Below are 144,179 nucleotides of genomic sequence, written 5' to 3' on the forward strand. Positions count from 1 at the left end.
ACACAAGACTAATGTATTCATCTTACTTTCTTTTGCTGGCAGTGACTCTGCTAGTAATTTGCTGTTGATACCAATGATTTTGAGAAACATCAGTAATTTTTTTTCTTCTCTCAACAGTTCAACTATCTCAATATTTGTAAATGAAAAAAAATAAGAACAAAGAAGTACAAAGTAAAAGACAGTTCTTGCTTTACATGAAAATGCATGTGTTGCCTTTAACAGGAGTGGTATTTAGTCATTAGAGCAGTAGCAGTTTCAGGCACCAGCGCTCCAAGCGCGTGCCTGGGGCGGCAAGCTGCGTGGGGCGCCCTGCCGGTCTCTGGGAGAGCGGCAGTCAGGCAGCCTTTGGCGGTTTGCCTGTGGGAGGTCCGCCAGTCCCGCAGATTCGGCGGCAATTCAGAGGTGGGTACGCCAAAGCTGCGGGACCGGCGGACCTCCCGCAGGCATGCTGCCGAATCCGCAGGACCAGGGATCCCCCGCATGCAAGCTGCCGAAGGCGGCCTACCTGCTGTGCTTGCGGCAGCAAAAAAGCTAGAGCCGCCTCTGAACAGCAAAATAAGAACCATTGCCATTTTCCCCCCAGTTCTGCCACTGAATTATTATATTATTATATGGCCTTTGGCCACTTGACCTCTGATGAATCAGTTTACCCATCTGTGAAACACCTGTAGTAATGGCTATAGTTTACTTACCAACTTTTCAGCAGTGTTGAGAAGCTCAGTGTTTTAGTATTTAAAATATTTTGCCCTCTTTAAATGAAAGATGAAGTGTAAAGTATTTTCATTTGTATATCTTTGCTTTGGGATGTAATGCAGGAAAAATGTTTTCTTAAAAAGTGAACACCTGACAGCAATTTCATTTGAATAAATACTGTTTTTTTCCCCCGCTCATGATAAAGCAGAGCTCTCCACTTTGCTCTAACAACTTGAGACAGAGGACTAAGCCAAACCCTTATTCACAGCTGCAAAGTTGTTTGGTCATTTAAAAATGCTGTTTGCTTTTTAAAGCACTTCTCACTCATGCTCAATGCTAAAATAATCCATTATGCTTTATTGTCCAAAAACCTATTGCCAAGTGATGCAACTGTAACCCACTGGGCACTGTATGTTCCCTTCTGAGACTAACCCACAGATGAGTCTGTGTATTGGGGACATGTAAATCCTAATAACTGGTAAATTACACAATCCTTGCTGTTCAGATATGAAAGGAAACGTCTTGGCTTCGTGGGAAAAGAAGATCTCCAAACAGCCATATCCCTTTCCCACAGTTCTTTCACTGAATATGGTCAGACAGAGCTTTAAATGCAACAGTTGTGATGAAATGGGAAGATCGAGGAAGTAACATATTTGCACTTAGTCACATGATTTCTGTGAAATAAATTACAGCACACAAACCAGATTTTACCGTGTGTTACCGCAGGGGATTTCTTGGCTTTATGTAGTATTATAGGATTTGATCTGGCTAAGGAAAATGTACCATTTCCTCCTACCTATTGTTTTACATTATTAAGTAGAAGGGTCAGTGTTGGAATTTCCAAAGATGACCTGGCCAGAACTTTCACTGGGTAGAGAGGAGTGAACTTCATAACTTTAAAAAAACCTGATAGTTCATTTATAAATCTCCTATTTTTTGATAAATGGTAGTTAATAGTCACAACCTGCATGATACAAAGAATAAAAGGTAGAACATGTATTGTTTAGTCATCACTTGTTGTCCATTAAAATGTTAAATCATGTGGTGGTGCCTGGGAATGCTTCATATGCACGAAAGGTATTGTCCTTTACCTTGATCATAAGTAGTATGGAACCTTTTCTTTTACTCAGGGGGAGACATGGCTGAAATTGCAAAGTAAAATGAATTGCCTGTAGCTTACTGGGCAAAGTTCCAGAGAACCATAGACGGGGTCAGTAGGCTTTTCTTTGTGAAGTGGCAATAAAAGAGGAGAAGCTCAACTGAATTTTCCAAAGACATGGAGATTCAAGGAAGAAATGCATCACTGTCAAATTTATTGTTGCAACTACGCCACAATGTTCAAAGGAACTAGAAAACCAGAACTCCTTCTCTCCCCCTGGAAAAACCTGACTGAGGTTCTATAGAAGTTTGAAACATTGAAGTATTTAATAGTTCAGTGGATTGAAAACATTAATTCTTTGCTCTGGCTGAGCTGAACTCAAAAAAGTGTGAAAGTGGCTTTTTGCCCCCAAACTCAATTCTGAGCTGGTAAGAGGCAGTTTATGCCCCAGAACAACTTAGAAAAGACTCGGGTTACTCTAATTTGTTCCTGGCTGTCAACAGTTCCAAAAGGCAGTTCTATTATCTGGGGATAACTGGAGTACAGCAGAACACTTACCACAGTTTACATTTCCCCATCCAAGTCTCCTGGCAAGAGGGTGTGTGTGTGTGTGTGTCCCCTAAAGCTGGCATAGCTATTGCTATCCCACAAGGAAACAATCACATGGAGGGAATCTTCAGGTGGCTATTGAAGCCTAACAGACCCAGAAAATCAGGCCTTGGCTTTTAAACTCTGCTTATTGTTGGATACAAGTAGTAGGGGGAACACGATGGTCATACTCTGGTAGCTAGTGATTATTAAAACTCCCTTTTTCTGCAGACTTCAGGACTACCCCAGCTCTTACCTGATTCAGAGGGGCATGCAAGACCTATTTCTTTTCATGGGACTTACTGCAATAATGTCTAGAAACCTGTCCAGTTAATTCAATAAATAAAATAAACTGACAGCATGATTCACTGTGATTGTGCTTGATGAAATGTAATGCCTTGCACGGGTGAATAGTGAAGTGATAGTGATGTAGCTTATTAATTATAAACTTAGTGCTTATCATCCAAAATACCCACAGCTCTTTACAAAATTGAAATAGGATCAGATTGTACTCCCAGTGGAAGAAAGTTGGGTGGCTTTGTGGCTCCACCAGATTTCTCCATTGAGGGTGAGGGGCAGCAGTTTTGCTACCTCTTCCTCTGTGTTTCCCCCTCTCACCTCCAATCTGAGCTCCATGGGAGAACTGAGCTCCATGGTATTTTAGATTCTCTGTAGTCCATTCAGAATTTAGGGATCTGTCAGAGGCAAAGGGCTTTCTGAAAGATAAGGTTGGGGAGGCAGCCTGTGTCTTTCTTCTCACTCTGTGGCAGTGGTCTCTGTCAATAGGTAGTTCTCTATGCATAAAGGTTTCATGCAGAAATTTAATACAGACCAAGGCTAATATTTTCAAAAACATTCTGTTTAATCTCCAGGGGACTGCCACTCTCCTTTTCATGGAGATGGACCAAGGTGGGAGGAGCAAGAAATGGGCAGAGCCTTGGCTCGACGTCCGATCCAGCAAAGCTGAGCAGGAATAGAAGAGGAAGTAATCTGCTACTGGAGCCAAAGCGTAACAAGGCACTATCTGTGTTTCTCAGATCTGTGATTAACTTTCTGACCCAAGGTAGCCATATAGATAATTATTACAATCTAATATTTATAATGGGATATAATACTAGTCCCACAAGTAGACCTGTAGAAGTAAATAGAACTACTTTCAATAGCAAACACTGCTATTCAGACGCTGAAGATTGTTCAATTCCTGCACATGCTCCAAGTATATTACCAAAAGAAAGCATCTGTGTACTTTAGAATTTTTTTTAAGTATTGCAGAGAATTTCAAGACTGACACCTCCAAAGGGTTTTTGTTTCTATTTTCCCCTTTTATCACTTTAGAACATTCTGCATAGTAGTGAATATGCTACAAATCTGAGAATGCAAAAATGAGTTAATTAAATCTTTCTTATGTAAAACCTACTTTAGTAAGGAAGGAAGCTTATTTTGACTGCTGTATCTCCACTGTGCCTGGGAGATATATTTGTCAAAAGGTTTGTTTTTTCACCAGTAAAAACAAATGACAGCAGAATAATAGAACTTGCAGCATGACAGTTCATTTTGGACATGGGATACTATGCAAAAAATAACACTATATGAATGAAGACCTAGACTTTCAAGCATGACTAGTGATATATGGTGCTTAACTTGAGACACTTTAGAGGGACCTAATTTTTCAGAGACTTGGTGCTCAACGCTTTATGAAAACTGGTTCTGTGAAAGTTGGTTCACCTCAAAATTGAATCACCCTAAATAGCTATTAATTTTTAAAAATACTAGCTGAAATTTCCTCAAATTGTCTTACATACTACTTTGGCATGTCCAGAATCAGATACATTATTTAAAAAAAGTTAAAATGTTTTTTAATCTGAAAAATATTTGTGGTTCAGTTTATATTTTGAGAAGGGTTAATTAGGCACTACGTTTCCTATCCAGTTAGAAACAAGATAACACAGAAGTAAGTGCTGTTATAGTCTCTTTCCCCTTTTCATTTGTGCCTAAGGAGCAGCATTCACTGTCTTATCTAAAGTACAGTGAAGTCAATAAATATCTTTCAATTTCCATTTTGGATCTTTGTATTTATGAAAAATCCCCGAGTGATGTAGTTACACTGACCTAACCCCCTGTGTAGACAGCGCTATGTCAAAGGGAGAACTTCTCCCTTCAGTGTAGCTGCCACCTCTCAGGGAGGTGGATTAACAAAGCTAATGGGAGAACATCTCCCATTGGCGTAGGAGCATCTTCACAAAATGCTACAGTGGTGCAAATGCACAGCTGGAGTGCTGTACATGAAGAGAAGCCCAGAGATAGGCATCTAAGTCCAGACTGCAGGGAAGGACCTCCCTCTGTTTGGGATTCAGCTGCAAACTCTCCCTTGGAGTTAGGTGCCTTTGCTATTTTAGCAAGAAGTGGAATGGAGAAGGAGGACCTTCCTCATAAATTTTAGCCCAGTGGTTTGGGTACTCACCTAAGATAGGAGAGATGACCACATTTAAAAAAAAATGTAGTCAAGAGAAAATATCTGACTTGTGATCTGCCATTTCTCAGGTGAGTGCCCTAACCACTGAGGTATGGGATATTCTAACATGTGTTTTCCTCTGCTGAAGCTGTTCCATTGTGTATAAAAAGAAACAAACAAAGTCGTGGGAGTAGAGGGACTGGATGCTGGGTCCTCTACCTCTCTCATAAGGCATCTAGCCACCGGGCTACAAAGGCATTCTCATGCTTGTGTTCACTCTCTTCCCCGCTACCCCAATGATTCTTTCATTACTGAGCCACTGCACAACAGCTTCAACAGGAGGGAGCCCCTCACTGTAAGAGACTGAAGGAGCCCCCCACATCTGAATATCCCATAAGCCAATGATTAGGGCTTGCTCCTGAGAGGTAGGAGACCCCTGTTCAAGTCCCTTCTCTCTCTCGGGTCTGTGCATGGGGAGATGATTATCCTAACTACTGGGCTAAAAGTATCCTAAGCACTGGGCTAAACATTACAGAGGAAGTCTGCATCCTTTCCCCTACTCCCAAGCTGTTTTGTGTAAGATCATCTATAGGGGTCTGAGCCGGCAGGTGAGGTCTGAGCAGGCTTATCAGATCTGGCCCCCCTTGGTGAGTTAGGCAGAGGAACCTTATATTTCCCTGGTTTGTGAAACACTTTGAGGATTAGATGTTTGGACACTTGGCCTGGGGCTTCAGTGTGCATGCTCAGAGGCAGAAACCTAGGCAATTTTTAATGTAAAAATGTAGGTGCCCTGAGGGCTCAGGGGCAGCTGAGCACAGATTTTTTTTTTTTGTGTGTGTGTGAATCCAAGCGGAGCCTGATTCTGGGATTTAGGCACAATAAGTGGCATTGGCTGCCTAAGTCCTTTTGTGAATCTAGCCCTAAATCTCCCCATACTTTCACTGTAAGTCTGACTTCACCTTTCTGTCAGCACTAGGCCTGAAAAAAAGGGAGAGCTCCTCATGTATGTACTTGCTATCAAGAGCATTAGTCCTGGAAGTTTCAGGGAGCTTGGTGAATGGCCAGGAAGAAACATGAGTTGTATTTAACTCTTTTATTGTTTACTTGATGATGTATTTATAAGGCAAACAGAACAGTGTATTCATCATTTCCCCCAATTAGCATACTCTGTGAGAGTGATGCACTATGAATTTGTCATTTGTAGAATACTAACTGGTTCATGGAGCTCCTTAGAGCCTTGTATAAACTGCATTGTACTAGTATATTGAAACTGTTCTCAAAGGCAAGGTGACAAATCATTGTTCACAAATCATTGTGAACATAAGAATGGCCCTACTGGGTCAGACCAAGGTCCATTTGGTGCAGTATCCTGTCTTGACAGTGGACAGTGCCAGGTGCCCCAGAGGGAATAAACAGAACAGGTTTATCATCAAGTGATCTATCCCCTGTCGCTCATTTCCAGCATCTGGCAAACAAAGGCTAGGGACACTATTCCTGCCCATCCTGGCTAATAACCATTGATGGACCTATCCTCCATGAATTTATCTTGTTCTTGTTTTAATCCTGTTATGGTCTTGGACTTCACAACATCCTCTGGCAAGGAGTTCCACAGGTTGACTGTGCATTGTGTGAAGAAATACTTCTTTTTATTTATTTTAAACCTGCTGCCTATTAATTTCATTTGGAGACCCCCTAGTTCTTGTGTTATGAAAAGTAGTAAACACACTTCCTTATCTACTTTCTCTACACCAGATTTTATAGATGTCAATCATATCTCCCCTTAGCCGTCTCTTTTCCAAGCTGAAAAGTCCCAGTCTTATTAATCTCTCCTCAAATGGAAGCTGTTTCATACCCCTAATAATTTTTGATGCTCTTTTCCAATTCCAGTATATCACTTTTGAGATGGGGTGACCACATCTGCACACAGTATTTAAAATGTGGGCGTACCATGAATTTATATAGAGGCAACATATTTTCTGTCCTATTATCTATCCACTTCTTAATTCTTCCCAGCATTCTGTTCGCTTTTTTGACTGCGGCTGCACACTGAGTGGATGTTTTCAGAGAACTATCCACAATGAGTCCAAGATCTTTCTTGAGTGGTATCAGCTAATTTAGACCCCATCATTTTATATGTATAGTTGGGATTATGCTTTCCAATGTGCATTACTTTGCATTTATCAACATTAAATTTCATCTGCCATTTTGTTGCCCAATCATTCAGTTTTGAGAGATCCCTTTGTAGTTCTTCAGTCTACCTGGATCTTAACTATCTTTAGTAATTTTGTATCATCTGCAAATTTTGCCACCTCACTGTTTACTCCTTTTTCCAAATCATTTATGAATATATTGAATAGGACTGGTCCCAGAACAGGCCCCTGGGGGATGCCACTATTTACCTCTCTCCATTATGAAAACTGACCATTTATACCTACCCTTTCTTTCCAATCTTTTAACCCGTTACCAATCCATGAGAGCACCTTCCCTCTTATCCTGTGGCAGCTTACTTTGCATAAGAGCCTTTGGTGAGGGACCTTGTCAAAGGCTTTCTGAAAATCTAAGTACACTATATCCACTGGATGCCCTTGGTCCACATGCTTGCTGACCCCCTCAAAGAATTCTAGTAGATTGGCGAGGCATGATTTCCCTTTACTAAAACCATGTTGATGCTTCCTCAACAGATTATGTTCATCTATATGTCCGACAATATTATTCTTTATTATAATTTCAACCAGTTTGCCCGGTAATGAAGTCAGGTTTACAGGCCTGTAATTGCCAGGATCACCTCCGGAGCCCTTTTTTCAAAAAACTGGCGTCACATTAGCTATCCTCCAGTTACCTGGTACAGAAGCTGATTTAAATGATAGGTTACAGGCTACAGTTAGTAGTTCTGTAATTTTACATTTGAGTTCCTTCAGAACTCTTGGGTGAATACCATCTGGTCCTGGTAACTTATTGCTGTTTAATTTATCCATTTTTTCCAAAACCTCCTCTAATGATACCTCAATTTGGGACAGTTCCTCAGATCTGTCACCTAAAATGAATGGCTCAGGTTTGGGAATCTCCCTCACATCCTGAGCCGTGAGGACCAATGCAAAGAATTCATTTAGTTTCTCCACAATGGCCTTATCGTCCTTGAGTGCTCCTTTAGCACCTCAATCATCCAGTGGCCCCACTGGTTGTTTATCAGGCTTCCTGCTTCTGATGTACTTTCAAAAATTAATAGCAATTTTTTTTAATCTTTTGCTAACTGTTCCTCATTCTTTTTTGGCCTTCCTAATTCTATTTTTACATTTCATTTGCCAGTGTTTACGCTCCTTTCTATTTTCTTCACTAGAATTTAATTTCCACTTTTTAAAATGTCTTTTTGCCTCTCACTACTTCTTTTACTTGTTGTTCAGCCACTGTCTCTCTTTTTTGGTTCTCTTACTATGTTTTTTTAAAATGTTGGGTATACATTTAAGTTGATCCTCTATTATGGTGTCTTTAAAAAGGTTTCCACACAGGTTGCAGAGATTTCACTTTTGGCATGTACCCTTTAATTTCTGTTTAACTAACCTCCTCATTTTTGTGTGGTTCCCCTTTCTGAAATTAAATGCTATAGTATTGGGCCACTGTGGTGTTTTCCTGCCACAGGGATATTAAATTTAATTATATTATGGTCAGGATTACCAAGCAGTCAAGCTATATTCACCTCTTGGACCAGATCCTGTGCTCCACTTAGGACTAAAACAAGAATTGCCTCTCCTCTGATGGGTTCCAGGACCAGCTTCTCCAAGAAGCAGTCATTTACGGTGTCAAGAAATACATCATGAGCACTGGAATTACCATGCAGAAATGCCACTAACGGATTCCATCAGTGCTACAGAAATTCAGTGCCATTCCAGTTGAAGAACCCATGCCCCTCTTACAACTCTGCTAGTACCACTTACTGGGATAGGTGTTATGCAAAGATGGGTCAATAGTTTCTCCTACAGGTAAACATAACATACTGCTAATAGCAGTATCCTTCAGAAATAGATCATTGTTCTAATAGGTTTTGCCTTCATGGTATAATAAAAGAAGATATAATCAGTCAGGTTTCCTCACAGCACCTGCATAGTCATAAGACTAAGACCATGGATACTTCTAGAAAAATTTCTTTTATAAATAAATTACAGTAAGCCTCTCCTGTCCCAAGTTGAGAATAGTATGTCACATCAGTTTCAGTTCTCTTAACCTTTTTGCAACATTTATTTTATCTTTAGAAAAACTTCTCACGGTGCTAGTCCGTTAACTAAGCAAAGGGATAGAACTTACAGAGCTGTTTCCCTCTTCTTCATTGTCTAAACACTTCTTGTTTGATACTCACATAAGATTGCATATTCTTTTTCAAGGCCAATTAACAACAAATATGTTACGTGATAAATACAAATCAACATTTTTGCTGCTACAACTCATTCATAAATTAAATTCAGGCCCAAAGCTTAATTTTATTTATACTATCTGATACAAATTTGACCTCAGGTCCCCAAAGAGGAACCTATTTTACAATCTACAGTTGCATCCCACACCATTTATTGGTCCCCATGGTTGAAGGGATGATAAATGATATTAGAAAGTTTGTTTCTAGAGAAGTGGAATATTTATATAAAATGTTGCTTGCCTTGTAAAATACAAGGCATTTTTTGTGTTTCACGTTGGATTTTGAAAGCCCAAAGCTAGAGATCATGTGAGCATTAATTTGCTAGCTAAGTTTGGGAAACTTAATTTTAATGACTTATATCTAAAGTCACTACAAAGATAATAACCAACAAAAGCCTACAATAAATGAGAAATCAGTGGACTGTCTTTGGCACAAAGGGATTTAATCCAATTATTTTCTGTCACATCTTTTATGTTTCATTCAGTGCCATTATGCCAACAGGAAACTGTCACTATCCTATCTTTCTGCTAAATAATTGTTCTCTGCAGCCTTACAGTCATGTACTGTCTTCTGATCTGTTTCATAGGCCTTGCATTTATGTAGTCAGTGACAATGTCTCTTGCTATCTTTTTTTTTTAACCATGTCAAAAAGGACTACAGTTACCAGCAGATCCTCCTTATGGTGCAATAAAATATCTTCTTTGATATTATGTCAGGTTGAATGACATCTGTTGCTGAATGCATTGTCATGAATTCCATCTGGAAGATTGAGGAAAATGCTGTAAATGAACAAAGTTAAAATACTTTATCCATGATGAAATCCAGTCGGTAGAGATATGATTTCCTGTGGCATAATGCCAAGGCTATAGTTTTTAATAAAAAAAAAAAGATCCATTTTAACAGTAAAGAAACTGTCTAACGGTCTTGATTTCATTGTATCCACAACATTCAAGCAAGAAAGGCTCACTTTGTGGTTTGGGGGAGAAAAGAAAAGCAACTCTGTGATAACTATATTTGCCTATTGATGAATCGAGGGGGAAAAATCTGCCACTATCATTTCTACCACTCATGCAATACCACAGGGAGCTTCAAGTGCTTCTACAAATATTTGCTCTTTGTTGTTAATTTCCTAAGTTAATTAAATTACAACGAAGTGAACATAGAGTGCAGCGCTTTTGTGGTAGTCTGTATTATGCACCTAGTTTCCTAATGTCTCATAGTGAGAATTGCAGAAATAGCCATTAGCGCACTGTTATGCCAAATGAGAAACTTGTTAATGGTTTGATTAATTACATAATCACTGCTTGCTTGTGTAATACATGTGCATTTTACATGAGCAAGGCTTCATTAGCACTGTGTGCTCCATTTTTGTTGCTATACTCAAGACCTGTAAGTTTAGGTATTGTATATAGTGGCAAGAAAATCACATACAATCATGAGGAAGAAATATATATATTTTTTTACTTGATCATAAGATTGCAGAAGGTTCTGACTTTCTCTGTCAGTTGTGGCTGGAAAGAAGAAAAATTGAACAAAGACTGTAGCTTGTTAAGTTAAGTCTTACCACTAGACAGTGTATTTTGTTTTGTTTTAATTGTAGCTCTTTTTATCTTAATTCCTTATAATATAACTCATTTTTTGCCATATGTATATTAATAAAGTTTTTTGTTTTATTTTTACTATAAACCAACTTGGTTCTGTGTTTGAAGGCAAAGGTGTATTTACCCAGTTGAGTTAATGAGTTGTAATGTGCTTTTGTCTCTTTAAAGGAGCAATGAAGGCTATTATTTCTCTGAGTGGTCCAGCTGACAGCTGGGCACATCAGGGCACCTGGTTTTGGGGACATTTGGCACTAGGAGTGTGTTGGGGTCACCTTGCTGGTTGTAACCCAGGTTGGAAGAAGCCAGAGTGAGCCTGTGGTCCTGTGGACAGGCTGCTGGGGTCAGAGATGCTGAACCAGGTAGGGTGAGCAGACGTCCCGATTTTATCGGGACTGTCCCGATATTTCCTTGTTTGTCCCGCGTCCCGACCGACATGCGGTCGGGACACTGGACAAACAAGGAAATGCCCCGGAGCCTGGAGCCCGGAAGTGCTCGCACCCCCCCCCGCCCCGACTCCGCCCCTCCTCCCCCGATTGGCTCCCTCCCCGAATCCCCGCCTCTTCCCCGGGCTCACCATTCCCCCTCCCTCCGCAAGCGCTGGAGGGAGGCCCGGGAGACTCAGAGGGAGCGCGGGGCCGGGGTGAGTAAGAATCCGGCCTGGCCCCGAGCAGGCAGGACACAGTTGGGTGGTTGGGAGAGGAGGGGGGCAGCCCACGGGGCCAGGCGGCGGCGGCTGTTGTCCCCCCGGGCAGCGGGACACGGGAGCAGCCACTGCTGCAGCTCCCACTGCCGCAGGGGAGGAAGCGGCCATGGCGCTCCGCGGCTGCGGCGCCTCCGAACCCCCCGAGCCGGGGCCTTTTGCAGGGACCCAGCAGCGCGCACGCTGGGCCCAGCCCCTGGCCAGTCGCGTCTGGGCTGCTGCCCAGCTGGTGCTATCGCGCGGCGGCCCCGGGGTGGAGGCATCGGCAGCCCAGCCCCGTTCGTTCCCCTGCGGGACCCGAGCGGGACGGGGGGGCTGGGGCCTGCTGCCCCCACTCCGGGGCCGCCGCGGGATAGCACCAACTGGGCAGCAGCCCAGACGCGACTGGCCAGGGGCTGGGCCCAGCGTGCGTGCTGCTGGGTCCCCGCAGCAGGCCCCGGCTCGGGGGGGTTCGGGGGCGCCAGAGCTGCAGCCGCGGAGCGCCATGGCCGCTTCCTCCCCCGCGGCAGTGGGAGCTGCAGCAGCGGCTGCTCCCGAGTCCCGCTGCCTGGGGGTGAGAACAGCCGCCGCCTGGCCCCGCAGGCTGCCCCCCTCCTCGCCCTACCACCCAACTGAGTCCTGCCTGCTCGGGACCAGGCCGGACTGTTACTCACCCCGGCCCCGCGCTTCCCCTGAGTCTCCCGGTCCTCCCTCCAGCGCTTGCGGAGGAAGGGTTTTTTTTTTGGCCCTGCCCCCCGCCACGCCCCCCCCCCGCGTCACCCCCCCCCCCCGCGTCCCGATATTTGTCTTGGGTGATCTGGTCACCCTAGAACCAGGGCTGTCTAGCACACACACATTCAGGGTGTATATGCTTGTAGGCTGGCTGTGAGCATCCCAGGCTGGGAGCTATAGCTGTAAAGCATTGTGAGGCACCCACTTACAGAGTGAGAGGTGACACTGCCCCTTACTGGTTTAGATTGCACCCAGAAGTGTGATAGCATCTTAATGGATCTGAGGGATCATATAATGGCCATTCAGAAAAATCCACTTAGGCAAAATGCCTTAAGCGCTTCTTACTCTTATGCAGTATCAGCTTGAAGTTCACCTACCAGGATAAGTGTGTGTGTGTGCTTTCTGCTCCAGTCCTTTATACTGCCCTGGTGGTGTGAAAGGACCATAGAGCCAGTGGAAAAGACCCTCCCCCAGGATATTCCCTGTGTAAAAGGGTTCCCCAGGTAATGTAGACTTGCCAATGTCTCTTTGAAGCCCCAGAATAGGGAGCATCCCTGGGAAAAGGGGATGGTGAGAGTGTTCTGTCCTCCTGGTATTTACAGCTGCAAAATGGCCCTTACAGCTAAACATAATTTAGAGCATCTCTCAGGCTACTGTGTCTTACCCCAGGGACCCACTAGCAGGGCAGAGAATACAGGCAACCCGGGAGGAATTAAATGCAAATTCACTCCCACCCAGCCCTATTCCTGCTCCATGTATAGCTCAGCTGGAAGGGAACATAGTCTGTATGTATATGAATAATGAATATACATGTCCTGTCTAAATAGAAGGAGGGAAGGGGAAATTTGTAACGTTCCCCAATCTGAACCATGATTAAGGAAGTCTTTATACACCAGGGGGATAACGTTATTATCCAGCTCTATCTGATACATCTGGAACTTGCTGACCTTCACTGCCAGCTGCAAAGCATTTCAATTTTCCTGGCTTTTATCAGAAGGATTGGGCTCAGTGGGGAAGAGCTTAGTTTTGTGGCCTGGCAAGTGTTTTAACACCAGATCAGCTTGCATTAGTCTTTATAAATCTAGAATTTAGGATAGTCACCATGCATATTGTAAGTTGAAATAAATTAAATTATATGCAAACAATGCATTGTTTAAAAATGTGTTCCTACTTCATAATTATATAGTAGAAAGGAAATAAATATAAAAAAAGCCAGTCAAAAACATTTGGAATATGTGCAAAATATTTTCTTTCCACAATGGAATGAGAATTTGTACTGAGATAAGAACTTGATTTGGAGGCATCTTTCAGGCTATATTTTACTAGTTCTGTGCAACCAAAGTATTTTAACATCCGGCATTGCTATACTGAATATTGTCTTGTCTTGTTTTACCTTCTTCCCTCCTGTACTATATTTTCTATTTTATAAACTCTTTATATATATAAAAAAAAAGCTCACTAGCACCTCTCATTTTGAAAACCAAGATCTTATCACTGACAGCTAATCAATACGCAACAAATGAAAAGTAATAACGCACAACTTGAGAAATACTGTTTTTATTCCTAGCCTGAAGGTAGGGTTCACTAATATGTTAAGATCAATCAATCTTCCCCTTCAGTCTGAATCTAAATCCAAATAATCAAACCTTTAAATGTACTGTATGCGGAACACCCTGCTGCTTGCACTTGGAGTACAAAGCAGAACAGGTTGTCAGTGTCTTTTCTCCAGGCCCTAATAACAACGAACAAATGCCAGAAAGGATAAAAGCTGACCCAAAGATTAGAAATATGAAAGTGCATGGTGCAGACTTCTTTGATAAGTGTATAAGTAGCCTTAATGCATTCATGTTGATTTGACTCTGTACAAAGTCCCTTCATGCTTAGGAAGCTAGATGAATACAACTAAACTAAATCCTGATCAGGGTCACATTCAGAAAGCTGATGTCCACCATCTTTTAAGGAGGAGTCTTTGATGCAACATCACTCATCTGCCACAATACGGGAAATCAGATTCCTGACTTTGAAGAGGATTGTTAGTTTTGCCAAAGGCCACAAAGGAGAGGCAATAAACACTCATATCAATGTTTGGAAATTATTCATTTAATATAAATATACTTTGCCTATATAATATATGGCAGGTGCTTCAGAGCCGCCTTTCTTAGCCATAACATTACTGAATTGACATACTTGCATAGCTATTTGTGGCCTTGCCCTTTAATAGCTGTTTCTATACTTTTGATGCACAGTCTGGTTCTTGCTAATAATCTCAATTACTCAAATTAATTAGGATATAAACATACTGAGGAAGACTGTAAAACCTCATTTATGCCTGTAATATAAAACAGGATATATGGCAAGGTATAAAAAGGTTTATAGAATATCAAGAACTCCTCCCTACCTTGGTTTAATGATATAGTAAATGCTTACTTTTCTTGATATGATTATAGTTTTAAACAATAAAGAGTGAGCAAGCTCCATTATCTTATGTCAAGCATCCCTCCAGAGAAGATAAAAGTGCAGTTAATAAGCAGGATTACTTTCCAATGGCAACTGCTATATAATGGAAAATTCAGTTTCTAACCTTCTACCAGGGGTGTTAAACAGTTAATCAGTTCAATTTCCATCTTTGTTGCTTACAGCAATTATTCGGCCATTGGGATAAGAGTGAATTCAAGGTTTCCATTGAGCACAGTGGGAAGGTAGAATGGAAGCAAACATTAAAAATGCCCCATTTTACAGACAAGTGATTGCTTCAAGCAATTAAGCATCTGCAACACTGATGCTGTTAACAAGCAGCACAAATAGCCTACAGTAAACCTATAGTATGCCTATTGGGCCTTTTTTTTTTCTTCTTAAAAAGAAGCTGAGATACCAGCTTTATCTATTGATCCTAAGGCAATAAATCACTTACATGTCTTATGAGCTTGATTCTATTATAACTTTTTTGGATTAAATATTAACCTGAATCTACTGTGTAATACTAATCGCACTTGCAGTCAATCATCACTAAACTGCTAGTCTCTTATTTTTGCTGGCAGTGCTCAACTGTCTTAATTTCCTTTAATCAGAAACTGGCAATTGCAGTGTTAAGTGGATTCAAAAACTTAAATCAATCCCATCCCCTTCCATTCACAATTACAGAAACAATACATTGCAAATTAAATGTTACTACTGTTTTAATTTATACAGTGAGGTTGTAGCCATGTCAGTCCTAGGATATTAGATAGACACCCACCTTGTTTGTTTTATTTTACACATTTGAGGCTGTGCTCTAGTATATATTAATTACTTCTGTGCATACATTTTTTTTCCTTCCATGAAAATCCTGTCCATAGTAAGAAAGGTGCACTGACTTCATATATTCAATACATACAGCTGCTTCCTGTACATACAAATATCCTATTTAGTCTATTAAATTAGTTAACCAATATCTAATCAAGGTATCTTAAGATATTTTTGACCATACACCATAACTTTGATATCTAAGCACTTCACTAGTTTATTAAAGGTTTCAGAGTAGCAGCCGTGTTAGTCTGTATCTGCAAAAAGAAGAACAGGAGTACGTGTGGCATCTTAGAGACTAACAAATTTATTAGAGCATAAGCTTTCGTGGACTACAGCCCACTTCTTCGGATGCATTCTTCTTTTTTTAGTTTATTAAAGTTAGTACACATAATTCTCTCTCTTCATCCTGAAGTCTGAAGGCCTGTTTTTTGGGGCGCAAGAAGAAGTGTTATGGTGGTATGGAAACATTTGATCAAAATGAGTCCTTTGAAACATTTAGGCCAGTCCTATATGGAGAGGTTTGAAGATAACAGCCAAGCTGCTGAATTTGGCATTAACAGGTATGCTGTATTCTGAACCATTTGGAGCTTGTCAATCTACTGTTTCATTCATTGGTATAGTTTATCACAGCCATTAACTCTGGAGGTCCCACAGATGCACAGAGCACAGTGGTCAAATCTGATTCCAAGAGGATGTGGTCTAGTCTTCTGTCCATCCACGGTATAGTTTGAAAAGGGCATTTTTCTCAGCCAGTGCTACTTGGTTATCCAGGTGCAGTTAGCAACCCAAGAGAGCACTGAGACATTGCTTTAATGATATGAGGGCAAATTTCACTGGAGGATAATATTATGGAGTTAGCAAGTATATGGGAATTTTGCAACCAAACACAGAAAGATATAAACATTAGTTTACATCTTGGGATTCAATGACTAGAGGCAGACAAAATATCTGGAACAGGTTACCATTAAATATTACCATTTTCTCTGTGGAACAAGGGGCTTGAATGGTGATTATACAAGGAAAGATTCTTAAAACAAAATGATAAAGATTATGGATATCCTGAGATACATTAAGATGGACATAATGGGAATGTCAACAGAAATGAAGAATGGAATTTCCTTGTATGATGAATTTTTTCTTATCACTTCTGCCCTACATTTATCTCCTCTCCTTTTTTAGTCATAAGGTGCTGCTGCAACAGATGCTAATACAGCTTTAGACATGCAAGACATGACATTCATTTATAACTTAACTTGAATTATTACTTTCCCCCCCCCAACAAGATGTATTTTTAGAGGGAAATGGTATTTATATTATCCACATACATACGAGTGATTAAAAACAAATAAAAAATCTTTGGCATTCTACATAAACAATGCCAAATTTAATTATGTACTCATTCTATATTAATGGGCCATGGAATATTACATACTCTGTCAAGCACACCAAACAGAGACTGACAATATAAAACAAGGCTGAATATAAATATTATTATTTCAGATAACTAAAACAGGGAGAAGAAGAGGTTACAGGAACTCATATTGCTAAACTTCGTTCATTACCAGATTTGAACAAACCCAAGTTGCTCCAGTCTCAATTAGTATAGCAACTGAATTTTAAGTAAAGTAAGTCAGCCAAGCCTTTTAACACAGTGCCTTCAAAGTCTACTTATAGAAAGGATGAGCGATGGAGGATTTGGCCTTGTGGTATTAGAGGCTAATATTATGCTAAAATGTTGAAAGGGTAAACAGGATAAGATAGGTAACCATAAACTGGTTAACCTAAATTTGACTGTGGAGTGAGTTTATACGTGCATGAAACAACATGAGCCATCAAGTTACAATTACTAGCAGTAGTATTATAGGACTAAATGCAATTCATGACTGCACAATTCCCCAAACAAAGGATCGCCTCTGCAGTATCTGTTGGAAGTGAAAGTCATGCAGAGGCCGAGCAGGAGAGCTCTGCCCTTTGCATGCCATAGAGAATTGTTCCGTGGGAGCTCTCTTTATGGGCTCCAAAAATTCAGACAGGTCAGGACCCAGGACAAGAATATGGCCAACAATGCAAATCCACAATTCTTAAGCTCCATCTAGAGGTGCATAGTGATTTCAGTTGCTACTAGAGCCCAATTTGGAGCAGATGCTGCACAATGGTTGTGTTGAGGTTCTGGTACTAGTAAGGGCTTTGAATGAAGACTCCATCCCTCACATTCTGGCATTACAGACTGGAAACCTATTTGGTACATAGTGAATATGAAATCTTCTTGTGAAGATTGGAATTGGACATATCAAAATATTACAGACAAATGGTGATAAATGATAATGGTAAAAATATTTGTTCAATTTCATTTTAATTAGTTCTATATCTAGGGGCTTTAATGTCATAAATCATGCTATAAATCATGCTATAAATCCCGTTACACTATAGAATTCTGATCTGATTTAAATAAATATATTTATCTTCCCTTTCTGAAATGACTAACAGGTTGTAGAAGCAAAATTCTTTTAGCATTTTGAATAACAGGTGAATGACCTAATGGCAGAAATACAAGGAACAACAAAATGACCTATGAGTAACAATTTGCAATTATTTACAACTTACTCCTTGTATAATTGGCAATGTAATTCACTCAGTGACATTTCAAATGAAGTGACTTGTTTTTTGAGATTCTGCACCATAACTTCATTCTAATCTCAATAAGATGGAAATTCCATTCCAACTGAGTGAAATATCAAATTTGTATGTATTTATATACTACTTACTCCTATAGATGCTACTATATAGTCAGTTTTGGAGATCAGCTAAAGTGCTGTAATGAACTACTAGCTTCCTAGCCACACAATAAAGGAAAAAGTTCATGACTCCATGGTAGGCTGATCTGTAACATAACGATCAGCTGGCATGTGACACACATTTTCTTTAGTTACCTTTTCCTGCTACTAGCAGTAACTTTCTTCTGATTCTGGAAGGTTGCTCTTCACAACTATAAAAGTGTTTTTCGATTGTAACCTTTTGGGGGAGAACCATGTTTTGTTCTTTGTTTGTACAGTGCTTCTCATAATGGGGCACTGGTCCATGACTAAGGCTCCTAGATAATAAATAGGTTGATACTCATTATCAACTTCATGAGGCACTCTGGCAAGCAGATTAAATTGCTGCCTTAAATATCCCTGTTTGCACACTTTAATTTGTCAGTCTGGCTCACCAAATGTGTCTGTCATCAGTTGTAAAGTGCATTTCCACTCTGAAAAGTGTCTAAGGAAATGGCATTGTGGAGTGTCATGTATGTGGTATCTTGGCAGTTTCCAAGTAAATTATATGTCTCTCTCTATATATATATGTGTGTGTGTGTGTATGTGTAGGTGGATGTGTTACTGCCTGCACTGTCTTCAGCATTAGCTGTAAGCATCTCCCCTAGACTTTCTTTGACTACCTACTTTCTTAGGTAGCTTGGACACAGTCAGGGTCTACACTACAATGTTGCCCCACTGACATAATTCACCTGCTACATCAGCTTAATGACTTCACCTCCACAAGAGGCATAGTGCTTAAGTTGACGTAGCTAGGTCGGGTAGTGGCAGTGTAGATAACTGCATTGTTTATGCTGACTTAACAGGTCTAGAGCTGTCCCATAATGCCCATTGTGACCACTCTGGTCACCGTTTTCAACTCCACTGCCCAAAGCAGTTGCTCTGGTGCAGTGCTGCAGACATGCCGCTTTTACAAGGAGCTGCATGCTATCCTCTGCAAATGTACCTCTTGTTATGATCTCAGAATATCCCCCCACCTTTCCCCCCTATGGTTTGAACTTTGCAACCCCTTCCCAAGACACCCTGCACTAGAGTTGCACAGTGGGATAGCTACCCATGGTGCACTGCTCCATGTCAATATGCATGCTGCCACTGTGGATCTGATCCATCAACGCACGGAGCATAATGCGGACATGCACAACTGACTTAGTTACTATATGTCAACTTAACTTCAATTGACCTAATTTTGTAATGTAGACATGCCCTCGTTCGTCATCACTTTTAGTTTCAGTTTTTCAGGTCAAATGATGCTCTCTCTTACTTAATTCTACTTTCTTGAAATCATGCCCTCAGTGACACTTGTTCAATCCCCATAGCTTTCAGTGAGTTTTATCGGAATTTAGTAAACAGATCTATTGATGAGGCAGAAGAAGGTATATAAACCAGTTTATTCAAAACTGTCTCTTCAAAGATAACAGGAGAAAAAAGCAGTACAAGCTTATTCTTATAAGTAGGCAGATACTTGCATTCAGCAGCCTAAGAATGTGCCATTTTTATAATCACTTTTCAAAATAGAAACTCACTTCACTGATTTTAAATAGTCATAGTTCATAGGATGTATATTTCAATGCATCTTTTTTCCTTAAAAATAATCTCTTCTAAAGCTAGACTGCATGTCAGTGCTACCATGACTTACATGGCAAATCCTAAAATGTGCTCTATTGCTTCTCAAAGAAAAGCTGTTAATCTTTTGTCATTCACATCTATTCAACGTGCAGTAAACCACATGGACTCAGAAATCTTGGTCACCTTTAAAATGCTGTACATAAAAATAAAATTAAAAAGTGTGCAAGCAACTTGGGCATACAGCTGTCCAGAAATAAGGATGTCCTGTGGTTATTTATTCTCTTTTAAAGCTGTAGCTCAAGAAGGAATATACAGCAGTAGGCTTTTTATTCCAAGCCATGTACGTCTTTGTGGACTAATTCCCAGATCAGCTAGGCACTCAGGCATAAAGAATAAAATGTAACTACTGCTGTACATAACATCTAACCAATTATACAAAATGTGAACAAAAGCAGCACAAGAACACAAAAGTGTTCAAGCATCCATTATAAACAGTTCCAATTTCCTTTCTAAATGTCAAGTACAAAATATATATTTTACATGCAAATAACACTGGAGTGTAGTTGCTAATATACTCCTGAAATTACAATTTCTTATCATGACCTTTCTTGCTAACAATAACTTACATTTTAATTAAATCTGTGGCCATTTTCATTTCATGCCAAATATCCCAATGCCATATATTTCTGAATTTCCTTGTCAGGAATGAAAGTTAAAGGTCACAGACTTAAATAATTATTGAATTTAACTTTACTAATAATTTATGAAAAAAATGACATGTAAGTGCTCTTAGTGCTGAGGAAAGCATAACTGGCTTGTGTGAGCACTCCTTTTTTGAAGGTAAAAACAATCTTTCACTAAACTGTGCATGTCAGAACTGCAACAAGCTGTTGGGCAAAGTTTTGAACTCTGTTGAATGAGACCTATCAGCTTATAATTGCATTCATTAAGGATCCAAACCTGCTTTATTGAAGTTAATGGCAAAACTCCTGTTTACCTTAATAATGTGGAATCCGACTCTAAGTTTACTCTTCATCATAAGTCTGGAAAAAATGATCATGACAACCATGCATTTGAAAACAGAGTGTCAAATTATCTGCTGAGGTAAATGGGAAAATCTTTGTTCAAGTCAATGCAGGTGCACCCCTTTACACAGCCAGAGAAAAGTGAAAAAATTGTGTGTATTTAAACTGTTGGGAAATTCAGGTTTCTTCATATATGGAAGCTACTGGAGTTCTTGAATGGCCTCTTCAAGATGAGCTCACGGTGCTATTCTAAATGTCTTCTTTGAAGTGGTGAGATATGGCAGAGATGTAAAAAGAAAAATTGAACTGTATTATCAGCTATTGCAGTGAGTTTAGAAAAAGCAAGCTGCTTTGAAATCTACGATGAATTTTGAATTCCAAACACAGTATCAAAGCTCTAAGTCCTCTTTGTAGCTCCTTCTCTTGCTATTATTGTCTATTCAGTGCTGAGAATGTGTTCAGCCTTGTACAAAAGACAAATAGAGAAAGTTCCTGCTGAAAATTGCTTACAATTTAAGACAAGCATAGAGTAGACAGGAGAAATTTAGTAGAGGTTTATTAGGTATATTTTTAAATTATTATTATTTATTTCATTGATACTTTCTATGGAAATGTGTACCAATAGAACTATTGACCTTGGTGACTATAACTCTCTTCAACCCTAATTCTTACTGTAAGTTTAAGTGATACAAGAAAGAGAAATAACGTGTCTGTGGATAGCATTGTATGAAATGTCCTTAATATCATCTGAAATTGTCAAATGGCTGCAGCTTTCAGGACCGGCTGGCAGGGGGAAGGAGCTTCATAAAGTTACCCTATCACCTTCCAGGACTATTATGTGTGCTGTAACTCACAGTATTTCCCAAGCAAGAAGCTTCCTGCACCAACATCACCTTCTTCCGCTGAGGTCCAGGGTTTCTAGCATATGGACACTTTCTTCAGCATAAAGGGGCCAGAGAAAGAGTGAGAACCTCACTTCTATATGCAGACACTCCCAAACTTCGGGGAAATTCAGATGTAGAGCTGACCTTTTTGTGACATAGCCAATCGCTAATGTAATTCTGGCCTTCAGTGATATTCAGGCCTGCAATGTTCTGCATATACATTGTTATTGCCTCAGTAATATGGAGAAGGAAATACATTAGCTCTGGCACCATATATCCACAGAAAACTTAGAAACAAAGACCTCATGTACATGGAGAAGCTATTGTAAAATAAGCTAGGTATAAATTTAAAGAGGAGTAGTTTCTGTGCTAACTGGCCACGTGACACACGTTTCCACACTAACAATGCCTCTGGAGGTGTCGCTTAAGTGGATTAAGCAGTTTTTCAAACAGTATTACATTAACAAACCCTAGTGAACATTTAGTTCATGTGCAGGCCACTTAGTGCATGATGCCCTAATGCACTAGAATTTACACCTCTCTAATGTGGGCTAATGTATAGTGTGGACAAACCCTTAGTGTAGAATGCGAGTGCCCACACAGGGAACTTGGTCAGAATAGCTATTCAGAGCTATTGTAGATAATCCCTTAGTCCTAAACTTTTTAAAGATGCATAAATGTTGCTCCTCGCAGAGTTTCAAGACTAAATCACATTTACAAAAGTAAATAGGCACTTCTAGCCAGCTTTTAAAACTATTTAGGCACCTAACTCCCATTAGATCATAAACATAAAATACACCAATAACTTTTGCTTTTTTAAGTTCATATATTTTATTTAACATTTAACATTTTATTTAATGTTAGCTAGTTAATAGAGAAACTTTCAACCCTGAACAAAACTCTATCAGCCTGTTATTTCAAAGAACATTTGTTTAATGTTTCTCTAACAACTGTATCATAGTTATTCTGTTGTTTGTTTGTTTTCCAAAGTAAAAGATGTTTGACGGTAGATTAGGCTTTGGAAATGTAGCTGTTTGTGATACTGAGTTTGAGACTTTTTAAACTGGCCCATCAAACAGCATTATGTACAGAAAATTAGGATCCTGATATATCATACGTTCAGACTATTCCTTATAGCCACCTTCCTTTTTTGTTGGACGGAGTTACATTTTAATCAAATGCAATTTACATTTGTATAGCATAACTGAAACACAAGTTTGTTAGAAAATATTTCATATCTGGTTATGGACTTTAAAATAGCTGTATGAAACTCAGCTCTTTAATTTAACATGTATTCATAAATTTTTCCCTAGTATCTTCCTGGTCGAGGAATGAATGTTTCATCTTTACATAGTAGTTTTCTGTGGTTAGCATTGTCATTTGCTAAAAAAGGACCAATCTTGCAATGAGTCCCATGCAGCTAGAACACTGAGAACATGAAGAGCATTACTAAAGTCAATAGAGCTCTGTGTATGTGCAGGACTCCAAATACAGGGCACTCATTAAAGGATCAGGGACTTATACTTTATCCTACAATATGAGAGAGTCTTAAATTGGAACACAGAATAAGAATATAAGAATGGCCCTACTGGGTCAGACCAAGGTCCATTTGGTGCAGTATCCTGTCTTGACAGTGGACAGTGCCAGGTGCCCCAGAGGGAATAAACAGAACAGGTTTATCATCAAGTGATCTATCCCCTGTCGCTCATTTCCAGCATCTGGCAAACAAAGGCTAGGGACACTATTCCTGCCCATCCTGGCTAATAACCATTGATGGACCTATCCTCCATGAATTTATCTTGTTCTTTTTTGAACCCTGTTATGGTCTTGGACTTCACAACATCCTCTGGCAAGGAGTTCCACAGGTTGACTGTGCATTGTGTGAAGAAATACTTCTTTTTATTTATTTTATACCTGCTGCCTATTAATTTCATTTGGAGACCCCTAGTTCTTGTGTTATGAGAAGTAGTAAACACACTTCCTTATCTACTTTCTCTACACCAGATTTTATAGATATCAATCATATCTCCCCTTAGCCGTCTCTTTTCCAAGCTGAAAAGTCTTATTAATCTCTCCTCAAATGGAAGCTGTTCCATACCCCTAATAATTTTTGATGCTCTTTTCCAATTCCATTATATCACTTTTGAGATGGGGTGACCACATCTGCACACAGTATTTAAAATGTGGGCGTACCATGAATTTATATAGAGGCAACATATTTTCTGTCCTATTATCTATCCACTTCTTAATTCTTCCCAGCATTCTGTTCGCTTTTTTGACTGCGGCTGCACACTGAGTGGATGTTTTCAGAGAACTATCCACAATGAGTCCAAGATCTTTCTTGAGTGGTATCAGCTAATTTAGACCCCATCATTTTATATGTATAGTTGGGATTATGCTTTCCAATGTGCATTACTTTGCATTTATCAACATTAAATTTCATCTGCCATTTTGTTGCCCAATCATTCAGTTTTGAGAGATCCCTTTGTAGTTCTTCAGTCTACCTGGATCTTAACTATCTTTAGTAATTTTGTATCATCTGCAAATTTTGCCACCTCACTGTTTACTCCTTTTTCCAAATCATTTATGAATATATTGAATAGGACTGGTCCCAGAACAGGCCCCTGGGGGATGCCACTATTTACCTCTCTCCATTATGAAAACTGACCATTTATACCTACCCTTTCTTTCCAATCTTTTAACCCGTTACCAATCCATGAGAGCACCTTCCCTCTTATCCTGTGGCAGCTCACTTTGCATAAGAGCCTTTGGAGAGGGACCTTGTCAAAGGCTTTCTGAAAATCTAAGTACACTATATCCACTGGATGCCCTTGGTCCACATGCTCGCTGACCCCCTCAAAGAATTCTAGTAGATTGGCGAGGCATGATTTCCCTTTACTAAAACCATGTTGATGCTTCCTCAACAGATTATGTTCATCTATATGTCCAACAATATTATTCTTTATTATAATTTCAACCAGTTTGCCCGGTAATGAAGTCAGGTTTACAGGCCTGTAATTGCCAGGATCACCTCCGGAGCCCCTTTTTTTAAAAAACTGGCGTCACATTAGCTGTCCTCCAGTTACCTGGTACAGAAGCTGATTTAAATGATAGGTTACAGACTACAGTTAGTAGTTCTGCAATTTTACATTTGAGTTCCTTCAGAACTCTTGGGTGAATACCATCTGGTCCTGGTAACTTATTGCTGTTTAATTTATAATTTTTTTCCAAAACCTCCTCTAATGATACCTCAATTTGGGACAGTTCCTCAGATCTGTCACCTAAAATTAATGGCTCAGGTTTGGGAATCTCCCTCACACCATGAGCCGTGAGGACCAATGCAAAGAATTCATTTAGTTTCTCCACAATGGCCTTATCGTCCTTGAGTGCTCCTTTAGCACCTCGATCATCCAGTGGCCCCACTGGTTGTTTAGCAGGCTTCCCGCTTCTGATGTACTTAAAAAAAAAATTACTTTTTGAGTCTTCTGCTAACTGTTCCTCACATTCTTTTTTGGCCTTGCTAATTGTATTTTTACCCTTCATTTGCCAGTGTTTATGCTCCTTTCAATTTTCCTCACTGGGAACTTCCACTTTTTAAAGAATTACTTTTTGTCTGTCACTGTTGCTTTTACTTTGTTGTTTAGCCATGGTGGCTCTTTTTGGGTTATCTTACTGTGTTTAATTTGTGGTATACATTTAAGTTGAGTCTCTATTATGGTGTCTTTAAAAAGTTTCCACGCAGGTTGCAGAGATTTCACTTTTGGCACTATACCCTTTAATTTCTGTTTAACTAACCTCTTGATTTGTGTAGTTCCCCTTTCTGAAATTAAATGCTATAGTATTGGGCCGCTGTGGTGTTTTTCCTGCCACAGGTATATTAAATTCAATTATATTATGGTCAGGATTACCAAGCAGTCCAGCTATATTCACCTCTTGGACCAGATCCTGTGCTCCACTTAGGACTAAAGCAAGAATTGCCTCTCCCCTGGTGGGTTCAAGGACCAGCTGCTCCAAGAAGCAGTGATTTAAGGTGTCAAGAAACTTTATCTCTGCATCCCATCCTGAGGTGACATGTACCCAGTCAATATGGGGATAATTGAAATCCCCTATTATTATTATTGAGTTTTTTTATTTTAGTAGCCTCTCTAATCTCCTGAGTATTTCACAGTCATTATCACCATCCTGGTCAAGTGGTCAGTAATATATCCCTACCACTATATTCTTATTTTTAGAGCATGTAATTTCTATCCATAGAGATTCTATGGTACAGTTTGATTCATTAAGATTTTGATTTCATTTGATTCTATGCTTTGTTTCACATATAATGCCACTCCCCCACCAGCACAACCTGTTCTGTCCTTCCAATATAGTTTGCAGGGTCGGCTCCAGCAGGTGCTTGGGGTGGCCAACGGAAAGGGGCGTCACGTCCAATTCTTCGGCGGCAATTCGGTGGTAGGTCCCTCAGTCCGTCACGGAAGAAAGGACCTGCCACCGAATTGCCACTGAAGAATGAAGTGGCGACGGTAGAGCTGCCGCCAAAGTGCCGCCGATTGCGGGGGTGGGATGGGGAGGGTTGTTTTTTTCCTCTCCCGCCGCTTGGGGTGACAAAAACGCTGGAGCCGGCCCTGGTAGTTTGTACCCTGGTATTACTTATCCATTGATTATCCTCATTCCACCAAGTTTCTGTGATGCCTATTATATCAATATCCTCATTTAATACAAGGCACTCTAGTTCACCCATTTTATTATTTAGCATTGGTATATAAGAACTTTAAAAACATGTCTCCTTTTAGCTGTTTGCCATTACATGATGTAATTGAATGGGACTCTTTTTTTTTATTTGAGTGTTTCTGATCAGACCCTGCATGTATTTTATCATTTTCCATCCTCTCATCCTCACTATGATATAGAGATTCTCTATTAATAGATCCTCCCCTAAGGAATGTCTGAACCATGTGCTGTTCCACACCTGTTGGCTTTCCCCCTTAGTTTAAATACAATAAATACAAACAAACCTTTAGATGAGTTCACATTCAGGGCCACACTTCATGTCTTGGTCTCACTCTGTCTGCAATATTGCTTACCTGTCTCTACAGAATCAAGACTTTTGTACACTACAACAAAAATATCACAAATAAGTTCATTATTTTCTTAATTTATCTTTCTCCTTTTAAGGTCTTTGTTTGATTTCCAGCATGTCTTAGTACAGCGCTTGCATTTTGATACTGAAATCTCTGGGTGAAAGAAAGAAGGAAAATTGCTTTAAGTATATTTTTCTGAGTTACCACTAGGGAGTCAAAGTCTCTGGGGGAAGGGTATAGGAAGCAGAGTATATACTAATACGCTCTGGGTAACTGGAGGCAATTTCTGATTAAATGAAGAACTCACTTTACTTCAGTGCATCTCTAAATAAAATAGGAAATAATCCCAAAGCACAGCATATATACAAAGCAAAAATGAGACTGGTAGCATTGTTATGCAGTTATAACACCCACTCATGTGAGTAAAAGCTTGACAGTTTAAATATGTTTTTTGCCACACTTCAAATGAAGGCTCTAACTTGTTATAATGGCATAAATTCTATATAATTTTTACTGATCTAGGGCTTGATCCAATACACATAGAAATCAATAGGGGACTTTCCATTGGATTTAGTGGGACTTGGATCAAGCTCTTATAGTGCACATGAGTTGCCAAATACATTGTTACACCTATGGATCAGAAACACCATTCTTGCTGCTCACCAGGTGTTATGATATCCTGTTAATAGTGCTTTTGTTGTTATAGCCAACAGATGAGCCCCAGTGACCTTTTTATTTATCTACCTTTCTAAACATACACATATATATGTATATAATTTTAGTGGATGGCCAGTATAAATATTTTATTATATATAGTACTTTTCAGTATTTACCTTCTTAATGCCCCATATTAGGCTTCATTAATGTAATATGCTAATTAAATTACACCTGTTCTGTACTTGGGAGTAGAACTGGGCAGGAAATGGCTCTCCCCCTGCACAAAAAAAATTGAGACTAAATATTTTCCCATTCTGCAGCAGGATGAAATCAAGATATTTCAAAGTTTTTTGATGGAGAAAGATAAACCCAAGAGTAGCCAATTGCCTGGATGGTTAGGGCACTTGCCCATGATGTTGGACACCCAATTTCAAAGCTTCATTCTGCTCAGTTTGGAGCAGGGACTTCATCCCAGGTGATTGGTCTAACCATTTGGGTAATTTGGGCTCGCTCTCATTTTGACCAGAAACTACATCTTAAATGAAGAATCCTTTTCCAATCAAACTTTAATTGAACCTGTATGTTTTAATGAATAGGCACGTTCTAACAAAAATCCATTTTTTGTTAGAACAAACAGCTCCACTTATCAGATGATTGCTAGGTCCTGCTGTGCAGGAGATTCAGGATTAAACAAGACTTTGTTTAGGCAAAAGCAGAGGATGGATGTGTGACATTTTGCCACCTGGTACAGTTGCAACCAATGTGGGGATTGGAAAAAATGTATCTCCCAACTATTTCCCCCCCCCCCAGTGATATCCCCCTTGATCCCCATCTAATTTTTTATTTATTTATTTATCATTTAATTCTGGTAGTGCTTAGCCACTTTACAGAAAATAGAAGACCCTGTGGACCAAACCATTTTCTGTCCGCCCCCTCCAGATTTCTCGATAAAGTAGAACTTTTGATATCTTTTTGATAATGTTTCTGATTAAATTTTTTCACCAAACCTCTTCCCCCTCCCCCACATGGGTCTATTTCAAACCCTATGAAACAACACCTTTGAATTTTTTCACATTTTACCCATTGTTTTTCCAGCTCCAGTCCTTTTTATTTTGAACAAAATTCTCCACCTGGCCCCCTGTGGCTGCATTTATACTCTCTAGTAGCGGAAAGACAGTGCAACAATGAAAGATATTTGTTCTGCCCTGTTTCAAATAGAATGATACTTAATGTGCAGTTCTGCTCTGAAAACTGACTGTAAAAAGGGTAAGATGGAGATTCATGATGACTGTCTCATTTGATTCCCTGTAACAGCAACCTACGATCCAAAAGTTAAGTAGTGTTTTTCTCACTTGTGCATCAATGGCAGCAGCACAAAAGATCAGTATGGTGGGTATAGGCAATGCGCAATTGAGGTGCACAGCTCTACAATCCACCAGGGAAATATTCTACAGCTAGATAACACTTCTGTAGACGATTTCCTAACTAAACACCTGTGACCTACTGTGTATTTTTTTTTAAATCATTTTGACAAGCCTTCTCACTGATAGCTTTCAGAATGTAAACTTATCTCCACAAGATTTAGTGACAGATCCTTGCTCTGTGATATTCCCCTTTGTACTCCTCCAAAGGCACAGTGGACTTTAAACTGGGGACACTGGGCAATTGATAGCCAGTGTAGAGCTATTACAGAGGTAATAACACCTTCCTCAGAATCATCTGGTACCAGCCACTGTTATGAGACCAGATAACGGAGTGGATGGACCAGTGGTCTTATCCAGGCAACTCCTGTGTTCCTGTATGATGCAACTTTTTTTTCTGTCTTTTTTTCTTAAGATTAACTGAGAAAATATCCCCCTGGAAACCCTGAGGCTGCTAGACGAAGAAAGGTTTAGTATGGAGGAAAAAAAGTCTGGCAGAGGATTATCCATTGTTACAGAAGCAGCTCTGTGGACCAACATAGTTTGAGAACAATTCTTAGAGAGCGTAACCCTGTAACTAGTAATGCCAATACAGATGTGTTACATAACAGTTTGCTGAAATTCTTCCACTGAGCTAAAATTTCACATAATTCCTGGCAAACTATAAAGAACACCTGCATTTTATAAGACATTAATTTACATAAGCTTAAATTCCTTGGCACTAAATGCCAGATTCTCTGTTAAACCAACACTGTAATATCATTATTACAATCAGGCTACCCCCTGATACTTGTAATATCATTGGCTTTCATGGAGATACTCCTGGTCTAATGGGGTGCAGAATCCAGCCATAAGGTGGGTCATAATGGCCACAGACTACTTATCACAGCTGTTTTCTTTCACTTGTTGCAGGAGATAGGCTAAACACCTCTGACTCCATATGCTCAGGTTTCAATGGTGGTTTAAAAATGGCCCTGTAGCATTTTTCTGTGAGCTCATTTAGTCTGTGTTCCTCTGCTGCTCTCTTCACTGTTTTTCTAGACAGTATATATTACACAACTGATATTGACCAGAGTATGCTACTTTTTCAAAGGGAAAAGAGTCTTTATAGTCCATTCCCCATAGTGTTATGAACTAAGTTGGCAAGACTAGCCAAGTTTCTTCTCACTGTACTGGGAAAAGACATGAAAGTATTCAGAAAATGGCTGATTCTCTGATTACTGCAGAAGGAATTATGCTGTTGTATTTTATCTGACCCTCAACAGCAGCAGAATTTCTCGAAAAGAACAATGTGGGAGAAAGGCCTTCTGTGACAGGATGCATTGTAGATCTAGTGGTTTACAAGGAGAACACATTTTCCTTGAACAAAGAAACTAAAAACACTCATGCATCACATTCCATCCTCCCCACTAGGTTTTTCTCTTTTCATAAATTAAGTGATTAAAATGCCAGTAAAGACCAATGACCCATCTAATATTGTATCCTTTCTCCATTAGGAGTTAAAGCCAAATGTTATTTAAGAAGGTGAAGAAAGTTCATAACATATGCAGAAAATTGTGCAGTATCTGAGAGAAATTGTCCTGACCCCGGATGATAATTATTTTAAATGTAAGCTCTTTAGGGCAAAATGTCTTTAAGTGTCTTGAAGCATAGGGTACACTTATGGGTCAGCATAAATGTATAATAATAATAATCTATGCCTTTAAGCAGGAGGTTTGATAGCTCTTGTAATTTAATCTTAACTTGTGCAATGTATCTGCAAGTGGTATTCTTATTCATATAAATGATTTTTTTTTAAATAAATCTTTAACTACTTGCCTCAAAAGTATCCTGCAGCAGCAATTCCTATATCCTTCAGAGCAGAAGAATCTCCTTGTCACACAAATAAACACTCTAATTTTAAATAAAACATAGCTTGGATAAAGGGAAGTGAGGTGCATTGTAATATTGACTGTGGTGTCTATGACAAAACTCCCAGTTACAGGTACATACCATGTACCCAACAAAAGTGTTGGAGAATCGATAGAATATTGTTTGTTGGGTGGAGTAAAAGGTGCCATTTTGTGGCATAAGGAAAGTTAGCATGCACATGTTTGTACATATAAACAGACATTACTGCATATACACTGGAAAACATCATGACTAATCACCCATGAAGTACACATACAAACAAAGTTTGGCCCTTAATATAGAAATGATGGGGGACAAAAAGAAGCTCCTTTCCCTTCCTCCAGGGAATGACTTTAAATGACAACAAAATTCCATTTAGCCAAAAAAATATTAAAGATTTGTTCCCATTGGGATGAAACAGACTTTTTCAAATTTTCCAAGAAAAAAAATGGGAAGGGGCTGGGGGGAGAGAGAGGGAGAGACAAGCAAACACTGGAGTAGCTTCATGGCTAGGACACTTACCTAGGAAGGGAGAGGTTCCTGTTCAACCTGATTTAGACCTTCCTGGACCTTCACAACAATTTTTTCTGCTAAAGGGTTCAGTGTTGACAAAGGATCTTGCAATGAAAAAAAAATTATCAAACTAGCTCTAATTTTAATTGCATCACTGCCAGACGCTGACTGTCTTTCATACTCATATTCATAAACAGCATCATACCCCTATTATTAGTACTGTAGGTCCCAAGTTAGCAAATTGTTAGATTAACTCCTATTTCCATGGTTCAGACTTTACTTCTTCTCTGGACATCTTGTTAGTAAAAAGCTACAAGGTTCATGCTCCAATTTTGCAAGGTATTTCAGCACGTCCTTAATTTCAAGAGGAGTACTCTCACTGAAATCACTGGGACATTCTTGTGCTTAAAGTTAAGCACATGCTGACACTCCTTGCTAAAGAAGAATTTTAGCCTGATCTCATTTACTAACAAGATGTCCAGAGAAGAAGTAAAGTCTGAATCATGGAAATATCAGCAAATCTATCAGTTTGGGAGAGGAGCAGGCAGTGACTGTGTAAGTAGTGTGTACTTTATGCTTTCAAAATGCACACATTTGGTACAGTGTATGAGGTGAACAGTATGGAACTAAAATGCCATTTTCCCCACAAGCCAGAAATATCTTAAAGGTAATCCCTCTTTAAAAAGCATAGGTACACTTCCTCCAAACTGAACATCACCTATCCTTCTAATATAATAACAGCCACTGTTTCAATTTTCTGACTTAAAGAGGTACTTCTACAAAAGTTTTATTCCTGTTTTCAGTCATTTAAAAACAGCTGTAAAAGAGTCTAACTGGATGTTTTTTACTCTTGCCTCTATGGGCACTCCTCTAAGTTCATTAATATTTTATGCTAATGTATTTTAAAGGATGAGTTGCTTCCTTGGTACCAGGGTTGCTGATGACTATATTTAGAAAACCAATTTCCTCACTAAGTAGTTTTACGACCAAACAGGAAGAATGACAAATCCATAAAACTGAGTCATCACAATGGACCCAGTCATGAATGATATTGTTGTTATTTAATATTTATGGTAGCAAGCAGAGGTGCCAATCAGTAGCCTTCATCCAACTTTAACTTACACCTTCTCACGTGTCCTTCCGGCACCTCCTTCAAGGTATTGTATATCACTTCTGAAACTGGCCCTTTTGAGTGCAAAGGTTGTTGAATGCTCAGAAATGATGACAGAGGTACAGAGAAAGAAGCACAGTAATGTAATTTATTCATATACATATATTTTGTTTCATTGCACAAACTTGGTGGCTGAAGCAGAGTGATCAATATGCAGAACAGTAATGAATAACAAATACCTATTGATACAGATTTAATTTTTTTTATTAAAGCTCATGTTAAATTATATAATACACAGGTTAAGAAAAGAGTCTCTCTACATCTGGATATAGTGCTTAGATTATCCACATGTACAAAGTTTGTTTTAAAAAGTAATAAGATACATATAGTACATAATCAGCAATAACCCAAATTTATGTGAATAAATTTAACAATACAGTTTAGATATTAAAATCCAAATACTCGGGTACATCACTCATAAAAAGTTATACAGAGAGTTGGTTGTAGAAAGCAAATACAGGAATGAGTGTAGATTGTCCCTTAGTAATTGAGCATTTAGGGTAGGTTGTCCATTTAGAAAATACAATCCATTGGGAAAGTAACTGAAATACTTTCCTGACTGCACTTCTCATCAGCACTCCAGCTCATACCTCCTGGGCTAAACTAATCTTATGACCCATGGAATCGCCAATTCACTAACAAACAATACTGGGGAGAAACTTGTTAGCAGGGACTTTCACACAGCAAAAAGGGGTTAATTTGAATAACAATGAGATTGCATTAAGCAAGTCAACCTTATGTCAGCCAAATAGCACAGAGTGACTGTCAGATGAGATTTGGAAAGGTTGCAGCTTTCAAAGCATAGCTCAGGAAGGTGATGCCGAACTTTTGGGAGCTCTTCCGAGGCCATCCACAAGTGGTGGTAGCACTTGTATAATCACTGCATCAGATAAGCAGCTGTTTGACAATCTTCTTCACATAATATTGGCTTTGACTAACTCTGAAAGTGTGTGTGTATATCCAAAATGGCAGTTTACAAGCAATTACAACAGTTCCAACTATAGATTGCAAAATAGAAGAGCTCTGGAAATGTTTGGACCAAATTCTATTCTCTGACTCTCTCTCTGCCTTTGCTTCCTTCCCTTTCAAGAGTTACACCTAACTGTCTATACTGACTCCATTCTGTAGGAGGGATCGGTGGTAAGGAAAGAGGAGACAAGACAGGAAGAAGGAATTTACAATGCTTAGGGTGCTAAGCTGGGACTTGAGAGACCTTGATTTAATTCTATGGTCTGCTGCAGACTTTCTGTATGAGTATGGGCACTTAGGCAAGTCTCTGTGCCTCGACTCTCTTTATAGCACTTCCCGACCTCTTACATTACATCCCCTACCCCAATGCATTAGCTGGTGAGACATTCAGATACTATAGTAATGGATACCATATAAGTACCTTATATAGATAGACTCTGTTTTGGGGATGGGAATGAGTCTTTCAGAACCTAGAAACTATTTTTGTTAGTTGGCCCTGTCCACAACATTAACAATGTTGAGAGTGCTGATGGAGACAGGTTGCCTATGCCATCTCTGCTACCTAAATTAAACCTACTCCTGGTGTGAGCATGAGTGGGAAATCTTTAGAAAATGTCCCTAGTGTAAGAGGGCCTTTGAGTAATTATTATAATTGCACAAGAATTGCTTATAATTGGTGAACTTCCCAGAAATGATTTTCAGAGAAAATCTTTATGGCCAATTGCATTACTGCCTCCCAGGATCAATATTGTATTAGTCCCAATGCACAGATATCCAAAGGGCAGAGTAGCAAACTATTAGCATTTCATTAACAATATCCCACATTTCATGACTATCACTCAGATGATTGATGATGTATCCAGTACATATACTGAAATGTTTTTGAAAAGCTAATAGTCTTTTGGGTTTTTTTAGTTGGCTTTTTTTTTAATTGTCATGGCTTTTTCTTGCTTGTGAAAGCACCCAGATTGACAGCTACAGTTGTTGAAATCCTTTAGTTCTCCTCAAAACAGGAACCTCTCATTCAGCAGCAGCAGTGTAAGCTTCTCCAAAGTGTGAATCTGGAGAGACAACGTCGAGCTGGGTCTCTATACCTACTCATTTATTTTTCTCCTTGCTACCATGGACAGCAAAGGTTGCCAATTAGTGGCAATTGTAGAGGTGGATTTTTTGTTTTATGTCCATATCTGGGCACTGGTCCCTTGGGATCACAATCTTTTAACATAGGGTGTTAAGGCTGAATCCCCACACTGTCACTCTCAGTGCAGAAAGTGGGGGCCCGCAAGGATTCTAAAAATTAATACTTGCCACTCCAGGCTTGTATTAAACTCACAAGGTTACAGCTTTTCTCTGACCTTGGCTTGGTAAATGCTGCCACCACTCAAATGCAAAAAAAAAAAAACAAAAAACAACAACCTTGAACCCAAGAAGGAGCACTTGGGAATTCCTTCCTGTGTGGTACCCTCAAGCCCTTTCACCCCTTACCCCCCGGGAAGAGCTGAGAAAGAAAACAAAGGAAATTAGCCATTGCCCCCAGCTAATCAAACAGCGTATGCACAAACCTCTTAGGGTACCAAAAATCCAATCCTGTTCTTAAAAAGGTAAATTTTATTAAAAAACAAAAAGAAAGAAAATACATTTGGAACTTAGGCTTTTGCTAAATTTTAAATTCCAAAAATTAAGCACCCAAAATACCTTCTTGGGGGTTCAGCTTAAAGGTTACAAGTAAGTAAAAGCATCTGGGGTTAGCACCGAAGAGATCCAGAAGCCAAAATAAAGAAATAACCTGATCGTGCTTACCTAAATATTCCCTATCCCAATGAGTCCTGCTAGATATGGACAATTTTTCATACCTGGTTCAAACCTTACACAGCATTTCTGCTTGTAGCATTGCTGCTCTGTGTTCCTGCAGTCCAGAGAGAGCAACCACACACAAAGGGAAAGTTTCTTTTTCCATTTTAAAAAGTTCTAGCCTTCCCATTGGTTCTTTTGGTCAGATGCCCATTTTTTTCTTTACCTGTTTTTTTTTAACCCTTTACAGGTAAAGCAAGTAAAGAACTACCAAGAAGGATTTACAGCTAACTGGCTGGCTGAGTGTCCACCAAAGGGAGCGATTTCTCCCACCCCCCACCCTTTATTTATCACATAGGCCATTGAACAGCCATCAGAGGGTAATAACTTTTGATCATTCCCAATCTGAGCTGCATTTGAACTTGAGTAAAAGCCAATGTAGCAATTTCCTGAGCAGTTTAGTCACTCCTGTTTCTGTATTCTGATATAGTCATAGTAATCAAATTCTAAGATAGCCACAGAAATTGGGATAATCCATCATTAGTGGCACTGCTGCTAACAAGATTAACATATCATGACTCAGTAAATACTGCAGATATTTCAACAAAACACAAACTACAAACCAAAGCAAATAAACAAACCCATTGGCGAAGATTTTCAAAAATAAGATTCTAAGGTAGGTTCCTAGATTCATATTTAGGTGCCTAAATAAATGGCCCAATTTTCAAAAGTGCTGAGCATCCAGCATTTTTTATTGGCTACAAAGGGAGCTGCTCTGTGCTCAGTGCATTTAGAAATCAGGTTAAATCAGGAACCTAAATAAGTGTAACAGATATGGCCATGTCCTTTGGAGGCCATATTGAACTAAGTTAAATTCTCTTTGGGGTCCATTGTATAGAATGAACGGCTTATGTATTATTGTTGGCTGGAATTATATTTAACCTCTTTGGAGGGGCGATGTTAGACCAGTTTGTTCAAAGTACTATATCAAAAATGTGCCAGAAAAGAATGGATTTTTGGAACTAGAAGTGTAAATGGATTTCCTGGTTAATACCTAGGGAGAGATTAACGCAAATTCCCCTTTTTCAGTTATGCAAAAACTCAGTCTTTTGAAGTTAGAGCTTGATGTGAGGATGACTGTCTGCTAGTTACCTGAGACTTGAAAGCGAAGGCCTGAGCTGTATAAAGAAATCTCTGAATTGCCCAGCTTGTGTTCCGGATCTAAGATGATGAGAACTTGTAACTGAAAGGAAAACCCAGTTGTGGGTTTTGAAGGACTGAAACCTACCAGAGCCCAAAGTTGTAGTTGGGTGTGACCATTGGCAAGCTGTTTAGCATGCATTTTATTGTTTTAACATGTTTTCTATATAATGCTTTTACCTTAAAAATAAATATGCTTGCTAAGAAGTAACTGTGCAGTGACTTATAACAGCGGCACTAAACTGATCATAGCCTTAAGAGAGACAGCAAAGTGTTGACACTTTTAGGCAGTCTGACACTGGGGATATCACAGAATAGGCAGGGAACTGTTCATTCTTAAAAACTCCAGTCAGGAAGGAGTAAGACACAGGTCTTTGCTCAAAAGAGGCGACAGATGGGAACCAGAAACCTTTAAGTGGATGCCCTTGGTGGGCCATGGGGCGGGAGGGGAAAGGCACAGTTACCTTGAAACTGAGACAATAAGGATTTAGGATATTAAATTTAGGCTCCTAATTTTTAATAGCTGACCCCTTGCAACTAGACAAGAAGTCTTTCTGGCTGGATTGCATGGGGAAAGAATTCCCTTAAAGCCAAATCAGACATTAAGTTAATATACTTTTGAAACATTATTTAAAATTTAGTACTTTATCAAGGGCATCCATCAGAACACTATCTTTCAGATCATCTAGCTAGTTCAGATTCCCTATGGGTTTTCCTGGTTCCAGCTTGAGCAGCAGTATTCAGATTCCAATTTACCCATTCATAGCTACCTTGTGTTATCAGCATACCTTTAGGGCATCTGTTAGTGCATAGTTAAGATGGATTAGGCCATAGAGATTGAAGGCATATTTTTTCCCTTAGACAGAGACACCCAGGAGGTTAACATGAAATGTTATGCAGCTGTCTCAGCACAGTTTTCTCAATTTTACCACTGCAGATAATAAAGCTTTATAATGCATTGACTGTTTCCATTTCATGCATGCATTAGAGAAACAGCTTGGGGTTGACAGAAAGGAAAATGAGAGGTTTTTTTTTTTCCTTTTTTTAAAGAATTGCTTTAATTGCTTGGGCACATAGAGCATTTGGGGTCTAATTTAGATAGCTAATCATAACATTAATACTATTATCCTATTTGATCAATCAGTTTATATATTCAGAATGTTTGCATTTGTGTTGCTTATTGCTATAAGAGTTTGTTTTTGTTTCCTTTTCTGCAACCCTCACTGAAGTTATAGGAGTTATACATGGCTATGAGACAAGCAGAACTGTGTCCTAGATATTCACTGTGACCTTACCCTGTGGGATAAGTGAATGTGATTTAAGCAAATAAGGACAAAGTGTGATATTTCAAATCATTTGGTGAAAATTCCTTATATGAATAGCAGTTTTTTATTGTTTATTTCAAACTAATACAATTCTAAGGTTAGTAATAGAAACTTTCTGTACATAAAAAGGGCCCTAATCCTGGACTGCACTGGTAAATTTCCCAGTGCTTCTATTTTGAGGTAAATTTGCCTGAGTAAGCTCTGTAGGAATGGGCTCAGATTTTGTATGAAGTTATGGAAAACAACATGACATCAAAATTGACGGCTTGATGTTTGTAATGGCAAAACAAACAGGTATTTTATCTTCTAATTCTACATGAGTTAAGGCCTGACCCTGCAGTTGCTATATGTGCAGAGCTCTCACTGAGGTTTATGATAGTTGTGAATATGGAACAGGGTTTGCAGAGCTTAGATGCTCATTGTTGAAGTGAGCAACAGGCTATAGGAAAACAACAAAAACACACTTGAGAAAGTAGAAGAAGGTTTGAGGATTTAAAAATGACTGAAGCATTAAGAAAATATCTGTTACAAATGTGAGGATCCCAGTTTAGTACACTTTCCGTCCTGCCTCATTGAGGTAAAGGTAACACTTTATGCTACCACCTGGACAAAGAAGAACCTGTTAAGGTGACCAGATGTCGCGATTTTAGGTATTCAGGTCTTTGTTTTATATAGTCTCCTATTATTCCTCACCCCCTGTTCCACTTTTTCACACTTGCTATCTGGTTACCCTAGAACCTACAGTGACCAGAGCATGTTACTCAAATTAAATAAAAATACTTCATCATTTTAATTGATACCATGATTTACATATTGTCTTTTTTACACATTGTGGACCCAATCCTGCAAAGATTTACACACGTTTAACTTTTCTCAGTGAGCAATCCCATTGACTTTAATGGGACTGGTCAGGATGCATAAAGTTCATAGACTCATAGATTCTAAGGTCAGAGGGGACCATTATGATCATCTAGTCTGACCTCCCGCATGATGCGGGCCACAAAAGCTGACCCACCCACTCATGGAAGAATTCTTTCCCTTGACTCAGCTGTTGAAGTCCCCAAATCATGATTTAAAGACTTCAAATTGCTGAGAATCCTCCAGCAAGCGACCCCTGCCCCATTCTGCGGAGGAAGGCGAAAAACCTCCAGGGCTTCTGCCAATCTACTCTGGAGGAAAATTCCTGCCCGACCCCAAATATGGCGATCAGCTGAACCCCGAGCATGCGGGCAAGATTCTCTAGCCAGACCCTCTGGAAAAAGTTCTCTGTAGTTAATCTCTTGTGAAAGTCTTTGCACTGCAGGATGAGGGCCTTTGTGATGAGAGTTCTAAAGGCATTCATATCGGGGTAATTATCATCTGTATGCATTCTAGTATAGTTATATTTTAGCTTCTTTGCCCCCTAACCTCCAAAGTCTGGCTCCTGATCTTCACTTCAGGATTTGAAGCATCATTGAAGCAAATAATTTCAAGAAAACCTTTCATGTCAGCCATCTCAGTTCCTCTAGCTCAGTGGTTCCCAAACTGGGGTTTGCGAATCCCTGGGGGTTCACGAAATGTTACAGGGGGTTCTTGGGGAAAAAATTCCCTAATGGCGGACAGAGCTGTCCCTAGGGACCCCAGGCAGCACAGGGCCAGCAGCCCGGAGCCCCGGGGACTTCCAAGAGCTAAGCAGATCTAAGCAAACATAGCTATCATACTGAAGAGATTTAAACTTCAAGACTCCTTATAAGAAATGGAAAGGGAGGTGGATATTTTTTTGCTGTTTTTAAAATTAAATAGGCTACTAGTATTGTTTTTTAAATTGTTATGAAGAACAAGTTTAAGCTTTGTTGTAACATGCGTTGTTTGCCTGGACTGCTCAAGACCTGAATGTTGTGTAGGAGGAACTCTTTGAGTTGGCTTATTAAATACCTTCATGCTGTTTCACATCTGATACTCCTTGATGAAACCTAGGAGCTTTGTCTTATAAGAGGCTTAATCAAAGTGATACAAGCTACAAAAGTGAGATCTTGGAAGAGTGTTACTGTTTTCATAATGTAATAAAATACTGTAATGATAAATAATAAATAGTGTGTAATAAGCATGTCATAAAAACAAATTTTATACTTCCAAGATCACTGCTTTTATACTTTATCCTCAGGTAAGGGAGAAAATCCCTGGAAATATTCATTTTTAGGAGGGGGTCCATGAGACTTGACATTTTAGTGAAAGGGGTTCACGGGTTGTTAAAGTTTGGGAACCACTACTCTAGCTTATTCTGGTGATGTCATGAGGTGAAAATGGAGAAGCATGAAAGACCAGTTGATAATGCCAGGGTTATAACTACTGGCATATTTTTACCCTGGGGGGGGGGGGAATCTGTGGATAGTTCATTCTATCTTTTTCTCTTATCCATCATGTTGTGCATTTAAGCACACACAATTCAGTGCTGGCAACCAGGACACATTAGTGTCTCTTTGTTATACTTTCTGTAACAAAGGAACTATTCCTATGTGAGTCTGAAACCACATTTAGGAAAATGGAAGGGTTAAAGCATCTGAAAAAAAAATAACCAAGATATCAGTAAAACTAATTTGGCATGTAAGAGATCTGTGTTGGGCTGCCAAGATCTCCAGCATCCAGGAAATGTTCAACATGTTATCTTAGCAATTTACACTTTTTCTAATGTGATTTCACTTTATCTATGTCGAGCAAGTTCCTGCTGTTCACTTTATAGTTTTGTTTTACATAGCAATAATTTGCCTTCATATCTTTTATTCATTTTAAGTATACAAAATTTGTCAAAAACTGATTACCATATAAATTCTGGAAAACACTGCATGTGATATTAAAAGTCAGAAAAAATATAGGTTATTATAAAGAAACATAGGCGTCTGCTTTGGTAGTAGATGTGGCAGTATTTGTATTTTACGAAGTTACTGTTACTTCAAAATTACAAAGAATGCATCTGTGAAACAGCAATATTCACCCATATCTTAATGTAATATTCTCCCATTTCATTCTAGCCCAGCATGTGACATATGCCTTCTTCAGTCACCACAATAAAGTTGCTTTGCAGTCCAAAGCCATCCTTCCTGCTGACAGATGGTCCTACCAAGCCCCGACCCTTTGCAAATTGGAAAGATTTGACCTACAGTGTGAATGTAAAGAATGCAGATGTGACCATAATAAATAGTAGATTTACACTAGCAGCATAAATTATTTTATGGAATACAGAACACTACACCATACTAAATTTGATTTACTCTTCAGGTACACATTTCAGTCTTTACTGAAAAAAACTCTAAACTATTATTTATGCAAAGCCTTTAACTTACAGGAATTGATATAAATTTGGGTCCTAATTAAAAATGCTTGAGACTGGATCTGATTCCTTAGTTAGACGATGCAATGTTTTTAATACAAAGCTTGATATGTAGTATGAGTTAAAAAATATTGTTTTACCCAAATCTCATTGCAAGAATTTTTGTGAATGTCAATCTATCTCAAACTTTTGCCTTCCATAGAAGCACACTCTGCCTTATATATTATATTTTGAGAATGTCAACCAACCAGTTTCCGTAATTATCCAAGATAACTATAGTGTTACAGAATTTCAGATAAAAGATTTTGCTTACACCAATGTAAATCAGGAATAACTCAGTTGAAGTCAGTGGAATAACAGCAATGTGAATCTAGTGTGAGATCAGAATGAGACCTCATCACTTTAAATTAGCAGTATATGCAGGGCCGGCTCCAGGCACCAGCTTGCCAAGCAGGTGCTTGGGGCGGCCACTCTGGAGAGGGGCAGCACGTCCAGCTATTCAGCTCGGAGCGAAGGACCTCCCGCTGAATTGCCGCTGCAGATCACGATCACGGCTTTTTGTTTGTTTTTTTTGCCGCTTGGGGCGGCAAAAACCCTGGAGCCGGTCAACGGTCACCGCTACTTTTTCTTCATGCAAACATTAGTACATTCTGGTCCCCAATCAGAATCTCTCAGACCTTCCTCTTTTCTCTTACTGAAGGAAGTCATCCGACCAATTATGGCAAAATCAGCATGAAACAGTCAGTGTTTTGCTTCAGCTTCATGCTTTAACCACCATTCCAGAGGACATGCGTCCATACTGATGATGGGTTCTGCTCGGTAACGATCCAAAGCAGTGCAGACCGACGCATGTTCATTTTCATCATCTGAGTCAGATGCCACTAGTGGAAGGTTGATTTTCTTTTTTGATGATTCGGGTTCTGAAGTATCCACATCAGAGTTCTGCTCTTTTAAGACTTCTGAAAGCATGCCCCACATACCGTCCCGATCAGATTTTGGAAGGCACTTCAGAGTCTTAAATCTTGGGCTGAGTGCTGTAGTTATCTTTAGAAATCTCACATTTTGGTACTTTTTTCATTTTGTTAAATCTGCAGTGAAAGTGTTCTTAAAATGAACAACATACCAGGTCATCATGGAAGACTGCTATAACATGAAAAATATGGCAGAATGCTGGTAAAACAAAGAGCAGGAGATATTCAATTATTCTCAAAGGAGTTCAGTCACAAATTTAATTAACGCATATTTTTAATGAGCGTCATCAGCATGGAAGCATGTCCTCTGGAATGGTGGTTGAAGCATGAAGGGACATATGAATCTTTAGCGCATCTGGCACACAAATATCTTGCAAGAGTTCCATGCGAATGCCTGTTCTCACTTTCAGGTGACATTGTAAATAGGAAGCGGGCAGCATTATCTCCTGCAAATGTAAACAAACTTGTTCGTCTGATCAATTGACTGAACAAGAAGTAGGACTGAGTGGATTTGTAAGCTCTAAAATTTTACATTGTTTTGTGTTTGAGTGCAGTTATATAATTGTAGTGGGGATGCTGCCCCGCTCCTGCAGAACACGGGTAAAAGCAGCCCTGGAGAGTACTGCAGCTGTGAAAGGCTAGGCTGATTGGGGAAGCAGCCACAGCTGTGGCCCGCTCAATGAGGGCCCAGCTGGCCCTTATAAGAGAGCTGGGGGTGAGGAGCTGAAAAAGAGAGTCTCTCTCTCTAGCTTTAAAGAGAGAAAGACCAGGCTGCCTGGGTGCTAAGAAAGGTATCTGATGGGGAGCAGGGCTGGGGAATGGCAGAGGGAGTTGGGGAGCTCCAGCCTAGTAAAACCCCAGGCTGCAGGCCTTGAAAAGGGCCAGAGATAGGCAGAGGCAGCTGGTCCAACCCCTTTGCCGATGATGAGTGGTTTACAGACTACAGTCTGCCCCAGGGAGCAGGGGATAGATAGTGACTGGCAGTAGCCACTGAGGCAAGGTGGGGATAGGGGGTTGGGGGTTCCCCTGGGTGGAGAGACCCAGATTGTGGGTTACTGCTGGGGCAGAACCCTGATGTAGAGGGGCACCAGGGTCTGGGAGGGACATGGGGGGCCAGCGACAGGCAAGACAGTGGCCAGCAGAAGGTGCTCTGGGCTGGAAGAGCTAATTCCCAGGACGACCAGCAGGAGGCGCCACACCAGTGAGTTGTTGCCCCATGACATAATAAAAAAAAATCTATATTTGTAAGTTGCACTTTCATGATGAAGAGATTGCACTACAGTATGTGTATGAGGTGAATTGAAAAACACTGTTTCTTTTGTTTATCATGTTTACAGTGCAAATATTTGTAATAAAAATAATATGTGTGTACTGTACACTTTGTATTCTGTGTTGTAATTGAAATCAATATATTTGAAAATATAGAAAACCATCCAAAATATTTAATAAATTTCAATTGGTATTTTATTGTTTAACAGTGCAATTAAAACTGTGATTAATCGCGATTAATTTTTTAATCACAATTAATTTTTTGAGTTAATTGCGTGAGTTAACTGCGATTAATCAGCAGTGCTACTTAAAATGTAAAATATGATAAGTTGCTGTGACACAGGGCCAGAAAGGATTAAGCAAGTTGCAGACTAAATGACTCAAATTCATCCTTTAAAGACATATTAGAGAACTATATAAATGGTAATTAGGGCTGTTCCTTATAAATAGCTAACAAAGACATGTTAAATAGACTAGAGCTTTGAAATGCAAATCTGTATTGTTAGATAATTAGAAGTAATATTAATTGTATGTGTTTACTTATATCTTGTTAGATGTTAACCATGTATACAGACGGTTCCTGTCTGTTACTATATCTATTGATTTAGAGTTCAAAATGGAATATTAACAATTTAGATGACACTTGGGTGTAATAATGTCATTGCCTATATTTCTCTTTTTAAATTTGTAGTAAACTGCCTATGAACTGCTTGATGGATAATTACCTTATGCTGATTAATTCAACTAGTTACCTGTGTATAAATAGGAAATAGGTAATTCTATTAAAAAGCCACTATTCTTCACCCAAGGAATATCTGCTGTCAAGAGACTATCATAGCCTGCCAGAAAACTATAAAAAGGACTCTTGGGCCCTAATCCTTTTTTTCTCAGATCTGCTTAAGCTTCATCAGGGGAAGTTTGAGTTGCAAGACTGAGGTCTCCAGTCCCATCTGGACCACCCTGACATTGGACAGTAACCTATGAACTAATTCTTGAAAACACTTTTTGCAACTCTAAAGTTCATCATCTCTGCTATGAAACTGACCTAAGAACTCTATTCATATCTGTATGTATAATGATCTTTTAACCAATACTCTCTTTTCTTTTTTAAATAAATCTTAGTTTAGTTAAGAATTGGCTGAAAGCATGTATTTGGGTAAGATCTGAAATATTCATTAACCTGGTGGGTAATGTGTCAGATCCTTTGGGATTGGTAGAACATTTTTATATGATGAACAAGATTTTCAGCAATCCTCATCATATTTGACTTGGCTGTCTGGGTGGGAGCTCTAGGTTGCTTTAAGGGAACTGTATTTCTGGCTTCTGTAAGGTATTGTAGAAGCTATTTTGTTGTTGGCTTGGTGAATCTAAGTGTTAGAATAACCAATAGTCTGGGGTATTGTCTGTCCCATTCTTTGCAGTTTGCCCTAACAGAGCAATCTTGGCGTGGCCCCCCTGGGACCCTCGTCATAGTTGCATTCTCACAAGAGAGTGTAGACTCAGCAAGATAACCTACAGTTATTTATATTAAATAATAGAAGAAGAAATGCAGTCTTTGAGGTGAAATCTCACCACTTCTTATCCTGTTAGGTCTGGGACAGGGGAGAGTCCTTTCCACATGGCTGGTCTGGGCATTGGTCACATTTAGGATTCTGCAGCTGCTTGTGTTGTGTTCAGTCAACTCTCTTGAGCACATGGTAACCTAATTTAGATACCCTTTGATTCCTATTGGAAATGTGCTAATTGGCTCCTTAGTTTTCAGCTTTCTTAGTTTCTCTGCTTCTTCCATTGGTATAAAACAAATGTCTTTAATCCATTTTTTTTTTATCTGAGGCTCTTTAAGTCTGATTCATTTCAAGGACTGTATTTCATTATTTGCCCCTAGTATCAATTGGAATTCCCTCTTTTGAGCAATTTCTCTTAATATCCCAAAGTTATACCCTGATTTTCAATATTTCTCCTTCCTTGTGCCAGACAATTCCTATTACTTCTAGAGTGCAACAATTATTTATAATGGAAACCTACAAAATCTTTATAGTCTTCTAATTTGGAGGACATACTCCATACATTCTTTGATTATACTAAGTATTTCACATTAGTTAGGACTTACAATAGAACAACAGACATTTTCTCTATATAGAAGGATATAGATCTGACTCACAAGTCAAATAAATTGCTAAGGACCTTAGGCCTTGGACCCTCATCCACAGGGCTCTTTGGATCTTGTAACCTGCTGACCAGTGAGCTGCTAACTGTTGTTCAGAATAGGAGCAGAACTTTGACAGAGGACTCCAATCCTGGCATATGACTGGCAGAATTGTGGGGGTCCTGATTTGTTCACAGCTTCCCTCTAAACCCAGCACAGGAACAGGAAGTTGTCTGTGCAACTAAGTTCTCCATTAATTGGACTGATTCCCCTGTGATACCTGCTCCTACTAATCTCCTGGTAACCCAATCCTGCCTGCCACCTGACTCCTGTTTTGCCCTTTAGCCTGTCTTGGACTCTGGTAACTTGATCTTGCCTGCTTCCTGACACCTTATTGTTGGTTTACCCTCTGGCCTGTCTTGGACACAGACCTCCTGGGATCAGACTCTGACCTGGCTCCTACTCTGACCCCTATGTCTGACTGCCCAGGTCCCAATTATGTGCAAATTCTCATTTGGGGTAAAAAACAGATTATTCATGGTATATTTAATTTGCAAGTAAACTGTATAGTTTATAATTAGGGCTGAAAACAGGTGTCTTGGATTTCTTGGGGTAACAAATTGCCCAATTTGACCTTCAGTTTTACAGGCTCTTTTCTAGTTTAACTTGCAGCTTGCCCACCCATCTCTTCTTGATCCACTCAATCTCCAAAGGGCCGCTTTGCATAGGAAAGCAAGGTGATTCTTGTTTGGTAGCTTGAAGTTTTTTAGCTCAATTGGAAGGAAGAGCCTTATACATATGCAAATATTGAAATATTCTTGCCTAGGTGATTAACAATACCCACACTTAGCCATTTTGGTATCTATAATTGGATAGGGGAATGCCGAACATTGTCTAAAGAACCACAGATCAGACAAAGTGTCTCACATGAAGTGAAACATTTGTTATTGTCTTCATAGATGGATCCTATTTTGAGATAAACAGAGGTGGGAAAGGTTTTCTAATTTTTGTGGGCCAGAAGGAATCATTAGTTATTAATCATTCAAGGCATATCAGTCCCATATATATCTTACAAAGATCATCAATCCCCTACCAAAGCCCCAGAGTGAGCTATGAACCAGGGGAAAATAGATGTTCACCTGCCCAATCCAGTAGATATGTTAGGAGGTTTCCTACAGGATTGGATCCCATTCAGAATCTCACTGCCAGAGGTAGTGGTGGTCGTTCTACTGCTGCCACCACCCACCTTAGCACTTTTAGCCCAGTGACTAGAACTGTCACCTGGGATGTGGGAAACTCAGGTTCAATTTCGGCTCTTCCCCATGCCTCCAACAGAGTAGTTCTATAGGTAGGTTATCCATTTGGGAGATGGAAGACACAAGCACCCAAGATCTAGTCCCCCTTATTTAATTATTTATCCACAATGGAACAGCTTCAACAGGCTAAGACTGAGGGTAGCCAACCTCAGAAAATCCCATAGCTTAGTGGTTAGAGAACTCTCTTGAGAGGTAGAAGACCCTTCTTAAGATAATTTTTCCCCTTCAGGAAAAAGGGGAACTCAGTCTGGGCCTTCTACATCCCATGTCATACTCAAACCACTGGGATAAAAATTATAAAGCAGATGTTACCACTGTCTCATCTTCGGGCCATTTTGTGTTGATTAAGGTATATATCTACCTCATTTCTGAAAGAAATGCTTTAGGTGCTTAAGACTCATATCTCCAGGAGACAGGATTTGTGGATTACTAAGGAGTGATAGGCCTAAATCCAGGCTGTAGGGAGGCACCTATCTCTGAGAGGGGCAGGGCTTAGGACACACCTCTCTGGCTGGCATCTCACATTGGCTATTTTAGGTAGCTCCCCACCTAGTATGTTATTTGTGTGGATTGCATTCTAAATCACCTCTCTCTCCCCATTAATTGTATAGGATTATGTGCCTAATTCAGAATCTAAAAGCTAGGTACTACGATGCTCAATGTTGTACACTTAAGTCACTTTGTGGATCTAGACCCTCCTGCTTCTACATTCAAGAGATGATTTAACAAATAAACAAAGGACCAAAGAAATAAAGTGGAGAAAATGTCAGATCTTAATATCTTTATTTTGTAGTTTGATATTTTTTCCACTTTATTTCACTGGGCAATTGTCACTGTTGCACATTAATATGATGTCAACATCAGCATAGGACTCAAATTGCCTCTCATTTTTCTGGGAAAATCATCACAGATGAGGCACAAATATTAACTATTCTTTAAGTGTTGTGAAACTATTGAGAGGTTTGAAATATACTGCACTGGAAGGGATCTAAAGCCTCATGCTTCAGGACATAAACCAGATACTAATTAATGAGGGTTAGAAAGCAGCTTTCCCTCTGGGTTGGCTATTCCACAACTGATCACAGCAGGGTTTCTTTCACCTTGCTCTGAAGAATCTTGTGCTGTCCACTGTTGGACACAGGATACTGGACTGGATGGATCAGTGGTCTGGTTCAATATTGCAATCCCTGTGTTCCTAATAACACAACATTATTTTAAAAATTAGTGAGCCAGCACCTACTCTTTAAAACTAAATAAACGACTCTCCTACTTTTCTCCCCACTTAAACTCCAGCCTGACTTTAGAAGCCAATATCCTCAATATACAGTCTGAAAACCAAGATTGAAGTCTTAGTTTAAGAAGTTATAAGCAATGGTTTTTCTAATTGTAACTGAGACAGTAACCCCACTAAAAGAAGGTTGAAATTGAAGTGGGGAAGAAGAGCCAAACAGGCATTCAAATAATGCAATTGTAAAGTTCAATATATCATGAAACAATAGAGTTAGAAAGAGTGGAAGTTCCCAGCTTTCAAATAATGTTTAGCATTAAACTCAAACCCTCCATGTGGCCACAAGGGTCCATGCCTTACATATCCTGCAATTCTAATCCTGCAGACCACACACATAACTACAGGAAGCTGCAAGCTGGACACAAGTATAGGAAGCGGTAGCGTTACACAACTGTCTAATAGAAGGATATTTAATACAGTATCATTTATTTGCATTATGAAGTTATTAGAGCAGCACTATTGACACATTTGTATATTGCCATGGGAATTTTTTTTTTCATTATTCAGATTGTAACTTTTTTCCTCAACAAGTTTGTCAAGTATGGATGCTGTGATGAAAATGTCAATGAAATTGTGCTTTACAATGCCAAGTAGGCAGCCTTTTAATGTGAGTGAAGTTCACTGTTACTAATTGCAACCTTAATAAAACATGATTATGTACTGGTGAATTGAAATTTGCTTGTAATTGCTGGGGATGAAAAATGCCCTGACACAATTGATACAATTGTATATCTCTTGCCCAAGCAAAAGCGAAGTAAATTAAAACAAAAATTCTGCATGATTATGGTTATTTTAAATCTCCTAATTCAATATGGTGATTAGATTGGCCTTTGGCATGTTTTAGAAATGTTCTTTTCAATTAGATCAGCCCACTAATGAATGTTTAGGCAATAAGGATTCTAGGGCCTTGGTATGGCTAATATATATTAGTGACAGGTCTCTTTATACTACAGCACATCAAAAGTGTACATAATGAACTGACTACAGGAAAAATATCAAGCCCAAAAATGGAAGCTATTTAATCAGAATCTATCTGTGCATGTTCTCAAGTCGGAATGATCATTTCAAACAGCAGTAACTAAAGCAGCATGGATGATGGCAAGACCATCTTAATTAAATCCCAGAATAAAGAGAGGATTCAGATGAGAGAAGGCAGAATCCATCATTTTGGAACTTGATTCAGAACTTTGAAGAGAAGTTCCTTTCAGGAAGTGGTATACTGCAGTTGTGAGATGGGATAATGTCAGGCTTTAGGACCCTGTGTGGAGGTACATAGCTATTCTACTGATTCCCACTGGTAGCCGTTCCTTGCAGCTACCATTAACTCTAACTCTGCCAGACAACAGGCTGCATGCATCTCTGAGGAAAAGTTGTGTGAAAGGAAGGGACAGGAAATCTTGCAGCAAAAGCCAGCTCTAGAACAGGTAAGAGATGGTTTGAGTTGTGTTTTCTGCAAGTACAGTTGTACCTCTGGAATATGATATTTTGTGTTCCCGAGGAAGTGGGATAAAGGTAAACCCAGTAAAGAGGTGAATTGCATAAGAACCTATCATCTGGGTATATTACAGATTTCCTGCTTACACATGGCAAAATGCATTGATTACTCAGTAAGCTCAGGCCCAATTAAATGGTATGGGTTATCTGGCAAATTTTGTTCCTAAAATCTGAATCCACTATAATTTATACAAAGTAAATCAGACTAGATTAAGGTTCTGATACAAGGTTCTCTGAAGTCAACAGACTCCTAAACAGCCATGATCTCATCTTCCAGTTTTCTGTACTGTGTCCCCATTAAATACTGAGTCCAATTTCAAGTATTTGTCCTGATACTCAAAGCCTTCAATGGGACTGGCCCTAGAGAGATGTTACATGGTCTCTTCATCTGCAGTTATGACCTCCTGTAACAGCTAAATTCAACTGGGACAAAAGAGTAGTCAATTAAGCGATGGAAAGCTTGCAGAAACTGGCTCCACAGAGTAATTCACTCCTAGATGAGATAGATGACAACTCTCAGACCTAAATGTAAAACGTATGTCTTTAACTTGGCTTTCCCTCACATTTCTCTCACACCACTAGTAACAAAACACTCCACTTAAACTAACATTTCTTACAGGTGTAGAAGGAAGGAAGAGTTTATTCTTATATTTAAATTCATGAGAAGTGTTCATAAAGCATAATAGCGAGTATACAGATAGCTAGAGCAATAGTGTAGTTAATTATGTTGATAATGAAGTTAACATAATTAACAATCAATGTCAACAATACCTTGAAGCTCGATTGGCTCCATTTGGTTTGTAGCTTGCAAATTATCTTAGCAAGTGTAAAGGCAAGAGATTTGGGTCTCATTTTCAAAGAAGTCAGACACCTAAGTCTCTTCATGCTTTTTAAAAAAGGAAAGCTTAAATGATACCAGCCTGCAGAAACATACTCTGGCCCCCACCAAGTGTGCATAGGTTCCAGTTTTAGGCTCCACTGAGATCCACAAACTCCTTTTCAGCACTGTAGGTGATGAGTAAGTTTAGGTGTCTGTTTCTGCCTCTGGGAATGCACATTGCTGCCTCACTCTAGGCATCTGGATGCCTATCTCACACCTAAGACATAGAGCAATCCACAAACTGAGGGAAGATAGGAGTTCACTCACCATCCCATGTGCAGGACATAATCCTGCACTGGCTCCCTCCTGGATCAGGTCCCATTAAAAATTCAGCCAGAGGGGGTGCCCATCTCATGCACCTGGGAGTTAGAGCACTCCAGGCCCACTGACGGGGGGGGGGGGGAGAGGGGAGGAAAGAGGGCAATTGTCCCCAGGGGCCTCTGGCAGCACAGCAGGGCTAAGGCAGGCTTCCTGCCCACCCTCGCTCTGCACCATTCCTGGAAGTGGCTGGCATGTCCCTGCGGGAACTGCGGCCAATGGGAGCTGCGGAGGTGGTGCCTGCGGGCAGTGGTGCACGGAGACCCACTGGGCCCCCCGCCTAAGAGCTGTTGCCAGAAGGGTGTGTTGGTCGCTTTCAAGAGCCACCCGAGGTAAGCGCTGACCCTCTCCTGCACCCCAGCCTCCTGCCCCAGCCTAGAGCCCACACTTCGCACCCAAACTCCCTCCCAAAGCCTGAGCCCCTCACATCCTCGTGCACCCAACTCCTTTCCAGAGCTGCACCCCCTCCCTCACCCCAACCCCCTGCCCCAGCCTGGTGAAAGTGAGTGAGGGTGGAGGAGAATGAGCATTGATGGAGTGAGCAGGGGGTGGGGCCTTGTAGAAGGGGCAGGACAAAGGTGTAGTCTCAGGGAAGGGGCAGGGCAAGGTTATTTGGGTTTGTGTGATTAGACAGTTGGCAACTCTACCAGGCGGGCATGTGGAAGTCCTAGCTGTGCCGGCAGCTTGCTGGGCACCAGCTAGTGCAGCCAGCAGCTCTGTGGGCACCAGTCAGCACAGGTGCAGAACCACCCAAATGTCAGGCAGACTGCGTCCGCGGCTTGTGCATGCGTGCGGGCCCATTGACTGTTCTGCTCTGGCACCTGAAATTGCTGTCAACGGGCTTGGAGCACTCAACTGGGATGTGGGAGATCTAGGTTCAATTCCCTCCTCAGCCTGATGGAAAGAAAACACTTGCACAGAGGTCTCCTACCTCTCAGAGTGCACCAGGCTAAAAAATTATAAGATGGAGTGAGGTAGGCACTAACTCATTCCTTCAAAAAAAGAGAAAATTACTTAGGTGCTTAAGCTGCCTTATTCCAGGAGACAGATTCCCATTTATGAATTGCTAAGCAGAGAGACAGACACTTCCCTTCAGCTCACACTTTGTGGGCCTATCTTCTAGAGAGGGGGGTGTAGGACACATTTCTCTCACCAGCATCTCCAGCATAGGTGACTGTCTCTGCCCATTGATTGTATAGGGATCCTAGGTGCCTAAATTCAGGCTTTGTGGATCACGTGTTCCTATGATTATTTTTTTTAAGGTGCCTAAAAGTTAGGTACAGTGACACTGAGCATTGCAATGCCTCAATGCCTTTGTGGATTCTGGCCTGTCTCACCAGAGCACCACCAACCAGCCCCTATTGACACAATTGCTTCCCTAAGAAGAGGGAAACATGGAATGTGGCTCACATTCTGTTTAATTCAATTGGTTTCATTCAATAATCTCCTCTTGAAGAAGAAAATAAGAGGGAGTCATAGTAATGGCAGCATTGCCAACTGATGTGAAACTTGATATTGCTAGAAAATAGCTTTTCTTAAGGAAAACATTTGAATATCATTAAACGTCATGAGAAACTGACCAAGAAATACAGATAACCTAGGTCTTTTCACTAAATATTACAGTAGGTGAAAAATTAAATTACTTATGTCCAATATTCAGGGTATCATAAAAAACATGTGAAAGTCAATGACAGCAGCAATAAATGAAAATGGATGTCAAGCACTAATCAGGTTGTTTTTTTCAGTCCTCAGCTGACAACTGTTAGATCCACATGAATGTGATTAAAAAATGCTATCCAAATCTACCCAAGACATTTTGACAGGTACAGTTGGAGTAGAATCCAAAAAGTGCTTCTAATACATTGCCACAGAGGCTCCACTGATTTAGAAACTTATTGATTATAGCTTATGAGACCCTGTCTGAAAACAGAAAATATTTTGATTTATATTTCAATCCCCCGAAAGTTAAGAGGTCTTCAGAACTGGGATTCTGAGTAAGATTCATTTCTAAGTATCAGAGGGGTAGCCGTGTTAGTCTGGATCTATAAAAAGTGACAAAGAGCCCTGTGGCAACTTATAGACTAACAGACATATTAGAACATAAGCTTTCGTGGGTGAATACTGAGTGGAGCATACTACCATAGTAATTAATTGGCTGGTTACACACCAAGCCTACATTGGCATACCTGTGTCTGACAGAGTGGGTATTCACCCATGAAAGCTTATGCTCCAATATGTCTGTTAGTCTATAAGATGCCACAGGACTCTTTATCCATTTCTAAGTTTTCCATCACCATTCATGAAAAATTTTACATATTTCTTCCTCAGCCAAGCTGTTTTGAAACACACAGATCAAGAATTAATATCCCCTAACTTTTCGGGGTTGTTTTAAAATTAAATTAAATGAAAGACCAGAATTGCAAGATGAGCAATGTAAATTAAAATAGCTCTCCAATAAAAAAAAAGAAAATTCCTACAGCCAATGTATACTTTTAAAAGTCTAAATCAGCTGAAGAGAGTGAACTGCTTTTCCTATGCTAAACAAATGGCTTCGTCCAAACTTGTTTTTCTCCCCCTCTCTGTGTAACGCTTCTGGCCCTGTAGGGCCAATAGGACACTATTATTTTAATGTAGTCTTAGTAAAATGTAGGGCTTGATCTACACTTAAAACTTATACTGACATAGCGATGTCAGTCAGGAGTGTGAACAAAACCAAGACCTGACTGACATAGCTGTGCCAACAAAATGCCCAGTGTAGGGACAACTATACTAACAGAAGAGTGCTTCTGTCGAGGTAGCTAATGTCATTCAGGGAATTGGTGTTCCTATACCAGCAGAAAAAACTTCTGTTGGAATACACTATATCTACACTTTAGGGCTATGGTGGCATAGGTATGCTAACGTAGGCTTGGTGTGTAGCCAGCCAATTAACTACTATGGTAGCACGCTCCACTCAGTGCTTTACTTTGATAGTATTCAGAAACCATTGAAAGGAATCTGGCAGACTGCTCTGCAAGGAACATCCATGATGCAGGAACTGCTGCTGGCAGTTCAGTAAGTCACAATCTTCTGTGTGATTTAGTATAGGACCCATGACACAAGTTGTTGGGGGCACAGCACTTGTGGAGGTGCTATCCTTTGGCTAAGTCATTAAACCAAAATCTTAGAGCATCTATCATCAATAAAGATCCCATTTCACATTCTTCTCTCCCTTTTTTCTCCCCCCCTTCCTGCCCACACCCCAAGAATATGCGTTAGCCACATTCCAATTTGTGTCACTATATTCTGCATACCTGCATTTATTTATATCTCCCTCTAAAATTTTAAGTGGATATGATTTCTTTATTTCTTTCCCTATTTAGTGATGATGGTGGACTGCACAAGCAGCAGTAATAATAATAATTAATATTATAATTTCTGTTAAGAACTTTGGGAAGATTCAAGATGGAACGTATGAATGTAAGGTGATATTATCACTGTGTATTAGGATGAAGAGGTTTGAGGTGGCTGTGGTATTTCAGCAGATAACTGAGACATAATTTTATACTGCTTTGATAATTTACATTTATGTTAGGCCTCCTCCCAAAAGCAGGGTTATTTGGAAAGGTGTTTTTTGTTTTGTTTTGTTTTTTTAAATCCATAGTTGTTTGTCTCTGTGTTACAATTCTTTTTCTGATGCCTCTTGGGGCAGTGTAACTATTTGTCATCTGTTGCTGAGGTCTTGGCTCCAATGGCTCAGTCCATTCCTAAACAATCAGGGATGCAGACAACTAAATCTGCCACTTGAAGATAGCATTAATCAGTTATTTATTGGTAATCACTAAAAAGCCTTAGTTAATTGAATTTTTTGTTGTCTAAATTAATTCTAAATCTGATGGATTTAAGGTATAAGCATGAAGTCCTTGCATGCACCAGACGCTCGACAGAGATATTCTTGGATCCGAGCTCTGAGCATGCACAAACCATAAGAGTGGGCTCACTATTTGATATGGGGTATAAATATCATGGGTGATATCTGGCTTCATTAAAATTAATGGGAGTCTTGTCATTGACTTAAATAGGATCAGGATTAAACCCCAGAAGTACATATGTAGGATATCAATGCCTAAATTAATAAGACTGTTTTAAGACACTAGCACTCTTTTGTTTATATTAAAATATTGAGAAGCAATAAACTATACAATGGAATAATGTCCATTAAGTGCGGTGGTGGGGGTGAATCCCAGACATCGGATAATTCTGGATGAATAATTGCAGAATGAACCTTTGTCTTGGCTGATGGTTTTTTTAGTTAAGCCTTGCATGCTAATCAGAGCTGTGATTTTTAATTACAAATTAGCTTTCAAGGCATAAGCATATCTGCATATGTAACAACAAATATGACCCTCATTTAAAATACATGGTAAATGAACTGGTCTCTTAATGCAAAAATATTTCATCCTGGCACTCAATTATTTTAGGGCCATTATAATTACCTACTATATAGTTTGGTGCATGCAGTATTATTTTAAGACAAATTCTTACAGGGAAGGAGTAGTATAGCTCTGTAGTTGGATTTAGATAGGTGACCTTAGAAAGTTAAGATGAGGATATGCTTTAACCAAAAGTTATAGATTTACCAAAGGAATTACATAATGCAAAAAAAAAAAAAAAAAAAAAAAAGGAAAAATATTTTTTTAAATGCCACATGCTTCAAGTACTGTGTCCTGAAAACACAGAATGCCAAATTGTACTGAAGGTTTATGAAATGCATGTTGAATAGGATAGTGAAAGAATAATACAACATGATTTTTAAAATGAATACAAATCCTAGGGGTAAAATTTCAAGGGATTAAGTGGGGTTTTAACTTGAAACTTCCCCCCTCCCTGATTTTAATGAAAATATAAAAATTTATATCTCCTAACAACACTGGATATTTATATTTTAATCCTTACTATTTAAGATTAAGAATAGAATAAAATAAATTGCTTTGTCGCACAGAATGCTGAGAAATCAAAACTGTTGGTTAGAATGACAAATGATAATTTAATGTTAAAAAGAACAGCAGTTATCAATGTGTCTGTTTTTGGGAACTATTTTTCATTTAAAATGTATCCTGTTCACTGAGGATTTGTACACATGCTGTATTAAATTATCATGTGACTTTACATGATAAAATTTCTAAAAAATAAACCTTTTGAATATTTCTTTTTCCAATTTCCAAAACTCACTATAAGCAGTGAGCCAAATGTAGGCTGATATATGCTTGCCACTTGTGGCATTATTTTTATCTTTATCTCTGTAATATAGCTTGAATATTGTGGCTTATTACCAGAGCTGGGTGACATTTTTTGAGCAAATAGTAAATTAGCCAAAAAATGCATTTTGGAGGGCACCAAAACTATTAATGAATTTGGGTACAAGCCTCAGCTGAAAAAAAAAAAACATTTTCAAAATGTTAGTGTTTCATTTTGATATATTTGAAAAAAATCAACATTTTATTTGGAATTGACATTTTTGAAATGTCCCCTTCAAATTGCCCCAAATGGGTTTTTTGTTTTGTTTTGCTTTTTTCTTGACGAAACTATTTGGTTCATAGGCCAAATTGAAAAATCAGCCATTTGCTCAGCATTACTTACTGCCTTTCTTACTAGAAACATAAACACTGCAGATAAATAAAAAATTACAAAATGGTCAGGAGTCAGCACAGATGATTAGGTATTAGAGAGAGAATGAGGCTTATCCTTAACTGTGATGTGCGTCTACTCTCTGAACTTTGCCCCAACATTTTAAGGGGAGATTGAAGGGTAATGTCACATTAGCTGACGAGTCCCTTTTTGAGGAAGCTTTAAGTCCCATTTGTGCCTATGTATAGTAGTTGTTGTTGGTTGTTAGTGATATTATGGTATCACCTAGAGACACCAATAGAGTTTAGGGTCCTAGTATGTTAATAAGGGACAATTTGTGCCCCAGTGACATACAGTCTAAATAGACCAAACCAACAAAGGGTGGGAGAGAGGAAAGATTATCTCCAGCTTACAGATGGGGAACTGAAGCAGGACTCCGGAACCTACTGACAATATATGGGCTGATCCTACAACCCTTACTCTTGCAGTCAGTGGGAAGTTGTGACTGAAAGACAAGGGCTAAAAAACTGAAGGGTCTGATTGCACTCCCACTGACTACTGAGGGTGTAGGAGTGAATCTATAATATCAAAAGGGCCCTATTATGCCTTTGACGTGCATTGGAAATTGCATACGTATATTTTAGGATGGAACTGGGCCTGTAATCTACTACCAAATACTCTTTTAGTCTGATCAGACTTATACACATACACTTTTTAAAAAGGAGCATCTGTCCCTCACTCTAGGTGTTCCTGAGGAACTTTTAAATATATAGTTATGAAACAGATCATATCCTGCCTTGTTTCCCCCCACCTACTACCACTGAGATTGCAGTAACTAAATGTTCACCCCAGCTGGGCTTCCATATCCCCAATGCCTGGCTGTGTTGCTCCAGCCTCTTGGCCACTGTAAGGTGGTCACCAAAGGAGAAAGATTAATTGCTGGTGCTGGGTGATCTCCAGGGCAAGGAACAAAGGCCTCTTTAAATCCAAATATACCACTTATAAACTCACACAGGGGGAGAACTTTCTGACAAATTACCCTCACCCTTCACTAGGCACACTCATCCTAATGTGAAAGATTTAATAACCTCTTACCATACTCCACAGTTTGTGCACCCTCCCAGATGTGGTTCTCCCAGGTTAAGCCCTCTAGGAAGACCCCAGCCCATACCTCATCAGACTTCCTCTGAATATATAACATTCTATAGTGAATATATGTATCATTTTTCAGGTTCATAAACAGTGCTGTCTTCATTTTCTAACAGGAATCAGCATATTTTAATATTAAACACACATTTCTGAGTTAAATAATTTCCCTGTATATTTAAGCTCATTAGGATTTATCAGCCTCTTGAATCCATTAATTTAATGTTACTGCAGGCAATACCACTCACACTATTAAATTTATTGCTCAGAGATAACAGTTGGATAAAGAAACCATTCCTATATAAATGATTTACAAAAAGAAATAATGGGATCTATGTAGCCTGATTTAATTATTCAGCTAGGTGGAGGCAGTAGTCAGGAGGAAGAATTTGATGCAGTTGAACCCTTCCTACTCAATATTCATCTTCAATAAAATATTTTTTCTATTTATTCATTAAGATCTCCAAAAGTTACCATTTGATATTTTTGTTACTCTGTTCTTGTTGGCAAAACACCTCCTTTCTGTTTAGAAATAAATCTTTATCTTACAGAGCTTTTCAAAGAGAAATATGGCAGAATGCCAAGTTATGAAAAATTATGAAATATATGTGTCCCAAGATTTTACTCCTTCAGCATGTATGTGACTTTAGTAGGATCTGCTGGCTGGTCAGAACCTTTGAAAATCAGGCCACTTGATTTTGGTGGGAGTATTCATTATAAGTCTTAGCAGAACTGCGGCCAAAGGCTTCTATTCAGCAAAACACTTAGGCACATCTTTCAGGGGACACTTAGGCTCTGATTCAGCAAAGCATATGGCTGGATTTTCAAAGGTTCTGATCCCCCAGAGTTTCCTACTGAAGTTTCACTCACACATATACAAGCAAACTAGGTTTTTTTTCATATTTTCAGTAAAAAATACTCCACCTCTGATGTCTGCCACATACCTTTATGCACTGGTGAAAAGGCATTATTTTACTGTTTGGAAACATAAAGGAAGCAGACAAGACTGTTGTAACTATTGCAATGTAACACTTCTATTCATCCCAGGGAAAGTCGTTTGCTTCTGTCTTGTTGGCCTGAGCTGCTGATATCTTAAGGAGTGAAAAGACCAGAGCAAGCTGGCTTTACTCCCAGCAATTCCACAAATGGAGCAAATTTTCAAAGTGGTTGAGAAGCCATGTGAATTGAAGCACCCCATTCACATTGCATTTGTTGATATCAAGGTTGCATTTGACCCTGACAGGGAATTGCATTGGCTAATCTCAAAACTTGCAGGCCTCCCTGACAAGCTCTGTAGAGTGTTGTGTCTTGTATATCATGACTCCTCAAGCTGCATCACTGTGAATGGGAAAAGAACCATCTTCTTCCAAGACATTCAGCAAAGATGTGTTACCACCTTAGAACTCTTCAGTGCCATTGTGGTCCCAAGACGGGACTAGAGAGCAATTGATAAATGGTCTGAAGGAAAGATGACAGCTGAATAAACCTCTGGGGTGGGGTGGGGTGGGGTGGGGTGGGGTGAGGTGGATTGAGGAGATCAATGGGGGAAAGAGAGGAATGGTAATGTGCCTTTGGAATGAAGAGAAACTGCAATGCAGTATTTCATTTAAAAGCAAAAATCCCTTTTTTTCCCTGGGGCCTGAGATTAATGAATATAAGCCTTTCATATGCATTTTTAAGATAAATGAAATTTAATGCTTGTGAGGTTAAGGGACTAGCTAGACCATCTAAGCTGTGAACAAGAGTTGCAAAAATGTTTCTGCATTTCTCATTGTATCTAATATAAAATACATGAACCCTGTCCTATAACACTCCTGCAATGTAATCTGGAACCAGTAGAGACTGCTGCCCTTCTGTCATAATTGCAAGTTGCTTTTGTTGGGTGGACAAACATCTTCCAAAAATCTAACATGAGATCATAAAAATGATTTACCCTCTGAAGTAGTGTAGCTACTGTATGATTTGAAGTGACTGCTGATCTCCAGTGTCTGTGGGATGAGTGAATTATGCTTACTTAATCTAGTTAAAATTAATAGCAAGGTGGAAAGTTAGAGGCAATGAATGAACATCCAAAGGGGAGAAGGTGAAGGGCAAGCAGCAGAACTGGTGTAATTAGCTTAGAGGCTCTAATCATTCACTTAAAAAGCATGATGGAAGGGTTTCCCCAGAGGATAAGTGAACTCATCAGGTTAGAGTGAGGATTATAAATGTGTAGAGAAATGTCCAAATATCCAGAGCTCACAGGAGCAGCAGCAGAAGAGAGCCTGTAAGTGAATGAGTGAAAAAGGAGTTCTAAAAAGTAACAGGGAGGATTTAGATATACTGCACATGGAGCTCATTTACAGTTAATAAGGCAGGAATAGAATAAAATATATGTGGACACATTATGCCTCTTTAAGAGTTTTTCAAGAGCTGAGAGGGGGGAGGAAAAACAGGGATGGAGAATGAACCACAATGTAACCACCCACATAAATGAGAGCAATCAATTTAATCTACCCTTAACAAAATAGGAATGGCTATTTGGGGGAAAAGGGATCATGGAGTGTCTCTTTCTCTCTCTTTCTCTCTCTCTATATATAAATTTTCTGTGACAGGGCTTACAAACCCCATGAGAAGCAAGGAATAGGCTGGAGCTGTAGCAGACCTGGAAAGCTCCACCCCTCAGGCAGTGCCAAGCATGCTCCTGATGAAAGGAGCAGTATAAAGAATGGTCCACCAGCTCAGGCCAGTGGAGCTATTTTTAGGAGGAATGTTGTTCTGCACTAGGAGAAGGAGCCTTTACTGAGGAGGTCTGGCTATGAGTCATTACACACACACACACACACACACATACCTTCTTTTAGATGTCTCTGAAGAGGTAGGGAGAACCACATGCCGGGGCCCTAGAGAGTTGCCCGCATCTGCCCTGAGATGCTGGTCTTTGAAGCAAAGAACTATAACTAAATAGCAGCCAGGTCCCAAACTGAGGCATTGGGTGGGGTAAGAAGTGGCCCAAGGGAAGGTGAACAGAAGATGAGTCAAGTGTAGACCATCCTATGCTATCATTCTTTTAGGAGGATAGGCTGGGACCTGGTAGAGTGGGGGGCCTGGGTCCCCCAAACCACCCCAGATTCCTCTGTGCTTAGCCCTGGGATAGGCAGGACAAAGGGGTTATTAACAAGGAAGCTGACCCAGCTGAACTCCATTCAGGGGGTCAGGACATGTTGAGCTAAAAGAGAGACTGTAGTAGCAGGCTGTGACCACCAGGCCTTCTGGCAAAGCCACCAGTTGTCCTACATATGCAAACACAATTTGTGTGGTATATGCAATATGGCTTTGTTCTGAAATATGAACCTGAGAATAGGCTGCAGATTTGTATGACTTGTTTGGCCCCAGTATCCCATGCAATCAGCATGGAGCATCTGTGGTCACAATTCTATCACAAAGGAAAGCTGGCCTTGGGGTGAGAGGGGGTGGAATTGAATTTCCTCAGCAATGCCACACTCCACTCTCCTATAGCCCAAATACTTGGGCTCTTTGTGGATGAAGTAAATGCCACATCTGCCCACGTTTTCCTTTACAAGATCTGCAGAGACTGAGTCAGTCTCTACACTACATAGCATGTGTAACTTTCGTTAGCTGATGCTTTAAAAGGTTAGTGGAAAATCTCTGAGGAAAATATACTGTGCACATTTGGTATGCAATTTTCAGAGGGTCCTAATCCTGCCCAATCAAATCAAAAATTCAAAAGAATGTTCAAAGGCAAATAGTCCTCAGTGAGGAGTATCTCCATGCCAAACTTCAACTTTCTGCTCTAGCTGAAAAATTGTTCAGAAAAAAATCACTTGTCTTATGTTGTGGGAAAAGTGGTTTCCTCTTTCTCTCCTCCCCCATTTCTCACATGCAAATTGCTCAGCAATTTTTTGTTCAGTCTGTCAACATATATTTATATTCCATCAGACTAATCCTCGAAAATTTTAGCCTGAAAACGGAACATTTCAAATATTGTTAATGACTGAAGAAAGGGGGATTTAGGAAGGAAAATGCTATGTAATCTTAACTACAGCAATTGTTTCCATTATACTGTACTTTTGATACTGAAGTGTTATGCTTCAGCTTAAGTTTTCTAAAGGGTTTTGTTATTAAATATAAAGCTAGTAATTTACATTTTTCCATCTGGATTACATCAACAAAACCTGCAATTTATTTAGCTAAAACCTGAGATTGCTCTGTTTATTAAATGAAGACATTATTTTTTGAATAACATGTAATGTTTCATATTAACAGATGAAATGTAGTTGTAAGATTACCAATATTATTTATCTGATTTTGACAATACTTGCATCAGGTTGGCCCACTTTCCTATTAATTTTTACTTTGAAAACAGAACTGTGCAAAGTCTAGATTTATAACTCAACAGATGCTCTTCATGTTGCTTAATGTTTTGTTTCATGATCCATATTTATCATCCTTGCTGATTCTTAAATGTATACCCTATTCCTTGGGAACATCTGGTGTTCTTTCTTTTTCCATATTCTTAAAAGTACTAATTTGTTTGGGAAAAGTGTTTTACTTGTAATGCTCTTAATCCTGGTGGGTATTTGGAATGTGAACACTGGAACAGCACTTTTATGATTAAAAGATATTTATAAAAAAATTATTTTTAGTTAAATTTAAATTGTTTCTTTTACTGCTATCATCTGCTGGCAGCCTTCAATATAAATCTTCTGTTGCTAGGAATCTGAACAGAATGTCCTTGTAAAGGAGATAACAATATTCTGTGACCAATTGGTTTGCATATAGAGTTCAAGGTAAATAAGAATAAAAAAGACTAGAATTTTTGAGAGCAAACAAAAATCTTGAGGCTAAAATATATATAAATATGTTGAATAACTTGGGAAATTTGCAACCTATGTTTTTCTGACAGCCTCCAATTCACATTAGCCATTCAGTTAAATGTCCATGCCATATTTTATTGATTTGCTTTTGAAATAGACCCATCTACATACTGATTGACAGTAGTATCTGAGTTTAAAAAAATGGGAATATGAAAGTGGATGAATATGTATATGTTACATTCTTGATTTCTTGGTCTGGGGTCACAGGTTAAATCTTTAAATAATGGATAAAACTAGATATACTCCAACAAAACAACCAAGCAATTTTTTTTAAAGAACTATGCTATGGGAGGCACTGGACCAAACAAAAGACAATGTGACATAACAGAAGTTTGTGAAATAACTTTATATATTCATTCAATTGTATACTGTTTTGGCAAGGAGCGATAAGTCTCTTGTAACATACAATAATGACAGCCTTCACGTAACATACAAGAAGTTTTAAAGTCTGTGACAGTTGAAGAGACTCCATGATATATTTCTGTGCTTGATCACTGAACCTCTACTTACAACAATAATGGTATTTACTCAATTACAGTAGAAAAAAATGTCTAAATTCAGTACGATAGAAGGAGCTGGAAACATCATATGAAAAAGGAATTAATCAGAGATGATGCATGTCAAAAACCATAGGTGCCTAAATAAAGGATACCTAGGGCTTGATTATGAAGTTCTGAGTGCTTGCAACTTGCCATTGTATTCAATTGGTTAATCAATGTGTTTGTCAATTGTATTTAATGGGAACTGTGGTTGCTAAGCCTCTCTGAAAATCAGTCTTCTGTAACCTAGAATTATCCTGAACTAACCACAGTCAAATATTGTAACACCACCTTCTTGATCTCAAATTATTGAGCCTGTCATGCCTTGTGCCGTTACTCTAACCATTTCTGTTAGGTTACATCTCCCTCCTATATTACTATGATAGCTCGGATGCTACAAATCCCTGTTATGCAGCGCTAATGACAATAAGCTATTTTGAACATGACTTTTTGTTAAAACTCTTTAAATTTCGCAATGTCATTATAACTAAGAGGAAAATCTGCCAAGACTTGATAAGTCTAAAACTAAAATCAGATAACATGACTGATGATTATTTTATCATAAACGTATTTCTGTTTTTCTCATCCCTCCATTCCAATGCCTTATTCTGGAAGCAGATTTCCAAAATTAACTACTATTGCACTTACTCCATAACCATACTTGCTATTATTTTTTCATTTGATTTCAATTAATGTTTTCTTCCCTTGTTGATACTGCAATGACAAAATATTGGCAGAATGTATCCTGTATTGACAGGCTAGATTTCTAAACATGAATATTTTCAATTAAATCTCTTAATCTGAAGAATACTCCTTTATAGGCCTTAGCAATGACAGAGAATGATTTCATTTGAAGATTGGTATGTCTAAGAATATATCCTAGAAGGAACAATTACTGTGGTGCAGAAAAATACTGTGAAACAGCTTAGCTGACAGTGGGTCGGTTATACTTCTAGAAAAATATGAAGTTCTATGGTACCTCAGCAGCCAGAGGCTGTGCACAAAATAATCATTCTCTACAGGACTTCTACTCTTAGGTGAGCATTTTCTAACTCCTGAAAAGCAAATACAAATTCAAATTCCATTTATAAATAACAGAATGTGCATGTGTTATACCTCTCCAGACCTCTATGGAAAGTTTAATGTCGCCCTAGTCTATTCAACAGGCTTGGGCCAGAGTGAAACAAATGAAGAGGTCTGTATTTTGTCAGAAACCTTGCTGATTTCTTGTAGAATTTTATTGAAACTAAACATTTTGATTTCAATGACGTGGCAAAATCTGATGGTGATGAAAATTGTTTTTTACAAGTTTTTCTTACCAGCACTATCATTAAATAACTTCTCTGGGCAGCCTAAGTAAGTGATGTTTCCCTACTTGCAAGAACTGAGTCTGTGGGTAAAACAAGAAAAACTTGACTAGGGAAAGGGAACACAGCATCAGCTTAAGAAAACCCAACCACAATATATCTAAATGAATGATGACTAAGATACTCCCCACAATAACTTTGGCAGTCATCCAGTAAGTTGGTTTCCGACTGCCACTGTGAAGTCTAATAGATGAATGACCCTTTACCAAATCACTTGCCCTCCCATCCTCCCTCTTTATTTAGCAGCTGGATAAGAGTGGCCTCACCTGAGTTCACTCATTCTGCTGCTGTCCACTGTGGCTTCAGCAGAGAGCCCTCTCAATGTTGTATCCCATCAAAGAGCCACTTCTGTGTTCTCCCTGCAGATTCTTCCAAACACTGCAGTATCCTGTTTGAATGAGGTCATCAGGGCTGGCATTGGACTTGCTCAGGCCCAGGACTGAAGTCGAAGCCTGAGCCGCCGCACCTAGGACTGAAGCCCAAGCATCACTGCCTGGAACTGAAGCCAAAGCCCGAAGGCTTCAGCTTCAGCCTGGGGCAACAGGGCTCAGGTTACAGCCTCCCTATCTGGGGCTGAAGCCCCAGGCTTGGGCTTGGGTTCGGGTTCAGGCTTCAGTCCCCCTTCTCAGGGTTGTGTAGAAATTTTTGTTGTCAGGAGGGAGTCGCGGCCCTTAAGTCTCTGACTGCCGGAAGCTGGGACTGGATGACAGGGGATGGATCACTCCATATATTGCTATATTTTGTTCATTCCCTCTGAAGAATCTGGCACTGGCGACTGTCAGAAGACAGGATACCAGGCTAGATGGATCACTGGTCTAACCCAGTATGGACATTTTTATGTTCTTATGTATGTTAATTTGCTATTGAAACAATGAGAGGTATCCGTGGACTAAACCAGTGTTGTTGTAAAGCTGTATAAGTCTGGATATAGGCATTGTGTAACATGGGTAGGGAAATATATTGGACAAATTAAGCTTAATATTATCTTTGTGAAGAGCAAAGCTAAATGGGGGGAAAGGTTGCCAAAAGGACAGCGACCAGGAAATCACTGTGAGATCTGTACATCCTTAAAGTCAAGATGAAGTAATAGCTGCTCCTTACAGCAGACTTTGAAGTACTTTAATTTAGTTAAAGAAAAAGGGATTCTCCCATCCACCCCTCTGTAAAACTTTAAGGATTGTTTTCTCAAACTTGCTCAGTATGATTTAATTACAAATGTTAGTATTTGGTGAGACAGATAAATTACACAATTGGCTTATTGATTGTATTTCAGTTGTAATATCAATTTGACCATTGTAGTCCACTCTTGTAAATTAAGTTAGAATTATAAATTCACCTACTTAGTAATATATTTTGCTTTAACTAATTTGTTTTAAAATTAATCTGCTGAATCTTTTAATACATTTATGTAAGATACACCAAACTGGTATATTTCCCAAATCTTAAACACAGACAAAATAACCTATGTAGGAGAAAAAGGTGAAATCCTTAACAGTCATCCCTGACCTCTTTCGACATTTCAATTACTTAAGATATAGTTCTATTATTCCTGCAGTAGATTTGAACATTTGAATTTAATTTTTTTAAATTCTGGATTTTTGATGACCAATCTTGTTTAAGCTGATGAATGCAGCTGCCATTTTGACAATTTGTGACATATTTCCTGCCAGACATTCCCATTTGCTAGCACATTGCTACCAAGGTATGTAAATTGGCTCACCACTTTTTTCTTTGCTTTTGAAAGTAATGTTTGAATTAGAAGTTGCTAGGGATCTCATTAGATCTGTTTGTGACTAGTTTTTTTAATAACTGATTATTCATCCTGTTTCTCATTGATTAGAGGACAGTCTTTGTCTTTATTTCCACATTTGTTGAGTTCTCACTGAAAGGAGCTATATCATCAGGAAAATCTAGTGTACTGTTGTTGAGACAGACAATGACTGTGTTGTGTTCATCTGCACTTTTTTCTCATAATTAAGTCAATGGCAATTTCAAGCAATAGAAGTGAGAAAATGCATCCTTGTTTGTCCCTAGTGTCTATATTGACCCATTCACAAACCTCAGTATAAAGCCTTGATGATGCTAATTTATTTGTATTGGCATACCATATGTGACAATCAGGGTCCAGATTCCCCAAGGAGAGAACGGAAGGCTAAAACCCCCAAAATGAGCAATTCAGTCAACTGACTATAAGTGTATACCCTATTATTGTATTATAAAAGGACATGGGGCAAAGTCTTTTATGAAAGCTTGTAATGTTCAGAACTCGAGGGTCATTATGCGACATGTATACAGACCATGGCTATGAATCTATATATTTAGGTATATAGAAAATTGTGTGCTCAGAAGCTGTACTGCAATTTCATCTACACCTCAGAGATGGGCACCTCCCAACACAGATGTTTACATGAAACTGGCTCCAAGTAATGACCAGTTGTCCAGTTAGGAAAAGACAATGGTGGACCATTAAAGTTAGTAAAAAGACATTGAGACTTCCCATTTCTTAAGCTGAGAGGGGATTCCCACATTCAGAATAAAGATGAATCACCATGGACTGAAAGGAGAGAAAGAGAAGCAGGGTGTGGGGGGAGCAAAACTTTTGAAAACAGGCTTGTGTCTGAGATGTTTTTGTTTGTTTTTGTTTTTTAGTCCAGAAATTGAGGAACAGTCACCTGGTGAGTGCTGTCCCTGAAATGTTGGATTCTCCCTGTGGCTGGGGTTATGAGAGGAAGCTGTTCAAAGGCAATAGGAATTAGAAAAGGGATTTTATCCAATCTGGCAGTGTAAAGCCTGAGGCTGCATCTTCACATTTATTTTCTGTGCAACTTGTATGTGTTTGCTCTCCCTTATTGTTTCATCTTAGAAAAGCCACAGATTCAATTAAATAAACCTCTTGTTGGTTTTTACCCATGCAGGTCTCTGTTGTGCAGGCTGTATGGAGTGTGTATGCCTAAGAAAGCTGGTGTCTGAGAGGCTGGCTTCATGCCTTCAAAGGTAACAAACCAGAAGGGAATGTCTGAGTGTTTGATAGTTAAGAACATGGGGACGGTGGATTTGGGGATACTCTGGACTTGAAGAGCTGTTGGTATTGCCCTGCAAAGAGTAACTAGGCTGATGGAAGCCAGGGTGAGACCTTGTGCTTGTGAGCAGGCTTTTGGTGTCAGTGGTTTTAACCAAAACTGTACAACATAAAAGCACCCAAGATTACAGAGCAGTTGGTGACAGAACCTCTTCTTGGTCTGGGTGATCCCCCAAATGTGTCACCGTAACAATTCAAGATGTACCAGAGTGAATCATGATGCAGGCTACCAAGTGCTTTCTTGAAACCTATAAAGTTTATGATCCAACTTAATGTTGGGATGCAAAAGCTGGAAATCCACCAGAGATAAAGACAGATGTCTAAATACCTCTGAAAGCAAATACCTTAGAAAAAATGTATTAAATTAAATTAATTTATAACAAATGCTGAGATTTGTTGGTGAGTTCAGCACTCTCCTATCTCAAAAGTTATTTAGAAAAGAAAATGAAATATTTGGGACATGTGTTAAGAAGGAAGCTGGAGCATCTGTCATGCCATTTAATACCATTGGGCAGGTGGTGGAACATGTAATAGAAGCTGACTGAAAGAATCCCTTTGCTAAACAGCACTTACAGAATGAAAACTTATGGGATTTAACAACATTAAGAACATTTAAACAGTGGCCCAGGATAGGCAGGGATGGTGGACCCTTGTTTTTGCCCTAAACGTCTAGTGTGGAAAGGATTCATCTAATATATTTTGAGGCTACAAAAGCACAGATAGCAGGAACAAGATCACCATTAGAAAGGAGTTCTCATAGTCTACAGTCTAACCATTGATGTGAGGAGACATAACATGACACCTGAAATTCAAGGAGCATCAAGTAAACTACGGTGATCCAGAGACTGCAAAATGAATTGAGAAAAGTTCACACACACACCTACAATAGACAGCCCATTCCTGTTTTCCCTACAAGCACAGTATCACTTCTGTTTTTTTCTGATTGCGCCTATGAAAGTGTGTTCTCATCCATCTCTCCATCTTCGTCAGGAATTAGGAAAGCAGAGAGACTGCAGTATCTGCACCTGTCATAGAACTGTCAAAAGAATAATTGAGGGTCTGAAAGAAATTCCAGGCTTTTTCTTTTAAATTGTTCCTGAACTTTACTTTCAACTCACTTGCATTATTTGAAATGCAGTCATGGACACAAAGTTTAATCCAGTATAACATTGTAGCATTATTAGGATTTTCTTAAGAATAAGCAAAGTATCCGGCCATCAGCAGTGCTTTCCATTTCTGCTAATACTCTGCAAATAAAGTGAAAGCCACATAAATATAAAAAAAATTGTACAGACGATAAAATTTCTAAGCTTCATATTCTTCTCTCTGATATGTATGCACAACTGTGTGGATAATCTATTAAAAGCAAACAATTATTGCCCCCCCCCCAAAAAAAAAGGCTAGCTCAGCTCTATCTAATATATCTACCATACATGCATATCAGCAACACTACTGCAGCTTTTTCACTAACTCTGAGGTTGATTATCCATACAGACAGAAGCATGGGAAACATGAAAGTCCTTGAGACTGTGGCAGGTTTTAGGATCCTGCATAAGAATGTAGAACTAGTCTGTTGACTCAACCCTAACTAGAAGACTAGGTGGATCTTTTTATCTCTAGTCCCAAACAGTGTCTGTGTCCCTTTTTGAGGGAAGAGAACCATTAGAGGCAGGGACAGGAGACTCCTGCAGGGAGAAATCCTAGGAACAGACATGCTGCAGAGGAAGTTGGCACAAATTAAGCACTGACACCATCCAGTGTATGTACTGTGTGAGGAGCAAGGTGGGAAAGTTACCTGTTCACAGGCTTTTGCAGACCTCTGGAATGTAGGAAGCCTTTAACCACTTCCTGGTTAAATGCAGAGCTGGAATGGAAGTGGTGTCTTCACCCTCATCATGTAGGGTGTCTCTTCCAATTCACCAAATGTTAACCTTTTAAAAGTAATGAATTCAATAAGGAATGTATGTGTCAAATCATATGAAAGGAGCACATCTTTTTGCAAGAAAGACAATTTAGGATTACAGATTCTTTAATATTTCATTTTAACTTTTATATCACATTTGCTGAAGCATCAGTTTCGCAGCACTGAAGCCTTTTTACAACTTTTTATCTTGCTTGTGCTTTGCCAGCCTGAAATACATGGTGATTTACATACCCTTTCCCAAGAGCCTGCTATTTGTCTGACAGGTGTTGGAATAGTAGTTGACATCTTTAATAAGAAAATGGAATGGAGGAATAGAAGAGGAGTAAATTAAAATAGTCATTCATTACTTTGATTCTGGTTTTGATAAAGAAATAGTATCCAGTCATGAATTGCTATTCACTGAATATGAGCATAGAATTAATCATTGTCTTGAATCAGACATTAGAAATAATTCATGATATTTAATTCAGTGTTCACCTGTCAGAAATAAATAAGCATATGGATACCGGTAGAGGAGAAGGACTTTTATGGTTGAGGCACTGGACTAGGAAACACTTACTGGCTTTGCCACAGCTTTCTATGTCAAAGGACTTCTCAAAGTCCAAATAAATTTTGTAAACCAGTTCTATTTCAGCTCCTAGTTTACAGAGCTGCTTATAGAATTCTGGGATTTTCTAAGTAGCCTCAGGGAGCCATCTTTAAATTCACAACTGGTAATTCTCCTGTTTCCCTAATTGTTTGAACTTACCCTGTGGGATTGAGAAAACTACTAAAATAATGAGGAGAAGAAAAACTAGGAACATTTTCTCCCCCCATTTCTTGAAGGCTCATGCAAGAGTTGCCAACTCTTGTAATGGTATGAGTCTCTTGATATTTATTTTTTTGTTTTGTTTCTTAAAGCCCGAAACCTTGAATTCCTGTGATTATGTGAAAATAGCAGCTTTCTTTAAATGAAAGTTTCTATTCATTTTGGCTGCAGTGAAAAGCTTTTAAATATGACTCAAGTGCACCCTGAAGGCTCAGATGACAGATAAAATGAACCTAACATTATTATTTAAAAAGAAATCTCATGGCTTTAAAGCCACTCATGAATTTTTGAGACATAACTCGTGATTTCTGAATGCTTGAGGTTGTTAATATTGGGGAACAGCATTGTGAGTTTTGTTCCCCCTCCCTAGTGAGGTGAGATGGGAGAGTGACTTTGGTCCCATAATTAAATGGATTCTGTACTGTGGAGTGAATGGAGCATTGTCTAAATGTGCTTTGCTCATCATGTTCTCTTTATTCTAACAGCAATCCAGACAGAGCAAGCTGAGCGCTGCCTAATGTGCTTAGGTTTGAATCTAGAACTGTTTAAGCAGTGGCCTCACAGCTCATTCAGGAGACTGGTCCAATGAATAAATCAGTGTTCACCTGTCAGAAATAAATAAGCATATGGATACCGGTAGAGGAGAAGGACTTTTATGGTTGCCTTGTGCTCCAGACAAGCTCTTGGCACTTCAGTGCAGAAGTTCTTAGTTTGATTCTAAAATCTGAACTATCACTAGGGTGAGTTACTGGTGTTTTAAGGGAAAAAGACATTATTTGTAAAATGAGCTTTTCAGACTATAAATTATACAATCACTTGGGACAGTTCCAAAGGATCACTCAAGGGCATAGTATACCTCCGTCAGCTAGTTCATTTAATTTACTTTCACTTTTTAATTCTTTCTAAGGCTAGGTCTACACTACCCGCCTGAATCGGCGGGTAGAAATCGATCTCTCAGGGATTGAATTATCGCGTCTCGTCGGGACGCGACAATCGATCCCCGAATCGACGCGCTTACTCCACCAGCGGAGGTAGGAGTAAGCGCCGTCGATGGGGAGCCGCGGAGGTCGATTTTGCCGCCGTCCTCACAGCGGGGTACGTCGGCTGCGATACGTCGAATTCAGCTACGCTATTCGCGTAGCTGAATTTGCGTATCTTAAATCGACCCCCCCCGTAGTGAAGACCCGCCCTAAGAGTACTCTGCATTTTTGCACTCTGATATCCTTGCTCTGATCTTACCCTCTGATTCTTAAATTGAGCATCGTTATCATAAAAAAGTGATATTTTTTTAGAAATTGAAAATAAAGGTTTTGATGCATATGCTATTGTTGTGGCATAAATGAGCTCAAATGGGTCTTAATACCTAATCTGAAGCTATGAAGTAAACTTGTATAAGTTCAGTGGGCCAAATTCTACTCTCTCTCTCAACTCCAATCCATGTACCCAAAAGAGTTGCTGGTAAAGTGTAAGTTCATAACAAGAAATGCAGACAAGAAACATCACAAAAAAGTAGGTTTTTTTTTGGCAACATGATGACTTTAGAAAGTTAAGCTTCTTCATTAAGTGAACAAAAAAAGGTGTGATGAAAACATAGAGGGATACATCATCCCATATGTGACTGCTCATGTGGAGTTTCGTTCTCTTCTTCTTTCTACTCCAACAGTTAGTCTACACATACTTTTTTAAACAGTCTAATTAAGCTGACAGGAAAAACTGGTCTAGTTAAGTCTGTGCAGCCCCTGGTGTAACTGAGGGAGTTACTCATTTAACTAAATTGGTTCTATGCTGTATGTGGAAAAGGCCTTGCTCCTCTGATGTAACAGAGAAGTTAGAGACAAAGAACGCAAGGATCCCTGGGACTGTGAGAGGTAAAAATAATTTGCTATAGGTTTACTGCCTTTGTAGTTGTAGTGCTTCCTGTCCCAGACTGTATTTGCATTTAACAGGAAAGATCCTGCAATGCATCCCAGTAACCACTTCTCTTGGAACACCTTCCCAGAGAGGGATTACCTGACTTGAGATTTGCCCAGTGTTGGTGATGGGTTGATGTTGTGAAAAATGGAATGATGACACAGGAAATCAATGTTTAATAACTGGGTAAATTTGTTATCCCAACACACATTATATATCATGCATATAAAGAATCTTGACTGTAATGAATAAAATTCCTGCCTTTCTCTGTAATCCTGTCATATTTACTCCTTCTCTTCAGCCATCTTAAATCTCACCTCCTCCCTCTACCCCCCTATTCTTATGGGAGAGGGAATTTTGCCCTCTGTTTATTGCTTCCTTCTCCCTGAACTCCCCAAACTAAAAACCTCATCACCCCAAGAATCTGAATTTCAACTACAGTAAGAAACCCCAAGCCCTTTCTTTCTTTTTGCCACTTCATTCTAGTAAAGATTTATCGTGCAGCTATGACATGGCAGCAAGGATCCCATAATTTTAAGGAAAAAAAGTTATCTAAGCAAAACATTTTCTAAACTTGACCATAATTCAACACAAATTCCTAATTTGTGAAATGTACAAGTAACACATTTTTTTATATAGAATAAAATTTTAAGACCATAAAATTAAGAATAAACAAGATGAATTAAAGAAAGAGTACCAGGGTCTTAGAACTATTGGCCAAGTCTTCCGAAAGTGTTTTTGAGTGTCCAACTTAAATTAACATTATTTTTTGGAAGTTCTGAGCAAACAGTTCTCTGAAAACCAGACTTCTTTAAACTTCTCAAGTTAGGCAACTAAAAATAGAAGTAAACAAAATATCACATCACTTTTAAAAATCTTACCTATATTGTTAAAATGTGAGCCTTATATGTTGACAAATACTTTCCCTTTTATCTTAAATTCTGTGCCAAAATGATTACTTTCTGAAATAGGCATGAAATTATTTTAGAATTCATGAGGTATTTTTTGATGTGTTTGTATAAAATTTTACATAATAGATTCTCCTGGGAAAGCTGTAATTTAATCACTTGTATTATTTAACTCAATCATCCATTTTCTTTGTTACTGTAATGACTTTGTGGCAAAGGTGCTAATGCTTAGCCTGTATTTCTATGAGTTCCTCGAGTAATTAGATTAGAAATTATGCATTGAGAAGCTCTTTATAATTCTTAGCGGTTCAAGACTTATGTCAGTATTTTAATCAAGCAGCAAATGATGTATTTCTCAGCCTACTTTCAGTTCTGGTTTTGAATTACAATTTGTATACATTATAGCACACGCTTTTTCGTTAGGCAAAACAAATCGCTATAGTAGTTTGTCTTTCCCATTCTCTATAGTGAGAAGCAAGAAACAGTTACTTCAGAGTCAAACCACACCGTGCTGTCTAAATATACATAATTAGAACATCAGTAAGCAAATGTGATTATAATGACTCTAATGCAGCTACAGAATGTATTATCCAAATTAGTCTAAATTGATCCTTGTAGATATTTATCTAAATTGTTAATGGAATACACAACTTTTAATATAGAAAATGGCCTGGCTTTTTATTATCCTTTCTGTGTTTGCATACTGCTGTACCTTCGTAGTCCCAGAATAGCTGATATAGCTCTCATAAGCTTTCATGATTATGATAGCAATGCACTGCCAAACTACCCTGGTTCAAATTGTGTTCAGTATAAAACATGAAGACCCATTTGTGGTTACAAAAGTAGTGAGACTAACTTGATTAGTGCATCAGTTTTACATTGAATGCTATGAATATGTCATTGGTCATTTCTCAGCAGTAGATACCAAAGTATCATTTTTGGTTCCGGGGAGGTGTATTTAGCCCATGTACAATGTATGTGCAGTGCCTTTAGAGAAGAGGGAAAGTGGAACAGAGAGAGAAGAAATAGTACTAAACCCTAGTCCATACTAAGGTTAAAAAACCAACACACAAAAATGTATATGGTGAAATCCTGGCTTCACTTAAGCTCCCACTGACTTCCAGGAGACCAGGACTTTAATACAAAGTAACTATGAATATCATTTTAAAAATCATACCCAGTATCAAATCTGAAATATCTCTCATTAAACAACTGGGACCTATTTTTTAAATGCTCTCATCCCTGAGTTGCTAAGCAACAGAAACATGAAGAATAAAAGGCTATGTTCATTTATGCCAACTAAGGATCTGGTCTGAGGTTTTTATAAATGTTCTCAAATATATTTTGGCTGTAGATAATTGATATTTTAATAAAGTCAATATGTGAATGAATTAGAATTTAAAGATTTTTATTAGTTATAGTAAAAAAAAACTTTCACAAAATTCAAAAGTTCTTTTTTGTTTTTCAGATGTTCAAATGGACCAATTTTTTGTTTTCAAAAAAAGCTCATGCCATTTTTTAATATTTTAAAAATATTGTTACAAAATGTAAGGGTTACTGAGTCTTTTAATAATGTTTTTTTCAATAATAATTGGGGAAATGAGTCAGTTTCTTACAAACAAAAAATTTGACAATGTTAATATTTTTGTTAAATGATTTTATTTAAAGTAAAATACATTTTAAATTGAAAAGAAGTTTGATTTGGAAAAATTTGAACCAGTTATAATTTTGACATAGAGGATTGTATATAAACAGCTCTGTCTTATACACATCTGTCCCTAGGAAGCACATTGACCTCTCTCTTGACAAATGATATGATTTAGGTTTTGTGCTGGCAGTGCTAATATGACCCAGAAATAGCCGGGGGTGTAACACAAAATTCAATATTTTTTTTCAATGCCAGTAAGTTTAGGAAGTGCTGTAATATGACTAAACATTTCACTCAAGATTGAAGACACAGTTTAAGATATAAGACAGGAAGAAATCAAGTACTAAGACACATAATTCTGGAATAACTGACATTTAAAAAATAAAGCTGGAATTTTCAAAGTAGTATAATGGAGTTAAGTATCTAAATTTCATTGAATTTCAGTGGAATTTTGGCACCTAACATCCTTAAATTTCTTGAAAATCCCAGACAAAATATGTATGTCTGAAAACTAGATTGCTTCCTATATATAGGAAGTCCATTAAAGAAATACAGTACTTTACCTGGTCCCCGATTTTCCTTAACCTACATTTATTTGATATATGAAAGGACTGATCTTGTGATCTCTGCACATGAAACAATATTAACAACATTAACAAGTAAATCACATAATTTGTTCACTAGTGTCAATAATGACCAGTTCTCACCCATAATTGCTCATTTTGGACCAAAGCCTGATTTTTATAAAGTGACATTTTAAAGAAGAAAACCCAGGATTCAATGCTGACAGTTTCACTAGTTATCAAACATCATCATATTTCCCATTTTTGTGGAAAGCTCATTGAGAAGTTGTGGCAAGTTGTAGCCTTTGGGTATTTTTCAGAGCCAGGGTAAAATTTTCAAAATCATTTAAGTCTCATTTTCAAAAGTGGCATAGGGCTTACCCCTGCACAATCAAATTCAATGGAACATAAGAACATTCATACTGGGTCAGACCAAAGGTCCATCTAGCCCAGTAGCCTGTCTTCCAACAGTCTTCCAACAGTGGCCAAATGCCAGGTATCCCAGAGAGAATGAACAGAGCAGGTAATCATCAAGTGATCCATCTCCTGTCACCTATTTCCAACTTCTCACAAACAGAGGCTAGGGACACTATCCCTGCCCATCCTGGCAAATAGCCATCGATGGACCTATCCTCCATGAAATTATCTAGTTCTTTTTTGAACCTTGTTATAGCCTTGGCCTTCACAACATCCTCTGGCAAAGAGTTCCTTAGGTTGACTGTTTGTTGTGTGAAGAAATACTTCCTTTTATTTGTTTTAAACCTGATGCCTATTAATTTCAGTTGGTGACTCCTAATTCTTGTGTTACGAGTAAATAACACTTCCTTATTTACTTTCTCCACACCAGTCATGATTTTATAGACCTCTATCATATCCCCCCTTAGTCTCTTTTCCAGGTTGAAAACTCCCAATCTTATTAATCTCTCCTCATATGGAAACTGTACCACTAATCATTTTTGTTGTCCTTTTCTGAACCTTTTCCAATTCCAATATATCTTTTTTGAGATGGGGCAACCACATCTGCACACATCCATGGATTTATATAGAGGCAATATGATATTTTCTGTCTTATTATCTATCCCTTTGTTAATGATTCCCAACATTCTGTTATCTTTTTTGACTGCCACTGCACATTGAATGGATGTTTTCAGAGATCTATCCACAATGACTCCAAGATCTCTCTCTTGAGTGATAACAGCTCATTTAGACCCCATCATTTTATATGTATAGTTGGGATTATGTTTTCCAATGTGCATTACTTTGCATTTATTAACATTGAATTTGATCCGCTATTTTGTTGCCCAGTCACCCAGTTTTGTGAGATCCCTTTGTAGCTGTTCACAGTCTGCTTTGGACTTAGCTGTCTTGAATAGTTTTGTATCACCTGCAAATTTTGCCACCTCACTGTTTACCCCTTTTTCCAGATCATTTATAAATATGCTGAATAGGACTGGTTGCAGTACAGACCTCTGGGGAACACCACTATTTATCTCTCTGTGTTCTGAAAACTGACCATTTATTCCTACCCTTTGTTTCCTACCTTTTAATCAGTTACTGATCCATGAGAGGACCTTCCCTCTTATCCCATGACTGCTTAGTTTGCTTAAGAGTCTTTGGTGAGGAACCTTGTTAAAGGGTTTCTGAAAATCTAATACATTATGTCCACTGGATCCCCCTTGACCATATGCTTGTTGACACCCTCAAAGAATTCTAGTAGACTGGTGAGGCATGATTTCCCTTTATAAAAAAACATATTGACTCTTCCCCAAAAGGTTATGTTCATATATGTGTCTGACAATTCTGTTTTGTTGTTGGTTTATAGGCATTTAGGATTATAAATCCAGTTGGCTTGTCTAATTGAATAGTTAGTGTGTGGGAAGCTGGGGTGTAAATCTACAGTGCACTAGATGCCATGCAAACACTGTCCATGCAGACACTGCTAAAAGTTTTTTAATGTGCGCTGACCTGCTTTTCTGGATTTGCGGTTGAAACTACAATAGTTGCCTTTGGTGATTATCCTTCCCTAGCATTGGTGAGGATAAAGTACCTGTGCTTTTTCTAATTACATCTCTTAGCTGCCTTTGATGCTGCTGACCATGAGGTTCTGCTCGGAGGTATGATACTACCAGTAGGAATACATGCAATTCCTCTAGAGTAGTTCAATTCAGTCCTAGCTGGGATGTCCCAAACTGTGGTCTTGAGCAACTGCTTTTCCACTTCCAAGGGTTCTCTTCTGTTGGGTATCAAAGGGCAATACTCTCTCCCTGCTGCTGTTAAATGTGTAAATGAAGCAAGCAAATGAGTTAGTGAGGAAACATGGAGTGCAATATTTTCAGTATACCGATGATACTCTGCCCTGTTTCCATCACATAACAGGCTGGTGAAGTGAAACAAAAAATGTCAGTGTCTTTACAGAAGTAGAAAGTGAATGAAGCTTTGTTTCTTATAGATGATACTGGTTAGGATTAAGAGAGTATTAGGTGTTTGTATTTACCACCTGCTGTCTAGTGTTGTGAATATCTTTTTAAGCTTGTTCAATCTATCCAGCAGTGACTGTGTTAATAGACTCTAGTCATTGATTGATATTAAATGACACATGTACCAAACATTCCATTTGTCTCTATTGTATCACACTGTGTCTTCTTTCACGTTTCTGTTACAAATTCTGTAATGAATAGTCTGATCATTTTGAGTGACATTTAGGATCTTTATTGGGCAAGACATTTCAAGAGAATCTGTCTTTTGTCTAGTTTATATCTGACAGTTATAACAACCGGCTATTACCTCCAAAATGGTTGCATTTGAAATTTTCTGTACATTTTAATTTTTTTCAGGGTGCATATTGGTGACACTTCCAGATATTTTTTATCCAGATTTTCCTTTTCCAATATGATGATTTTATCACCATTATCCTGAGTCAGGCCATAATCTACAGTAGTGCCTTTCTCCTGCTGAACCTTAATCATTGTCTTGTATCTAATCTTACCTGCCCTCCTTAGTCCTATGGGCTTTATCATTTTATATCCCCCGATGGATATATTTTGCCTGTTATACTTGAACTTTCTAGCTTCTGCTATATATAATATTCTGACACTGTCACACATTCCATTCCCTTGCTAATGTTCTAGCCAGTAGTTCCCTCTTCCCTTATGGGCCTTATTTTACTTTGTTTTCATATCTGTTCATATCTGATTTATTTATAATATCACAATGTGCCATATTGCTTTCTTTGGGTTTCCTCGGGAATAGCTTACTAACGGATTATGTAGTGTCTCTAATCCATTTAGATTACTGGGAGCTGCAAAATATTCTAGCTGCAGACTTTTATCTCAGGCTGTTGTAAACTTTGCATGTACCTGCCATTTCTGAATCCAAGGTGATTTTACCACTGCTGAGAGAGCTTTCTTTTCTTCCCATTCAGAACACAAGTCGAGCTTTGGAAGGAAGTGACTCTTTTCTTTACACTTCTCCTCACCTCCCTCTTTTTCTTTTCTTTTATAATTTCTTTTCTTCTCTCTCTGTTTTTTTTATTGCAGTGATTGTTACGCTCTAGGTAGTACTAGAGGTGGGGAAGCTACAGTTAGCTATGCCATAGCCAGCACTTCAATACTGATTGTGGGGCAGGGAGGAAAGAAAATGGAATCCAATTGTTGAGAGAAGGCTAGAACATAAAGTCACTTTGCTGGGGAAAATTCTCATAATCAGTTCTAATACTCATGAAGGAATAATTACATTTACCCTCTCTACATCTGCAAAACAGGAAACCTGAATCTTGATTGGTGGCAAAAAAAGAAATACCCAAACAGTGTAATCTCATTCCCTGCTCTTCTGACCTGAGCTCCTGCTGGTAGGGCACAGGACATCATTGTTCCCAGTGGTATCATACCCACCCCAAACCTGAAAGAGTATTCTTCAAGTAAGGTAATATTGATCCTTTCAGCACTGCTATCTTGCACCAGTAAGTGGTCAGCAGGAGAGCTTTTACTGTAGGCAGCTAGTGTAGATTAGAACAGCTTAAATTCTGGAGCATAGTTCTGTTGCAAAGGGTAGGGAAGGCAGTTTGTAGCAAACTTTGCAGAGATGGTTTATAGAATACATGGAATCACATTTGTGATAACCCTAATGATTACTAGTGATGTACAAATAAAGGTAACAATCTTCACAGCCACTTACTTCTCTCCTTGATGTCAAGTGGGATTTTACACGGGAGTTAGGGTCAGGACATGAGTAGCTGTTTGCAAATTAGGGCCAAGGATGTTGACTTCTGGCACAATATATTTGATTAACGAAGTTGCTGTATATGCATATTATAACGAAACAGGCAAGCTACGTTAAACTGATTCTAAACAAAAGCAATAAGAAAAAATCAGAATTTGCCGTAGATAAATGACAAATAGGTTAAAATATATTTTTCTTTTAGCTTCTGAAATGGTATTAGAGTAAAAACAAAATCATTGAGTGTCCCTTTCAGCTGTCCGCATAGTTAGTGTAGAAAAACAGAATGGTAATTGCAAGTGACTAATCTCTAGCACAATATATAGTGTTTTAAGTTTGTGGTTTTCCACTTTAAATATTAATATTTCATTATTACAACACTTTATTTCCAACTCTTCTGGAGAATGCAGCAGTCATGCATTTTTAATTTTTGTTTTAGACATTTACAATATGCATTAGAATTTAATAGTGTGTATTTTATTCTGCTTAATATAAAAACAAGACAGGCAATCTAGCTATCTCAAGGGACTGAACAGTGGTTGGAGATCTTTTCACCTTAAGGTCACAAGGTTATGAGTTCAAATGCTCCATTGAAAGTTATTACCATGTGAAGGCTTTCCAGCAGCCTAATGTGAAATGAATCTCTGGTTTTAAGCCAGTACCTAGTGAGAAAGTGTCCATATTGTACAGTTAAGATTAAATGATACTCTTTTCTCATCAGGGAGACCAGAGACTGACTTAATGGGCATAGAGATTGAACTAACCTCTCAGTCTCAGATGATTCTACCTGGTCATGATTGAAACACATTGGCAGTGCTATGAGCAGAAGTATTTTAAACAAGGGTTTCAACTTGGATCCATTTTCTTTTTAAAGAAACAAAAACCCACTACCCCTTTCTTCACATCCTAGCCTCATCCTAGAGGACAATATTACTCATTTCAATATGCAATTTAAATTAACATAAGCAGACCTAAGTTAAATTTTTCAAAGGCTTCTAAATCTTTGAGGCCTAAATCCCATTTTCAAAAGTAATTTAGGCATCTAAGTTTCACTACTTGTAATGAGTCTTAGGCTGGGTCTACACTACCCGCCTGAATCGGCGGGTAGAAATCGACCTCTCGGGGATCGATTTATCGCGTCCCGTCGGGTCGCGACAATCAATCCCCGAATCGACGCTCTTACTCCACCAGCGGAGGTGGGAGTAAGAGCCGTCGACGGGAAGCCGCTGAGGTCGATTTTGCCGCCGTCCTCACAGCGGGGTAAGTCGGCTGCGATACGTCGAATTCAGCTACGCTATTCACGTAGCTGAATTTGCGTATCTTAAATCGACCCCCCCCTGTAGTGTAGATGTAGCCTTAGGCTCCTACGGGCCAGATTTTCAAAGGTATTTAGCTGCCCAAAGATGCAGGTTAGGTACCTTATGGATTTTTTAAAAACATCTAAACAGGTTGGTCTACTAGTCCCATTGACCTGTTTAGGCATTTTCAAAGTTCCACTATTTACCTATCTGCATCTTGCACCTAAATATCTTTGAAAATCTGCCCAAGTCACTTTTTAAAACGTGACTTAGGTGCTTTTGCTATTTTTACCCCCAGTCAAATTTTTCTTCAGGAACAGCAATAAAACTTGAAAAATATGTTTAAATGAATAATATATCAAATGTACACCTCAATAAAATCCCTCTTTAAAGAGATCTAACTTAAAGTTGCACAATTTTTTTCAGGCTTTAATTGTTCAAGTTAGTAACAAAAGGGAAAGATGATGAGAAATATTCAGAATCTCTCACTGACAATAACTCTAACAAATGTGTATCAGATTATGTCCACACAACCCCTGCCCCATAAAGGGACTCAGAAATGTCACTTATAATAGCAGAACTATGTAATATGACTACAGAATAAAAACATTTGTATAACTGAACAGTGCTTTTGTTGGTCTCACAAAATCCCAAACAAAGTGAATTTTTCACAAAATGAAAGCTTGTTACTAACTTTAAGATAAGCAGGATTTTTAGCACTATATAGTCCAGAGAGCACTGTCTGTCAGTGATTTCTTCAAGAACAGTTGTATGTAAAAGCCATGATCAAAATATTCCACCTGCTCTCAAATGGATGGAAAATGCAACTTCCATATTCAGAACCTTCTCACATTTTTTATAGATGAACAAGAAAGGAGGAAGAGAGAAAGGTAACTGATGAAAAGGAGAAGAGACAGCTGAATAGCAAGCCCATTTGTAATGTTCACTTGTCAGTGAACATCAGCTTAAGGGGGGAAGTGATTGAGACAATGCAGTTACAGAAAAGCCAGATCAGTTTGAGCTTAAAATGAACATGGGTAAAGAAGTAGGAGAAATTCTGTGAGGTGCTTTCTCAGTGCTTTCTGCACATGCGCTGAAAAGGGTTCTGAGCTACTAACAGTGCACCAAGAGGCATTTACAGCACAAGGACTCAGATTTACTGTATGGTGAAATTTCAGCCTGTTAAAGGCTGAAGAAAGAAAAGAAAAAATAAAAATTAGATATGAAACCTCAAAGACAGTGTTATTAAGCTGAAAGACATAACTTTATTCTTCCTACTCTGACTTCCAAGTGAAGAAACAGTGCCCCCACTATCCACAAATAAATGCTCAGATACATAGGGGATGGGTGCATAATAAGAACTTTAACATAGGTAGATTGGTCTGATAGCCCTTCATCTGCTTGTCCCTGATGGACAAATAGATACAGGGATCAAACCCCAAACGGCGTGTAGTCCTATTGTGTGCGGCTCTTGTCTACTTCTGACATACCTGAGGAATCTGTCTCTTTTTTTACACTTTGGCAATATACCTGTAGCATTTTCATGCCAGTAAAGTCTCATTGAATTGAACTGACATTGGATAAAAACAACCTCAATCAAAAGCTGTGAAAGAGAGAAATACACCTAACTAGAACGTCACTCCATCGACCATAAGTAAATGAGCTGTCATCTGGCATATCCAAAATCAACAGCACTTTCTATTCTGGACACAGATGTCAATTTAATAACCTTGGAAGTGGTATTATCACAGGTGCAAAGTGGTCAGGAATGTGTAATCGCTTGTTACCACTAAGCGTTGGCACCACTGGAAGCAATATGCTGTTGCTTGTATATGCCACTGACAGTATCATGTTTAAACAGGCAGTAATGGTGTCCAAAATAATCTCATTCTCTTCCCATTAGTTGTAAAGTGCTACAGCAATTAAGGTCTTAATAGGAGAAGCTAGAATTCATTTTCTGTAAACAAAAATACTCCCTCTAAGGTTTGCCTTTGGATACCACAAGTAAAAAAGGTGGCTCATAAATTACTCTGGGAAAATGGATGGACTGAACAAAATTGTTCTGCCTGACTCCAGTGTTGTTTACTATTATCAGATCGCAGCTGTGATCAGTTGTGGATAAACTCTGGATTTAAATGCCTTTCCCCCCTAAAATAGTCAAACCATACCTGAACAATTGTATTGCTGAATATGGAAGGAATATCAGTTTGTGATTAAATGCCAGCCTATATGCACTCAGTTCTGATGACCTAGAGTGATCAAACTGTACGATAAATGTGTAGCTGAATCTATTATAAGAGACTGAATGCCTTGACGAATGTAGTTGTGGAAACTGCATTGGAAATGAATGTAAAATGAGTATAAACTGTGTATATCAAGAACGAGGGGCAAGAAAGTGTGAAAAAAACAGTGTCAAATTTCTTAGTAACAGTCTAATGATCAGATATGGGGATCTGTAGGAGGAACGTGTAATCAGACAAGCAAGAGAAAAAAAATCTAGGTTGTCTTCTGAACAGAGAAATGTAAGTGCTACTTATGTATTAAAATATGATCCTTAAGTTTAATGTTGTTGGTCTGTTGCCTGTACGTGCTAATGAAAGTGTATATAGATTTGTAATATAGCTGGTGGATTTCCTCACGTAAAACTATATTAATGGCATTTCTTGCCCAAAACAATGACTAGTGGAAGAAGATAGATACAAATCTTGCTGAAGAATGAAATTTTGTCTCATCTATAAGTGACAATATTTCATTACCTTTGTGTAACAGCTTCCACACAAGCATAGCAAAGGGTTTTACACACATTGGCTAAGTTAGCCTTACAATACCTCTGTGAGAGAGGGTAGTATTATTATACTCATTTTCTCTGAGCATTGCATGGCTAGTATTCTCGATTGAGGACAATTACTTGCACTTACAGAGAAATGGAAGCCAAAACACGAAGAGCTGCTACTGATGCAATTTGTAAAAGAGTAACAATGGACAAATTTTCACTTTCATGATACACTACATAACGGACGGCCTAGCTTCTTCTGATAATGTCGTTGGCAGCAGTGTGGCCTAGAGAATAGAGCATTTCAAAGACTCAATAGACCAGGGTTCTATTCCTAGGTCTGCTATTAGCCTGCTGGGTGACCTTGGATAGGCCACTTCACCTACCCTGCTTCAAATTCCCCATCTGTAAAATGGGGATAAATGATATATGTTCTGAGGTCTACTGATATATAAGAGCTGAGTATTTTTTATTAATAAAGCATTCTTAGTTGCATTGTTCTTGGCTCATGGTTATTCTCCAATTAATCATGTTTTTGGTTATTTATTCCTCTTTTCTCTCTTTCTATTTAAGGATTTTTGCACAGTCTTACTCCTTCAGTGGGAATTGTTGAGTAAGCACTCATGAAAGAAAGAAAGAAAGAAAGAAAGAAAGAAATCTTTTATCTGCTAATTTTCTTCTTTTGACAGCATAACCAGTAAAATAATATCACCATTTATATTTTTTTGCCTTGTTAAGAATTTATTTATTTTCTTCTCTCACAAGAATTATAGGAGAGCTGGTTAAAATATGTGATTATTTTTCTCTAAAGTTTTCTGCAACATTTTGCAAAAAAACCTCGATTTTTTTTAGAAGTTTAGGCCACTCTATAAATTGCTTAGTAGAACAGCACTAAGAGAATTTTTTTAAATTTTCATTTTCAATTTGAAATGACAAAATTCTTTCTAGAACTTTGATGTGATTTTAGAGTAGGTTACTCTACTCTATTTAAATTAACTCATTCTTCTTCCTAAGTGCATTGGTCCCATGTACATGTATGATATATTTTGTTTAGATTCTTTCATAATGTTTATTTCTCTCTTACATACATCTTTCAGAGTTAATCTGGATGTGTGGCTGAGAGGCAAACAGTACCAATGTTGTGGCTCTACTCACTATTTTCAACCTAAATACCACTTATGCAGCTATGCTGAGTGCATGAAGTTCCCATACAAATGGATTGCTGACTGTTATCAATAAAGAGAGGAAGGACACCAAATTTCTCTTTATAGGATGGGAAATTTGTGGTAGAGTTTGGATTAGAACTGAAAAAAGATCTCTTGTCTCTCAGAACTGTGCTTAGCCACAAGACTATCCTTTATCCCTTCTATTACACAATATACTTTTAATATTACATACAGCATACCATTGGTTATAACCCATATTGAACTGAATAAGAGTCATTTACTGCCTTTCACAAGGGAACATCAGGAAAAATTGAACTGGGGTCACTTACTGTTCTTGGATATCTGTCAAATATATATGAAATCAGCAGATACAACCCATGCATAATGAAAGAGGAATAGCAGCATGAATTAACTCAGATTAACCACCCAGAAATTGACAAAGCCACCTTATCACTGAACTGACAGTCTCTGCTAACAAACACATGGAGCAAATTCATGCTCTTCCATTGCCTAAAGTCACTAGATCCAATTATTTGAGCTAACATTCTAGCTACCCAGCATAACAATGATGGAGTTCCATTGCAAAGAATTGAAAGTGCCATTAAGAAGTACTTTATACAAGGTAAAAATTCTGAGCATTACTCCTTTCCTTTGTAGTCATTTATGAATCTTTGTCTCTTCAGGGCTTCCAGTTTGACAGGTTTTTATAATATTTGTTTTGTTAATATTTTATATAACATTTTGTTATAAATCCCTTCTATTAGGGTTTACAGATCATGAAGGGTTCTGAGGTGGGAGTTTTGAGATGGTCGAGTCTTGCAGTCTGGTAAAGAAGTAGTTTTGAATAAGCTTGGATGTATTGGGGAGAAAGAGGTGAAATATCACTGTAAATCCCTTACGAAGAAAGCTGAAAGATAAATGAAATGTGTCGTTTTGAATAGTTATATTGCTCAAGAGTAAGTTGACAGAGCTCCTAACATGAAAAAAATAATCTTCATAGAGGGAATTGTAGTGCTGATGTCCTACAAGTGATAGTGCCGCCTATTTAAAAAGGTAACTGTATGAACTGGACATATTATTGCCTATTGACTTCAGTACAGATTTTTTTACTGTAGCAAATTAAAAGAACTATTTCTGAAAGCTTTAAAGTTGGACTATCTTAAATCTTAATACTTTGTCAATAATAATTTATAACCTATTGTATGTGAATCAGACTGTATGCCTAAAGGAAAGTAGCGGCATAAATTCCTATATCAAGCTTGCAAAATTGTTATGAAAATGTATATACCGAGGCACAAAGTCTACTTGCCCCACCCTCTCTGTCAATATTCACAAATTTTGAAGCAGTAAACTCTGAACTTACTTGATTCAGTATTATGAGTTAACAGTGGCAGTGTATTGATCATTTACTAATCTCTTATAAAGAATGATATAGTGATGTTAATGAAATATTCATACTTCTCCACTATTGACAGTTAACATCTTTACCCCTCATGTTCTTCTTGCTAATTACTTGCAAAGTTACTAACACAATTAATTTAGTATCCAACAAAAACTGTGTTGGTAGAGGGAAAACATGTAATAAAATCTGAAAACAACTTTTATTTCTCCAAGCCTAGAAAATTGATGCAAGATAAGGATGAAAAAACCTGAAATGTCCCAAAGGATAGAAATGATTAATATGCACATGTTGCTGTTTTTATTATTTTTGCTAGAATATCAAACCTTCATCTTTTTATTTATTTTTTATTTTAGTCTTACTATTCTTGATGAATCAAGAAAATAATGGGCTTTTCAAAGCAGATGTTTAGTACTGTTTCATATTGGATCATGCTTTCGGGAGGTAATTCCACAAGTGTCATCAACAGATTTTGAGAAAGAGATGGGGTGAGGGGAGAATAAATATCTAGCTCACACTTCTGGAGAAATCTCGTAATAAAGAGACAAACAAGGTAAGTTTGAAAAGTTCTGATTTGGAATGGCAGAGTTTTATATTTGGGAGTCTTTTGGTACCTTGTTAAAGCCACCAGAGGGTTTCACATGACCTTGCCCAATTGACACCTGCGCCTATTAATATTAACTTCTGAATATGTTTTGAGAAAAAATAAAAACAGTATTATAAAGGACAAGAGGAAGGACAAGAAAATGTATCCAAAAAACCCTGAGTCATTGTCAAGGTATAGTAATTGCAAAGGCCCCGATTCGGCAATCCATCGCTATTCAATAAAGCTTTTAAGCACTGGTTTAAAGTTAAATGTGCTTCAGTGCTTGGCTGAATAGGGGTGAACTGAAGAATGTGCTTAAATGCTTTATGGAATTGGGGTCTAAGTGACTGATTCTCCATTGACTTTAATGGAGCCATGACAATTTACAAGAACTGAGGATCTGTCCCTGGGTGAATATTTTTTTAAATCTTCCACTAATTCTACTGAATTTATCTTTTACTACTTAGCTCCTTTTTCATAGAAGTTACATGAAGGGTTTCAGTTATGACTTCTCTGTAATACCCAACATTTGTACTTCTCACGCTTTTTGCAAGCTTAAGAATGTGGCCCTCATTAATAATATGTATGAAAAATGAACTCTGGTTGTCAGATGCAATTTTAGAACATCAACAGATATAAATGAGAGTGTCCAATATGCATAGACCTCCTGGCCTGGATATCCATTTCAATCCCAAATTATCTTCATTATACAGCAGTTAGAACATAGTCAACTGAAGCTTGGTTTCTGTCTCTTGTTAGCTTTTTTTTTTAAATCTCCCCCAGTTATTTTTAGAATTCTAGAAAAAAGCAATAGCAGCTTTGCCTATATACAACCTCCTTTCTTGCATTAAAAAAACATTCACAAACAAAAAACTTCTTTCCTAGTGGATGTATTTATTTAGACACTTTTTTTTTTGCTTGAGTCACTAAAAACCTGAAGACATTAAGCCACTCTTTCTTCTTGCATAGGTAGCAAGCTCACAATTAAGCTAAACAAAGAAATGGATTCAAAATAAACCTTCCAGAGCAGGCTAATCTTGTAGAGCCTGTGAGGTCCATTTTTCATGCCCTGTTTGGGTTAATATGATTCACCTATCCAACTAAGTAACAGTAAAGAATATAGTTGCCTTTCCTTAGTTGTTCTTCACAACTGCCACTGGACCCACACCTGCACCTCTCTGTACAGGCAGTTACTATTTTCCCAAGTGTAAAATAGACTTGTGCTATTTCTGTCTCAAGTGGACACTATATAAATCCCAGTGGGACTGTGGACCATGTCACTCTTTATTTTCATTTTAACTCCTAACTCCACAGCTGGACAAACAGTCCCTGCATACCACCACGCACACCTCTCTGTTTTTAATTTGGCTTTCACTTAGTTGTTACTTCTCTACCTGAACTTCATTGAGCAAAGGTAAATAACTATTTTTGTTCTTTAAAATCACTTTATTGCTGGGTGTTAAAGCAACAAAATCAATAAACCTGGGGGGGGGAGGGGAAGAAGTCATCCTTCTGTTATACTATCATTGATTTTATAATATTTGAAAAAAAAAACATTCAGTGCTGGAATAAAGTACTCTCTCATATTTAGTTTCAGAGTAGCAGCCGTGTTAGTCTGTATCCGCAAAAAGAACAGGAGTACTTGTGGCACCTTATATTTAGTGTTTCCTCTTTTAAAAGGAGTGCAAACTAGAGCTAATAAAGCATAATTTCTGACTGCCTATTGTATGTGAGTGATTCTTTTGATGACAGTGTTGAAGATTTTTTAGAAGTATTATGACTTCCTGTGTTTTTCGGTCCCTAATTTGAGACAGCTTAGAATGGACTGATTTTTTAGAAGGTGTTTGCTTAGCACTTTCTGAAAATCAGACCCTTTAAAGATGTTGGGTATCCAGAAACAGTAGTAATGGCAGTATAGGTTCTGTATTCTTTTTAAATAAAAAAAATAGTTAAATTTAAGCCCTATTCCTACAAACACTTATACACAGACATAATTCTGCCCACGTGAGCAGATTAATTTAATTAATCAACCTTTTATCTGTCTGTGAAGAATTCCTGAGTCAACTCTGTGTTTCAATGTAGTTTTTGGTTGTACATATTCACTGAAGAATTTTGCCCAAACAATCTTCAGCCCTGGATTTTGATTGTTCACTACTGGGTTTTTTGTTGTTGTTGTTTTGGGTTTTTTTGTAGTGAGTGACTGGACATGCTATTTTTTTTCTGTTACCTGACTGGATGGGTGAAACTTATTAGATTAGAGAATACCTATTGGATGATAAATAGCAAAAAAGAAATTTCAAATTGTCTCCAGTTAGAATTGTCAGACAATGATTTTTGCTAAATTTCAATACATTTTGGGATTTGAAAAAAAAATAATAATGAATTACCCAGCTGTTTGTCCAAATATTTGTGAATAATGACTTTGGCCCATCTATAATAGAGAACTGACCAGCACAGATATTCAGATCAGTTTTTTAACTACCTCTTATAGCTATATTGCTAGAACAGTTGGAATAAATTACTGCAGATGGCAATTCTGACTCAGTATAAACACCTGCAGATGGTTGCTGGCAATATCCTATGATCACCTCAGGTAATTGCAGAATTTTATTAAGTCCTCCATCCCCCAACAATGATGGATGATATCTGAATGAGTTTTAATTCTGAAATTCTCTATTTTTGTGGCTGTCTTCTGGATTTTCTTCTATTTGGCCATCTCTTTCTTAAAGTGTATTCCAGCTGGGGCCCACCAGTGCTGAAAGTAAAACAGAAGGATTTAGTGTTTCCTCTTTTAAAAGTATTGCAAACAAATGTAGTGCGAACAATATAGAGCTAACAAATCATAATTTACAATTGCCTATTGTGTGTAATTGATTCTTTTGAGGACAGTCTTAAAGATTTTTGAGAAATATTATGACTGCAGCTCCAAAATATTGAATGACAAAACAATGCAAAATGAACAAACATGCACAACTTTTTTCTAAAGGCAATTCTTGCTTACCCAGCCTAGGTGATGTGTCATTGTTGGCGGAAAAGTTGCTTGTAAACCCAGAATGCCATTCCCATGGGTAGAAAGCTAGCGATGACTGTTGGCCAATGTTTTAGATTAGGTGCTTTAACCTTAGTTACACATGTACTCATTACTCATGGCCAATTTTGAAAGTACCTTTTTGTTGTCTTCTGTAGTTGCTGGGCTGTTTAGTGAATTGTTGCAAACCACTCCGAATACTCTTATTTCTCGCTGTGAGCATTATTTAGAACAAATAGCATGTGGTCTTACATGCAAGAGATGCTGATTGGTGGAAGAACTTCAATTTAAATTGAAAAGTTGCCGACTCAAAACTGATGAAAGGAAATAGTTTCTTCCAAAACACCATTAACCTCTGGAACAACAAGATAATACTGAAGCCAAGAGCTTAACATGATCCCTAACTATTGAGAGTTTGAGGAAATTTTCTCAGGGGCTGGTTATCCAATAATTGCCCACTGTACGGTTTTTTGAAGATTTCTCTAAAATATCTCGTATTGGCCACTGTCCATGACAGGGTACTGGACTACATGGACTGTAGGTCTGATCCAATAGGGCAATTCAATGTTCTCTTATTCAGAAATCAGGCTGCTTGCTTGTTGAACCCATCCCATCCTCAAAAAAAAAAAAAACAGAAAAAGAAAGCTCAACAAGGAATTCTGAAGCCCATGTTTCCATGATTTGATTTCAGGATCAGCCTTCTGTACATATTTGACTCACTTTTACTACTTATCTTTTTCCATTTTAATAATGAGTGGTTGGGAAAAAAGTCTGGATTGGAAAAACAAAATACCAAACTGCATTTTTATGAACTCTACATTATATTTCAAATGAATCCAAGTAAAATGATATTTATCTGGATACTTGTGAAAGGATACTGTACTGTAATGTATTTTAAAATAAATGATTTTAGCACAGAGTGATGTTTTGTTTCTCAAAAAAACATTAACATTAGAGTGGTTTATAGAAAATGTAACTTTAAAAATTCCCCCTTGCCCTCAGTTACCCCACCCCATTTTGAGTGGTTTGACAAAGCTGAAACTTCACTTTTTCTATATAGTTGGTTTTGGGGCAAATCATGACCCAGCTTGCATGGCCACCTATTGCCCATTTAGCCCCTTCACAGGTCAGCCATACTGTGGATAGCAGTAAAGGGGGAGACATTGCCTCCTCAGAGCCAGTACCCCCCTCCTACCCATGTGTAATGCCAGGATAGGGTAGGGAATTGACAAAGCCTTTGTCTCAATCCCCAGTGCACCTGACGGAATATGTAGACATTGCAGAAGGTGCTTGCTGTGTCAGGTCTAGTGCAGGATACTCCCATGCGCCTTCCCCTCCCCTCCCCCCCCCCCACGGGACTGAGGAGACAGATTCTGACTCTGCATCAGCCTACTCTGTGGTCTGCTCCTGGAATTGCACAACATTACCTCTTGCTTGAGGCTTGGGGTAAAGCATGATTTAGCCCTATATTGATTTAGCCCTATATTTCTTCATGTAAAAACCCAGCTTTATCTTGCATAAAAACTGATGAACTTGAAGCTAAGTCAATTTCTGTGTGTTTAACTTCAGGCTGAATATTTTGTATCGTTCTAATTAGCACAGTGCACATATTTTTAAAATAAATTTGGATACTCTTAGGAAATAATTTGACTAATGAGACAAAGAATGTTCTGTTGAAGATGAAATATGATATTCTTTTCCATCACTAGGTCTCATGTTCCAGTTTATAATGAATCAGGAATAAAAATTAAACCAAATGATGTTTATTAGATGTTTCCTATCAAAATAACTTATGTCTAAGCTTACTGATAAAAACAGACTCCATAAACTAGTCAAACCACAGAAATAATTGAGCAAAATATATCATTCAACAGGACCGTTCACTGTAAATATTATCCACATATTTAATATCACAACTTAGTCGCATTACTTCCAAATAGATTTGTAAGTAGGCATTGATCAGCATTGAGCAAATAATTCATAATGAATAACTGAGTTAATGAATTCAGCCTCTTTGTCTCTTGTGCAATATCAACAAGCAAATTGTGACTTTCTTGCAGTTACTCATGAATCAGATTTATAACAACTTTTTTGAAATATTTTGCTCAATAAATCATTCACAATTATTCAGATTTTTGATATGTGCTGCTGCCAAGTAATTAGTCAGATAAGTCATGTGCCTTTGTTTCTCTTCCCTGATTGGATGACAGTGCTAGCATTTCCAGTAGGAATAATTCTGTTGTAAATTGTCATAACTCCATTGACTTAAACTGAGCTGCAAAATGTACACCAGTTGAGTGTCTGGCCCAGTGTGTACACATTTAAAATTTAGTTTCTATAAAGACTCATGAATGGAATTTTGTAGGAATTTAAAATTTATTTTCTATTAATATGACTTTGAGATTCACTTCTTGGAACACTTTTTGTGAGCAAAACTCAGCTTATTGAATATTTGCAGAAAACAGCAAAGGAAAAGGAACATGACTGATGCAAATACATTTAAAATTTCTAGTGAATTCACAGAAAATGTTGCCCTTGTTTTACCGTAACTTTACTATACTAAGTATGAGTCTCAACTTGAATAGGTTTGTTCTTGGAAAGCATATTTCTTTTTCATGGGAGCCAAACTACTGTGAGGTTTTGGTTTTAATTGTTTGGTACAAGAAATTCAAAATAGATGAATAAACAATTTAGAAACACTTGAAAAAGGTTGCACAATGACTATACTTCACCATTTATGTCAATGCAATACTTATTTAAATTTTTAATTTGAGATTTACTGGTAGTTTTATATGAGATTAAGTCCAGATCAGGAGACTAAAGACTTATAAAATCTGGACAATGCTCCTTTCTCTTCAAAACATTATATAAGGTTGAACTCCACCCTCAGGATACAACTTCCATTGAGTCAATTGACTATGGGCCACCTTCCCAAATGTTTGCACAGAATGGTACACATGATACCTTTGTGTCATTTATATGAAGTTCCACACTGAATGAGGGAAGACAGTATTGTTTCTCAGGGAAAGGGAAGGACAATACAAATCCACTCAGACTGCTGAAGACTTGCATTGAATTGGCATATTCCCAGATGTCCTGGTCTCGCCACTGCTGGCTTTTTTTTTTTTGGATACACTATTTCCTTATGATTTCTGTGTTTCCCATTCCAGCACAATTGAAGTTGCAGCTGCTTATTATCTTCCTTGCAGAGATGCCATTTCTGGGGATCTGCACTGAGTTCAGTTTGGCTTTATGCTTTTTCCAGACCCTGAATTGAATCTGGTTCAATCTTTCTACTTTTCTTTGCATGTTCTCCATTCACTTTTATTAAATTCTCCTTAGGCTCAACAAGCTTGATGATGAGTGGGAAGGAGAGGGAGAATAATTTGGCGACGATTAATAATATTCCCACTTCTAATTTTAAATGTTTATGAAGAGTTTAGTACATAGAACAAATTAGTTTACTGTCATGAAATATTAACTTCTTTAATACATTTGAACAATTTTAAAATAATATCAGATATTTTAAAGCTCCATTAATGCTTAATTTGAAAGTTTAATTTATAGCTAATGGGAATATGCAAAAAGTGTCTAATTACAAAATATTTTACTCCAATTGCTCTGATAATGCATTTATCCAATTAAAACTTGACCTCTTTTCTCTGAATCTTTGGATCATGGCACATGAATTGGCATCATGTCCTTCCACTGGAGCTTTAACCACCAATATATCATCCACAGTGGCTACATTAGCCCTAAATTCCCAGCATATGCTTTGTTCACTTTCTTCTGAAACATTTTTTGAATGAATACTAATGGGCCATCAGGGTACACTGTATCTCCCTTGTGTGGAATATCATTAAACTTTTCCTGTTTCACCTACCAATACCCAGATCAGTCATCCAGTTCACTGAAGCAAGGGGTACCAGACATCAAGCTTAGACACTTGGGCCTCAATTCAGCAAGATATTTAAGCATGTGCTCCAAGTACATGGCTACTTTAAGTGTGTAAGCAGTCCCAATGGAATCAAAGGAACTACTTACACACTCATTTTGTATAGTAGTTCTACTGCTACCCTGGAGCTTACCCACTCCATATGATCATTAATTAGCTTTACAATGCAAATGAGATTTTTCATGGCTCATGTAATGTAGCATCTATAGTAGCTTCCAGTTTAATTCTGTATTTCTCAGGAAGCTGCCTTTGTCCATGGAATATGTGTGTATTGGATGCCTATGTTTAAATCCTTTTTAATTTAGGATATTTATGAAAGCAGGTGAAAAAAGGAGTCAGATCACGCACAGCCATGATAAAACCCCTAGATGATACTGCATGGAGGAGCATGCAAAGGCTGGGGATTTAGTATGCTGCATCCTGTCCCCACTTGATGCAGATCTTGATGGGCCTCAGGGAAGATCCCTCTCTCATACACATTCCTCAAAGATTCAGAGTTGTCCTGCTTTGCTGACCCTCTCCTAGTCAGTGGTTTGGTACCCAGTTCCGGATGATGGGTAGTTGTAGTGGGCCCTAGGGAAGTAATACAGTTCTGAACAGTACTAATACAGTAATATTCCAGAGTATTATATCAAATAGAGTATTTGAAAAAGGGCATTATTAGTACGATCTGAAAGACCTGTTTTTCTGTGGAGTTATAAGCCTTGAAATAAGTAATGTGTATATTTTATTACTGCAGAACTGTTTACTTGTTAAACTTTAAGTGTAGAAAATTAACATTACAGGAACAGACAGATACTATGCTGCGATAATACTGCAAAAAAGGTTAGAAAATCATGACACTAATGCAGGCTGTTCCCAGTTCTGTATTATGTACCTCATAGAATTATAGAAATTAGAGATGAGAAAATCTAATAGGCTATCTGTGGTGGCTTTCTATTAATAAAGTTGATTTAATTTTCACACAACATGTCTGTTCTCTCATTGCAGCATACTGTGCAGCTATTAATTTAATTTAATTTTTAAGTCACTAGAGGATAACAGAAGTTTGAGCAATAAAAATACATTGTTTCTAAAGAACAAATTATGCCTGGTAAACTTGATTTTTTTAATTAAATTTCAATATTAGTTGATGACGGGAATATGATGATGTAAGTGATGGACTTTAGTGGAACATTTGATACAATACATTACAAAATCTTGCTAGAAAACTGAATTCACATTAATTTGATTATGTACATTATCTACTAGATAGGATATTGACTGAAGGATCCTACAGAACTGGGCAGGAAATGATTTTCCTGTCCCTTCAGAATTTGAGATTTTGAAAATGAGAACAAATTCATCTTCCTGAATTGAGATGAAAAGTCAACTTTACATTTTTTTGTGACCTGAAAAAGTTTAGGATCAGATCATTATGTTTTGATTATGATCCTTTTTAAAAAAACTTTTCTGCTAATTAAATTAAATTTAAAACAATTTTTTTCAAACAAAAAAATGAACTTTTCATTTTCAAAATGTTGAAATAGGCCATTTCAACAAGTTTAAAGAACTCTTCAAAATGTTTTTGAAATTGGGAAACTTGTTGAAACCAAGCCTTATTTGGGAAAAGATTTCAGTTTCCACTAATCATCATTTTCCAAAGAAAAAACATTGTCAAACTTCCCACCAGCTCTAATCATAAACTATAGATATTCACTGTAATGTACAGAGGTATCAAATGAGCTGCTGCAGGTTCAGTATAAAGCCTTGTTTTGCTTGTGATACAGAAGAAAGAGTAAACAGGAATAATTAAATTTACACTTGATTCTAAATTGGGAAGTGTGGCAAACATGGGTAAGGACCTAAAAATGTAGGTAAGGACCTAAAAATGTTGAAAATATGCATAGGAAATAATAAAAGGAAATTTAAAATATGTTTAAATCCAAATTATTATGTCTAGAGAATTATTTCAAACATGGATGCTTGATGGAAGGAAAATGCACAGAAAGCAGAAGTGATTAAAATGGTCTAGAGATGACAATTGTAAAATTACATAAGAGCTAATGAAGCAATGCAGTGGGGGGGGGGGCGGCAATGTGGAACATCACATTACAGACCAGTTAATCGATAATGCATTTCTATGTGGTGCCAGTGAGACCATACCTAAAAGGCTGTGTCCTGGCACCTCGTTAACAGAAAGATGTCAACAAATTGGAAGGGATTCAGAGGAGAGGAATACAAGTGACTTAAATGACTATAGGGCCTCACTAATGATTAAAGGCTGAAATAACTAAATACCTATACATGTGTAACTATATATAAAAATCCTCCATGGATAGGGTGATGAAGTCTAATAAATGCCCATAAGTATTTTGAGGGAGATAGCCACTGAAGGGGATAGCAGGGATCAGGGTAGTTCCAGGGGGGATAACTAGGAGTAGTGGAAGGTCATTACGCAATGGAAATAAAATGGAGAAAGGCTTGATACCAGGAATAACTAACACTGATAACTGTTGGGCCGTAGTCTCCTAAGAGAAGAAGGAGTGGAAGCCTTATTACTTGAGCCATTTGGAAATGGATGGGAAGAGACAGAGCACTGGAGAATGTACTCCAAGGGTGCAATCATGCGCCCTTGGAGTACCCTTGGACTACAAGGCTAAGAGGTCTTCACCATCTCTAATTTCTTTTTTCTTTGATGCAGGCATATCCAGGTTTCTTTTGCATCCTGGGTATTAATCTTCATAAACATCCCTATCTAGTCAAGTCTCTCTCTCCTCTGCTCCCAACAGTCCCACAACATGGCTTCCCTATTGGCTGATTGAGAACCTGCTGGAGCGGTAGCAGCAGGTAAGCTTAGTCCCACAAGCCATTCCAGTCTGATTATGTGAGCATTGGCAGAACTTAGAAGAGTAAGGGACTGTAAGCCAGTAGCAGCTTTTAAATGGCCTGTGGTTGTGTGAATAATCTAGGGCTCTTTTTTTCTTTAAATGATAGTCCCATGTGGTATGAATGCAGGATGTAAAATATTCATCCACAAGGATAGTCACAGGTAGTGCTGGAGATGTCCTTTTGCTTTCTAATAGTGCATCCCGGACAGCCACCATTGCCTTGCTTGTCATGACCTCTAGCCTGTCTCAGATGTAGTATATGACAGTTCCCAGGAGGGTTTTGGACTGTGAGTTTCATTTTCTCCAATCTAAGTAACAATTTAAAAAATACATCTTTCCTTCCTTAATTTAATTTGGCTGTTTTATGTAGATCCTAAGAAAGTAGTGGATATATCTCTGTCTATAGTAGTGGGTAGTATAAAGTATAGTAGTGGATATATCTCTATAGTAGTGGGTGGATAGAGGGTAGATAGAGGGTAGAGCCTGCATTGCAGGCTACAGAGTGTTTTTAAGACTTGTTTTTCCATTCAATAATAATATTTTTTAGGTCATGCTTGAATGCTGACATACATTGCCCCATAAAGTTGTCCGTTGTATTATTTAAACTCATGATTTGACACCACATTCCTATCTGCAGCATATCTGATAGCCAGACTTCAAATATGTATAGAAAAGGGCTTTGGCTTCCTTGGAAACAAGATCTATGCATTAATTCTCAGAAAAACAGCTCTTCTCCCTTTAAGGTTTATTTTCAGTTTAGAGTTTTTCTCAGATCGTATCACGTGGAAAATTGGACACCTACAGCTAAACTGGTGCATACAAAACCCATTATTTACTTAACAGGGTTTTGTGCTCACAGCAATGTGCTGAAAAGTCACCCATCTTGGCTGGTTTGAAATTGAGGTGAATTAAAGAGAGGAAGATGGGTCTATTGTCAGCGTTTGCTCAGAATCTGTGCAGTACATCAACTTCAAAGTTTTTCAAAGAAATTTAGAATCATTGTCTGTCTCCATTATAAGATTACGACACACTCCTTAAAAATAAGCTTTTCAAAATGCAACAGTTTCATGGCTGTTAGGGGAACAAGTATTGTTTATTATATGTCGGAATGACATTGAGAGACAAGATATTGTGTATCAGCCTTATATAATGAATGTGAATTATGTTTCAACTTCCAAATGGGAAAGCATAAAAGGCTAAGGAAAGCTTTAATTTATGATTTGTTCAGTTTAGAGCTTCAGACCATTAAGTGTCCATTAAATCACTATTTTATATGCTGCTAAGTGCATCTCTATCTTCAAAATAAAGAGATTTTTAATTCACCCTCATTTTAATTGAGGATATTTGTGATAACAAATAGACTGAAATTGAAAAGTAAATTAACTTTGTGCTGTGACAACAAACCACCTTTATGATTTTTGCTTTGGGTGTGTTGTAACCATGTATGAATCATCATGGTTTTTATTTCCTTGCTTGCTTTGTATTTATATTCCAATTACAAAGAGATCTACCCAAACCAAAATTTGATTTTGATTGCATTGATAGGGCCCCTTGGACTCAACTCTTCCGAAATGGAAGAAACATTGAAATTTTGAAATGTTGATTTGGAAAAGCTGAAATGTTTTTGTTTTATAATTTTTTGATTTAAACAGAATACTTTTACATTCCTGATAATGAAATTTCATTTTGGGCTGGTCTACACTGGGGGGGAGGGGGAATCGATCTAAGATACGCAACTTCAGCTACGTGAATATTGTAGATGAAGTCGAAGTATCTTAGATCGAATTACCTGGGGTCCACACGGCGCGGGATTGACTGCCACAGCTCCCCCGTCAACTGCGCTACCGCCGCTCACTCTGGTATAGTTCCGGAGTCAACGGTGAGTGCATTCGGGGATCGATATATCGCGTCTTAACGAGACGCGATATATCGATCCCGGATAAATTGATTGCTACCTGCCGATACGGCGGGTAGTGAAGACGTACCCTTTGTGTTGTTGAATTGATCTGAAATCCTTTGTTTTGAGTCAAATCAACACTAAACTGCATTTCTGTTGCCTTATGGGAGCTATAATTTGGGCAATGTATTAGCTGGTGTCTGCTACAGACCACCAAATCAAACTAGGAAACAGGATGACCAGTATCTTATGTACTCCTATATAATGTGTAAAGACAAAAATACCTCTGTGATCATGGGAAACTTCAATTTGAGTGATGTATGCTGGAGCTATCATGATCCCAGTACTAACACAACTCTGGAATTTGTAAATATTATAGATGACAATTTCCTAACTCAAACAGTGTTACATCCAATATGGGGGAATTAGACCTATATTAGACCTCATCTTGACAGATAAAGAGGAACGGATCCAGAACTAAAATATTAATGGTGATTTAGCTATAAGTGATCATGACTTGATTGTATTTATAATGAGAAAATAGGACAAATGATATATTTGGTGCTTTAAAAGTGCTGATTTCACAAAGTGGAAAACAACTGTGAACATATCAGCTGGGAAGAAAAATCAGAAAAATATGAGTGATAATTTGGAACTCTTTAAGTAACAATCCCACAGTCGAGAAAGAAGGCCGTATTGATTTAAAAAAAACAACAGGTGTAGAGGGGAAGTTATGGTAGCTATTTCTATATATCTAGATATCTCTATATAAATATATATAGATATATAAAACCACAAATCGGTTATATATATATAAACAAACAGAAGAAAGGGGAAGTCCCAGCAGGAGCCAGCCATGCTACTCTGCAGCACAGAGACTGGGTCAGGCCAGGCTCTGCAGCTGCGCTGCCCCAGGAGCTCGCAGCCCCGCCACCCATTGCATTGCGCCGGCGACGCAGTGAGCTGAGGGTGCTGGGGAGGGGGAACAACAGGGGAGGGGCCGGGGGCTAGACTCCTGGGCGGCGGGCCAGGAGCTCAAGGGCCGGGCAGGAGGGTCCCGTGGGCCAGATGCGCTACCGCTAGACTGCTCTCAGTGGTGGCAGATGACAGAAAAAGGAGCAATGGTCTCAAGTTGCAGCGGGGGAGGTCTAGGTTGGATGTTAGGAAAAAACTATTTCACTAGGAGGGTGGTGAAGCACTGGAATGGGTTACCTAGGGAGGTGGTGGAATCTCCATCCTAGAGGTTTTTAAGGCCTGGCTTGACAAAGCCCTGGCTGGGATGATTTAGTTGGGGTTGATCCTGCTTTGAGCAGGGTGTTGGACTAGATGATCTCCTGAGTAGGGTGACCTGACAGCATGTGTGAAAAATTGGGACAGGGGGTGGGGAATAATAGGAGCCTGTATAAGAAAAAGACCCAAAAATCAGGACTGTCCCTATAAAATCAGGACATCTGGTCAGCCTACTCCTGAGGTCTCTTCCAACCCTAATCTTCTATGATTCTATGATTCTGAAAGTGGGTATGTCTGTGGTCGGAAAAAAATAACTTTGTGGGAGGTCATAATAATGGAGAGACAGGTGAAATCTCAGTAACTAAGGTCACTCCTAGAGAGGGTTTAGAACATCAGGACAGAGAACTTGGGTGAAATCCTAACTCTACTGAAGTCAAAGAGCATTTTTCCATTGACTTCAATGGGTGCAATCTTAAACTCCTTGAATTGGATTCTATTCAGTAAGAAGCCACTGCAGAAATCAGAATACCAGTATGATACGTTAATGACAACTGGTATACTAAATGGGCTTCTGCCTTAATAACAGCTGGAGTTTTGTTGTTTTGTTGTTTGGTATGTTTTTTTCTCATGGTTTCTGGCTTCTTTACCAGATAAAATGAGTTGCAACAATCAAGTCAAGAGCCATACTATTAAAGCAGCCTTCGGAACTGTGCATGCAGATATGTCCATACAGCAATTTGCAAGTACAAATTGGGTAGCTCATTATACAGTTAGTGTTATAGGGCACCCATCTCTTCCCCTCTTCCCTCTCCACCCGGAGATTGCTCCATGATTTTTTCACCTCCATGTTCCTTTTCCTGACCCTTCTCCCCAGTTTCTTCCCTTGTCATTGATTAGGCAGCAGAAACTCATTGCTAAGTACTGTGTACAGGCTCTGAGCCAGAAAACTTTGCCTTTCTCTACTTCTTTCACTAGTGTTCAGCAACCTGTCAGATCAATCCCTTAAAATATAGGCGTTATTTTTCAGGAGGAGTCCTCTGAGGAATAAAATATTCAATTTCTTATTTTTAAAAAAATCTTGCTTTTATTTTGAAGTGGGCATCAAGAATATATTCTTGCCATGAATTCACAGAAGAATTACTGTTCATAGTGTGACAGAGTATTTTCAAGGAAATGTTTGCCTGTCCCATTAAGTCAATATCAAGTTCAATGTGTAGTCTTCTAAGGAAGCCATTAATCTATTGGAATCTGAAGCACAGTGATTAGCTTTAATATACTTTAGTTATGAAAGTGACACTACATTGGAAGCATGAGTACTAACTATTCACTAAAAATCACTAAGGATGGTGAGCTTGTTTGTCTTTTTTTAAACCCATGTGGGTTCAAAATTTTAAGCAGAATTATACTCAGTTCTCATTTTGAAAACTGCGAAAATGTAGCAAAAAAGGAAACAGAGAAAAAAATATAACTATATATAAGGCAGAGCTCATGCCAGTATACATGCTCGAGCCATTCTTGTATCCACAATCTAAAGCACAGAATTTCAGTGGTGTACAAAAAGACATTTAGTTTTTTGTTTTGTTTTACTGAATCAAACTTAGGAAAATCTTACAGGAAAAACTGAAGGACTTAAATGAGAGATTTGTGAACTTGAGCTCCTTTTGTGAACCTTAACAAAATCTCAAATACTTTACAAGGTCCACAAGAACTTGCATTCCATTAGAACCCTTTTAAAATTAATCAAATTGGAATAGTATTTATACAAGCATCCCTGATCTCACAAAAAATTGTATGTCCTTTCTTTTTTTAGCAGCCCTTCTATTTTCCCACAGAGAAGATCGCTCTTATTTGAATGCATTAGGAAACTCATTCTCTTTCTGAGAACTTGTAGGCTTTCAGTCTGAGTTATCCTTTCAGCCAAATCATTGTTTGATGCTAAATTATAACTGATTTTAAAAGCCATCAGCAAAAGTGTTTGATCTTAAAGTGACAAACAGTCAGAGGATCACTCAGGATCAGTGGTAAATGTCAATGACATTTTACCCATGCAGTAATATGCATGTTGAAAATATTCAAAACGAACTGGCAAACTGACAGTAATCAATTGGTAATTCTGCAAAATGGAGCTACTAGTCAACAATACATAATATCACAAACATGCACAAATGATTCTGGAGAAGCTCGGACCTGAATTATAATCAAACAAGGTGAAGCAAGCAAAATTGTTGATATGGAAACAAGAAGTTTTTTCACATTGAGTGAAGCCAATTATCAAATTTATATCAGATTCAACACTTGGAATTTTAACTAATGTGTTTAATGTAAACTGGGGATCATCACTCACAAGTAGTTCAGAGCAGTTTAATAAAGGAGAGAGCATCAGATGGTTTCCATTACTTTGTGTGCATTGCCAATGGCACAAAAAAATGTTGATTCCCCTGTGAGAGAAACAAGGTAGGTAAGGTAATATCTTTTATTGAACCAACTTCTCTTGGTAGAAGGTACAAGCTTTTGAACTATACAGAGCTCTTCAGGCTTCCTGTGTAATTCCCTTTCAGGCTATTGGGAATTGCATGCACAGTGACTCTGTGGCTGACTAAACTCCTGAGAAACTGATGGTTTAAATTAATTACTTTATAGACAATCCTTATACTGTAATTGCAAATCACTGTGATAACAGCGATTCCTGTAGATGAGCTGTCATGAGCCACCCTTGAAAAAATAGAATTTCATCCCATTTTACAACAAAAATTACAGGGAAATGTCCTGCTACTAGCAAAATATTAACTGACAGAGGATGGAGTGACAAAATACTCTCAATTTTCCCTTTCCTTGGTACTGTGAAAGAGTCTGTGGGGGAAAAACTGAGGAGAAAATAGCTCAGGAACTTTGAATATTTTTTATGAAATCATGACTAACTCTTGAGCATCACAAGTACCCAAGACAAATGATATTTAGGAAGTCAAGGGAGCCTTACCAGAAGTCAAGGTTGAATCAAATTGAACTGGCATGCAAGAACACAGAGAAGCCTGCAACAACCTTGCCATTAGACAGAAGTACAGCTGCTTCAAACACCTCAATACATCTGCCTACAAAGCAACCAGAAAACTTTTTACTTTCTCATTCCACACATTCAGGTATATAGGGCATCCACCAGTTTGTCATTTATTTCGGTCTTGTGCTGGTCTGTTCTGGCTTCTTAGGTTCATGTTCCTGGATTTGGCTTCTTTCTCTATAATTCTTTATAATGTTTATCTAGGTCACCCTCTTCCTCTTTCCAGGTGGTGCCCATATAATTTGGCATGGATGTTGTGTTGATGGCTTCCTTAAAGCATGTCCTAAATATATCCCTCATTGTCTTACCATATTTAGATTGATTTGCTCTACTAGAATTTCTGATGTTGCAAGAAACTCTTTCCAATGGACTCTGAAGATTTTCTGCATGCATTTACTTGGGAATGAATTGATCTTCATAAATTTCTGTTGTAGATTTACAAGATTTACAAGACTCTGCTCCATAAAGGAGAACAAATGTGATACCAGAGTTAGAAATTCCTATTTTTGTGATAGTGCCAATCATGCTACTTGTCCAAATCTTTTCAGATTAATGAAAGTTTTTGCTGTTTTTTATATTTGTTGCTTGACATCTAGCTTGGAGTCACCATCATTGCACATCACACTCCCTAGATGAGTAAAATGACTTACTTCTTCTAATGTTTCTTCAACCACTCTAATAGTTACTCAGGGGATATTGATAATCATATATTTTGTCTTCCCCTTGTTGATGAACAAACCAGCTTGTTTTGCTGTACTGCCAAAAGCTGGGGCTTTTCTTCCATTAAACAATGTGTTGAACTAAGTGGGAAACTGTCATCAATAGAAATTAAGTCATCTAGTTGTATTTTCTCATTTGACCATAAAATTCCTCAATTGTCTTCTGCAGGTTCCTTTCCTTATGACATAGTCGAAAACCACTGCAAACAATAGTGGAGCCATAATAAACCCTTGTCTTGCTCCAATTGTCACTGCAAATCATTGGAGGATGTTTTCGCTGTTTCTGACTGTACATTAGGCATTATCATATTGATTCTTGATCCAGAAAACCTCTGGTAGGGGAAACAAAATAACAGTGTTCACACCATATCATCTAATTGCTGGACTAAAGAAATACAGATCGTGGGAGAAGAAATATACTTCTTGGAGGAAAAATGTGAGCTGGCATATATTACACACAGCACAGTTTGTGGCAGCATATTTTTAAAATGCATAGTAAAGGACTCATCAGTGCTTTTTGAAAATGGTAATTTTATAAAAGCATTTTATAAACCTCAAAAATCCTTGATACGGTACAACTGTCCAAAATTAGAACTTCCACATCTGCAGTAAATACAATACAATGTCCAGCAGGGTTTTAGATCCTTTTCTAGATGTGTTCTACGGAGCAAGCACATGTTAGAGCACTCTAATTATGGTATATGAGCAGATAGCAACACTTAATGCTGAAACAAAAAGAGCTTGCTTTGTGCATAAGCATGACTAATACTGCATCAGTTAAGGTGTGCAATATTATTTAAAGAAACATTTTAAAATCTTTTAATAAAATTCTAAAACAGAAATCATAGTTTGTTTTCTTATGGTTTTGGAACATCAGGTAGACCTTATTAACAATGGATTAGAGATGACCAGTACCTAAAATGGTCATATCTATTACTACACATGTATTTGGATATTAACCTGAAACATCACTTCACCAACCTCCCCCCCCCTCGCTTGTTATAAAACAAAACTGTTAACAATGAAAGCTTGCATTACATCTGCTCAATATCCTGTGAATTTCTGAACACCCCTGTTTCTTCAGATTGATCCAGTTCATGCTCACCAAGAAATAAAAAAGTCCAAACACTTATGAAAAAAGAACAGGAGTACTTGTGGCACCTTAGAGACTAACAAATTTATTTGAGCATAAGCTTTCATGGGCTACAGCCCACTTCATCGGACGCATAGAATGAAACATATAGTAAGGAGATAGATATACACATACAGAGAACATGAAAAGGTGAGAGTTGTCCTACGAACTCTAAGAGGCTAATTAATTAAGAGAAAAAACTTTTGTAGTGATAATCAAGATAGCCCATTACAGACAGTTTGAAAAGAGGAGTGAGAATACTTAACATGGGGAAATAGATTCAATGTGTGTAATGGCTTAGCCATTCCCAGTCTCTATTCAAGCCTAAGTTGATGGTGTCTAATTTGCATATGAATTCAAGTTCAGCAGTTTCTCGTTGGAGTCTGTTTTTGAAGCTTTTCTCTTGCAAAATTGCCACCTTTAAGTCTGTTACTGAGTGGCCAGAGAGGTTGAAGTGTTCTCATACTGGTTTTTGAATGTTATGATTCCTGATGTCAGATTTGTGTCCATTTATTCTTTTGCATACATTGGCCAGTCTCTATGCAAAAGAATAAGTGGATAAATTTGTTAGTCTCTAAGGTGCCACAAGTACTCTTTTTCTTTTTGCGAATACAGACTAACACAGCTGCTACTCTGAAACCTGAACACTTACGGTGTTTTAGTTACCTTTCTGGGAACATAAAGGGAAAATTGGTTGGAATTAAGGCATTGGATTGAGGCTCAGGAGATCTGGGTTCAGTTCCTAGCTCTGCCAGGCATCCTATCTAATCTTGGGTAAGTCAGGCTATGTCCTCTCTACGGGGGGTCGATTTAAGATACGCAAATTCAGCTACGCGAATAGCATAGCTGAATTCGACGTATCAGAGCCGACTTACCCCGCTGTGAGGACGGCGGCAAATCGACTTCCGCGGCTCCCCCGTCAACGGCGCTTACTCCTACCTCCCCTGGTGGAGTAGAAGCATCGATTCGGGGATCGATTGTCGCGTCCCGACGAGACGCGGTAATTTGATCCCCGAGAGATCGATTTCTACCCGCCGATTCAGGTGGGTAGTGAGACCTGCCCTCAGTCTCTCTGTGCTGCAGTGACCGATCTTGACAATGGAGACCAAAGTATTTTTTGTCGTATTGAAATCAGTTTTACACAAGTGTTACACTGCTGACTTTGTGGAGGTATTTTTCTGTTACACTTCCATTAAAGGAAAATGAAACCTTTATTTAATCTTGTATGTGAACACTGTAAACTTTTAACCTTTCAGATATTTCTTGTCAAAGATTAACCCTGTTTTTTGGCTCTCCAGGAAGGTTATTCATGAACACCATGGACTATTCTTTGTTGGGTTCCTCTCTCAAGCTGCCTATGGAGGGAATGTTCTACAATCATTTCAATATTGCTGGAGTGAAATCCTGCCCTACTGAAGTTAATGAGAGTTTTTCCATTGATTTCAAAGGGGCCAGGATTCACCCTTGTTGTTTGCTCTGGTTTTAGCAATGAATACATCCTGAGAAGGACTGAGTCACAGAAAGCAGATACAGGCTCTTACTATAGTTACACATATATTCCTACTTATTCAGAAAAGAGCAGCCTTTTCTCTTTAGCCATGTCAACACTAAAAACTTCATTTGACACAAGTTATGTCATCAGACAGCTGCCAAAGTTTGTATATAGCTTGGATGTGTGCTGGTTTTTCTGGTTATGTCAGCACTATGCGTGCTCATCATAGGTGTTGTGTCAATGTGAAATGTGGTTACCACGGGTACTTATCCAGGTATGACATGAATCACGGTCCAGCGCAATGTCTTTTGGGGCATTTTTGCAATGTTTTGTGGGATAGCAATTATTGACCTTGGGATTTCTGGGAGCAGGGGGTCAAGTTCCCAGCATTCAGCCTTCTCCATCCCATAATTTTGTGCCACTTTCTGAAAATCCCACAAACCCATGCAGTGATTTTTATTCTCTGCCATCTCTAAAAGAAGCATGGAGCACACAGAGCTCAGCACTATTCTCTTGAACATTGCAAATACAGGATGCAGTCCAGTACCTGCAGACCTGCAGGAAGTACCACAGCAACCAGGATCACAATGAGGAAGATGAGGAAAATTTGTTGATAGTCAAAGCAAAAAACAAAAAACAAATCTAGGTTGCTAGTGGCATTCACAGAGCAGCTGCAGACAGTGGAGTGCTGCTTCTGGGCCTGAGAAACGAGCACTGACTGACTGGTGGAATCACATTGTAATGCAGGCTTGAGATGACAAGCGGTGGCTTTGGAAATTTTGAATGTGACAGGCCACATTCCTGGATCTGTGTGCTGAGCTCACCCCAGCCCTCCAGGGTAAGAATGAGCTCTGTGTTGACGGTGTAGAAGTGAATGGTGATCACACTCTGGAAGCCTGCAATGCTGGATAGCTGCCTGTCAGTGAGAAATCATTTTGGATTTGGAAAATCTACAGTGAGGGCCATTATCATGTAGTGAGTAGGGCTATTAATCGTCTCCTGCTACTCAGGACTGTCACTCTTGGCAATGTGCAAGAAGCCATGGATGAATATGCAGCAGTAGAGTTCCCGAACTAGAGCTGCATGTTGCATACTTCATAACATATGTGAGGCAAAGTGGGGAAAGCTGCTGCCAGGGCGGAGGTGTGTGATGGAGTAGCTGTCTGCTGAATTTAAACAATCAGATACCAAGATAATTATAAGAGCCCAATGTGGAGCTTTGTGTTTGAGGGAGGCTTTAAAGGTTCATTTTCACAGTCAGCCATAGTAATGTTCTCTCTTGCTGTCCTAAGATAAAGTTTGTCTTGTGTGATTTAAATTGTGGGATTTTTTTTGTTTGTTGTTGCTGCTGGTATCTATTCTGTTTTGCCTGCTCAAAATTATAAATACCGCTGGGCCTGGGGCTTTGCCAACTGCTATAAATGTGTGCTGCTTGCTGTACCTTTATAAATATGACTTGGTGTTTTCTTGAAGCTATGAATTCTGTGGTGCTTGGTGTACATAAGTACTGTTTGAGTTCTTCACTTCTGCTATGGATTCCGTAATATTTGTTGTAAACTAATAAAGATACTTTGATTCTCCAAAAATAGAATTTTATTGACTGCTAAAAGTCAGTGCAAAAAATCAAAGTGCAAACAAACACTTCCACCATAGAAACTTGAAACGTAATAGGGTGAAACTTTGAAATTCTTATTGAAAAAGAAGTAAACATTTATGTCCATTTTTAATAAACAAAAAGGTAGTTCAGTGTACTCCATTGTGGCTACACATACACCAATTTGTGGTTTTCAAAGTGTTTCAGTGTTTGCAAAGCTGTGTCTTTCCTTGCTATTCTCTGGTGTCAAGTGGTAAAGGTAAGGATGCAGTCCGTGCTCTTTAGACTTGTAGGTCAACCAGGGTTTGCAGCAGTTGGGTTTGCTTGCTTGAGAAGACCTTTATGTTCTGATACATTTCCCACTCTCCAGTACCAACTATGTTGAGTATGGCCTTACTGGGAGGTGGAAGGTGGATTTTCTGTAATTTCTATAATATTCTGATCTCTATTCCATGGGTATGAGTATAGGGCAATGACAGTGAATATTATCATCATTTTTCACAGGCAGTGATGATTTTAGCTGATATCTCACTCCTGAGGGTCATAAAGGCACAGAGAATCCAGCTGCTAGTGGTGTCCTGAAGCCATCCAGGCCCACATGTCACTAGCCTGTTTGCTGCAACTGTGCCAGCCAAACTCATTGCAGAGTGTCTTGGGAAAGTGTCCTATTATGGAGAAAGAATTAAGGTTGCCAGCCCGAGAAACCTTTAGGAGAGGATTGCAGTGTTTCTCCATGAGAGTTGCATTGAGATCTCCAGGGGGATAAAAGGAACATCCTGTTCACATAAAAAAGTGTTCAAGGTGGTCCCACCTGTCTACCTCAGCAAAAGAATGGAAAGAAGATGCCAATGCTACCGGAGCACAGAACACTGAATCAATGTAGATAATGTAATTGAACTGCTATAGTATTGTTCAATAATTTGTTTTGAATTTACTTCCTAACTTTTGATTTTTCTCACAATATACTATGAAAGTTTATACCTTAGTCTTGGGGTTGGGCTGGGAGCTTTAAATGGGAGTGAGGGGGAGGAAGGGAAAGCAAATAAATTGTAAGGAAAAAATGCATGTACACACTTACGTGAGCTCCCTTCCCTTCATCGGCAGATGTATTCTCACTTGCTTAGTGTGACTGGTTAGATTCCTGCTGAGTTTCAAACAGGTCTTTGTTTGTGGCCTGGTTGGAGTGCCCCACCATGTCTCCCCACTGCTCTTCCTCTCTGTCTCAGCGTGCTGGTGGGGTCACCACCAAGTATGGCATGCAGTTCATTGTACAAGCAGCAGGTCTGTGGAGGCAGCTGTTCCATAGCTATACTTGCACAACCTCTTCTCTCCAATGCCTCTTTCTTGCTCCAGGCAGGAATGGGTTTAGTACTTCTCTGTGTATGTGGAGCTAGCATGTTCAGTTGGACACAAATAACAAAGGTTAGATACTTGGAGTGATTCCCAAGGTGGGTAACCTGAAAAGGCATTTCAGAAACACACAGGATTTTTAAAGGGGCATGTGCTTTTCAGAATAACTGGAATTGTTCCTTCTTTATTCTGATATTGGATGTACCCATTAGTGTAAACATATTTGAATATAGTCTTTCAGTGTAGGTCCAAATATAACTAATATTCACAATCAGAGATATAAAGGATACATTTAATTGATAAAATATATAGAACACTTCTTCACTTGACATCTACTACACTTTTTGAAGAGTTATGTGTTTATTTGGGGGCAGCATTAATCAGCTCTCCTGGCCTACATTACCAGCCACTCTTCCTGGTTGGGAAAGCATAGGCTTAAAATTTAGTACCAATAAGACTCCAGTATGATCAGTAAGAGTCTGCATATTTTACTCACATATGGATCTTTCCAACTTCTATTACAGTCAACAAAAAAGGCTCATTAAAAGTCTCTGAATTGTAAGTAAACCGATGCAGTCTAGGCGTTGTACAACCTCCCATTAAAGTCAATGGGAGTCTTTCTGTTGATTTCAGTGGAAGTTGGATTGGACCCTCCAAGGGTACCTCTACATAGCAAAAGCTGTGCATGGACTAGCCTACCCAAGTTAGGTTGAATCTAATCCAGATAATAAATAGCAGCAAAGTCAGCACAGCTGACTTCAGGACAGGCTAGAGAGCTGAGAATCTACCCAGGGTCCATGCTGGGATTGCACTACCCACGTTGCTCTATCTTCATTGCTATTGTTACCTGCACTAACTGGATTCAGGCTAGCTCAGGTATGTCTACATTGCTTTTGCTGTGTAGACATATCCTAAGAGCCAGATCGACAACCTCTACTCATATCTGCGGTGGGACTACTGATGTAAGTAAGGGTTTGCAGAATCAAGCCCTATCCAATATGATGAGTGGCTTAAATTCATTCTTCACCTTATTCCTTCCTCTCTGACAATAAGCAGTTTTAATATCTATGTCTTTAGGTGCAGTATATGCCGTTAGAGCACTTGAACTATTTGTTAGAGGTACCATTACAGCTGGTCCAAAAATGGGAAAACTTTGTGAAAATTTTTGGGAAAATATTGTCCCTATTTTTCATTGAAAAATGTCAAACTTTTCATTTTTCAATCAGCTCTAGATACCACTATTTAAGTTTGTGCTCTTGTCACCATTCTGAGGTCCTCTGTGTTAGTGCTACTTTAGAGCCTTTTGTTTGCCATTTCACTTGACTGTACAATAGTCTGCTTATTGCATAGGCAAATATTTGTTTCCTCTTCACTGTAAGTGAACATCTACTCCCATTCATAACAAAAAATGGTTTCAGGCTTTGCATTCAACCCACTGTTGTCCAACTGTTTACCAGAGTTCAAAACCCAGGCAAATAGCAATTTGTTTTGGCTGAATTAGTAATACCTTATTTTAGAGGGCACAAATAGCCATGTAATTATTTTGAATTAAGAAATTACCATATCATTTCAGGCTCATTGCATGGATATTTATTCTCAGCGGATTACATGTGAAGTGTTACCCACAAAATAATAAGTACCAAACATAAGTTGTATTTTTAAAAGGAAGTGAATGCAGCAGTAATCTAAACAAATGCATTATACTTCTGGAAAGCTTAAAGTCTTTAAAATAGGAAATACTTAAAAAATATGCAAAGGATAATTTTTCAATGTGGTACAAAAGGACTTATGACTTTTATGCACTACTGAACTGTGCTGAAGATATACCTTGCTAGTGTCTATTACTTTGTTCTTTTATTGCATGGGGGTGGGGGATGTGTCTGCGCGTGTCACTATGTAGCTGAGTGAGAACATATTTGTTCAGTTGTTTAACTGATCAGGAACAAGGAACTTTTGACAAAATGATGTGGAGCTTATTTTGACACACGTCATAAATGCTCTTCATTTCAGGTTTATATTATTTCATGTCACTGCATTGTGACTTTGGAATAATAATCCCTGGGTCTTTCTGCAAATTTGAGAGTAATACTGGGATATACCAAATTTGGAGAAATCTTGTTCTGGTTTGTGCATGTATGGAATCCATAATGAATCAGGGCAGGATCCCTTCACATTGCTAAAGAGAACAGTTGAAGCATGCCTGGAGAGTGTGCGGCTGACTGACACATCAGACCCTCCGGGGGAAGTGATTAAGGGATGTGACCAGGCTACTAGTTTCTATACTGCTCATTAGCATGTCCAGCCAACTTATGCTAACTGAACATATATTGTATTGTATTGCTTTGCTGAGAGCATTAGCAGCGTCCAACTGCATATTGCAGAAGCTTATCAAGTACCTTATCCAAGAGAAGCAATGGGGATTCTTTCTACTGACTTTAGCGGGCTTTGGGTGAAGGCCCAATTGCAATATAGCTCTGTTGCTGGACATATAGCTGGCATGACTCCGCTCCTCCCCTTGTTCAGCTTTCTCAGATAAGGGTAGGATTTTGTCATTGGTTTTCTTTTACTATTACAAAAGCTTATTTAATAGTTCTCTAATCTTAACACCAGTTGAAAAGACTAGCAAACAAAAATGTGGCAAATATTTGCTCTGAGGTAGAAATTCATAAATTGCTTCTAAACTGTTTGTCATTCATACCATGATTCTATTTGCACTATATTTAGGTGATCATAATGAAACAGAATTCATAATTTACCCTGGAGCACTTTTATTGCTGTATTGGATTGGGAAGCTGTTATTTGCATAAATGAAATGAGTAACTAAAAGAGAGAGGTGTTTGTTTTCTCCCCCACATTTATCACAAGTATGTATCATTTGAGTAATTAACAAGAGGTTGAAAAAAATACAAAAAATATACCATTGGTATTTCATGTATTTAATTGAAAATGAATTAATAATGCAGATTTCTGTGTAGAGATGCTACGTTTATTTGCAGAAAAGCAAGCATTGCTCTTTGGGTGAATTAAGAAAGACAGGTAGAGAAAAGAGGAATGCTTTTTGAGACTCTTGCAATAGTCTTGCAATATTGTTCTAGGGCTAGATTGAGACTTGGAGTATGTACCCATTCAAGGGAGCGAGGTAGCATAATAATGCTATTAAGTGGACGACTCAGAGTTTAGGTAACGGCGAACAGGAAGGTGTTATGCAGCTGAGATGACTGGCCAGGAACGGTGGGATGGGGGCAGAGCCTTGGCTCTTTTGGCCCCACCCCTTTCCTGTTCAGAACAGCTGAGCTAGTGCAAGTGGTAGGGAAGGTTGTACAGGCCAACATCCCTACATGACTAACCACACCTCCTCTCCACTCCTGAGCTAGGAGTTAGCAGAGGAGGAGTTGTGACTCAGAGCCTCTGAGTCACAGTACCTCCTGGATCTACTCCTCGGATGTACAGTTTACACTGATGCCTGATGTTGAAATCTAACGCATAGTCTGTTTAATTTAAAATGATTTCTTCTTGGTGTTTTTCTCTGGAATCTTACTTTGGCTTCAGTTACTGAAATCAGGTCAGTGAGTTTCCCTCCTCTGCGAAGGGTTGGAGACATAGGCTGTTATTTGTAAAGGCTTTGAGGCTGGGTATAGCCAGTGACAGAGCATGGATGTTGAAGAAATATGAACACTGGCCAATGGTGCTAAATATAACCTAATGAGGATAATCTGTATACATTTCAAATGATTTCTGGTAGAAAATTCAATTAGTGACAGTCCATTCTTATGCACTTTGATGTTACCTTCCTTATCCACCCTTAGAAAATTTACTTTGTACAGTAAAAATCTCTCTGTTCCACTCAAACTGTTCCCAGTATTTTCCTAGCTCTTTCTGAATCAATGTTTAGAACTATTAACTGGGAAAAGGAAGCTTCCCCTTCAGTGCATCTCTCCAGTCCTGAAATCCTAGTAACACTCTAATAAAAGAGATGAGTGTAGACATGTTCTTTCTTACAGTGAATCTTCATAACATATCAATAGATGGCAGTAGCTGAATTCTCATCTAGAAAATGTCTTAATTGGGTCCTGCTAAGGAAAAAAAAATAGATGCACTCTTTGCACTTTAAAAAAATAATTTGTGCTATCATAAATCAGGGTCAATGTACAATTTCTTTCATGCTCAAAACTAGTGTTATCAAGTTTCATAGCACAGCGCCAGTTTTGCTGCAGGCCATAAACTTTAGGACGCCATGGGTTCAGTGAGGGATCAGAGACAAAGGTCAGCTAAATTCTATTAATACTGTTATTGGAACTGAGCTGGAGACCTGTTACTCACCAGATGGGCATGCTGATTTATTCCTAGCCACATTACAAATACTAAAACATCATTTCCAGTCAAAAAAGTGTAAACAAGTCCGGTTCCCACAAGGAACAATTCCTGTTGGACTTGCTCTGAATCTTTTCTTATTCATGCACATCCATAAATTACATTACATTCGTCCACACACTTTTCTTTCATTAACTGCAAAGTGACAAAATTAACATACTGTTCAGCACAAACATGATTTTTTTTTTTTTACTGTACCACTATGTCTGGATTTCATGGAAGTAACACCATAATTTACTGTATAATCACCAGTGCTTCCAATGAATTTATCCCAAAGAGCTAGAAAATTATTTTATAGATTGGTACAGATTTTGAAAGTGCCAAATTTTTAAAAGTGCTTAAGCAGCTTAGACAACTAACTCCCATTAATTTCAAAGTTCTAACATACTCAAAGCAATGGGAATTAGATGCTTCACCCATTTAGGTACTTTGGAAAAATTCACTAGACAACTATTTTAATTTTCAGATACCCAAATACCTTTAAAATCTAGCTCTTTATTAGTAAGTTTTATCCATCAATAGAGCTGGGCAGGAATCAGATTTTTCATTTTGTGGGAAATTCCATGGATTTGGAATTTTTTCCATTCCAGAACAGAATGAAAACAAACAATTTCAAAATTTGCCATGAAATGTTTTTCTGGGGGGCAAAAAAAAAAGTGTTTATTCAATAAAATCAAAACATTTATTCAGATTTTTACATTAAATGTGTGTATATATATATATATATATATATATATATATATATTTATATATATATTTCTTAGTGAAAAGTCATTTTAAAATTAAAAATGTAAATGTTTCATTCGAAAAAGTCAAAACATTCAATTTTGACATTATTGAAAGTCTTCGTATCCCCCTTTTCCTAAATTGTAATTTCATGCAAATAGACCTGTTTCTGCAAAATGTTTTGCTGTTGATGAATCAACATTTTGGGTCAGAAAACTCTTCTGTCAAAAAATCTCTTACTAGCTGTTTCTGGAAGTCCTAACATGTTTGTGCTGGCTATAGAAGTTTTGCTTTCAAAGGGTCTCCAGATAGGGCACTACAAAATAATATTTATTATCTTGTATACACACAATATTTTACAGCTTTAAATGTATTCTTTAAATCTATATTAATAAAGTAAGTTTATCATTTCCAATCCTCTCAATTTGCAACCTCTTTTTGCTAACTCCTGCCAAGAGGCTAAGGATGTTACAGAAAGAATCAATGTAAAAACAGATACCGTACTTGTCCTAGTGTGTTTCTATATTGTATTCTTGTTGCAAGGTCAGTGTGGGATAAATTTCCACTGGGCCTCAGTGGAAATGTATTGTGTGATTCAACTGTAATTAGCGTACCTCAAGATATTTAGAATTCAGGTTTAGTTCAGATAACAATGTTCTATACACTGTAGTCTCTTATCACAGTGTTGGAAGTTTAAACGGAATCTTATCCAAACTCTGAAAAGCTCATACATCCTCAAAGCTGGGCCGTGTATCTTAAAAGAACGTACTTCCTTGTGAGATTTCCAAGTACAGTTTCTGGATAGAAATTTCATGGAACCATTCTTTCTCATATACAGTTAACAGTTAGAGGATTTGGGTGTCAATAACAGATTTCCTTTTTATTGGCTGGAGATATCAGCCAATAAAAATCAGACTTAACTAAAAAAAAAGTGAATTGACAAATAGAAATTGATTTGCATCATGAATTATTTTATCTGTAACTTAGCAGGAGGAGAAAACTGGTCTCTTCTGTAGTGGTCATTAGTTTCCCCCATACCCTAAAACTCTGAGCCTTGTCAGGGTAGGATACCACCTCTACCAATCTTTATAAAGGCCTTTGTTGTCCATAGAGAAGTAGTCAGGCAGATGAGCAACCTTTTTAAGGCCCCTGCTATAAGCCCATTGATTTCACTGTTTTAGCATTTAATGGCATTATTTTTATTGGGAAACAATTAGATTGAATGAGTATCTTAACTTGTCAGGGTGCAAAATATGAGCAGATATTGCTAACATATTTCTTTTAGTCTAAATTAATTAGTGCAGCAAACACCAATTGTAACATTTTCATAATTCACAGTGGCTGAGAAATAACACTGTGTAATCGAAGATTACTCATTTCTCAAAGATTTAATTTAAAAACAATTCTAGAGTAAAAAAAATCAATGTGGAAACAAGCTTTGAGGAACTCTTCATTTTCTTTAGGTCTAATTTGACACAATCCTATCAAAATAGAGAATTGTCTTAGTAGTTTTATATTTTTTCCATTAGTAATTTGTCAAGAGTTAAGTTAATCCGGAATGGCTTTAATGTGTCCACATAGAGTATTTCTTATGGTTTGTCACCTATCCTGCATCTCTGAGCTACTGTAAGTGGAATGCAACAAACTAGCAGAGTTGCTTATGGATGAGCATAGTCCATTAAGAAAATACAAATTACATCTGGGAATTTTTTAAAATAAAGGACTTTCCTGCTCTTAGGTTTGCAATTTTTTCCCCATTTTTTCTGTCTTTATATTCTGTTCAAATTGTTTGTTTGATGCAGCCACTATGCAGACTGTGAGAACATTGTGACATATTTTCAGATTTATTTATTTTTTTAAATTCCAACCAGGTATATTTAATTCCACAAGTCACGTTGAATTGGTTCTAGTTTCTTGACTGGCCGAGTTTACTGCATATGATCAGGTGGGTTAGAAGAAGCCATTCATATTCATATTCTCAAAATCAATTATTGAATTTTGTATGCGCCATCTGAGCCAGTTAGGAAAAACTGCCACCTGCAGGTGGTACAGCACTATTCTGTGATGGAATGTGGAGGGCTGGATTATCCACAACTCTGATACTATTAAACCACCTTTCTCATAAATTGTGACACACTAGGGAGAGGTGATGGTTGTTTGTTGGGGAAGGTCTATTACAGTCTTTGTGGCATAGAGAGAGATTTTGTGGGTACAAGGCTGTGTTGCCTCATGGAGTTTCCATAGTTTTGTATAGTTTGGGTAAATAGACAAACTTTCACCTTTTGTGATTTCCTCATTGCTAGGTTTATATTTTGTTTGTTAAAGCCAAAGTATGGCCAACCCAAAGCATTAAAAAAATAAGGAGTCAGCCCCCAAAATCATCAGACTGACTTAAAACTAGATCTTTAAATTTTAATAAATGTGTATTTACCTTTTGATTTTTGAGCCTTTAGGCCACAGTTGGATGACAGCGTTAAGCTTTTCTCTGCAACCATAAGGATTAGAAAATTGCTTTTATTACCACATATTCATGAGAATTCAGGAGCTGGAATAAAAAATAACAAATATCACAAGAATCCTAATAAAATCATAGGAGATGACAACACACTAAAGCTGTTTTTTACATGCTATTTTACTACATTGAGGCTAGTATGCAGTTTGCTTTTTCCTGTGTTTTTTCTATGGGGAAGCTGATTTACTGTATATAGTTACATGTAACTTTGCTCCTGCTCTGCCCTTCGGTACCTTTTCATGCTCACTGATTGCAGCCCCAAAGCAGCAAGAGGCTGTAGATGTCTGGGTCAGTGCCTGTTCTCACTCAACAGAAAGATTTGTTGGCTGCTCCCCCTCTTGCAGCTGCTGATTGGAACCGGTCAAAAATGAGACAATATGTTTTTCCCCTCTCCAGTTTTTGAAATTGTGTTGAACTCTTTCTGAATGGTTGAAAACAGGGGGAGAGAGGGATGGAATTTGTGAAAATGTCAGGTTTTTTTTTTCCTTTTTCATTTCAACACCAAAAACTTTACTCTGTGTGTGTGTGTGTGTGTATATATATATATAACCAGCTCTACTACTGATGCCTCTGCACTTTAGGGTTCCCACCCACCCATCCTGGCTCTTCTATATAGCAGGGGAACTTCATCTGGCAAAATATGGCACAGTTCCCTGTGCCACTAATGGAGGTGGAGTTCTATCCACCTCCATTTCCATTTTATCTAGTATGCATTTCTGTATGTGTATGTAACTGTTTATTCTCCCCTTTCTTTCCTCCATAAGGTAAAGCTTCCAAATATGCCTGCCTTGGTGTTCTGCACAAAATCTGAATGTATGAAATTTCAAGATGGAAGTGAATTTCATAAGCAGATCCCTGAGATGATGTTGGATCTTTCCACTTTTGTGAGAAGTGGCATTCTGAGGATGAAAAGGCACCCAAAAACAAATTGGTGAAAACATTTCACCGTTTCTCTGTAGCCATAATATGAAGTATGATTAAAACATCTATCAGCCACATCGGAGTTCATTTTCCTAAAGTGAGCATTATAATCAATTTAGTAATAGTAATATTGCTCAAAGAAAATATATCTGCTGTTAAAAAGGGCCAAGTAACTCAGAGGAATCTAACTATGAGTGTAAGTCCATGACCTGCAGGTAATATTGCTGTGTACCTGTTCTTCTCCCCACAGTCTACAACCTGTAATTCAGTGTCATTCCCAAATCTCAGAAGTACTTCACTAACAATAAATGAAGTTATAGGCAGCTCATGCACTTTTCAGTACTCATATTCATTATTTGAAATTCTGGAACCAAACCAAGAGAAAGTTTTTCCAGGAATTATTTCTGAAATGTAGTGACACACAAGAAGGGAAGTAAAGATGTTTGCTTCCTTTTAAATTTTTCTACTGTTGGTTTTCAGAGCTTTTTAGAATGCTTCATAATCTATATGTATAATTAACCTGTGGACCTTACTGCCTCAAAATCTGTGTCCAAGAGCTTGGTATGATTTTTTTTTAAATAGGCACTTATGTGGTTAAGAGCATCCATAGTTACATAAGGTATGATACAAGTGTATGAGTAGCATGAACCATCAGGCTTCAAACCAAAAGGCAAAAGCCAACAGGTAGACATAAACTTTTCATATGTGCATTGTCCATTATGGGGTTTCGTGAACCTTCTCCTGAAGCACCAGGTACTGGGTACTATCAGATACAGAATAGTGGAGTAGCTGAACCTATTGCATGGGGCTCATATGGTAATTCCTATGTTCTTAGAAAGACATGGCACAAGTTGAAACTCTCTTTCATCTTTATTTGACACATTCTTCTGGAACGTAAATATATCATATGTCCTAACCTTAAAAATCCATTTATACAGAATCTTGCCAGTGACATGAAGATGGCCTCCTCAAATATGTAACAATATATATACATTTATGAGAATATTGAATGTAAAAATTAACTGCAAAAGTGTGATTTGAAACACATAATGTTATATTTTATTTCTGAATGTTTGTTATTTAAGTAGCCCCTGATAGATAACATTTACAGTGAAGCCTTTTTTCTGCTCTTTTGGAATACATTTTTGATTATTTAATATTCTGTGCATTATGCCCATACTGGCAAATTATCAAAATGTGAGTCATCCTATATCCCTGAATCAGCATAGGCTTATTTTAGCACAGAGCTCATGTTGTATCTGGGTAGTTCTGCATGCTTCTTCCCATCATTTAAAAGAATGTGGGGCTGATTTTGCACTGTATTACTACTATTTTAGGCCCTGATCCTGCTGAAATCAATGGGATTACTCTCATGCTTAAAGTTACTCACATGTGTAAGTAAATCCAAGACTGGGGGCTTGTACTGTTGTAACTCCTCTGATACCAGTGGAGTCACTCTAGGGTATATCAAGAGTACCATGGTGGAAAATCAAGCTCTGTGACTCTTAAAGTGGTTTTAGATTTAGAAAAATAAGAGGGAATTCCCATCTCCTACTCTTTGTTTCCTGACAATTTATCCAGAGAAAAAAGAGATGGTAAACTTGCAATACCATGAGTTTTATTTCAGGTGAATTTATTACAAATTCTGCTGTTCTTTTAGCTTTAGAATTAGATATGGGAATTGTATTATAGGATTCCTGAAAGCACAATGTAGGTTTAAATACGTGATCATCAGAATCCCAGGTGCTAGTTAACGATTAAATTATGATTTAATTTAATCTGTTTTTTCTCTTTCAATTTTTTTTTCTCCCAGTAAGTGGAGACAAGGGGGAAATGGGTTAACAATGCTGGAGGCAGTGGGAATAGGCAGTCTTGTGACCACCCTTGTTCTTCCTTCCCCTGAGCCTCCAAGTTTGTCTAAAATTTACAGGTGTTATTGTGTGAGGACTGCAGAGAGAAGTAAAGATTTCCATGGTTCCCCAATTGACCTTGCTCAGATTGTGACGCCAGCTAATGGGAAGAGAACAGGGGCCAATTGTGCTCTTTCTCTCTTTCTAATATGAGCAAGTAGGGGGTGGGGAAAGAGAGTGTTAGCAGCCCTGGCTCTAGCTCCAATTTACTGGCCAGAGTAACTGTGCCAGTGAACAGAAAGGAATTATCTACTTCCAAAAATGGGTAAAGAAATTTACTGCTCCACCCCCTGAATAAGTGAGGAGCCAAGAGAAATTCTGACTGAGAATCACAGCTTGTTCTCTGGCCTATACCTTGGTGGGTGCACCTGTGCATTCCCTCCTTATTCAGGGCCTATTTTAAGATTAATTTCAGTCTAACCATAAGTGCTAACTATGCGGTTACTATTGTGCAAAACTTATGCTATTGCTTATTTACATATTTAAATAAAATATACATATTTACAAATATATCTGATTAATTATGCCTTGACTTTAGGTAAGGCAAAGAGAGCAAGAACATAAAAACAGAAAAAGTTAACTGAGACTTCATGGTAAGTGTATTTATTTTGTTTATGTAGAGGTTTTGGGTCCTGAAGCAACAGAAGCTTTCATTGAGGATGACAAGTTTGCAGAGCTATTCTGTGAACACTGCTAGGGTTCTGTTGTAATACTAATTATGAGTTAGAGCACCCAGAGCCTTGTATAGGCCTCTGAGATATTATTAGTTAAACTAAAATAAATCAAGATGCAAACCTGCCTGCTATAAACTCCCATTGACAACTGCTTCTGCCAATATGTATCAGAATGCTCTAACAAAAAATTGTGACAACCTAAAATGTAATGTACAATTGGTTGGGAGATCAGAGGTCTGTGGTTCTCCATCCCTTAATTAAAGCCTAAATTCCTCTTTGTTTCTTCCTACATATATTTCAAGGACAAGAGATATAAAACCTAAAATGTTTCAGGACTCTTGAGTGTTTTTTTCTTAGAAATGGATCCAATCTCGCTCTGTTAGAATTGTATTAAACCAGAGTTTCTCTGTGAATTAGCTTAATGCACTTGATAGAACAGGAAAACATTATAGCAGCTGTTTGCAGAAGACTCTCAACACCTTTCAGGAGTAAATGGTAAAATGCTTGCTTCCAGTGGGAGTTGAAGCACCTTTCAGAACTGGGCATAAGGTTTTTAGGTTTATAAGATTAAAAAATAAACAATCCCTAAAGTAGCTATGTTGTTTACATTCTGCTTTTCTGGGTGTAAACAGCATGGTAAAGCCAAATGCATTATTTTTTAAAAAAAAATCTTGAGTTTTTTAGCAATTCACTTGTCATAATTACCCCAGCAAGCAATACAAGGGTCTGCCTTCTTGCTGTTAACAAGCCTTTTTCACTACCTGCTGCAAAAATATTTGTATTTTAAAAGTAACTCACTGCATTTTGTTGGTTTACATAGGATAAATATGTACACTAATGTGTGTCATGCTACTGTTTCACTTAGTTCACTGCCTTTTAATGTATTAGAAATAAAAATAACTATATATTTCATTTTTGGGACAGTTAAATAAGCTGTGTGATAGATTTTTAAGAACACAATTCTAAAAGTGCATAATAAGTATCTCTCCTAGATTCAGGATCGGATCTAAGATGTGCACGTGGGCCTGTCCATCCAAAATCCATGTGTGGATATTGACCCATGTGGATCAGAGGTTTGTCACCTCTGCAGTACCATCTTCTGTCTGCCTCTGTGCTGAAGAAGGGATGAAGACTGGCTGGGCCAAGGGATGAGTGTGTTAAACCAGGTAGGAATACACATCATAACTGGAGCTGGTCAGGATTTTTTTTAACTAAACATTTTTCCATCTGAAAATGCTGATTTGTCAAAACTGAAACTTTTCATCATACAGGATTTCTTTTTACAAAAGCTGGGTTGACCTCCCCCCCCTATATCTGTATAATAATAATAATTAATAATAAACTTCTAATCCCAATGCAAAAGTAAGCAGGGAGGGAATTATTCTTCAGCGTGTGTTCCTGATACACAATTCTGAATCTGCTATGGGACAGTGCAGTGGTACACTATCCTTTCTGCAGTGTTTTGCGTAAAGGCACAATCTCGCCCTTTTTTAAGTTTCACAACATTCTTATTGTGTTATATTTATATTAAGTGTATTGTTTTATTGCAAGTATCAAATCAAATAAAGTTGTTTATTTCAATAAGAAATCACATTTTCAGACTGTCTTAAGCAGAAATTAGCAAATGTGTCTGTCAGTTGTTCATAGTTTGTGTAACTTTTTGCACTAAAGTAGCAAAACAAAAACAACAAACAAACAAAACCCCACAACCATGGGATTTCTATTACATGGCCTCAACTACATAAACCAGTGGAGTAATACCAGCAGGTTTGTTCTTCAACTGAAAAAAACAAAAACAAAAAACAATAAAAATATACTCTTTTAAATTTCAGTGCTCACAACCTTGTGTGAAATGGGAGATCCATATACTTTATTTTAGTGGCAGTCATGAAACTGAATGACTCTTTAATTTGTTACAACTTGCTCAAGTAAAGTTACCGTGTATCTTTATAATACAGTTCACACATATATTTCCATACAATCCTTCACAACAAACCATCAGCAAATTGTTTCTGTTTTGTATCATAGATTGAGTAATTAGTTGGGCATTTACTGAATTTAATATGCAATTTATTCTAACTACAAGGTAGGTACAAAAAAAAAGATAACTAACTATATTGTGGTAAACTGTGAGTTTTCGTCCAGATTTTACCACCTCTGATTTGAAATATGTCTGTTGCATGTGTTATTCAAGAGATAGTATACAATACCTTGTTACTTGTTAATGAGACTTTAACCTACTTGGCTTTGAGGTTTAACAATTCTTCCCTCTCCTCCCCCTTCCCCTTCTCTTAATTATCTAATAGTTTATTACTACAGGAAAGAAACAAATATACATCTCTGGTAACTAAAGGTCAAAACACCATGGACGTACACAGGCTCATGTGTTGATCAGACTCTAGGGAAAAGGATAAGGATGATGCCTTGTCAGTGGTAAGAATATCTTGTCATAAGAATTTTTTTTTTAAATGACAGAGTGTGAAGTTACAGGTTTTCCTACTATCCTAGAAGTGGAGAGAAAGAGAGGAAAGATATCAACAAACCTTAACATTTTTAATGACAGCTGAATGAATTTTGAATTAAGTGAGAAAAATGCAAAAGCACAAAAGCTAATTTTCCCAATGGATGGCACAGGTCAAAAGTCCTCCAGAGTAATTAAAGTGTCTTTTCTTTTAGAAGCCAAAGGCATCTGTTAATCAATTCTTATGTTATGTCATCATTAGTTGTTAGGAACAGGAAATGATTTATATGGCACAAAGGGCAAATGCTAGATAAATCTTGAGACTCTGACTGCTCAGTTTTCTTTAATGAGGTAATGAGAACCTTTTTATTATGGAAGTTTAAAAATGACAGACAAACATTATGGTTTTTATGTTGTAGAGCTTTATTCAGCCATTCATTGTTTTGTGTGTGTTTGAATCATCAAACTATATTTTTTCTAAAATAATACTCTCACAATGTTGCCTCTTGCATTCAGTACTAGAATCGTTTAAATTTATTGTAGCAGCCATCTTTAACAACATTATAGTTTTGAGACTGTTCAGAGTTTCTGTTCTAAACCACTATTTTCAGACAGTTATAACTCAGAAGTAGAAATTTTCTAGAAACTTGGCAAATAAGGCTTGAGAGCAGGAAGCAACCAACCAAACCTCCAATACTTGGTTGTTTTTAAGCTTTAAAAGGTACATAACACAATGTACCTGATCCTGCACTGGGATCCACTAGCATGTACCCTGGCAGCCTTACAGTGTCCCATTTGGTTCAAGGAGAGGTCATAAGAGTCCACACTGGAGGGTCCCAATTCAAGTTCAAGAGTCGATGTCAGCTGCAACCCTGTGTGCCAGATCATAATGCCACTCAAATTCTATGGATTTGGTGCCTTCTCAGACAGGAGGCCACAAGGCTGTCTCTGCCCCCAGCCCCCTGGAGAGCCTGGTTTCAAGAAAAGTCTTCAAACTTTATCTGGTACTACAGTTATTTAAATAATTACCCACATTTGAAATTGTATCTTGCCTATTATTTTCATGTCTATTTCACAAAGAGCTTGTTACTATCCCTTTGGATTTCCCATATAACCAAATCGCCTTGAAAACTTAATCACCACATATATTTGAAGAAGATAAGTTGTATACGAGTTATTAATTAGTTTTGTTGTGGACAGTTTGGACTCCAATGATTTCAATTGGAGTTAAGAGCTAAATTCAGCTTTGACTAATGTTAATGGAAGTTTTGGATTCCTTATGTACCAGGATTATGTTATGGGAGCTGTGTGCATGTATCAAGGACAGATCATACCCTAAAGGTGTGTTTTAATATAATGAAACCACACAAGAGACTAGGATATGTGAATGTGTGAACTGAGCCCCACACAACATTTCTGTCTAATATGATTTCTACAAGCATCTCTGAGAAGGAGAAAAGGTGTAAATAGAGCTCTAAACAAAATAATGAATCTGAAAGGAAACAATGAGGATTTACTGGCTAATAATACAAAGTGACAAAACACACCTTAATGGACAATAATAATAGCTCAATTAGTAGCTCCATTAATATAGGCCAGATTCTACCATTATTATTGACATTAAGCAGCATTAGTTCTCAAGCATTTCCATTGAAATCAATAGGGTTAACCTGATTAAGGATAAGTAAAGGTGGCTTAATCTTGGTCTATGCTATCATATTGTATTTGAGTTTTGCAAATCCAAAATCCATGTGTGCACGCACGCGCTCTCTCTCTACCTCCAGTAACTCTAATAAAGCCATGTAGGCTTGTGAGCAAAAAAAAAAAAAAAAAAACAATGGATAGAAATTTTGGGGCCAGATTCTCATACTCTTACTCATGCTGAATAATTCATTACTCTATGAATAATCCCACTCTGCTACAAAGTGGAGCTGATTTTCAAAAGTGCTGATCACCCAGCAGTTCACATTGACTTAGAGTCACTGTCTGGAACCACAAAAGCTTTGCTGTTATATGTAAAAGAGGTTGCAATAAGGTCTGCCACCCACATTGTAGGGACATACGAGGTGAAAGATTTGTAGGTGGGACCAGGTAGTAAGGAGATGGGCAATAGATCCAGGTCTTGCTCAGATTCAGTGGCCACAAACCCATATAAGGGGCTGTCCAGCAAGCTGAGCTACTACTGCATCTCATGGGCTATAAAAAGGGGGTGGAGAGGATTATATTTTCCTAGACCTCTGCCTCTTTTGTGCAAAGTGAATAGTCCTATGAAATAAACAATAGTTTTGGATAAGTAAGGCTGGAGATTGGGCTCCAAGCACCTGAATGGCATTTGAAGGTAACTGACTGTGGGGAGATAGAAATTACATGTTAGTGGCAGTACCGAATCCCTTGGTATGTTGGCTATAAATTATAAGTTGCAGTGTCTTTGAGGCTGTGACAAAGAAGGTGTGACAAACGAAGAGTAAGAGTAAATATCAAAGAGAAAAAAATACTTTGAACAGACTGAAATCTAAATAATTAATAATTACACAAAAAGCAGCAAGAAATGGAGCAGAAATAATTGTTGACACAGACATTTAACAGATCTGAAATGTCTACTTTTTGAAAATCACAGTAACCAGGCATCCCGAGAAAGAGTATGATACCATCCTAAAATTCACCCACGAAAGCTCATGCTCCAGTATGTCTGTGAGTCTATAAGGTGCCACAGGACTCTTGTCTGGTTTTACAGATCCAGACTAACACAGCTACCCCTCTGATACTTGACATCCTAAAATTGCAATTCTTAGAACTAAATGCTAATGAAAATGCCATTGTAATGCATGCTTATTGTAGTCACTGAATAAGAAGTTTGGTTCTTGGAAATGAAGTAAGTTGCAAGCTGTCAAGGCTAAATCCCCCACTCTGGCACTTTGAGTGCAGAAGGTAGGGGCCTGCAAGGATTCTAAAAATTAATACTTGCCACTCCAGCTTGTATTAAATTCCCAAGATTACAGCTTCTCTCTGACCTTGGCTTGGTAAATGCTGCAACCACCCAAATGCAATAAATAAATAAATAAATAAAAATCCTTGGACCCAAGAAGGAACACTTGGGAATTCCTGTCTGTGGGGTACCCTCAAGCTGTGGCCACCAGCTTATCAAACAGCATATGCACAAACCTCTTAGGACACAAAAATCCAAATCCTTCTTTAAAAAGGTAAATTTTATTAAACAAAAAGAAAGAAAATACATCTGGAACTTAGGCTGTTGCTAGATTTTAAAAGAGCAATTCCAAAAATTAAGCACCTAAAATAGCTTTCTTGGGGATTCAACTTAAAGGTTACAAGCAAACAAACACATCTGGGGTTAGCACAGAGGAGATCCACAAACCAAAATAAAGAATAAACCTGATCACATTTATCTAAACATTCCCTATCCAAATGATTCCTTCTAGGTATGGAAGATAATTTTTCTTACCTGGTTCAAACTTTACACAGTATTCCTGTTTATAATATTGCTGCTCTGTCCCTGCAGCCCAGAGAACAACAGACAAAGGGAAAGTTTCTTTCCCAATTTTAAAAAGTTCTACCTTCCCATTGGCTTGTTTCGTCAGGTGCCCACTCCTTTTCTTTTACCTGTGGGCTTGTTAACCCTTTACAAGTAAAGCAAACAGAGAACAGACCAACAGGGATTTTAGCTGGCTGGGTGTTCATAAATGGGGGGACCCCCCCCTTCATTTATCACAACAAAGAAGGTGTTACAAATGAAGAGTAAGAGTAAATATCAAAGAGAAAAAATACTTTGAACAGACTGAAATCTAAATAATTAATAATTTCACAAAAAACAGCAAGAATTAAAGCAGAAATAATTGTTGACACAGACATTTAACAGATCTGAAATGTCTACTTTTTGAAAATCATATGCAGTAACCAGGCATCCCAGGAAAGAGTATGATATCATCCTAAAATTGCAGTTCTTAGAACTGCATGCTAACGAAAACGCCATTGTATTTTATGGTTATTGTAGTACTGAATAAGAAGTTTGGTTCTTGGAAATGAAGTAAATTGCAAGCTTTGAAGGCTTGTGCATCCCTACAAACTTTGGAGATGTCAGCTAACTGTGCCACTGCTAATTGGACAGATTAATCCTTACACATATAACGTGTTTGCTGAAATTCAAGAAGGACACTGAACAGCCAGCTGAGATGTGTGGAGATGATGAATGTTGTTCAGTACTCAGTGGATGCCAAATAGCTGCCATGTGTACCCAGTGGGGTGATCTGGTCACACCATATTGAGCATGGGTCTCTACCTCTTGCTTCCACAAAAAATCTGCATGAGTGCTGATTGGACAATATGGGCATGTCAGTGGGTAGGGTAAGTCTGAAGCTAAAGTGGTATCTTGTGCTTTTAGCTAGATGCCCAGCAGTTATTTTGCTTCATAAATATTGTTATAAATTTTGTGCTGTAAAGCTACTTTCTTGTGTGCAGACGAAGACAGGACCTAGGCATTCAGGAAAACACAAGGATAGGGAGCCAGGGGCCATGTCAAGGAGACATGGAGAAGGCAAGAAAACTGCAGGGCTCTGTGGGTGGAGGGGGAGGGTGGATGTTGTGTATGATAAAAATAGTTTAACTCCTCTCTAGCGGAGATTTTAAAATCAGCAGAAGCCTACCAAGAGAGGGACATGTTGGGGAAGAAGGACTGCCTAGGCATTTGGGAAGTGGGGTGTTTAGGGCACAGCATGGAGAGGCAAGCTATCATAAGGTGGGATGAGCCAGATGATGTTTGCATATGGGGTGGGGAGCCTCTTGTGGTTCATTGTCATCAGTGAGCAGCTGCACATAGGAAGTTACATGTGCAGCTCCTCTCCATCCTGATTCTTAAACCATTAGGAGGCTGGGAGTGCTGGATGGGGGAATGATGATTTGTGGAGCTGTCTGATGTATTGGAGAATGAAGCTGGAGTAAGGGGGCTATCTGGGAAAGCTACTGGGGCCTTGGCTTTGGTTATCAGGTCGTGCAGTGTTTGTGATTGAATCTTTGAGTGGAAGCCACTGGGTGGAATAGAGTCTGAGGGGTCATGAGACAGTAAGACTGAGTGGGATATGGCAGAGTGTGTCTGTGTGGGGAAGGTCCTCCTGATGGGTGAGGAGGAGCAGCAGGGTTAATGTTATTGGGGACAATGGTGTGAGAGAAGAGGCCAATTCCTCATTCCATAATCCCCTCCTTGCACGGCATCATTACACTCTTTCCCCATGACAATCTCAGTCCCCTCCCCCACATTCTCCATCATTAGGAATGGTGTCAGACTAAGAATCTATGTGCAGTCTAGTACAGGTTTTTGCCATGATAAAGGCTAATTTTGGTATCTGCTGGTATAATAACATCCATTAGCATTTTCATGTTCTTACTAATCCACGCTTTCATGCTTGTTGATTTATATATCAATATCAGATTGGTGATGTTTAGAGAATAATGTAATACCCTGACCCAGAACGTGTGTGAATGCCCCTCTGACATAACCAGCATAAATCAGAATCTATTAATCCCACTTTAGAAATCATTGCTGGCATTAACGCTTTCTTTTGTAGCAAAAAAGAGGGATGAATATCAAAAGACTGCTCCAGTAGTAGAAGCACTGTAAACATGTTACAAAATTGTATTCCAGTCAGAGGAGGGATTAACTCAGTGTCAGTTCCCTGAGTTGTTTGTCAAATTAGATGATAGGCTTTAATAAATTACCTATGCCCCTTTTGATATCACTTTTGGTGAAATGTTACCTATGGCAGCTGAACATTTCAGTGGGAGGGAAGACTTTCATGTTTTTCTTTGAAAACAGAGACCTTCGCAGACCTTAAGTTTCCCCAGGAGATTCCCTTGAGATGTATGAGGTAGGTAACACACTCTGCATATATGGGTAGCTCAGAAAAAAAAAACCTAACAATTTATTACTGTGGGTTACATTGTGACTTGATCTATGCATCCATGCAGGGGAATGACAGGGATTAAGAGTCTTCACCAGTAACCCTGTGTGGGATTGGATCCGGACATGAAGTGAGTGGGGCTTTTTTATCTGCTTACTCCCTCCGGGAGCAGGTGGGCAGGAAGTGGTGGGGAATGGGTGAGTAAACCTACTATTCAGCAGTTAATTACTAATCTCTGGGAGCAAGGAGGAAACAGGAGCGGAATTGTCACTCAGAAGTGTGTCTCGGAGTTGCAGTGCCTCCCTTGCCGGTGTCCTAAATAGCAATCTAGTCTTTTGGTTTTAAGAATGGGTAATTTGTTTTGCCTTAGAGTAATTTGGACACATTGTTTCACATACAACTTTCTCTTTAAAAGAAAAGTTGGATAGGATACCTGGAAAGTGGACAAGGTTCATGGGATGGGAAACATAGCATCACACAAGCATCTTCTGGCAGAGGGAAGCCAGTTAAGGTAGGCAGAAAGGGTTTTTTGTTTCGTTTTTGTTTTAAATATGTGTAGAGAGAAAGCTAAGCCCTCTTTACAGGGAAAGTTTAATGGCAGTCTGCTTGGAGTGGAACTTAGCTTCCCTATACCACCACTACCACCAGTCCCCTCCCCTCCCAACCCCCGCCCCATTGAAAAAGCAGGGTGATGTTGTAACAAAAAGTGATCAACAAAAAAACTGAAATAAACTTTTTGATCTTGGTAATAATTATTTGTTGATACCTTAAGGCATGAAATCACAAAAAATAATCTATTTTTTAAAATATTATTCCTCCCCATTATTGACATAAATGGACTTGCGCACAAATTTAAGTGATACTAAGGAGAGAGAAATTGGAACTTTTAAGGTATAAACTAGACAGATTTTGTCCCAAAATCTTATTAGAAGATATCAGAAGTTTAGACCTCAAAAACAGCAAAACATAGTGTATGAGAGCTGCAGAACTAGCCAGAAGGCATTTGAAATGCTTCAGATATGGGCTTTGTTACTTTGAACATTGCAAAGAGGAAGTATTCAGCTTGTCAGAGCCGTTTGTATGGAAATTAAATGTATTTATTTGTATTTTAATATAAGCTTACTTAAAAGTTAAATGGCCCCTTTAAAGCTGTTTTCATAAAAAATCAACATATGCATCTCTCCCCGCCTTCTGAAAGACAGGTTAGTGATATAAAAGTAAGTGATAAATAAAATAGATTCTGTTTAACAAAAACAATTTTAAAAGGTGTGGCATTTTTTTTGTTTTGTGGTATTTGGTTGGCTGTTTTGTTGTTGTTGTTTTTTTAATTTATTTATTTTGCAACATGATATTAGCTAGACCTGTCTTTCAGATGTTTACTCCCTAGTGGTTTAAACATAGACAATTTTATACTAACCTTGTATAGTATTTTGTAAAAGTGTTATGATTATCATTATTCTTTCCCACTTATACATAGAACAGATTCATTTTTATGGCTTCTATCATACATATTCAATAGAATGCAGTAAGAAATAATTAAAAATATAAATGCAGGGAACAAAGCATAAATATTTTAAACATTGCTTAATTAGTCTTTTCCCACCTGATTTTCCTTCTATTTAAAGATTTGTAATTATAGTATATATGAGAATTATTGGAAGGCACTGAAACTAGATTATAATTATTCTAAATGCATGTATTCATGCATATTGGACCTGATCCAAACCAAACGGAAATCAATTCAGAGCCTCTTATTGACTTCAGTGGGCTTTCTATCAGGCATATATATATATAATTTTAAGTTCAGAGAATTAAAGTGGCATTTTCTGCCACTAAATTGCACTATAGCAGAAATATCACTAAGATTGAAAATGGCATTGGCTGGGCATCTGGAGAATTGAAATATCTGAAAATTCTATGCTTGGGAAACTTCGGTTTGATTTTAAGATGTACAGCAAGTTTGAAGCAGCTCTTAGGTGAGGAGTGTTTTAAAGTAATGCTCAGAGGTTTAGTTTGGATGAGCATACCAAAGCTTGCTGTGACATTTTTACTTTTATTCCAGGTTTTAATCTGTAAATGCAGAGATATCTGGATATGAAAGAGAAACATGGCCAAATGAACACACACTTATGTGGCTCTTGGAAAATATTCAGGTTTAGAATTACATCTATATTTCATGGGAAAGAGCATTCCTTGACCTGCTTCTACAAAACCTGTGGTCCCTTATTTGGTTTTTCTACCATCTCAGGTAGTGTCATATAGGTTGTAAGTAGACTTCTTTCCTTTTTTTAAAAAAAAAAATAAGAATATCTCCAAACCTTCATCTATCTTTAGAAATAGAGATGAACTAAACTTCTTTTGAAATTCTGTAATATTCAGATAACTTCCTTTTTTTATTGTTGTGGACCTTTGGACTTCCAGCTTCAAGCCAGTACCAGAAGAAGAGGTAAAATAGAATAGCTGTTTCCATACATATTTCTTGTCTCGTAACTGGAATGTCGTCATAAAGCTTGTTTCCATGATATTTTTAGCATAATTTAACAAACTCAATAGTATAGATAATTCAGAGAAGCGAGTGAATTTAAGGACACTCATCCAAACTGAAATAAAATGGCAAACCTCATAACCTTCAATGAACAAAAAATGTAGATCACACTTACAGAATGGGGTATAGTATCTTGGAAAACAATGTCTCAGAAAAGCCTCTCTCGGTCATGATGGATAATTGATGGAACATGAATTTCAAGTGCTCTTTTTGGCTAAAAGTGACCCTTTAGTATATAAACAGAGGATTACTGAGAAGGAGTGGTGAACACAACTGGTCAAAAAAATTTCAAATGGGGACATGTTTTTGGGGGGGACAAATTTATTATATATGTATTCCATTTTTCTAGTAGGGAATTGTTGTAGCTTCTGTATACAGAATTGGTGAGAGCATTACTGGAAATTCAGTTTGTGTCCCAACTTCAAAAATAATTTGAAAAGGATTGGAAAATGTTCAACAAAGAGCTACCATAATGATTCCAGATCTGGAAATCCTGCTTAAAGCAAGACAATTATAAATTAAAAGTATTTACATTAAAAAAACCCAAAAGGTTAAAAGTGGACTTGATCATGGCCTGTAGCATAATAAAGTATAGCCTAGTAAAAAAAGAACCAAGTCCAGACCAGTATTATATATATTTGGTGCTTAAATGATTTTCACAAAGATTGTAACAACTATAAGCCAAATCAACTGGAAGAATTTAATCAGAAAAGTGTGAATGATAATTGGGAATCATTTTAAGAACAACTTATGAGATGCCCCAAAAGCCACAATCAAGGAAGAAGGCCGTACTGGTTAATAAACTGACCCTGGCTTAGAGGGAAAGGTAAGGCATAAAGATCATTATTATATAATAATAAATCATTATTATATAACATAAAAATAATATATAATAAACAGCAAAAAGGAGAAGTTGATAGTAATGAATATAAATCAGAAGTTGGTATTGTAGAAAACTGATAAGGACAGCAAAGGCACATAAGAAGACCTCTTTGGCCAGCAGTGTTCAGGAAAAAAAAAGTTGTTTTTATTAAATATGTTATGAACAAAAAGACTCCTGTCAATGGTATTGGTCTATTACTAGATGGAAATGTTAGAATTATCAATAATAACACAGAAAAGATAGAAGTGTTTAATAAATATTTTTCTTCTGTGTATGGGAAAAAAGTCAGATGATATAGTTTAATCATACAGTGATAACACCCTTTCCATTCCATTACTATCTCTGGATGATGCTAAATAAAAGCTACTCAGTTTAGTCATTCTTAAATCAGAAGGTCCAGATAATTTGTATTGAAGAATTTTTAAAGAGCTGTCCAAAAAGCTTGTTAAACCATTAAAGTTGTTTTTCAATAAATGTTAGGGCAGTAAGGAAGTTCCAAAAGACTGGAAAAAAAGTTAATGTGTCAATTTTTTAAAAGGGTCAACAGGATGCCCTTGTTAATAATAGGCCTGACATCTATCCGAGGCAAAATAATGGAGCAGCTCAGATGGGAATTGATTAGTGAAGAATTAAAGGATGGTAATGTAAGTAATGCAAATCAACATGGGTTTATGGAAAATAGATCCTGTCAAATTAACTTGATATCTTTTTTGATGCAATTACAAGTTTGGTTGATAAAGATAATAGTGTTAACATAATATACTTGACTTCTGTAAGGTATTTGACTTGGTACCGCATGACAGAATTGTGGCGACCAGTAGGCTACTGCTCAGAAGAGATCTCATATGCCACTCTTTAGTAGATTATTTGTATGTATGCAACCCAGGTGATCCCTGTAAAACTTTATGCACTTCCTGTGCTCTTTCCCAGTTGGCATCAAAAGGTTCCTGTGTCACACCAAACTGCTGTCCTTTTGTACTCACTGACATACACACTGAATCATGAGAAACTACTACAAAATCTCTTGATTTTCATGTGATAGAAATGGAGATGTAGGTGGACAGCCTATTACACACAAAAAGACTGTGCTTAAAGAATATTATTAAGATTGCAAAGTTAGGAAATGCAATGTTAACTTGACCAACTTATGCAGATATATTATAATAAGTCTTTATTAACATGATCACAGGACCCATGCCTCATTCAGTACACATAATGAGAAGCATTCATTATTTTGTTTGTCTCCTCACTGTTCAATGTGTCACCCCACACCTTATTTACTCCACACTATTCAAACTCTGCTGTGAAATCAGAATGGTTTCCTCGTGGGCTTTTCTATGGTACTCATCAACACAGTATCTGAGTGCATCACAAACACTAATTTATTTTCACAATACCCAAGTGAGATGAGCCAGTGGTATTATCCTCAGATAGGAAAGTGAGCCATAGAAAGATCAAGCTAAAAATTATCCACTGACTTTGGGTGCCCAATCTGAGGCACCTAGGACCTGTTTTTAAAGATTTTAGCATTATATCGTAATTTATATGTTCAAAGCACAGATTCTATTGACCTCACTTGTAGCTCAAGTCTTCTGCAAATTTGACCATAAGGTCTCAAGTCAAGCACCCAGAAAATGAAGAACTCACAATTAATGATCTGCCATGAAAAGTTTGGTTTAGTGATTTGGCTAACATTACACAGGAACTCTGAGGCAGAGGAAAGGATAAAATCCAGTTATCCAGGGCAGCATTTAACTGCCTTAAACACCAGACTCTCCTTTCTCTTCCTGCAGTTCTCTGCCTCATTCATTACACCGATTCCAACTTCTCCAACATGTGAGGCAGGGGTCCAGTGGACAACATCCTCACTTACTCAATGCCAGCTCCTGGTTACATCAGTCTCTCCTCTCCTCGATTTATCTCTTTCCTCCTGCCCAACTGGTTCTCAGTCCCACTCCCACCTAGCTCCCCATAAAATTTTGATCACCTCCCTACCTATTGGCTCCCAGGAACACCAACCCCATTTCCCTGCCTGACTTACAGTCCAAGTCAACCCCAACCCTAACTCCCAGTCCCAGTTTACCTCTCTCCCCTTTGCCAACCTCTAGTCCTTGTCCCAATCTGCCCTGCCTGTAGGTCTGGCTCTTGTCCATGCTGTATTTGAATTAGGCAAGATCCTCTTTCATGTTTCCTGGGCCATTGGGGGCTCATTCAGAACACACAAGAGACAGTCTCCCTACTCTCAGGTCCCGGGTCCAAATCCAGACTCAGCAAGGGCTGCAGAAGCCCAGAGCTGCAATTGTAGGAAATGTCCTGCTGAGCCCAGTGTGAGGTCATGCTCATTGCGAATGGAATCTTCTGAGAATTTAGCTACTAAAATCTAAGTCTCTACTGAGAATATGCAAACTGTGATTATCTAAAGACTTATTACTTGGCAAAATTTGGGTAGATTTTCACAAGGATGGCAAAAGACACATCCCTGACACAAAGGCCAACCTCTGCCAAATTTCAAGTCCTCCTTCTCCAAAGCATGGGTGCACGAGAGTTGTTCAAAGGAAATATCGCCAGAATTTTTTAACATGTGCAAGCCAAAATACTTTTCTAGAGACTCATTCTCAAAAATGGGTGAACAAATCTGGCCAAAATGTTCTGAAAGAATTAAGGCTGAGGCAGACATCCGACATGGAACATTTCAAAGCAAAGAGTTAAAGTTGTAAGTAATGAAAAACAAGGTCTTGTAATGGGAAGTATAAGGCAATTTAATGATAGGTGATGCTCCCAACCCTGCCTGTAATATATATCATTTTGAAGATTATTAACTAGTAAGTATAAAGCATGTAATAAACATTAGCTGAGACACATAAAGTACCTCTTGAACAGCAAATCTTCCTTGTCTCCTGACTTTTTTATAAGCGTTTCCCTTATAATATATTCTTTTTTGTTTTGTTTTTTGTTACATAGCCATTTTTCCACTTGACTTATGTTCTTGACTCCTGTTAGGGAATCCTGGTCCAACTATTGTCAGTGAGAGTTTTACCATTGCCTTCAATGGACCCAGGATTTCACTCCAGAAATTTGTCAGTTTGCTATACATAAAAAAATACAGAAGTCCAAATATACAGACTTTAAAAAAGAAGAAAGAGAAAAACATTAATTTTTTTTATATATTGATTCAAAAATTTTCATCCACCCTCCTTCCTGCTCTAAATAAATTCATTCTCTCTCTCTCTCTCTCTCTCTCTCTCTCTCTCATATATGCTTCAGAAGCACCTGGGGAAAACAAAAGAAAAATCTTACATATGCTTAAGAACTAATTGGCTCAAAATATAGACATGCCAGAAGTTTTATTTACAAATGCTTTGAAATTCTCTTGCATGAGATATGACCTCTTTGCATCTTTGCCAGTAAATATAAATGAAATTAACTCTTATTTTCCCTCCGATTTATATTAGTACAATTACCTAAGCAAATACAGAAAATTCAACAACTTTCAATATATGTAATAGGTCAAAGCAAGTAAACGAGACCTGTCTTCATAATCTTCACAATTCTAATGAAACTTAAAATTTAACATTTATTCCTTGTCATTCAAAATATGGAGAGATGCAGAATGAATCACACCTGGAACTTCAAGTGAATCTCAGGCTTGTTCTCCATCTCTGGAAAAAGTGAATTTTATAGAGCTGGTTGATTTTTTAAAAATCTTCATTTTAATATCATCATGCCTAGCCGGTCTGAGTGTAATATCCTGTAATTATGCAACCATCTCCCTTCTGAACAGTTTTCAGGCAGAAAAGTCACTAGGTGATGCCGTCTCCCCCATTATTGTGACTGTTAAATTCAATGTATAATTCTGCAGTGAAAAGTGTGAAATGGTCTTAAACTTAAATGTAGTGTCTTGTTTCCTGAGCACCCTACAAACTGAACAGATTTCAACTAAAGTTACCCCAGTAAGTGCCATTGTCTGTCACTGTTAGTTAAGTTTCCTAACTTGAATAACTTCAGTTCAGTCTCTTTGTAAAAATAGATTTATTTTCCAAACCTTATTTCTCTCGCGACTGCCAATGATGTGAATGTGAACAATGCTCTGTTCATTTATGCGTACTCATGTCTGAGTCTTCTGTCAGAATTTCTATAATGATTCCAAAGTTTCAAACAAAAACAACTTTTTACATTAAAAGCTCCTTTGTTTTATTTGCAAGTGATCATACAGACAAGTTGTCATTCCTGGTTGAAGGTACTGAGATGAGAACACTTCGTTAAAAACAGCTTCTCTCTGCTGTGCACATAATTCCCATTGACCTCAGTGAAAGTTCCATGTAAGTGTGGTCAATGAGGCCCTGAATGTCGTGCTTTTAGACAATAATAAAATGGTGAAGTAAAATATTATTTGGAACTTCTTTAAGGTTATCTCCTTTAGAAAGAGACATCATTGCTGGGGATAACAGCTAAAGGCAATTTATGATTCCTGCTCCAGGCTCTACTGTGTGGCACTTTCTGGAGGTGAGATTTCCTGTCTCTGTGGAAGGAGGCATGTGCTACCCATACTAACTCCACAGCTTATAGGTCATTGACAAGTACATTATAGTCATCAAATATAGATGAGTTTGCACAGTCACCGTCCTGAAAGGGCAGGAAAAAAACACAAGAAAAAAATTAAGAAATCTATAAACTCTGGCAAAAACCTCAACATTTCATAAATGTTATGTGAGCTCCCCCTAAAAAAAAAAAAATCCTAGCATTTAAAAAGCAATACCGAAAGATGGACAGGAGACACTTAAAATGGCTTTAATCAGCGCACACCTTAATTATTAGTTATCTGGGACTACCCAACAGATAAAAGTGTACAGTGCAGGTAATGCTGAGATCATTCAATATCTACCCTGCGGGCTTCTGACACCCCCTACTCTTTTTCCATCCAAGTTCCCCAGCTAACCCATTGCTGGGACCTTACTGTCCCCACCTTGAACGAGGATTAAGGTGGGCTATAAGGAAGGAGAGTTGGCTCCCTGCCATGCCAGACATAAGAGCCCCAAACCTTTACCCACCCTGCTCCACTCCTTTAATGAACACCTCCTTGGTCACCCTATCCTTTCCCTATGGATTACCTGCTCTGGATGTCTGCCCCACACTTACATAATGAGTTGCAATATCATAGCCTAACTCCCTTCTTACTCACATAAAAAATCCTCCCCACTCCCCGAACCCGCTGTGGGTAAGGTTGAAAAAAAAAAACATTCCACCTAGGACAATCTGATGGTGAGGGGTAAATTCCTTCCCAGCCCCACTAGAAAGGAGCAGCTAGCGTGACGCCTGCAGCAGGTCCTGACCAAACTTGGTATTTTGCGACCTCAAGGGGAGGATTGGTGGGAGCTACTTTTCTCCCGGGAAAAGGGTCTTCTTCCACCAGGTTTGTTACCCCTTATCAACTCCCCAGTTCTTCTAGTCCCTGGGGATGAGTCAGCACGGTGACACTGACCCACTCCTCCTGTTGCAGCAACTTCTGAGACAATCTTCTACCCCCTGCCTGTAAAGCGCTATTTCTTTTCTTCCGGCAAGCCAGTAAATGCACTCTCCCAATAATGAGCATTTCAAATCCAGGAAATTCAGCATTAAGGTTAAACTTAAAGGAATTCCAGACACGTGAAAATGCATAGTTAAAGCATCCAAACAAGTTTAACTATGCTCTGTAGTGATGCTGTGCAATTACCCTACAATGATAAGTGCATATGTATGCTAGATAAGATTAACCTGATCTTTTACAACCTATTAATTTTATTTATTTTTTATTTATCTGCTCATGAGGGTTTTTTTAGCTTTATTAAAGTCAATAGCAAAACTCCCATAGTTTAGGATGTTTGAAAGCCTTGTCTGTGCATTTTCTTCCTTTTTCACATTCATTGCCTAATGTGTCTTTTTAGTTTATAAATTCTTAGGGGTTATCTCATATTCTGTTTTTGTAGTGCCTAACACAATTGCATACTCCATTTTAGTTGGTGTCTCTAGGCATTACAATAATACTAATCATAATGGTAGTTAACTTGTACAGACTTAGAATTTCTAACAATGAACGATCTCCCTGCACACCCCAAACAGTTTGTGTTGTATACTGTAGTGTGGGCCAAAGATTTTAGAGAACCCACATTTTTTATAATATCACAAAAAGAAGAACAGGAGGACTTGTGGCACCTTAGAGACTAACAAATTTATTAGAGCATAAGCTTTCGTGGACTACAGCCCACTTCTTCGGATGCATATAGAATGGAACATATATTGAGGAGATATATATACACACATACAGAGAGCATAAACAGGTGGGAGTTGTCTTACCACCTCTGAGAGGCCAATTAATTAAGAGAAAAAAAACTTTTGAAGTGATAATCAAGCTAGCTCTAATAAATTTGTTAGTCTCTAAGGTGCCACAAGTCCTCCTGTTCTTCTTTTTGCGGATACAGACTAACACGGATGCATATAGAATGGAACATATATTGAGGAGATATATATACACACATACAGAGAGCATAAACAGGTGGGAGTTGTCTTACCACCTCTGAGAGGCCAATTAATTAAGAGAAAAAAAACTTTTGAAGTGATAATCAAGCTAGCTCTAATAAATTTGTTAGTCTCTAAGGTGCCACAAGTCCTCCTGTTCTTCTTTTTGCGGATACAGACTAACACGGCTGCTACTCTGAAACCTTATAATATCACAGTTATCAGTGTCATGGTTGAAGTTCAGCAAGAATTGCCCGCCTGATTCCAGGTCTAATTTATTCAGTTTGGTTGGTTTTCTTGGTCAGTTGGTCTGGTTTATTTGTCTATTTAAGAAAAACTGTAGCCAATTTCAGTTGTAAACAGTGGACCAAATTCTGTGCTCTCTCATATCCTGCACAGACATCATACAAGCCACTGGTATTGCAAGGTGTTTAAAACTGCACGTTTGGTCTCTGACTACGTCTTTATTTGGAGCCTAGAACTTGGCAATAATGTAACGTTTATTGTTTCCTGGCTTTATAACATCAGTTTTAAACTTTCATTCTGGCTGGAACAGAAATGGTATTTTAGCTAATGGAAACTATATTTTAGGAGCAAACAACAGAGACTGAAGGGCACCTGTAACATTACTCTCCCATTTTGTTCAAAGCATAAATGAGTTATAGTTATGCTATTCAATGCACAGGAGAAACTGGTAATTTTGTAAGCTCCCTTTTGGCCTTATATATTGTTTATGCTAGATAGTGTAGTCTACTTGTTTATAGTAAATTAAAATATGTTTTTAGAGTGAAAAAAAGAAATAGCAGGTGGTATGCATGTAAGGGAGCTTGTTTCTTGTGCCAGGAGAAATAAGGTGACATCTGGATGCTGGCCAATTGGTGTCAAAGAGTGAGCTTTTATCTTTATATGCTGATGGCACCTTGTACCAATTTACAATGCCAATGATTTGGCTTTTGTCTATTTAAAAGACGACAAAAGACTAATGAGCAACCAATCCCAATAACCTTTCACAACTGCAGGCATCTTCCAGGCTGCTGAAAAACAACCCAGCAATATTAATATCCAGCTCCATTCATTTCTTATGGAAAAATAAAAGGACAGAAAAAACCCAACATTCTTCCCCCCACCCATCTTCTTATTACAGTGGTACTTTTTCTTGAACAGAATACAAAGAGTCATTTCTTTCCTCTCCAAATACCCTATATCTGACAACTTCTTTTGTGATATGCCACATCTGGTATTGTCATTCTTTGGCTTTTTGTAATGAGCTGTCATTATTCACAAATAATTGGGATACAGGAGCCCAGTCTGCTTTCAAAATGACGAGGACTGTGCTTTTTAAAGCTGAACTGTGAAAGTGCTCTTAAAACCTATCTGGTTGTGTATTTGCTATGTAAATTATTTGTTGTTGTGTTTAAAAAAAAATTCCAAAGAGCCGAATTCCCCAAAGGTAGCAGAGTCTCACAAGCAAGTATTTAACATCTGGCTTGTGTCTTCAGACAGGACCACATGATGACTGAAGTAGCTGCTTCAGTGCTGTCCTTGTCTCCCAAATATATTCAAAGTGTTAGCCTTTCTTGCAGAACATTTGGTGAACGCTTCCTTTATTGTTTTAAATAGAGTCCCATGTGGATATTCTTCTGCAGATTGATGTGCAACTATTTAGATAATAATAAAGTAAAGCTGTCAACGTTTTTGTAATTATATGTACAGGGAAAGAGGAAAAATACAATAGCATATAGTATATTTTCAATCCAGTCAATGGGTGTGTGTGTGTGTGTGTGTGTGTGTGTGTTTAATACATATTCACTAGATCAGGAAATAATTTATTTTCTAAGAAATAGTATTTATGTCTCTGGATTCCATCAACAGTCTTGTTCCATAAACAAACAAGAATTGTTTATATAAATACACACAGAAACCAACCAAACTGAGGGCCTGACTTTTCCCTTCATTACAGCAGCTTTATGCCAATATGATTTTACCATAGAAAGTAGGATCGCAGCAACAGCAGCATATAACTGGTATAAGGGAGTGGTGAATAGGACCCAGAAGATCTGTTTTTTAGACATATACAAATGATTGTTGGATATTGATTGATTTGCTAACTAATTTCATCTATCATGATCTAAAGAAAATGAGCTTTGTTGGCATATCAAATGAACGGTGTGTGTCAGTTTAATGACCAGAGCTTTGCTAAAAGCTTATCATTTCTTCTTTCTGATAGCAATGAAATATATCATATTATTCCTTATCTTCCATTTCTATCTACATTTTTGCATCATTTTTTTTTCAGATGCATCACAGTTAAAGATGGGCTGAACCACTATGAAAAGTTTGGGCCCATTCCTCCAGGCCCAAAGCAGATTTAAACCCAAGGTGAAGCAAATCACCTGAGGATTTTTTTTGTATAAGAGAACCCTCAAATGGTAGAGAACTGACATAGATGCTCATATATCCCCACCCCTCATTGTCACCAGAGTAGAGGGCATGTCTAAGTTAAAGGGAGTGTGAAAGGAACTTCCTTATGTGTAGGCAACCCCCAGCGGCTGGAGCAACGTGTAGGGTCTTGTGCCTGTTGACTGGCCCCGTGACTGGGAAAATGCAAAAGTGTCTTAAAGCCACCTTTATACCCAGCCCTGAGCTGTTCCATGTTTTCTTCAGGCACATCCAAAAATATGGTCCTGAGTAATGTTGCTGTTGGGATACTTGTCATTCTGCACACCACTTACCTTCTAGTGGGTTTTATTACAACTTGTATTGATGAACCTCTAATATTCCAACTCCTCTCATTCAAATGAATGTTCTCGTTAATGTTACTATGTGAGTGAGTTAGAGGAAGACACAAAATTTGCAACCTTTCTGGCTCTTGGGATGAATATATTATGAGTATAGAATTATTATCTCACTACCATCTCAGTTACATAAAGGCATGGCTCCCATGTGACATGTAGCTGTGGTTTGTTGACCATCCACTTGTGTCTCTTAGCTATACATTTTATGATGATTTTATGGGCAGTTTTATAGAAAGGGAAATGTTAAATAAGATTTCTGAGCAGGTAATTTATTTGTGATGTGTTATAGTATAGTGTTTTGTTTATTTTTCAAATATAAGAAAGTTTCTGTACAAAATTCAGATCTAAATTAAGTAATGTAAATCCAGAGTAACTACAATGAAGACAGTATAGTTATTCTGGCTATATAGTGATTTAAATGACCAAATCTGTCTCTCTGTATTCATTTATTTCAGGTCCTAGAGTTATCACTCCATGGATATCAGGGTAGGTCAAATATTTCAGTACCTTCACAACTCTAATCACACTGAATACACATTGGGGTTATATCAGGTTAGTTGCATAAGTCTAATTCTTTTTTTATCTTTGTGTATGTTTGTTTTAAATAGTAACTGAAATAACAATCAGTAACAGATACTGTGTTGTCTAATCTACTGTGATGTGCTGTCTAATCTACAGTTATTTTGGAGATTGTTTGACATTTTATAACTAATATGTGTTCTGTCTTGTTTTGTTATCATTTATTTATGTGGTTAGGGGATGTCATAGGTCCTGCTGAGAACCCTCTCATAGCCGCTCATTAAACTTCTGCTAGCGGGCCAAGCCACAGAATGTGGCTTCACTATGTGGTTCAGGCCTTGGAAGTCTGAACAAAGCCTAAGAACCTACTCTCTGGGCACACTCTCAGGGTGAATATCTTCTATCCATTTACCCATCCTGAGAGTTGCAACCATATAGCCCTTTGCCTAGTCCCTGGAACCAGTGCTGAGCCCTCAGCCTCCCCTCTTTGCTTAAACACATCCTCTCCCAGAATTAGTTTCTCTCTTCAAGAGGGCACATAGTAGGTGTAAATGCTTAAAACACAGCAAAATACTTTGCAGAAGATTCTAAACCACCATTTATCTTTCTTTAGTAGCACACGAAGTAGATAGATCTATACAAAGTAATAAACCTTACATACAATTAACTGCCTCTGTTTCTACGTCATTCCAGAGTATTCTTTGAGCTGGGATCTGTTGTCTGAGGTCATCAGAGTCTTTCTGTTGTGGTGCATGTCTTGGGTTCTGAAATTTGGAGCTTTTTCTCCCCAGCTTGCCTCCTCTGGTGTTGGCTAATCTGTCCCCTTCCCCTCTCCTGCCCAAACTTCCTGTGTAGGCCTCAAAGCCTTCCTCTGGCAAGTCCTTTTACAACCTTCTGCTTGGTCACCTCTGTCTTTTTGTCCTGCTTTGGGAATTTCAACTCTCTCCAATTCCCCACCCCTTCAAACAAGAGGAGGAAGTATCATCTTCCAGCACAAGAAATTCCCCAAATTCTCACAGGGGAGCTTTCAAAAACTTCTGAAACTGAAACAGACATATTTTATATACAAATCCTCTGAAATTGTATAATCTTCTAGGCTGAATCACCCAGAATGATTGGACACATCATGCGCAACTGCATCAATTATTTTACATTATATTAATGTTATGTAACAAAACATTTTGTGACTGCAAATGGATGTTATGTTGATTGGGCCCCATGATTTATGACAGTAAAGAAAAATAGGGTATTGTGAGAGAACATTCATGAGGATCCTCTATATTATGGTCCTGTTATTTGTGCAAGTTTCTGAGGTGTGTACATAAAATCTACACACAGGAGGGTTGTCTACTGATTAGTGTGATAATACACAGGAATGATGGTAAGAGATTTTTCTGTTTGTTTCATGGCCTCTGTCATATGCCATAAGTTAGGATTACAAAAGGTTGTACCCATCACATGGGAGGGTTCAATGGCTATTGTTACATCTGTGTTCTGCACCATATTGGCCAAAATAGCTTCAATTTCTGTAAAACTCAATGGGAACAGTGCTTTATGTATAAGCAATGCCACTGTGGTAAGCTGTTTTCCCAAAATACTGAGTAAAAGAGGAAAAAGTCAAATTTAAAAACAAGACTCATACCTCATGGAAATAAGTTTTGTGAGGAAAGAGGAAACTAATTTAAGAGGTGGGTCCTCCAGATACATAGTAGTGAGACAAAAATGGGGGGGGGAGCATGGGTGGATGTGCCAGGTATTCTTTTTCTGCTATTCTTTCTCTGTTCTGGCACATGGGGAACCTCTCTAGGGAGCTGTTAATGCTTTGATCCCAATGGGTCTAGAAATATCAAGATTGCAGCAAAGTTTCCATATGCAAAGCTGATCAAGAGTAATTTTTTTAAAGGGAAATTCTTACAGGGGCATCTACTGCAAGCTTCATTAGCTACCAAGCTAACAATCATAACCCTATCAGACACTGTTTCCAAGCAGTGAAAGCCAGGACAAAGGATAATTTATAAGTAAAACTGACTATGTTAAATAACAAATGCTGTCTTTAGTCACTGGCTATGTATTTTATATTTGTAGTTAAATTAATCTTGATTTGTGCCTATATAATGGTGGTCTGATTGCGAACTACTCTACATGTTCAGTGTCAGATTTTAAAACATCACTGATTAAGCTATATCAGCAACATGGAAGCATGCTTGCTGTGTGTACAGACATGCCAATGAGCATGCAGAAAGGGAGACAGTGCACAACAGACACTCAGCTCTATCATTTCCCAGTATTTACATACAAAATGTCTCTTGCGGCATGTAGGTTGGGGGTCATTCAATATGTGAGCACATATATTTTCTAGATGAAGAAAATTTGGCCTAAAGATCAAACTTAATATTTTCCTTATTAACCTAGAACACTTCACTTTGCTAATGAAGGGTTAAACCATTGTACCTTCCCTCACGCCAAGTAGTACCTTATTCCATAACTGCTCCATTG

Source organism: Chrysemys picta, chromosome 5 (genome assembly GCF_011386835.1).
Source record: "Chrysemys picta bellii isolate R12L10 chromosome 5, ASM1138683v2, whole genome shotgun sequence".
In the NCBI taxonomy this organism is placed as follows: Eukaryota; Metazoa; Chordata; order Testudines; family Emydidae; genus Chrysemys; species Chrysemys picta.